The 144,179-nt window shown below is 41.0% G+C and overlaps 1 protein-coding gene across 3 annotated transcripts; it reads right to left on the reverse strand.

Moving 5' to 3' along the window:
- Positions 1-10,420: 10,420 nt before the first annotated feature.
- On the reverse strand, positions 10,421-101,230 carry DAPK1 (death associated protein kinase 1). Of its 3 annotated transcripts, XM_063319717.1 has the most exons (26): positions 101,141-101,230; positions 100,593-100,755; positions 59,656-59,877; positions 48,966-49,104; positions 46,908-47,037; positions 46,578-46,626; positions 46,408-46,434; positions 45,823-45,975; positions 45,629-45,674; positions 43,950-44,039; positions 42,558-42,650; positions 40,877-40,996; positions 39,672-39,770; positions 38,780-38,878; positions 37,511-37,609; positions 35,875-36,072; positions 34,644-34,841; positions 30,982-31,080; positions 26,412-26,489; positions 23,422-23,644; positions 20,859-21,047; positions 18,851-19,048; positions 16,502-16,640; positions 15,090-15,210; positions 13,432-13,620; positions 10,421-12,821 (listed from the first exon to the last, which is right to left on the reverse strand). In XM_063319717.1, the coding sequence occupies exons 2-26, from the start codon at positions 100,652-100,654 to the stop codon at positions 11,589-11,591; spliced, it is 4,293 nt and encodes a 1,430-aa protein (XP_063175787.1). In that variant the 5' UTR covers positions 100,655-100,755; positions 101,141-101,230; the 3' UTR covers positions 10,421-11,588. The 3 variants fall into 3 exon arrangements, with proteins under 3 accessions (XP_063175787.1, XP_063175786.1, XP_063175788.1); XM_063319716.1 differs by lacking the exon at positions 101,141-101,230 and having other exon boundaries at positions 100,593-100,798; XM_063319718.1 differs by lacking the exons at positions 59,656-59,877; positions 100,593-100,755; positions 101,141-101,230 and having other exon boundaries at positions 46,578-46,654; positions 48,966-49,103.
- Between the last annotated feature and the right edge of the window lie 42,949 nt (positions 101,231-144,179).

Raw genomic sequence — 144,179 nt, forward strand, 5'->3', positions numbered from 1 at the left:
AATCCCAACAGACTAAAAATATCTGCTGGGTATAATGAAAGAGATGAAAGGGGTCAGATGACACACAGATGAGTTTTACTCAGAAATGTTTAATGGCGAGTAGTACCGTATTTCTTCTTCATGTTCCGTGTCTTTCCATCCACATCTCCAGCTAGCCTCTCGCCTCTCCTTTGTTTTGTTGCATTGTGTAAAGCCCAAGTCCCACTGAGTGGTATGGCCCACACCTGCATCTCTGTGACAGTGCTGTAGGACCACAGCATGCCCTGTACACCTCTTGGGAGTTTAGCAAAAGCAACGGCCATCAGAAGGCTGAAGTACAGCTCCTGCAGCGCTGAGACTTGCACCGCTTTTAGAAACATCCCGTGTGCTGAGCCTCAGCCCAGCCCTTGCAGGCAGGGCGGCACTATTATCTGCCTGCATCCGGCAGAGGGCTGAGTCAAGGATGGGCTCTGCCACTTCAGCAATGCCACAGGAATCCCGTGGCACAGGCCGGAGCACAGCAAACTCCCTTTTCTGTGCTACAGACCTTGCCTCCATCACCAGGTGGACCAAAATTAGCTGTACCCAAAGAGAGCTTGAGGAGAGAAGGAAAGGGCTATGGATAGCGTTATTTCATTCACTAGCAGGAGTAAAAAACAAATTGCAATTCCGAGTACTTCAGGGATGGCCGTGAGTCAGGAGGGTTCAGTCCCACAGTGGTGCCTGTGCTGTGTTGCCCTCCCCTCCGCAGCAGAGCTGCTGTAATATTTCCTCGGGGCTGGCTTTCCTGGTTAAACACCCCCCAGGGCACAGGCTCTACCATCTCATGTTTGCTGGTGTTTCTGGCTTTGGGATAGTTGTTGATTCCCAAGAAGGGGTTAGATGACTGTTTTAGCTTACTGTGATCTTTTTTTCAGTGTCTTTTCTGCCAAGGGCCACTGCCCAGACTTTTATCAGAGCTCGTGGACGTGCTTTTAACTAAAACAAATATTTAAGTCAAACCTTTACAGGGGTTGAAACTATTTATGGGTGTGGTTTCCCAAGCAGTTTAGGCAGATCCGGGCAAGCATTACAGCTGAAAAAAGGCGGTCTGGCCCTTCCCTGCACCAGTGACTTCTCATTCCTGCTCTAAACCGTAGCAGCAAGCTCGTCAGGCGGCAGACAAAGCCAGCCAGACACAGTGGTAGCTTCCTGCTGGATCAGGGAGCTGAACTGGCTGAGCGCGCAACCACACCAGTACTGGCGCAAGCCCAAAATACTGCAGTGCAAGGGTGGAGAGGACAGGAGTTCCCCTTTCAGTAGAACACAGCGTTAGATTAGTTTAAGATACTTGGGAAAATGGACCATCAAATCTTATAATCTCAAGACTAGAGTGCTGACTTGAGATATGGCAGAACTTGGTTGAAGTCTCTTCTGTGTCAGGCTGAGCAGGGATTCAGACCAGCCAGCATCAAATTCACCTACCCTTACAAACACAAATTCTCTGTTTATCTCTCTCCATTATTGTGAAAATATTCTGGATTAAAGATAAAAAAGAAGAAAAAGCAAAATGTCAGAACACGGGAGTTGCTGCAACAGGGTCTCCAACCCCCATCAGCTGTCCTGTGTGTAGGTACAAACACACGTGCACCACCCGCGCACACCGACTACCTTGCACATAAGAGACGTCAGCCCTGTACGGATTTGCTGATCAGTTGCCAGCAGTCTCCTGACCAAAACACATGGACGAAGGCTTTAAGCTGTGGCTGTCAGCCACAAGAGCAGCTGCTCCTCTCTCTCTGCCCCACACACGTAGTTACGTTAGCTGCTGCATGCTTAGCTTTGTTTACTGTTTCCCACTAACCTCCACTGTGCTTCGTTTCCAGGACAGCTTAGATAAAGCTGAACATGACGCCCATGAAGCTGGCAGAATTGTATTTCCTCTCGCAATCGATGCAAAGGGGCTCTGCCAGAACTGGACGTACAGGGCTCTCCAGGAACCCGTACCAGAACATGGAGTGGCTTTAGAAAGTGCTTAGTCTTCTCAGGTGCACTCTGCTCTTGTTTACTATGACTAGGGATGAACCAGGGCTTCGCTCTCCTAAGCCCCTCTCTGTGTCATGGGGAGTCATGCAGAGGATTTGTCACTGCCTCCCTCTGCCATTTAAAACTGTTTCTGCTCCCTACAGAAAGCAGTGCAGACTCACAAAGGTAAGTGCCATCAATATGCCTTCTAATCTGGCTGTTTCAACACTTAATTATTACATTCCCACTGTCCCAAATGTTTTATTTACTCAGGTCCTTGGAGCTGGCAATCACAGGCTTCAGGTAGCGGAGGTTTGGAGTACCACATCTGCCTTCCCGGATTTGAAATTGTCCCTGATATTTGTTGCCTCCATGGACTAAAAGTCGGAAGAAAGGACTATAGCTATTTATGATATAGTAAAGCCAGATAGCTTGTGAAATTTGTTCCTTGTGCAAGAACACCAACCTTTTTTTGTCCCTAGACTCTAATTTCAGTCCTTGGTAACAGCTGTACTTAACGTCCCCAACAATACGACAAGGTCAAGAAGCCACTGATTTCACAGATTTCCTTATTTTTCACATTCTTGTTCTATTCTCATCTCCATCCCCCTTTCATATAATTAATAGAAATAGCCTGAGGTGACAGAGAACACTGAGTAAAGTCTCTCTCACATACAGCTTACACTGCAGTCCTCATCTCTTCACAGGGGAGTCCAGAACAGTCTCTTGGCCACATCTCTCCCCATCAGGAATAAGATGGTGCCACCCCTGACTAATGCTGGGAAACGTGAGGAGACAAGATGTCAAGAGTCTGAACTTGGCTCTACCATAACACTCTGGCCATGGCTGTAAACAATTTTTACTGTACACAATTTGGACAACATCCCTCATCAACAGTTGGATTGATTTAAACGCCAACAAGAGGAAGGACATCCTCACAATTAAGCATGTGTCAGATGGAAACTAAGTGGCAGAGGCAGTTTAATAACCTGCCACCACACCCTGCCTGATGGCAACACGGCATGTCAAGAAGTTGCTGTTGTTGGCAGTGCTAATGGAGGCCTTGTCTAAATTACAGAAATGCGCACCTACACAGTACATCTCCAGCTGGGATTTCTAAGTGTTGGGAAGCATCCTGGAGCATTGATGGTGACCCAGAGCCACGTATGATAATCATATTTATGAGGAGATGCATGTATCTGCTGGTTATTGTGGTGGCGGACTGTGGTCCAATGTAGAGACTGTTCTGCTGGCCAAAGACAGGAAAAATTTCTACCAAGCAGAAGAGACAGAAGTCGGACTCTTGCTTGGAGAGAGAGACAGTGCCCTTGGATAGTTTCTCCAGTGAGCAATTCCAGACCAATTTCTTAATAGTCATATTTCAGAACAGAGCCCTAATCACTCACACTACAAGCTTTCAAGACTCTGTTAAGTTTAGTTTCCTAGATTCAAAGAAGACAAGTGACTTTACTGGGCAGCTTTTTGTCTTTTTTTTTTTTTTTTTTTTTTCTAACTGGAAGTTGCAGAAAGAGAATAAAACCAGCTTGTTGTTGCAACTGAAATGACCTTACTGATCTTACAGCTTCTCAAAATCATCATTAGCGCTGTTTGCACACTTTACTTTTTGAGGTGCACCTCAGCTGAATAAACATGTGGAGTTGCAGGCAGATAACAGGAGTAAAAGGACAGGCAGAGAAATGCAAGCCCTTGAGTAGGACTGAGACCAGGTCTGCGAGTCAGTTCCTCCAAGCTACAAATGGAAAGCTTGGCTTCAGCTTATGCAAAACGGGTCTGTGCCTGGTGGATATTAACAATAAGGTGGCAATGGCAGAAGCGGTCCTTGTAGGTCTGACCACCTGTAGGAGGGACGACAAGCTTCATGCCTACTGAGTATGCCTGGATCCACAAGTCTCTGCATACCTGTTAGGGAGGGCAGTCGTCATTCATTTCTATCTATTATGCAGAAGTCATGACTCTGCTGTGGTAGTTACTGTGTAGATGCATAAGAACGAGTTGTGGCTCTGGAATGATAGTGGGTTAAAAGAGGTTCTTCTGTCAGGTTTTGAAACTAGTTCTTCTAATGACAGAAGCAATTTGCATATTGCTTCACTTACCAGTCAAAGTAACAGTCAGCATCAGTCTCTATTAGTAGCTTCTATGAGTAGAAACTTGCTGCCAAAGGCTTTGTTTCTCTGTTGGGGAAAACTTTTCTTTCAGGGGTTTCATTGAAACCACATCCTAGAAAATAATGTGGACCAGAGATGGAGATGACAAACACTTGCTCAAAACAAGTGGTTTCCAGCGCTTGTACAGAAACCAGTTTCACTTCTGGGAATAAAAAAAGTGGAGCCCAATGAACATCTGAGTGAGGCGGGAATGCCCCCCTTCCTGCTTAACACTGGCTTTACACAGACGTGCACAAATGTCAAACCCGAGTTTCAGAGAGACCGCTTTGTGCCTACAATGCCTGTTCCTGAGCTCACTGGTAGAATGCGAAAGCTGCTGCAAGTCAATCACACCATAAAGAAAAGCGTAAAACAGTTTCTCCTCTATTCTCTTCAATATATGTGATATTTTGTGTTTGCTGCTAATGGCCTGAGAAATCCAGAGAGATCGCACCCACACTGTGCAGCTGAGTTGTGCTGGAGACAGAAGCATGGTTTGACTGACAGTAGAGAGAGGCCCTGTGACCAGAATAAAAAACACGCGTTTATCTGGCCAGCGACAGCAGCTGCCGTGTCCATTTGGTTTGACCTGTGCTCTTCCCCCATGCGAGACCTGACTCGCCTGGTGCTGCAGATGGCATTTCACACGAGTGACGCGGCAGTCTTTCCTGCAGTGAGTAATTTAAAGCAGAAAGTCAGGTCCGGTAGGGGAACTGTGAAACTACTGCACTAGCACGGAAGACTGGAATATTTAAATTACTGAATGTCCTTTGTAGTGTAGAATACGTAAAGCAAGCCGGAATTTCGCCCTGTCTCTTATACCTTCCTTTGGTGGCTACAGGAGTTCTGTACAGAAATCTTACAGAGATTTCCTAGCCGTGATAGTAAGAAATACAATAACTGCTAACTGCAGAGCGCTAAATCACAGCTGGGGAAGTGATTCTTCATGTAACACTCCTTGACTTTCCGCCACTCTTGGAAAGATGCTCTCACTGTTTCATTAAGTGGACATGAACACTGACCCTTGGAGAATGAATGGCAAACGGGGAGGCCATTGAGTGGCTCTGTGTTCATTCTTCACACCCATCCCGTACACCACACTGATAACAGTAGATTAGGTTCCTTCTCCTGTTCTAAGAAGGCAGCAACAACTGCTTTGCAAAGCACTTCTCAGCCAAGTAGTATTACCTGGGATACAAAGGTCTGGAAGTCCTCCTGGTAGCACTTCCAGACTCTGGGCCTTGGATCGGTTCCTGAAGCACGCAGGGAAACTGTGTTACTCCATCAGTTTAAACATTCACACAGCTCCTTGCTGAACCTCTGTATGCTGCAGGCCTCAACCTTCCTCTGAAATCTTTACTGGCGCTCGACTGCCAGGTCTAACAGCTGCAAGCTATATTTCCTTCTGACTGTGAGCAACCGAGGAAATTTATCCCATCCTATCTGATGCTAATTTGGTTACGGTGACTCAACCCCTGCCATGGTTTCCATGCTAATTGCTACAACATGCTCCAGCTGCCAGCACAATCCCCAGGGGTCTGTAGAAAATTTTGATTTAAAGTGTTCTGGTTGTAGAGGGTGGTGGTTTAAATCCTTATGTACCATCAAGTCAAAGAAATCTAATCCTAGCTATCAAAACCTTTGATGGGTGGAAATGCCTCCAAAATAATCTCTTTCCTGAGTCTTCTGCTGATACGTACCTTAGGAATGATGAAATAATCCACACTATAGGCTTAGGAAATTAGGATCTGCTTCTGTCCTGAGACTCACCTCGGTTTGGCACCAGCTTTCATGTGCACTGGCACATTGCCTTCAGCACAAAATTCAAGACCTGTACCCTCTGTTTTCCACAGTAATAAAAGCTTTGGCTTAGCAGTAGTTGATTGCGATTGCACTCACCACTCTGCAGAATAATTATTTTTTTTGCTTCACATCTGCAACCAATAGAAAGAACTAACAAAAGATGCCAATGCTACAAAATTGTAGTGCTTTGTAGGTGAATTTAGTGATAGCAGGATTTGCTGATGTTATCCCAATGTTCCCAGCAGACGACCCTTCTCTCTGCACTCCCTTTGCTCAGCTGATTCGCTCTGCCACATACATTTTGGCTTGTAAGCAGTCCTGTGTAGGGGGTGGACAACTGGGACTGATTCATCTCTAGGAGAAACAGACTATAATGATCAAAGTATACTTCTTTGTGGCCAGGCTAAAAGAGCAGATTTTGCAATGCAATGCGCAGCCCAAAAAGTGAAGCACACAGTGACTCAAAGAGTCACACACACACACGCTATCTTTTACCAGCATCAGCATGGTAAGCATGCGAGAGCCCTCCCTTCTCTCCCACGTTTCCCTGAGAACCGTTCTGAAAAGCACAGCTTTATTCTCCCCTCCCCGTGCACCACGTGCTGGTGGTGTCTCACCCTGCCCTTACTCACTCATACAAATTCCACCCTCTTTGCCGGGTAATCCCCCCACCTTCCCCCAGCCTTCACTGCTGAGATGCAGCAGAAACATCCTGACTTCCATACTTCCAACACAAACGGCCTGAAGCTTCTCGAGATCCATTACACTCAGCTGTGACAATGCCCGAATCTGCAGGGAAGATGCCTCACTGAGCTGCACTCTTTGGATCCTGTGCAGGTGTGAGAGAGCACGTATTCCTGAAGTGGTACACAGAGCCACTAGAAAAGCCCAAACTACTGCAGCAGGTGCTGTGTCGTTTCAGCAGAAGGAGGGAGTATGGGCCCAGGCTGCCACCATCTCCGCCAGCATGCCTAAGCATTTACTCCTGTTCAAGACCCCTTATCATTCTGCACAGGATTTTTGCTAGTTTTCCTCTCTGCCTGGGAGATGCTGAGTGCATATTAGTTGTGTAGGTGTCCTAGGCTTAGTGACAGCAAGACCCAGAGTTTGGGCAAGACAGTCCAGGTTTGCACCGTCTCAGGGCAGGGCTGTGATTTTTAAGGTACATCCAACTGACTCGGCAACAGGGTTGCATGCTGAAGAATGATGTTTAAACATGCATGTTTTGGATTTGGACCGCACCCGGGGTAGTCTGGCTGGTGCAGAAACTCTAGGTCAATTTGGTTAATGCAAACCTGAACCAGGTCCACCAAGATCCCCATCTGATTTTGAGGCAGCGTTAGCTGCTGGCCCTACTGTTCCTGTAAAGCTTGTTATGATAAACAGTGCATCCACATGGAGGAATCCCATCATGTGGGATCCCATGTGGAATCCCAAAAGATCCCATCTTTTATCTACAGCTCATCTGGCTTTTGGAGACCCAGGCACTTCCACCTGCCAAGTCTGAGTGGCTTGGCTGTAACCTTTTTGGCAATCAAGTACCTCAGTCATTGTTAAAAACTGATTTTCTTCCTCTTTTCTACCCACTACCTTGCCTTGCCTTCCAAGCCAGACAAAGACTGAAAAGATATGGGAGTGAATCTGTGGTCCTGTTTAATGGTTTTTTGTGACCTGCTGCACTGAGTTTAACAAGCAAAATGTCAAATAGAAATAAATTTTAATATTGTACCTAGTGCTTTCAGGCCACCTTCAAAGAAGATACTGCACTACTCCATCCCCTCTGACCTAGAGAGGTTTCAGCCAACAGCACACTTCATTTACTTTGTTTGGAGTTACAACTCGGCATTACTCCTCCATTTCATTGGTGAAGCTGAAATAGCGATGTGATTCAAATTGAGGCACCTGTTACAAACAACGATGCTGCAACACAGCATCTTTGAAATACAAAGGTTGCAATGAACTAACAGGTAACTTCTCCGTGGAGTGGGCAATGCAGCCAGCACAGGTTTAGGACCAGCTCTAACAGCTTCACCATTGCTGTCTCTAGAAACCTGACCATTTAGGAAACTGTCCTCTGGCTCCTTTCTAAGCCTCCTGGCTCTCAGTCTCTTGACACTTGGGAGTTGCTAAACCCCTGTAGTTTCATAACTCTTTCTCAATCATCTGAATCATAGGGATCTTAAAACCTGTGGCGGTCTCCAGCTTACATCCTCTTAAGGCGAGAAGAATCATATATATCCACCTCCACCCAAGGTCACCTCTGGATGCCCTTCTTGAACCACCCTTGAAATCATTTGCATGTAGCCACTGATCTCTTGTGGCTTTCCAAACTCACCGGTCAGGTCAGAAGCAAAACTCCCACAGATAGTAAAACCAGTAAAACCTAATACAAATAGCAGTACGAAGCACTTTCCTACCCTATGAATGCCTGGGAGAAAAGACTCTTACACTGGAAAAATGGTTTGCAACTGGAAAAATGGTTTGCACCAAAATGCTCACTTGCTCCCTACCTTCACCTTCTTCAGAAAATTTCTCCCGAATTTGAGTCCAGACCCCAGTAACATACATTTCTAAACTGCACGATCATCTGTCATGCATCTTGGCTTTGAGCAACTGTGTTGCAAGCTTGAGAGTTTGTCCATATTATGGATTTTGAAGACAAAATGAATGTTGGGGCTAATCTGCTTTATCCTCAAAAATTGTTTCAGAAGCTCTGCTCTGAAGCTACAAAGAAGGGCAAGGAAGAGAGTCTCCTAATGGTTAGTATCCAGCTGCACTTATTTCACCAGCAGGAGCTGAGCTTAGCATGTTCCTTGCACAAACTATACATAATTTACATTTATGGCTAACTTTTTTGACCTTGCAAAGTCTTGCATTTCCTCCATTTCTGGAGTGAGGCAGGCAGGATCAGTGCATTTTAAACACAGTTCTAAAAATTGTGGCATGAATCTCTGCTCCTAGTTGCATTCACAAAACAAAACAAGAAACCAGTAGAAGTGAAGCAACTGGAAGGATGCCCCGTTGTATCACTGCTAATTTTTTTTGTCAAAATTGTCATTTAGGACAATATCTTTTTTTTTTTTTTTTAAATGTCAGTAGTACATGATTAACAGGAAAACAATCCAAAGCTATCCCATGACTGTGATTCACTTTCCTGAACCTACTACCATGAAAACTGTAAATGATGCAATAGGCTGTTACTGCCATTCATAGATCCATCATAGCATCCGTTAAGTAATTTATACTCCAAGGGCTGCATTTTACAGTAAATAGAAACAGAGAATTGTCAGGAACATGCTGTTAGGAGAAAAGAAAAAAAAAAAAAGAAAAAGAATACTGCATCAATGTTGGTAATCGACCATGCATCTTGAGCGCACGTAAAGCATCTGGGGAGGCAGGTAGGGAGGAGCTACCTGGTATCGCAAAATCTTGCCACTCCGCCACACGCAGTACAGTGGTGAATCAAATCCTAAACTAACAGACACCACTGACAGCCCTGCATGGGAAAGCATCTCACAGTAGTCTCTGCTCTCGCTGGACTTGTAATATGAAGTCCCACTCTGCAGGCACACAGACTCAGTGAAGGTAATTCCAAGTTTGATGCCTGAAGAATAGGCCTAAAGAAACCAGCTAGAAAATCAAAGTATTTTGAGATGAGAAAGACCCCCCCCACGTAACGCAATCTGACAGAAGGGCCGAACATGTCCACGGCTGGGAGGTGAAGCGTGGTGGTGGCCGTGAAGCAACACAGGCAAACAGGGGCTGTGGGAAGCTGGGCTCTTCACTCAGCAACTTTGAGCAGTGGTGGGAGATGCTGAACTCAGCTGACAGAGGCAGGACCCACCGATGCCCAGGGAAGGATTTAATAAAGCAAGGGTAAAATACGCACGGCAAGGCAGTGGGAAATGGCGACTAGCATTTTAAGAAGAGTCCTTTTAACTCCTTTGCAGTATATGCAGGGTGGAGGTATTGTGCAGAGCTGCCTGCATAGAGTGCCGTACAGAGACTGTGCAGCTATCAGCGGGCGACACTGAGAGTTTAAATAAGCACCAGCAGCACAGTCCCTCGCGTGATGAGGGAATCCGTAATGTGAAGGACCATTACTGCAGCACAGGCTCTAACGCAGTGTTCTCCCCCTTTGCAACACAGCATAATCTGGAGGATTCCTGATGACAGACTCGCATCTGCTGTTCCGGTTTTCGTTGTAAAAAAACACAAAGGGAAAGCTATGCAGCAATCAGCTTTGGCTTGCCGTTTGTCAAAATGAATGCAAATCCCTCTGCTGCAGAGGGACCACCTCTGCAGTAAACAAATCCATAAATATTCCTCCAGCGCACTGAGAAATCCCCCTGAAGTGGAACAGGAGGTTCCTACAACTGCAGAAGTCAGGCATTGCCTCTCCAGGATTGCGACACTAAGGAAAAGAGAAATTTTGGTGCCTTCCAGCTACAGAGTATGAACAACAAGGATGCAACAAGCAACAGTTTATTTGTAGAAAAATCCTTTAAAATTTTACTACATTGTAAGATTAAGGAAAAAATAGTATTAATATATGTACATACAATATATATAAACAAACACACATCGCACCATTAAACTTACATGCTTTTTAAGACAGAGAATGGGTCATATTCCCTCATATCAATTTTAAAATTATCACTGCAAGAAACCTTGCTTCCTTTTTGTTTTTATCCCCATCAAAGTTTTCAAGTACAGGAAGTAAGTAATGCAGGATCTAATAGTAGAAAACCTTTGTTATACACAAATTACAATGACAGCTATACAATATTATTCTGCAGTATCCAACACTTGTGTTTTTTGAACTCTATAATGATAACGAACTTTTACCTGAGGTGCATGGAAATAATGAAGCATGATAATTGGCAAGTTTAAGAGATTTTCACATTATGATTTGACTGTAATTGAAGTTGATTAGGTATCACACGTCTATACCCATAGTACTGGCACAAGAATGCTCTGCGTGAGTTATCACCAATGTCTTAGAAGTGCAGGAAAAATTAAAAGGCAAGCACCACTTGCAATGATAAGCATGCAGACAATTTAAGTGAAACAGAGGTAGCATGTTCTTGTAAATCCAGCAGGGTCATTCAAATCAACTGCACCCTCCCTTCTGCAAAAGGCACTCGCTTTTTCAGCTATAAACAATGTGGTTTTAAATTCAGTCAGATTGACCACAAATGGTGGATTTCTCTCCTTACAAATATAAAAAATGTTAAGCAGAGGACACAATGAAGAGAAAAAACGGGTGCAAGAAACACACATTTCAGGTAATATGTGCTATTCCTTTCCCCCTACCTTTTATGGGGAGAATCAAAATGTTTTATAAAACAGCTGCAGTATGTAATTCAAAAATTAAGACTTTCCAGTTAAAATGGCAGTATTAAGCAGCACATTATGTATCAGGTATAATTTTAAAACACCAGAAGTACACCAGAATAGATAAAAAGCAACAATTCACAGTAAGAAGTAGAAAGTTTATGCACAAAAAGGTGGTGCTGGAGAAGGATAAAGATCCTTTGATGTAAAACCTCATAAATGAAAATGCACAGAAACTCCTGTACTGTATCTTTTTTTTTTCCTGCAGTTTGAAAGGACGTCCATGCAAAACATCTGCTCTTACCGTGACACTACAGAGCTAATTGAGTTATAAGATGTGCCACTGTTGCAACTGGAAGCATAAGCCTCTTGACCATTAGCATCTAAGTTTATTTTAAATACAGAAGATGCCTTCAGTAAAAAGTCTGCCGCATCTCTGCGACCTAATTCCCTCAGTTTAGACATTAGGATACCTACAGTGCTCTCAGGAGCATTACTCCACTCCTGCAGAAGGGCATGGACTGGGCTTGAGAGAAAGTCATTTTGTGTTCCATTATTTGTATTGTACTTTGCAACAAGATCAGGGAGGCCCAGATTCATGGCCAGAAGGCACCAATCTTTGCCCATAGGATCAGGTGGATCCAAAAGTCGACTTAGTTTTCTCCTGGTAAGTAGATTCAGATCGGAAACATGAATATCCATTCCTAGGCTTCCCTGGGAGTAGACATCAAGACACCCAAAACACAGTATACTGCTAAAGCTCTCTTTATATCCCCCCATAGTGTTAGTTAGTGATGTCTCTTTTTGACTCTGTGCACGGAAAAAGTCTCTAGGCTGGTAGACCATTACTGGTTCATGATGCTCCCTCAGCTGCTGAGGACTAAGGTAGTATTTCACGGTCAGAAGGCCCGGTAAGGTTGTGGCCATTAAGTTATCAATGGTGCTGCACACAGAATCCAGAAGTAAGCAGCACTTGATCTTCTCTGTTTCCAGTCCTCTAACTTGAACCTCTATACCCTGACCATGGTTGACCAGCAGCACTAAAAGCTCTGCTCCACGATTCATAATCTTTGATCCATTTACCCACAGACGTATATCAGCATCTCCCTCTGTGCTTTGCTGATGAATCCACCTGCAGAGATTCACCTGAACTTTATGAAAAATTCCACAAGGAAATGGGGTAAGATGTTCCACAGGAACGATTCTAACACCACCATAAATCAGAACCTCATCCTCCTCATCTGTCCAAGACCTGTGGAGATTGTCAGTCTTTATGAGAGCAGGAATATCCACCATTGCTCCACTGCTAAGGTCCCTGGCACAAATATCCATGGCATCCAAAATCTGTATCAGTTCTTCCACATCACTGTCCGTCACCAGACGCTGGATATCCTCTATAGTGTACCGACCTCTATAGTGATGGAGGGCTTTTGGGTTCTCCACTGACAGGATTTTTGCAAGGACGTTTGAACAGAGCCAGCGAGGATCCAGAAGTACAACATCTTGGACAGTTTCACTCTGCATAATGTTAATCTGTTTATAAATATAAAAGTTACTATTTACATCTTGTGGAGTACAAGATGATACCCCATCTTCTCTCCTTACTAACTTACTGACCCAATCATTTAATTAACACCGCTGACAGGAGAAAAACAAACAGTGTATTTTATTTTCTTGCAATTATTTGGAACAAAGACCAGTTCTTGTTCTTGATTGCCACTAGTAATGAAGCCATTAGAGCCCAACAGCTGTAAGGCCTAGCCATGCCTTGCAAGCTACTTATGCAAAGACGTTATCCTATGATTCAATTTCTAATGGACACACAAATTTCTTATATGCAGTGAACACATTAGGCACTATCTCATTTAAGACTATAGCATACTTATCCTTTCTGGGTATTTAATATCCTTACAACTAGATCAATAAACTTAATTCTCCCTGTCTCAAAGAAACAATGTTGAATGAAACAGGAGCCACAAGACAATAATGATAACAAAAAGTTAACCAGTCTCTACTTCTTATGTCTTAAGAGGGAGGAGGAAAAAAATAACTATAGACATTTGCTTAAATCCCATTAAGCAATATTCTACCAGAGCAATATTCTACCATTGCAGAGATATGGAATTTAGTTAAAAACACTTACTTCTCCTATGCTATGCAACTGCTGTGCAATATGCCGTAGGTCATCTTCACTTGCTAGTGGATTAAGCTGTTCCTGTACATCGTATACAAACTGCTGCAAGGACATCAGCTGGTTGGGTCCATTCATTTTTCTCCATGAAGGCAGTGTGGAGATTATTTTTTCACACAGATGAGTCATAGGTGGGCAAGTCTTAGAAAAGCACAGAAAACATCCATTTATCATTCTACTCTGCTAAGAGTACTATTGTTGTTGGTTTTTTTTGTTTGAATGGAGGTTACAATACATTCATGATGCATATTCATGTCCAAAGAGTTCCCCTTGTGATGGACCCTTACTCTTCCACGTGGCATTCACTTGACGTAAGATCTAACTTTTCTTAATAAAGTGAATTCCAGAAACAACTTTTTCACTCAAATAAGCAAACTTTCCAAACATCACCATGATTACAAAGGAACAAAGTTTGTTTTATATAGTCCTGCCTTCTCAAACATGCTGACCACCTGAAACAGTGACTTCAAGATGTATCAATTGCCTTCATGCATCTAGAAGTTAATCGTTATTTCAGAAATTGTCAACTTCAATTAAAATCTGTACTCATCAGTATCTGTACAGGATCAATTTACTTCAGCAGATGAGACAGGAGAGTACCAGATATGAAGATGGTACTTTTATCTATTGATTGTCTTGGACATCACTGATGCCTTCATCCTACACTCTCAAGCTGCAGCACACACGCAGCAATGCTCTCCAGATTTCAAGCTAGTGACCATGGCTACGATAAGTTTTGTCAGAGAAGAAAAGCTTATTAAGTCAAGAGACCATTGGGAATGTAAAATAGGCTGAATTTTGCATAAAACCAAACATTTTCCTTGATGTTTCCAGAATGAACTCAGTAATACACTCACTTTTAATTCATTTTTTTAAAAAATACCTATCAGAAGTAGCTGCAGAAAGTCTTGGCATGTTACACAAGTAAGAGGGCCTTTCATATGAAGAAATTTAAATCCATTTGTCACAGGCTACGTAACAACTTGACTTGGTCATGGTGATTCATGATTCATGGTAATGACATCAAACCACGGCTATTCTACCTTTAGTCTCATATACATATACCTACACATACATATACACAACTCCAAGCACATATTTTTCAGTAAAAAAGTGCAGTAAAAGTTAACGCATATTCAGTTCACACATCTATATTGGGAATTACCTTTCTAACAGTTGACGACACTGTTCTAGTCTGGTGGGTTTTTTAATGAAAAATGTACTTGCCTGAAATATATTCTGTTTCTCTGTAATACACTCATAAAAAAAAAAGATTTAAAACAAACAAAAAGGAAGGTCAACACTGGAATCCAAACAGCATCAGTTCAAAATACGAAAGTATAACTTGGAACTGAAATTCTCAAATCGTTTCCTTTCAAGAGAATTAATTTTGGTGACCTGTACAACACACCTACAATTCTGAAAAAGCTGACCGACTCTGTGATGTCAGGAGTTTGTTTATCACCAGGTCTGTCAAGCCTGCTGCCAAAAACATGAAACAACACTGGTTTCTTTAAGTTTCATGATGTAAGTACTAAACTTACAATAAATTATTACACAAGATTTTCACATTTTGTCTGGCCCAACCCAGACCATTAAACATTACTTACAGAAATTATTTGGCTTCTTATTTCTTGCAAGTGATTTCGGAGAAGCTTCATATCTTTAGACCCAGATGCTCCAGCATCCAAGACAAATAACTTGTCTGAAATTTGCAGATCATTTCCAAATCTAAAAGAGAAAAGGTGAGCAATTATTTGCTTAGTCCCAAATCCAGTTTTATTTCTTAATCCAGTTGTACTACACCCTTAAATTACACAATAGTTATTTTTCTTCAAGGAATGATGAAAAAGTTTAAGTACTGATTACGCTAAGGTAGTTTATAAGCACAGACAGCTGCTCTTAAATTTTCTTGAAAATAGAGATGTTGAGAGAAAATCATCTTTCCCAAGGAACATGGATGAAGATGCATATGAAAATTACAACTGCATCACAGTAGTTGTAATTACAAAACCAAACTTTTTACTAGAGAAGGGACACCAGGAAATAATTCTTTTTAAGGTCTTCATATTTGTTGTTTTCTTTCTTCTCAAATAGTTCAGTTGCCATTGCTATTGACACTATCTCTGTTTCTTGCTTCCTTTTGACTTTTCAACTGCACATACTTGTCTTCTTAGCTCTGGACTGATTTGGATTCCAACACCAAGGATTACACACAGGTATTTTGTGTTGCTTTATTTCAATTGATTAAGATACTGCCTTGCCACTGTTTTGCTGGAATTCCTACAATGGTTTCTTGTACAGTCCAGACAAGTGTCTAAGTGTCTGCATTCACAGGAATGGATGGTTCCTCGTACCACGAATTAGCACTTATGTGCTCACTGTGAATATAAATTATTGTTACTTTATACAATAGTATGTTCGTGAAAAAAAAAAACCCTATTTCCATCTACAATGAGCATGCTCTCCAAACATTTGCTGAAGAAGGCTACAAGTTTCCTTAACTTCTAGGTACCTCTTGGCTGACCTCGTCACCTGTGTGACTGTCACTGTGTCCAACTCTTCACAAACTGTGTATAGAGTACCTCCAGGCTTCCTTCACCTTTTTTCCTACCCGTCCTAAACCAACTCAGAGCAAAGGGTTGCTCTTCTGTAAGGCACCCAGAGGTCGTAGCTGAGAACTGCCCATTTTTCTGAGACTGGTGCAAAACCCGAACACCCAGATGTTACACAGATGGCTGATATGAGCCCTTGGGTGTATCCCAGTGTTTACAGGGTGAGACTTCCTGAGCCTCCACTCATTTTTGCACCACTTGGCTCATTTTAGCTCACTTAAGGCAGCTTGCTCACTATAATACTGGTAATTTTTGCAAAATATAAGCTTCCTGAACATACTCAAAATATCATAATATCATAAAGTGTAAGCCACATAAAAACCTTTTACATATTCCTGTGCATGTTACCATTTTTTCTTTCCAATTGACATGTTTAAACACTACATATAAACATACTCCCCACTTACCTGTTCCTGATCTCTTTCAACAATGACATGTCTTTGTCATACCAAAACTCTCCCCCAACGGGCCGAGGAAGATTCACTATGTCAGCATGTGTGGCGACCAAAACAACACGCAGGGGACTTTTCAGCTTCCCACCAAATGCTAGAAGAGAAACAAGAGCACCCCTTCACTATGAGACATGCCTATGGCGATGGCTCTTTGCTGGGAAAGCAGCAATGCATTTTACATTCTTCATACCAATCACTTTTGCAGTGGATTTACCAACTCTAAGCACAGCCATACTGTGCTTACACCACTGGTGCTTTGGCTGTTATCTGCCTATAGGATTATCTGTATACTGTCCAACTTGAATAGCCAGACTCTTTGAATAACGTCAGATACATTGATATTACATGACTTTATTGAATAATGTTTTTGTTAAAACAATAACACTAATGATATATCTATTAACTACAAACTATAATAGTGTGAGGAAAAATAATTAAAAATAGCAGCTTCTTGAAAGGGTTTCTCATAATCTTTGGATGGTCCTTAATACCACAGGTATAGAGTAGAGGATTACATGTAGAACACAAAATGTCTACAACATTCATACATTGGTATGAATGCTATTTTGCAGTACTTACACAAACAATGACCTCTCACTTAGGTGAGAGTTAAGTAGGAAAGCCTGGCAGAAACCATGAAAAAGAATAAGAGAGAAAGAAAGACACAAATGGAATGAATGAGGTGACAGTATGGAACGCACAGTTTTCAATCTTTTCTCAAACTGATCTTCCCGAAAAGGGGACACGTCATTAAATTATTTCTAAAAAAGACAGTACATCCAATCCTGCTGTTTTAGTTTGGCAAAACTTCACATGGGAGAAATATGCTTATATCACTTCTCAGTTTTCATCAACTAAAAGCTACAGAATCTTGATTCAATTACAAAAAAACATATTTTCCCAAATCTCTGCACAGCACTTCAAGGTAAGTATTTTAAAATTGCGTTATTTTTTTTTTTTTGGCAGTTGAAGGCATGGATACCTGAATTGAGCTCACCAGTATAAACAATGATTTAAGCGAAGTATCTAAATACTGCTGATAATTAGATCAGCAAGAAGAAACAATTAAGTCAGATCTTAACTTGGTCAAACCAAGAACTAAGTTTCCTTGCTAGATTGAGGAGCCGTGAAAAGATTTCAGCAATTGCAAATTAACTGTATTTTCAGCTTTGATACTTTTCTGCAAATTTCTGAGCTTTTACTTACGGAAATAATTTCATGTTGGTTAGATCTAAATGCTCATACAGTTAACCTTGTGGTTAGACCTAAAATGGAAAATGAAAGGCATGCAAATGCCGGAACTGAAAACTGAAGGTCTGCCTTGGCTCATCCTTATTATCTGGCTGAGATAGTGCATACAGAATCGAGCAGAAAATAAAAAGAGAGGGGAAATACTCTTCACACTATGTAAGTATTTGTTCTGCTTGTTTGGTGAGTCCCTAGCAGCCTAATAAACGTCCATGAGAGCTGAGTTAGATCCACTGGCTGAAATAACATTTTGGTTCACGGATAGAGACACGTGTCAGAGCTTGGCTCGACCATGAAACTCACAGTCTGCAGACCAATGCTCAGAGACAAACACAAACAAATTATATGGTATATATACCTAGACCTACAGACCCTTTAAGAAAAAAAAGCCCTCAGAGTTGTTTTTGTTTGCCTGCCAAGTACCTTTGTTCGTTACAAAGCTTGCATATAAAACAAGTAAACTCACTTAAAACTTGTGCAAAGTTGGAGAAAGTGTGAAGTGAAATTTACTAGAAATTCTGTACTCCCTGATGCTCCAAAAAATTAACGTGTTTGAAGTCCAAATACAACTCTAGTTAAGTATGTTACAGTGGCACGTATTGAGAGGTAATGCCACTCCACAATGTCGTTCTCTCCTGTTCTCACTGACAAGACTAATTTATGCTGGAAACACTGTTAACTGGACTTAGATATAGGTAGAATATAAGCAATGCGTCTAAAACTGGTTGGTTCCAACCCTCTGAAACTCTTTTCCATGCAGCTTATGTGACATAAAACTTCATCTGCCATTTACGGATGTAAATCAGAGTGCCACAAGAGGCTGCAGTGTACCTCATGACTCTTTTAGTTGGACTAAGTGGTATGCACAACCCTTCAGGCTTGTTTCACAGATAAAATTCCCTTTCTGTAGCAAACCCTGTGTAAAGTTTGTTTGAATACATGCGGATGAAGACACATAACAGCACTCAACACAGAAGATGTACAAACTTCCAGAGAAACACAAGAAGCTTTATCTTATAGTCCCCTCCTATTTCATTAACAGATAGAAGAGCATACCTATTGGCTCCTCAACTGGGACTAATGATTTCAGGAAACTGAGCCAAAAGGTCACTTGGTTTAACTGGATTTCGTAAGGCTCCTCAAGACTAAAAAGCACTATGTGAATCGCAGTGGGATCATTTGCAGCAAAATAATCGTAACAGCAGAAATACACAGGATTCCCAGAGAATTCCCAGATGCTGAAGTCGCCAACTCCTGAAAAACAGGCAAACAGATGAAGAGATCAGATCACACTCTGTCAGTAAACGTGAAGCATCTTTCAGCCATGGAAAGACAAACAAAAGAGTTAATCTGATTTAAACTTTCACAAAGATAAACTGTATGCACACGAGAAAGCAAGACTGCAAATGCAATCATGAACAAACGGAACGGGTTTCAGTTGGTCTCAGAAGCTGGGTCCTCACAACCCGTTCCTCTCTCACATTCACTTCTCTAGGACATTCAGCTGGATGCCACCTGGAAGCACCTGTGTGTTAAATGCATGCAAACCTTACACATTAAATTGGCCTTTGCCTTCCACAACAGCAACGGATTTTGTAATTCCCTTGAAAAACAAGAAAAAAGGCTCCCATTTTTTCCTGCTCACCCCCAAAAGCTCAACATTTTTATTAATTTTTCTTCTTAACATGCCACTGCTGGTAGTAAAAACAGCTGAAGGAAATTCTCAAAGAAGCCACTCTGCTTTACAGAATTGTACCATTCACATCATATTGTTTAAGTCAGGACTGAAGAATCACCATGTTAAGGATCCCCACAGCACCATGCTTCTTGTTGCCATCTCGTTTAGCTGCAGGTGGGAAAAGTATTAGTGTGTTGCACTGTATGGCACTTCCCAGACTCACCATCTGATTAGGGTGAAGTCTGGTGCACTTGTACTACGTCTATTTAAATAAATGTTGAGGAAGATGCACCTCAAACTTCTAGAACAAAGTAACCCAGAAACCTCAAATATGCTGTTATGAGTACAGCTATTCAGAGTTCACCTATCTGCACGCTTTCCTTCTATATCAACACAGCACAGAGAAAGAAAATAAACCCCTTCTGTCAGTCTTTTGCACAACTCTATTTCACTACAGAATTTGACTTGGTTTCAAATTACACTGAAAGAGGAAATTAGCCTGGACAAATAAGGAGCTTTAGCTACATGCCAAACTCTTCAGCATGTAGGACAAACGTTTTGTCACTGCATGTGTTAGTGTGCATATACTGCGTTCATAAATAGGTTTCTCTCTCCAAAATAAAATCTTGATTAATCCTAACTCAGCCTCAGAATTGTGGCTGCTAAGGCATGCAAAACATCATCCTTATTAAGAAGAGACCCCACAGATAGATATAACAATTAGTATTGCTGGAGGTGTATATGCACCATTTGTACGGTCTTCATAGTCAAAAGCCATGTATATACTTACGACAACTTCTCTGACTGACCATCTTACTGCTAACTGGTTTCAATTGCAGAGCAGTTAGCTTCCTTTCAAAACAAATTAAATCAGAAGCTCCACTCACCATGTTTGGTGAGCTCCAGGACTCACCAAAGATGATCCAGCCCTGTCACGGGGCGAGAATGGTAGGTCTTTCATACAGCTGGGAACCGCTTACGTTGTGAAGACGCTTGGGTCTATGGGACCAGATTACCTCTGGTAAAATCTCCAAACAACATATAGTATAGGTGAAGGAGCTTTCACACTAGTAGCTGGTCTGCCACGCACTCCTATTACACCAAATCCCTCCTCCCTGCTGCACCACTTACTCATCTCAAAAACGTTTCTATGTCATACTATAACAATCTGACACAAGTGATTACTGTGCGTATTATAGGTAGAGAACTTTGTGTAGATTTACTTTCTGCTTAAACGAACCAAACTCCACCACTGTTGGATTCTCAACCACAGTAACGACCATACCAAGTCAGATTTTTTTTTCTCATTTTTATTTTTAAAAACCAGCAACATGACATTAACTGTCCCACAGCATTTAGGCAATGCCAGCCCAGGACTCTGCTTACCATGCAAGCAGGCATTTTGAATGTCAATGGCCTTCGTGGACTGGTCATCAGCAGAGAAGTGAGAGTGATGAGCAGGTGAAACTAAAGCTTCTAATACTCCTTTGGTCAGGCCGGGCTCAAACATCATACTACGGCTTCTCACGCTGACATTCTCACAACCAGGATAAAGATTTGTAATGCTTACTGAAACTGGGTCAGGGAAAGGAAAATGAGATTACAAACCATGTGAAAATCACAACCAGATCACTTCAAAATAAGTATGCAAAGGATAAAAGCTGAGTTAAAAAAACCAAACTGCTCTTCAAAGAAAGGAGAGGACTACCAAGCTGTGAGCATACACAAATACATCCTTATTCTGAACGATGAAAGGAAAATATTAGAATGATCCCACAGAACACTTACTGCTTTTGAGCAGATACACCGCTGGGTGGGAAGCATAGAAAAAAAATTGAATGGTTTGTAAATGAACGGTTTCAGTAGTTAAAGTTCTTCTTTGGGCTATTTTTATTGGCATGGAAATGCTACATAGTCATATAGTTGATTCCTGCAAATAAGGATAAAAATATCACCGTGTAACAACTATTTCTGGGGAGGTGGAAGAGAAAAGGAGGCCCTTAACCAAAATTATTTTACTAATAAGCAATTTGCTTAGTTCATGCTTAATTCAGATTCCCCGAGTAAATGGGAAATGAAAGGGCTTTTTAATTCACTTGCACCATCTAGTGGAGAAAGTAAAGATTTCTTTCCTCCACTTGATGCTGAATTGTTAAAATTTGAGTTTTAATATAGAAAGAAACTACTTGTCAGCTGTAAAACTATACTTTCATGTTTGATCTTCTAGTGTAATATTTAAATCTTTAGGCTCTTGTAAATAAATACACGGTGAATTTGCAAACTTATTTTTACAGAATTTAAACAAACCTAAGCACATGATGAAGTATAGACCAAATTGTGCTGGTTTAAATGTTTATGTGATTAGGTCACTCAACCCATAACATTATTTACATGTTATATAATGATTTTAATCCCAAAAGAACAGATACTGAAACAAAGCAAAACCCAAAAATCCAAACATTATAACACCACCATAGTACCTTTTTTTTTGCACAGAACTGCAAAACTTTCAAGTGTGCACAGCACTGCATAACTTTATGACTTTATATCTAGGTAAGCTACTTTCATGCTTCGGATTCACTGTTATTTCTATAAAGAGTTGCTAATGTGACTGGCAGTCTTGTCTGATTTTATGATAGTGTGAGAGCCGAAGACTTATCCTCTGATTCTGGTACCAACCAACATAAAAAAATTTGTCTTCAGTGAAAACCTTCCTGCACTGCCTGCAGGAACTGATATTCCTTGAGTGACTTATCTCCCCTTGTATGACATAGTAAATTACGGTAAGCAAACCAAGAACTTCTGACTGATTCATTTAATCAATTTCTTTATTCTGTTGTCGCAGATGTGAGCCCCTTGTGTTAAGTGAATAGCAAATAAAGTAAGCATCACTGTGCCAGGTGTCTTGTCTTGTTACGCCACTCTGTGAGTACCTTCGAGCTTCCTCAGGTGACTACAGACAGATATGAAATCTACTACTAGCACTGTTCTAACATTACTTAAAAAATGATGAATGAAACCTAAACTTGCAGGTATTATCCAAACGTTTTTAAAGAAAAAGACAATCCTGACCTCATCTAAAACGTACATAGGACCGCTACTTCTAAACATCAATTTAAACTTGAGCGCCTCAACATGCCTGCTTACCTTTGTATACATTGCGCAGCCCCTCGGTGTTAGGACAGGGAGCTGGACAAATAGTTCACTACTTTTTTGGGTATCCTGCCACAACTGTGGGTTCTGCCAAAGCCAGGGACATGTCAAAGTATAAACCTAGCTAGTTTCTCCACATCCTAAAGCTCTTCCCACTTCACACAGGCTAACTGGTGCTACATGGTCAAAGTTTCCCTATTATTTGCACCCATTTACTTCAGTTTAGGAAACTTTCATTTTCACCTAGTTTGGAGACTATTTTAGACACCTCTAAGTGGGCTAATCCACTCTTGTGCCTTACGGAAAAGCACTCCAAGGCATCAGAGGCAATTCTGAATCCTCTGTTACCACTTAAAGATCACACAAAGATGCAGCAACTGTTTCAATTTTGCACGGAGTTTAACGAAGCTACTCAACCAAAAAGGCTGACAAAACATAACGCCCAAACCCAAGATGGTGGAATCTGGTCATGACACTGGCATTCATAGCCTAGGACTTTTTGTGAAAAATAAAAGCTAGTGTTCATGAGTCCTGTCCTCCGCTCTTCAAGTTCACTTATGCAGCACATGAGTAAACAAAACCTTAACTACTCCTACACCCTTCACACCTGCTGCTCTTTGCTCTTCCTTTGGGTATGAGCCTGTGCACAGAGAACTCAATGCCCTCTCTGCTTTGGTTTCTTACATGCTTAGCTTGTCCTGTCTTTTCCAATACAGCCAACAGCTCTTCTGTAGGAGCTGCACAGACTAAGAGGAAAGTGTTTTCCCGTTCAAACGTTACAGCTTCGAAGTCATACCTGAAGGTTTGGAAGACAAAGGAGATGGAGGGAATCTCGTTGAGTTTGTGGAGGAGAGCCTAGGCCTACGTCTTCGGAAAAAGCTTCGTATCAGGCCACACTTGAGAGACTCCACGAGGGTCGTTTTCCCAGCGCCAGAGTATCCAAACAACTTCAGTTTGATCCGGGGCTGTGGATTCTGCGTATGCCGCAGCTGCTGGATAAAAAGCCCCCGGTGCGTATCCTAAAATTCAACATAAAGAAGAAATCAGAACGTGTGGCAGGGAACTTCTGGCTCCCAACAAACTCAAAACAAAGGGTTTAGATAACACTTTCTTGCCAGGTTGGTGTTCATCTGGATCAGTTCCCCCATCTGCTTCATCATGCAAATGATCAGTTACTGGCAGAAGGGGAACGACAGGTAGACAAGGCACGGCTGAGTGCTTGCTCTCAAGAGCCACCTTGAGCCTTCATAAAAATCACACATGACTTCAGGCTCAACACCAGTAAATTGGATCATTTTGACCTCTGATGGAAAGGGCAAAAGAGAGAAAAACTAGTCTCTTTCAGTACTCGTTCCCCTTACCTGTGAATCTCAGTAGCATAACCAATATCCATAATCTTATACAATACGAGTTTTGCAGTGACAGCTACCACCTATGCAATGGGAAAACTTGATGTGCATTTCTCTTCTTTACATCAGCTTTTTCTGTACTTCTCATATTTGGGAGAATTCTGCTCTTTCCTCTCCCTCCTCCTCCCACTTAGTACTCTCTTTATTTCCACTTCAGTTCTTTGCAAGGTAAATATTGCTTTTCCCAGACCAATCTTCTCTCTCCTTTCCCCAAACACTTACTCTTCTTTACCTTAAAAGACCTCTCACATAACGTTCAACTTCCATTGTTCTACCCCTCTACTGCAAGCGTACAACCTCCAGACTGGTTTCCCTCTTTACTCCAAAGCCTCAAGAGATCTGCCTCTCTACTTAACTCTCCTCTCACAATTTGCCCTCTGTATGCGTTCATTGCCTCTTCCACAGCTGCAATCTCCTCCTCCCACACAGGCCTTCCTCAAACCCAATCACATCTCCTACAGAAGTTTCCAGTTTGAGCTCCCCCGTTACCCCTCTGCATCTTGTCTTGTAGTATCTGTAGTATACTCCTGTCCCTGTCACAGACGTAGCAGGGAATGAACAAAGCAAAATATGTCTTTTCTCTTTGCCTAGTAAGAGGCAATCAGACATGGAAGCTCTATTTCCCACACAAGCTAAGCTTGAAAAATCAATTCAGCAAGGGGTCATAGCGCAGGACAGCAAACTAGCCAGTGTCTGTCACCACAGAAAGACCTGTTCTAAGGAAACAGGGATATAGCAGACAAGGAAGGGCGGAGGAACTAGCTTCATCTTCCCTTCCTTTATTCCCCCATCTGGAGCTGAGAGAGAGGGTCTGTTGTTCTGCATTTGTACTGAGTTTAACGGGTAGGATGACTCATTAAATGAGCACCTACAGCCCCCCAAAATTATAAGCATGCAGCAATTAAGCTGAGAAATCTGATAGAAATAGTAGCGCATATAATTTAGTTCCTTCCTCGCTAACAGGCATTTATTAAATAAGTTAGTCACAATGCAAATCCTGCAACCCCTGATGGCTAATGCCGAATCCTCTGCAGGAGCCACTGTGACAGGATGTTCTTCATGTGTGTGCTATTACGGACAAAACCCTCCACAGGCACTAACAATAAAATGTGTCAGGTACAGTCTGTACTAGATGAAACTGACTATTTTGAGAAGTACTAGAGTATTTTCAGTGGTTTGGTATAGTTTATTAATTTCAGTTGATCAGATTCTCTGTCGCAAAGTATACTCTGATGAAGTATATAATTATCACACATTTTCCCTATATATGTAGGCAGGCCTTCAATAACTAAGAATACTCTGCTATCACGATCAGAGCTACCATCTACTAACATCTCTCTCAGAAGAGATTTATCTGTCTCCCTTTTGTTCTAAGTCAGCTTGTATTAGTTCCTTATTTACATCATGACTAAAACACAAACTTATGCACCTGTGTGCAGGCACAGGCAAGGGTTTAGTGCAGTGATACAACTATGCAAAATGGATCCTGTTATGACAAACAGTTACAAAAGCTATCATTGCAAAGAAAACCTGAACTTTGGCACTTTCTGACATCTTCACTGATATATTTTACAATCCTAGCCAGTACAGATTTACCGCCAGAACTAAAGGACATGATTCTACTTCCACCTTGGCAATGCCAGCTACACACCATCTTCCATTGCTACTCTGAAATGGTCATTTATTTCAGTTTTCCAGAGACCCATCTGCTTATTAAACAGGATTGTTTTAACTGGTCTGGCTCTTGCCTGTAATCTCCAGGCAAGTGGTCCCTGAACCTTCACGGCATGAGTGATGCTGCGTATATGGAATAATTGGTGCGTATCAGACGTGTCAGACTTACTGCCTTACAACAAACCCAGATCAGCTTTGCATTCTAGTTGTCAGGGGATTTGGAGAGACTGAAATTGCAAAATTAAAAAAAAGACATTGAGAACTTGTACAATTATTCCAGACGGTATTGGAGTTACTGGAAGGGGCACAAACCCTTCAAACTTCGTAACACTGATGTAATGAAAATGGTGACGGTGGGGAAGGAAGTCCTTTTGTGGGATGTGCTAATTATTAATAGTTCATTTTCCACTTTCTTAAACACCTTAAATGCTTTGTTAGGCATCGGCAGAGACAGGATAAAATAGATCAGTGGTTCAGACTAGCTTAGCCGTTTTTGTTAATATGTATATACTAGCTTCAACTATGGGCACAATTTCAAATTAAAAATTAAGGAAAAAAAAAAGACAACATCCCAGTAAGGATATTTGCAACAGCTTTTTAGAATGGCTTTGATGACTATCTTACTGTATGATTTCCCACAGTCAAGCTTTTCTTGGTATCTTAAAAACATGAAAATCTCAGTTAAAATTAATGCATTCCTAACCTTTTTAAGTCTTGCAAGCAGACTGGCTACATGTTCATGCTGCTCTGCTCTGGCGAGATCTTCTGCTGTTTTCCCATCCTGTTAAAACACAAATTATTAGCAGCAGTTCCTTCCTTTTGCCCACAATAAAAAAATCACACACAACATAGTTTAGCTGCTCAAGGCAGTACGAGAATTGCTGTCAGATGCAAACGAAATAGGGAGAAAAAAAAACCCACAACACAATCAACTGACAACAAGTAACAATCACCCCCCACCAAAATCCCTGTTTTTTTCAATTGTCCAAAAAAATACAGTACAATGCAAAACAATGGCATTTCTTTTACAAATTGGCATCTGGATGCCACTGTAAGAAGATACTTTGAATTCAGAGCCTGAGGGCAATGCCAATACCGCCCCATCTGAATTCCTCTTCTGTTATCACCAACTGAATGATAGTGATTTCTAGGTATTACATACTGAAGAGATCTAAAAGTTTAAACGTTTCACAAAGAAGGAAGACATCAGCGTATTCACTCACATGAAAGCAGATGAATTTTAATGGATAAAGAATGACAGTGGCACACCAGTCACTGGAGGTTTCCAGAAAGCAAGAAAATTGTAAGGCATGTGATTTAAATTGCATCAGCAAATTTAAAAGGAGAAGCAAAGCTGCCTTCAGCATTCTGGTCTTGCCATTTAATTACCCATGTTTTACAGGTCAGCAGTTTAATATTAAATAGGCTGAAAGAAAAATTGCTCACAAGTTTCAGTCTTCTGACTACATTAATGCTATTGTGTTGCTTTAAATTTTGGTAACAGGTAACTAATTTATGAGCACTTTGCTGCTTTCACTCTGTCAGGTAAGGACTTTCAAATATTAAGAAGAAGTATTGAAAAACTAAGATCTCTTTCTTGGGTTTCTATCTTTGATTTTACTAGATTTTCATGTGAAATCTGCATTGTTTTAAGTAGCTTCTGAGGTTGCTGCAATTATTATTCCTACATATGAAATAAATAGGACAGGAACAGAACATGAGCAAGGAACAGCCAAATTTGTAGTTGATGGTGTGAACAGACTCATTTGAACCAACATCTTACCCTTAAATTCCTTCTGTAGTTGACACGTAATTGCAACTTTAGTAAAGAAACATCTGAATGTATTTTTTAAAATTAATTTCCCTTACAGAAGATGTATCAAAGGGGAAGAATCTCTTGGTCTGTGCTGACCCTATCCTCCAAATCCCACTTAATCCTGACTGCCTGCTGTATGACAGGAAGAGTGTTCTGGTGGCTGGGCAGCTAGCTGCCGTCAGGAGAACTGCTTCAATACCTTCAGTGCTTCCCGAGTTTCCAGTCATATTCAACGGAACCCAAAACCTCCAGATAAAGGGGAAACCTTGATCCCCTTCCTGAGAATCCCTGTGATAACAGGATGCAGCCTTCACCAACCTAAAGCATGAATTTTATCTGTATCCCCAAATCTTTGGTCTCTGCTTAAGTCCAAAGCAGGGCTGCTACAGCCTGGCCCTGCACGCTTTCAGAGTGCAGTGTGTTCCTGTTGCAACGTAAGGTTGGAGATGGCCTGGCAAACTCCATCACCAAGCACATACGAAGTGACAGATCCCTGCAGGGGCACTGTCCCTTTGAATCAGAGCAGGTCCCACATCTCTCAATGGGTACAGCACAGCTGCTGTGGCAAGGCTTTGGTAACTTGCCACCCTTGCTTGCTGTGTCTCATTGCTCCATGGGGGTTTGTTCTGGCTTCAAGCTTGACTTTGGCTAAACAGCTGTACTCTGACACATTGTTTGTTTAGCTCAGTCACAGCTATTTGGGCACAAATACAAAGGAAATAACCATCTGGTAAGTATTTGGCAAGGAATGTGGATGGCAGTGGCTGTGCCAGAGCCTGATCGGTGAGCACGGTTAGAACGGGATGGAGGTAACCGCTCCCAAAACTAGAAAAATGACAACAGCAGTGGTTCAAATTGCTAAGTCTAAACAAATGTGTGCACAGAGCAAGCCTACCTGGGACAGTGGGACGGCACTGTCATGACTCAGAGCTCCCTCCGCACTTCCTAACAGGTTCCTGAGCTCAAGATCAGCTGCCTGATACAGCTGTCTAATCTTGCTTCAGACTGCTGTGAAGGAGGAAGACTTGAAAAGAAGCCCCACCAGGGGCTTTCACACTACCTTTTGCTCAGGTGTTGCTTTTAGGCTGAGGCTTTTGCCTGTGGTCCTCACCTGAGCAACACTACAGCTTGGCCATGTATCCCACTGACCCAGCCCCTGACTTCCAGGTTTGACCTTGAACCTGTCTCTTCAGTATGAACTTGCCTGGCGAACATTAGACCCTTGGCTGACCACGGTCACCAAGCCCAGTTCCTGACTTTGACTTAACCTCAGACCTGCCTCATTGTTACAGACGTGTCTGGTAACCCAGACTCCTGGCTGAAGCTGGTTGCCATCACTGGATCTGCTCTGCTTGCCTTGCTTGGGAACCGTGGGACTGGATACTGTCCCTCCTCACTTTGTTTACTCCTGGCTTCTAGCTCACCTTCCCTTATGGAGCAACACCTTAGCAAGGGCATTGCCTGACAAGCACAATTTTTGAAGCCCATGGTCATTGGACCACACAGTAAACAAGACAGGCAGAAAGGCCTGTGGAGTAGGTGAAGGATACCCCAGAACATTGGCAACAAGCACCAAGAACAGCAGAGAGCTCTAGCTCCAGTTTACCCACAAAAAGCATTTTGAAATATTTACAGACAGATGGTTGCGGTTCAGTTCACATGTCTGTTGAAAATTCAGACTCAGATCTGGAAGTTCAATTTATTGATTGAGATAACAGGTAAAAAAAGCGTTTGCTTCCATGAAAAAGAAATTAACAGAATGAAGTTCCCTATTTTTATCCAAACTATGAACAAGATGGGGCTGTAGATATCCACTACAGGCTGAACTGTAGTGGAAGGGAAAAAAGGGAAAAGAAAGAAAAAAGGGAAACAAGGAAAGGGGAAACAAGGAAAGGGGAAACAAGGAAAGGGGAAACAAGGAAAGGGGAAACAAGGAAAGGGGAAACAAGGAAAGGGGAAACAAGGAAAGGGGAAACAAGGAAAGGGGAAACAAGGAAAGGGGAAACAAGGAAAGGGGAAACAAGGAAAGGGGAAACAAGGAAAGGGGAAACAAGGAAAGGGGAAACAAGGAAAGGGGAAACAAGGAAAGGGGAAACAAGGAAAGGGGAAACAAGGAAAGGGGAAACAAGGAAAGGGGAAACAGGGGAAACAGGGGAAACAGGGGAAACAGGGGAAACAGGGGAAACAGGGGAAACAGGGGAAACAGGGGAAACAGGGGAAACAGGGGAAACAGGGGAAACAGGGGAAACAGGGGAAACAGGGGAAAAAAAAAAAGGAAAGGGACAAAAACAGGTGACAAAGGAAAATCTGTAAAACACCCCACAATCTCCACTGCATTCACATTTCATTATTAGTGATTAATAGGGACGTGGTAATCTACAATCTAGTAGTTATCAAAGAGTCATTTTTAGATCCTAAACTTGTTTAAGCCACAATTCCAAGTTCACTGGTTTTAATGACTGCTTTTTGCAAGCTTTGTCCTGCCACGTGAGGTACACACTTAGAGGAAAAAAGCACAGTGCTAAATGTATAGGAAAATAAAATAATAAAAAAAAGTATTTTCTACCAAATGGGTAAAGCAAATGAAATGGAACTTTTCTCCTTTTTCCTTCCATTTCAGCCACCTCAGGGATACTTTGTAAGGAGAATTTTGAAAAACATGGACTCAACTGAAGTCTAATCACGACATGATTTCAATATACAGAGCGATAGTTATTCCTATGCACAATGCATTGGTTAGGGCGAGTAGCAACGTTAACCGATCCAATGCATATGAAAATAATACATGGTTAGTTTGTTCAAAACATAGGTAAACGATGCGTATGATGCCTATAATGTATCGTGCGTATGAGGTGTGCATGATGAAGGACACTTCATTCCTGCTGTGGATATGTCACCTAGGAGGACACTTCTCACTTTAGTGAGAATGAAAAATACCTTCAGTGGTGCTAATTGGAACCAGTGGTGCTGACTGACCTGACATAAATTATTTGTTTTACAAGGATACTTGCATGCTGGTTCACTCATCCATGCACCCACACATCTCCCACCATGAAAATAAAACCTTTTTATCCACTGAAAAGATGAAAACTATTTAAGATAAATACAATACGTTTGTATGGTAACAGTACCTGATGTGAAATTTCATACATCTTAATGACAACGGCCCACTGTGCTTACAGAAACCACAATGCTACAAGTAATTCTAGGTGAAGAAATTCTTAGGTGTAGATGAAGCTATAGTTGTACTGTACCAAATTCAGTTGTAAGAAGGGAACAAGTTGACAACAGAGAACGCTTTTCAAGCTGTGGACATTCAAGAGCCTAACCTTTTTTTTTATTTTATTTTCAAAATGTTATTATATTAGACCATTTCCCCCACACACATGAAGAGATGAATTCGTTTCCTACTATGATACATAAAAGAAGCAAGAAGCTTAAGAGTATCAATACTTACAGAGGTTAAAGCTTCTACGTTGGCACCAGCAAGACACAGGAACCGGACAACATCAAGAATGCCATTGTTTGCTGCCAGATGTAAAGGTGTTCTTCCATACTAACATGGCGAAAAAAGGTGTCATTATGTCAGTACAAGAACATCACTCCAAATTTTATAACTAATAATTGAACATACTGTACAATTATGCACACTGATACACAGCAAAAGTCTTGCAAAACCTCTAAGAAAAAGTACAAAGCAAAAATTTTAAGAAAAAAGCTGATGCACAACTGCTTAAAGCTCAATTAAAAACAAAGGCCAGACTGCCTACTTAAAACATGGGAAACAATTTTATAGCTAAATCCCCCACAACTGTGAAGGAATCCTTTAGAGTTTTTTGGCTATATTTCAAAATGTCTTTCTAATTTCCTGTAAATTTGACTGCATTTTGCTTAATTAAATATGAAGCAGTTAAGCAACACTAAGTCCTTTACCTTTAAAGTTCTGGATTCTACTTCAATCCAAGTATTACTGAAGATTACCTATCTGCAGTCTCCCCACTTCCATCCAAAGGAATAAAAGGGATGAATGCAAGAAGTCAGTCTGAAGGAATTTGTGGTTTCAGTGACAGAAGAAAGAGCTGTAAGTATTCCTTTCCCAATTTTTGCTTTTACCTCTGAATCTCTCCACTGACAACAGGTTCTCATGACATCCACTTCTGGTCTTTCACATTCAGAGCTACTGTTAAAAAGATCACTACCATGTTTTCTCTGCTTGTAACTCCTCTTACTATACTTTCACACACTTTTGTGTTTCCAATATAGTTCTCCCTGTTCCAACCCTACATTCAGAAACAAACTCACAAACTTACTTCTCAAAGGAGTATTTGAAAGCAAAGCTAACTTTCTGACAACTGGAAACTGAAAAGACGCCTGGCTCCTCAAAGCCCTACACCACAACTCAAATAAATGCATACGATGTTCTACTGCACATAAGTCTGTGGAAGAAACAAATGGTGCCTTCAGTCAGTGTTATGTACACATAGGACAATGCCAGATGTGAGGACGAAGGATGCACGGTGATTATGTTAATGCACTCCCATTACAGGACTTGCTGCTGAAGGAGACCAGTAGAAATAAAGGCTATCTATTTGCTAAGACTCAAACAAAATCACTCTAGTATACATGACTCCTAAAGAGTAACAGGACACAAATGTTAACCGCAGCTTCTGTAGCCATGATCCCACCCCTACTGAACACTTGAATATTATTTATTCCACAGCATGCTTGTGGCCAGGCCACCAATCCTAGCTCAGCATTCTCCATTATGAAAACAGGTGCTAACCCAGCCTTGTGCTGCATTAACTCACCTTCCCCAAAATGTCTTCCCAGCTGTGGATTTGGATGTAATTGCCTAGTCAATCAGGTTTAAGCTAAGAGGCAGGACTGGGGAGCTCATTATTGGAAGTTTTTTCACTTGGCAGCAATGATCTGGATGAGGGGATTGAGTGCACCCTCAGTAAGTTTGCAGATGACACCAAGCTAGGTGGGAGTGTTGATCTGCTTGAGGGTAGGAAGGCTCTACAGAGGGACCTGGACAGGCTGGATCAATGGGCCAAGGCCAACTGTATGAGGTTTAATAAGGCCAAGTGCCGGGTCCTGCATTTCGGTCACAACAACCCCAAGCAACGCTACAGGCTTGGGGAAGAGTGGCTGGAAAGCTGCCCAGCAGAAAAGGACCTGGGGGTGCTGGTGGACGGCCAGCTTAACATGAGCCAGCAGTGTGCCCTGGTGGCCAAGAAGGCCAAGAGCATTTTGGCTTGTATCAGGAATAGCGTGGCCAGCAGGAGCAGGGAAGTGATCATGCCTCTGTACTGGGCACTGGTGAGGCCTCACCTCGAGTACTGTGTTCAGTTTTGGGCCCCTCTGTACAAGAGGGACATTGAAGCGCTGGAGCGTGTCCAGAGGAGAGCTACCAGGCTGGTGAGGGGTCTGGAGACCATGTCATGTGAGGAGAGGCTGAGGGAACTGGGCATGTTTAGCTTGGAGAAGAGGAGGCTGAGGGGAGACCTCATTGCCCTCTACAACTACCTGAAAGGAGGTTGTAGAGAGGTGGGTGTTGGCCTCTTCTCCCAGGTGAATAATGACAGGACCAGAGGAAATGGTCTGAAGTTGCGGCAGGGGAGGTTTAGATTAGATATTAGGAAGAATTACTTTACTGAAAGAGTGGTCAGGCACTGGAACAGCCTGCCCAGGGAGGTGGTTGAGTCGCCATCCCTAGAGGTGTTTAAGAAACGTCTAGATTTGGCACTTCAGGGCATGGTCTAGTGGCAGAGGTTGTAGGTTGTCTGTTTGGTTGGGTTTTTTTTGTTGTTGTTTTTTTTTTTTGGTGTTTGTGTATGGTTGGGCTTGATGATCTTAAAGGTCCTTTCTAACCATGAAGATTCTATGATTTTAATTATTAAAACCAAAAGTGATTGCACTGGACAACTCTCAAGCCAACACAACTTTCTTTAGTTGGCTTATACAGAGAAGGTCAGTGCTTTGGTAATAAATGGAAGTGTTAACTAGCAAAATGTTATTGTCAGAGTACGTACTTTTACAGAAAAACAAAGAAGCTACAACTCCCACATCAAAAAAATTGCAAATAGTGACATAAATACTCCTATGAACAACTCTGAAACTTAGTAGCATACAAAAATTAAGTAAAGCAAAGAGGGACACTCAGAGCTAAATATCAAGCCCTAAGCCCCACAGCCTGTCAGCAGAGTCCAATGGCTGACGTTAAGCTATTCAAACTAACCAAAGGGAAGTTTCCTGAAAAAGCTTACTTGTCTCTTAAATATCTCTAGGAAGAAAGCCAGAATGTCAATACTGTAAAGCATCAACATTCAGTTATCCCATGCACTGCAACACTAGCACAACAGGCAAAGCGCACAAGGCACTAGTATGTAAAAGTTTAAGGAGAAGCAATTAAACATTCTCTTTGGAGGAGTGCTTTTTAATTCTGAAGTTCATTTTAATTCTGAGATTTCCTGTACCCTGACAGTGACAACTTATTTAATAGATAAATTATAGCTATTCTATTCTAAGTGCTTGATTAGGAGTTATTTTAATAAGTCAACTCAATGCAGAAAAACATAAACCAACCAATGCAGCACTTATTTTTATAACCGAGAATAGAATCTGCAGTTGATTTAAATTCCTTGTTAAATGACAGTGCAGATCTTTTCATGCAACTTGGAAGAATTCAAAGCAGATTTTTCATAAAAATGTACCAGTCTTCAATTCTGTATATAAATTACTGTTATTAAATCACACCTGCTTAGGCCAGCAGCAATGCATTTCATCTATTCTTCAGCACCTAAATCTAATCTGCACAAAGCAAAGCTACACAGCTAGGGAAGAAGGTTGTCATATACTTCAACATTAAAAGTGAGTGGCAAAATACACTGTGATAATTCACTTGGGTTCCTTCTTCATGGATCTTGAATCACCTATTCAACTGAAACAAACTTAGGTAAATTTGCAAGGCAAGTAATTTAATGCTTTGCATTTGTTCACTTTAAGAGAGAAAAAATAAAAGGAAAAACATTTTTCCTATCACAGAACTGAAAAAAGTCATCTAATGCAATAGGTAAGCTATTAAACAAAGTAGTTCAGTACCCATATTCCATTTACCTTATTAGTGATATCCAAATTACAACTTGCTTCACAGAGTGCCATCACAATAGGAACATTTCCATCTTTGCAGGCCACATGCAAGGGAGTGTTGCCATGTCTGTCTTGGAAATCTACAAAACATCCTTGACTCATGAGAGTTTTAACTACTTCTATTTGACATCTTCTCACAGCAAGGTGTAGGGCTATATGACCATCCTGAAATCACAAGACAGCTTGTAAGAGAGATTTGATAGTGCTAAAAGTCAAAGCATTTTGCAGAGCCACAATCATTTCATGTGACTGGGTGCGTCTCCTGGCCTCAGGAATCACAATGTTTTTTATTTGTATTTTGAGGGTGGAGGCAGGGAGATGCACAGCATCTGTCAGAACAAATCAGCTATGGGATGAAAACAAATTTCTGTTAAGCCACAGGGCTTTGCAGTGGAACGGATGAAATGCAAATACACATTCTCTACTGATGATTTCCCTAGGAGGTGGGACAGTGACCAACTGTTAACAACCAGCTCAATATTGTAAACCACTCTACTGTTCACTGACAGAAGTTAGTGATGCAAAAGTCATGCAATCTGCTTAGTGATCAGTAACTTTAGAGACAAAGCTTTCTATCTCTGTGGAACAACTTAAAGAGACAATGTGACTGGAAAAAAACAATTTAATCATTCTAGAAGAAAAAACTTTTTTCTGAACTTGCTTTAGTAACTCTTTAGTAAGTATAAGCAATACAGGTAGCTAAAAGCATACCAAAAGTATAAAGAATGAAATGCAAAATGTATTTGTTGTGACTACACCATGGAAGACAAAAAATGATTCTGAATCAAACTAAGCTATATTTTTAAATAGTTGGAATTTAGCTTATTGGAAATAGTTGTGATTTATTGAGCCCACAGGAATCAAAGGCAAACAGCAAATCCATCTTTTTCCTTTAAATTAATAGTTTGTTGCCAATTACAGAACCCAGTATTCTTGCCATTTTTCATAGAGTGTTACTCATAAGGTGATAATTGATAAGGTGATAATGAATAAGTAAAAACCCAATCCTGGAAAATAATCAGTGGGCAATTTTAAGAACTACTGCAGTCATCAGCAGTGTCCGTGTGAACTGCTCAGAGAACCCGCATCATGGAAACAACACTGGCTTGCAGCATTCAAATAAGCAGTTCAGAGATATGGCTCTGCAACACCTGTGATCTCTGACCATAGTTCCTGACCAAAAGCAACTCAAACTAACCTTGTCTGTTGCATCAAGGTCAGCCCCGTGTTCTGCCAAGCATTCCACAATATCATGGTAACCCCTAGCAGATGCTGTCAGGAGCGGAGTCTCCCCTTCTTTGTTTTTAATGTTCACATTACAACCTGCTTCACAGAGGGCTTTGGCAACAGAGTAGTAGCCGTGCCAAGCTGCACAATGCAGTGGCGTTTCTTCTTCCTATCAACATGAGAAATAAGAAAACCAGCACACATGAACCAAATGCTAGGAGGAACAATTCCCCGGCTTAACTTAGAAAGACAGGAAGATGACATGAAAGAGAAAAGACCATCTACTAAGTAAGCCCTATACAAGATGTTGCGATTTTTAATGCTGACATTCTCAAAGTAAGAATAATTCCTGCGGGCATACTAAGTGATTACAGTAATGCGCTAGATTTTCATCATTACCTGGATTCTGAGAGTCCATATTTCTCACCATAAAACTATCTATTGACAACACCTTGCATGTCATCAATTTTAGTATAGATGTTTCCATGCTCCTGAAGCTAACTGTCTCGGTTCTCTCACTCGAAAACTGATCCTTGTTCATGAGCAACTTCTACATCCTGTGCGCTGAGGGACTAATCCAGGGTTTAAAACAGATCGCTCACCAAGGAGATGCAAATCCCACTAGACTTGCAGTTTGAGGCGGACCACTCCGCTTACCACGTTCAAAAAGCATATCCTCATGATTTAGGAGTGCAGGCAGTGGCTTGGGTACTTAGAAACCCAAGTCCTTTAAACGCACATCACAACAAGCCTTTGAAACTGTAGGCGTTTTGAGTTCAGTTGTGACTAAAGTTCTAATTTGCTTTTTGTGTGAAACCAGGAAGCTTCAAAATACTCACCTTCAGTCTTCTTGTACTTCATAACAATTACATGGAACACCATTAAGAAACTCAAATGTTGTACAAAAACACTATTGAAAGTAGCTATTGAAAGTAGCCCAAGGAAAAGCAGGGAAGATTAAAACCTAGCAAAAAAGTAATTCTATCAAATCCTAAGCAGTGGGACATCCTTTCTGTACCTGGCAAATATCAATGAGGAGACAATCGATATTATTAGAGGACTCTGACTGTATTCAAGATTTCTGTAAAAATCTGAAGAAAAAGAAATAGCCGAACAGCACGCCCTGTGGTCCCTTGGCCTGTTGCTGCTTAAACAATACTTTTTTTTTCTATTAAGCTTTTTCTTTCCTGTTTTCTCTCAAGAGTTCAGAGCTCCAAAGAAGCCCTCCTGAGCCCTCCTCTCATTTTAAAAAATGAGTGCTTGAGACCTCAGAAAAGTCCCATGATAAGCTGAAGTCAAGGTAAAAACTAATAAAAGCTTTAGCTGAACTCACAAGGAACACACAACCACCCATACCTTCACGATGTTGAGTTTCTCCATCTTTAAGCTTTCATATTTGAGAGAACCTTTGTTTTATAACAGTAGTTGGTTCATGCACACTGTTTTTTGAGTAATCTTCGTCTATTAAGAGGTATTGAAACCTCCATAATTTTGTTATTTTTTTCAAATGCAAACATGCCAGAGGCTGCAAGGCAAGACTAGAAGTTTTGACAACTCATACTAAAACCTTATTTGTTGAAGAAAAATAGACAGCGTCCATGACTCACCTTGTCTTGAAAGTTTGGATTGGATCCAACGCTACAGAGAAACTGAACCACATCCACATGCCCATACCGAGCTGCGACGTGGAGAGCGGTCTCCCCAGACTGCAATTACAGAAGAACATGCCAGTGTAATTTCGTATGTCAGCCCTAGATATACACCACCGTGTACAGCCTGAATGCCTGTATGCTGCATGGGGTACTCCCCACTCCCCATAGCGCAGCAGCAGCTGCGGCCAGCAGAGATCTCCCCCTTACAAATTGTAGTTGTACATGACAGATATGCCACCACCTGACAGGTTATTTCTTCAAAGGCCTTCCTTTTCCAGAACTTATTTTCCTACTTAGTTTGTTCCAGGTCACAGCCACAATGGGATTTCCGCACAATATGAGGTGGTAGCTGTGCGTGCAGTTAGTGTTGAAACATAAGTCCTACTTCTATTCATACTATTTCCATATGCCTCCCCTCTGTCCTGTATATAGAAATGTAAGGAGTTGGCCTAACACCTTGGTATATCCTGGTGTGTTTTGGTCAGTATGTGTAATTATTCGCAGCCTTTTGTTGAAATTATATGAAAAAGAAATGGTAGTTTATTAAGAGAATAACCTTTTTCCTAGTAGCCTTATCAGGAGTTGAACACTAATTTTGCTAACGTGCCTTGCCTCACACTAGTTCCCTCAGCAAAGCAAACTGTGTTTCACAAGTGTAACCGCCTCTGTACTGGAGCTTTGGCTAGTATAAAACCATCGCTGTGGTATAAGATTTTAACAGCAACTAGTTTCTAGGGCAAATGTTGCTCAAGTAACACTGCTGGAGACAAGGTAAGTGCTCATCAGCTATAAATTGTTAGGCTTCATTATACTCAACTTAATAACAGTCAAATTTACTTGTCAGACAAAAGTGATTTTCAATCAAGAGGAATGAAAAACAGAATCACGATTTTACCCTGAGTTACAATGAGAAATCTAGTCTTCAAGCGAAAATTAATTTAGGTTTGTACTTCCCCACCTACCCACCATGTACTCACCACATTTAATATGCACGCTTGGTTAACATTTGTCAGGAAAATAATCAGTACATCCAGCTACTTTAAAGCTGTGTTATCACAGCCCTATATGTCAGCTTATAAAACCACAATAACAAAACCCAGTTACATTCTTGGAACTATGGCACAGCGGAAAATTATTCCAATTGAAAGACCTCTCTCTTTGCTAAGATAAAGTTATCAAAAAAAAGGGCCTCGGCATGAAAAATGACAAGAATTTTTTTCTTACCTTATCCTTAACATCCAAAGGACATTTATTATCATTGAGAAATTTCAGTGTTTCTACATGACCATGTCGAGAAGCCCAATAGATTGCATTAGATCCAGCCTGTCAAAAATATTTGATTACAGATGCTATCGATACATTTAGAATCCTAATTCTAGATTTTCAAATGAGGCATACATGCACTTAAGATGTACACAGATATACTGAACAGCTATTCAAGCATATATGAATCTATTTTAAAAAAAACCTTCAAATTAGTTGAGCAACCCCACATACCAACAATGACAACAAAAAACCCCATAAGATGACTAACAGGATCACTGATGTTTGCAAGGATAACCCTCTTCCCCCTTGTAAGGGAGTTTTTTGGAAAGAACAGTCATGAGATAAAAACCTTTCTGTGCTTACTTTACTGCCTATTAGATAGAGAAGCAGCCAGTGCCTCAAGTTTGGTTTAAATGAATCCCAGACCATTACAACACATTTTGAAAAAAAATTGTTGCAAAGCATATCCTCCATCACATACGAGTTTTCACTGCAATATTCCTCAACACTAAAATGTGCATTTATCATTCCATATTAAATAAATTTCACCACTGTGTTTTAGGGCAATCACTAATTTGAACTAATTGAGGCAATTTAGTGAGCATGAACTACATTTTAAGATTAACATCATTCAAATTACTTCAGCTACTAAAGCGATCAACATCAGAGGATACGCAAGTTACAAGTTACATTATTAAAGATTTGCTTTTATCTTTTTGCTGTGGAAGACAGATAACAGAGCATACGGCCCAGATTTTTTCATTTCCAATACAACTTGGTCTGAACTGCTTGTCCTCTGCTAACTGTACTTAAAAACTTATACAGAACGATGACAAAGCAGAACCCTGACCTTATCTTGAACATCAATACGGGATCCACGCTTTAAAAGCAACTGAAGCATCTGAACATTTCCACAGCCAGCAGCAATCAGTAGTGGAGGTGTTCCATGCTAACAATGAGATACAAGCAAGAACGACATATTTAACTTTTGGAGGATTAATAGAGTGGAATAAAAGGCAGGCATCGAATGGCATCTCTGAATTTCCAGTTTCAAATTAAATCTTCAGGGAATACTGTATAGAAAATAGTTTGTCCCTTTGGTTCGAAGAAATGTATTGCACAGCGATCTTCCAGATTTTTGGCATGAATTCACATTTACTACATGACACACCACACATTAAAGGCATGCTTTTCAAATTAGGAATATTAAAGTTAAGCTCTTATCAGGTATATTTGACAAGGATGTTCCTCTTTGCAACTTCTTTATATCTACATTTCAAGCCAGACTACCTAAGGTGTTTGCCACACCACCACAAAGACACAAGTTCAATGGAAACAAGGAAACAAGGAAAGTTCAATGGCACTGCACCATTAAAACAAAAAATACAGTGATTTCTTGAAAAGTTCAAGAACCCATCACAGTAAAATAAGAGAAGCTTTACTTCTATAGTGCTCTTCATGAATATTTCTCGAAGTACTTTATAATGAAGGTCAGTAGAATCATTCAAAAAGCGAAAATTACAGCAGAGATGATTTATCCAAGGTTAAACAGCAGAACCAGCAACAGAAATTTGGTCTCTTGGTCTCAGTTCCAATAATCCTGTTAGTACAGCAGCACTAACATTGCGTTACGTTCACATAACTAGTTTCTGCAGTATGGGACTTTTGCTTCTAACAGTGCTTGCAAAGTCTGTTTTGTCAGTCTGGTTATTCCTATATATTCTGCCATCTTCATCTTCCACAAGAAATAACAACAGCAAGCAAAAGCAAAGGCTGATATCTGATACACCACAGCTCTTGACAACAGATTTGATTAATACTTTTTTCAAAGGCCTAAGCAAAAAAAAAAACATTTTAGGCTGCATTTGCAGGTAGTTTGAGAAGACTGAACACAGAACACTTTAGAATTTCTCCTAAAGAAAGGCAGAATTATTTCGAATCCACTTGTCTTTTCCTTTTTATTCCAGGTGTTACATTTCTATATTACAACCACGTTTCTCTATTCAACAGGATGATAGCTAGTCCCCCACACATCTCAACACAGACCCACACTACCTTGTTGGGTTGATTGACATCGTAATTTGTCAGAGATCCCAGAAGGTGCTGTAATCCAGGAACATTGTCATCATTGATGGCATGAATAATAGCTTTCATCACAAAAGAATCTTCCTCATCCTTGTAATTAAATGAGAAAGAAGAAAAATTGTTAGCTTCAAGGAAAAAAATCCCTACCTCAACAGCTGCCAAGACATCTAAAAAAATTTTAAAAGTAAAATTTTTAAAATCTTTAAGAGTGCTTTAGCTGCAAGTTGTATTGTAAAGCATATGGCTAACATGTACACATGTTATTTGAAAACCCACACCAAAACCCCCACACTTTTTCTAGTACAATATGCTTCCCTCTTCTTTGTACATGGACCCATTACTCATTGAGATTCTTTTATTAGGCGTATTTTCTTTTTCCTCCTAGGACTTTCAATAGATGAAATACTTGCATGAAATGAAACTAATTCCATGCATATATGTGAACATTAAAAAAACCAAGAGGTACACAAATACAAGCTGGAGTATCAAGTTTCACGCCAGCCAGGAATGTGACACAGGAGAGGTACTCTGGAGCAAGCTTTCATCCATTCAAATGGGCCAGTTGAAAAATCTAGAACATGTCATGAGCCTAGATACGTCTGCAGGTTTAACTTTATTTTTCTCCCATGCACTAGAATGTCTAAGAAATGAAATTCACTGAGCCCAATATTTCGATCCCTCTTGCCTCCTCTCTCTTGGGGTTTCAGATTTTTTAGGACACTAACATTAGGCTACAATCCTTCCTCCTCCAACACCGGTGTGAAATACTGATTCAGTGTTAAAAGGCATACTGATAACTGAGGTGGAGGAGTCAGGGAAAGGAGGGCAAGACTGAGAGAACAAAGAGCATGGAAGCAGAAAGCTGAGAGGAGGAAAAGTGGAAACAAGAGTGTGGAGTTGCACAGGAGGAAGACAGGGAACATAATATGGATAAAAAGAGCTTTGTAGAATTTTTCAAGTTTGATCCTATAAATGTTCAGAAAAGATGAGGTTACCCAGCTCTAAACATATTAACATACATACTTTGCTGATCACAGGGAATTTGTGGAGTGTGTATTAAAACCTGGAGAGTAAGCTAAATAAGAATGCTTTTGGATTTACAAGCATTTGCAATTACAAAGCATACAGCAGTTGCTCTTGACTACTTAAATCTAGTAGACATATAATACCACAAAATGAATACTGTCCAACTTTAAAATTTCCTCCTTAACAAATGCTTTTTGTGATACTACTGCCTAGCATTCATTGGATCTAAGGGGGTCTCAATGATTTTGAATATTATGTTAAAAAAAAGCAGTATTATTTTACTGTACACAGTGCCATAAAAAATTCAGATGCAGCTTTTTCACATTATAATTGCCACAGTACAAAAAATCCTCCTGATTCAAAACTTCAAAACCAAAACCAGATGACTTTCTGGCACTAGCTATCAGCCTCAGCTGGGTAATTAATAAATTAAATTTCAAGGTTTGCATCATGAGGGAGATCAGACCACAGATAACTGACCTCTGTAGCCTTAAAATCTATTTCTTCCTAGATATGAGAAAATTATGCACATTTTTAATAGCCCAATATTTCTGTTAGAATCATTTCAGAAAATGTTAACTTTCAGATGTAGCAAAGCATTCTAAGCATGTAAGTACACACTTACCAGAGTATCATCACTCCTAGCGACGCTCATGTTACTTCTGGACAAGAAAGATCTTGATAATCTTTGGCACAAGGATATTAAGCGCACTGATTGCTTTTTAAAAATAAGAAGAAAAAAGCTATATGTAAAAAAAAAAATCAAAACAGAATACTTGAGATAAGATTCTATTGCAGAGATTTTAAAGGAATACTGTCATGTTAGCAAAGCAAACTGAAGTTTGACTTCAACACCCTCCATCTCCTTTTTATATTGCGTTTCAACCGTTAATTTCTTTTGACATTTTTAATCCATACAGGCTATTCATATGCACTAAGCAAAGCTACATAATATATTTGGATTGGTAATATTTCACCAAGTTGTTCAAATAGAAAGCAAAAAAGAAAGAAAGATGTGTATTACATCCTCTTGTTCACATTGAAAACATTTACAGGTACACATTTTAAAGTATGTACACACAGAAAACATAAACAGTGTAAATTAGCTGACAGCATTCCTTTAAACGCTGTATTACAAAATGGTTTAAGATATTCCTAGACCTGCCATTTCATTATAGGGCAGCAGACTAGTACTTAAATTTTATAAATACCATAGATGTTCACCTAACGCACCTATGGCAAAAAATGGCACAGCATAGCTGGGTATTTTGTGCCTTTGGTCCATAGCTTAGTAAAATCATCCTGTTTCTTGGGCTCTGTGACAATGACTAAAACTCCTTTTCTAATAATAGCTTCCTCTGTTGTCTCATGTGTCATCTCTCCTCATGATAAACAGATTTTTCATACAACAGTCCTGCCCTTGCTTAGCATCAGTGTGAATTCCCCAAGGTGGATGCTTAAGGAGGAGGAATAACTGTGTTATCCCAACTGCTCCTTGCACAGATCAGTGCTTTCAGCTAATACCTCGCCCCATTTCTGGAAAGATTAAGTGATGCCAACCTTCTGAATAGGTTGGCAGTCTCAGACCAAAAATCCCTTGTGGAAGAAACTAGTTTTTCCTTTCTACTTTGTTGAGTGTTGGCATAACTACTGGAATAATTAATTCTGTGGGACCTGCTTAAGGGATGTTTCACTTGCTGGGATTACTGTCACAAAAACATGTACCTACACTTAAAAGTGGCTTTTCTCTGAAAACATTACCAAGGCAAATGATGACAGCATACAGCTACATGCACAAAACAAACAATCCACACACAAGCATTTATATGCAGATCAGTAACAAAGAGGTCTTCTTCCATACCACCATACTCAAGCACTGAATTTATTCCAAATGACAGAGGAATGGGTTTCTTCTTCCTTCTTCTCCACTTTTAAAGTCATTGATGTGTCCCTGGAGATGGTAATGCTACTGCAGTTGTGTGTCACCAACATTTTTGAGATTTATTGAACAACTTACTTTCCATTTTCGTCGTGCTGCAAACTTTTTGAATTTCTCCATATTCACTGCAGATGCTTTTCTACTAAGTGCTTGCTGGGTGTCTTTAGGCTATGCACAAAAGGAAAATAAAGCTGTTGTAAAATATCCCACCATTACAACCAGAACTTTTGTAAAGCATCTTCCTCTATGTAAGACTCTGTCCTTCAGTGATGACTTCCACTTACATTATAATACTACTGTAATCATACTGTAATAATAAACATCCACAGCCTAGTGGGGCATGCAAATGGAATTTCTTGTAAAAATGTGATGAAGGAAATCCAGACCTAAGAATGTTTCATGCAACACTAAAATGTATTTTTTCCTTTTAAACAAAAAAAGCCAATATCCAACAGAACATTCGGTTTTATCCTTCACCTCCTTCTGAGATGCAGATAACAGATAGCATCTCCTAGATAAATCTTGTCCTCTGGGAAGATTTTCTGGCTGATTTTAAATGCAGTCAAACTTTGTTCCAGTGTCAGTGTAATCAGCTGGATGCTGCTGGAACCCCAAAAAATCACATCCCACCTACTTGTGCAGTGAGCTTTAAGGCTGCACCCTTTGAACTTTCTCATAGGCTAATACTATACACCAGTTACTAGTGCAGTATACCAAATTTGCATTATAAGATCCCATACTTGAAGTAATTTTTATAGAGAAATGCAGGTAAAGGTAGTGACAGGAAGGGGGAAAAGAGGATATGACCGGTGGGATGAGGGGCGAATGCCCGGAAAGTTATGATATAAAGGAACATAACAGGGTACAAAAAACCATGTCCTGTTGGAGGAGTGGAGACCAGACCTCTGGTCGCTCAGAGACAAACCTGGACAATGCTTGCTTCAGCAGTTTAAAAGATCATTTCAACATGCTCAACGTGTTTCAACTGTTTGAGATTACACACCCAAAAAGTCAGCAAAGCCCAGTCAGATCTGTAGTTTGGCATATTGTTGTAGAAATGTCTGCCGTAGGAGGCTGAACTGTGAAATGGAGCAGCTGTGGCACGGATAAATATTCTGCTAACTGTTTCTGTGGGAAGTGGAATGAGGTCAAATACCTACTGTGCATCCCCAAGACCTGGGAAATCAGTGGCACCAAAGAGGTTTACTACTCACAATTAGAATGCGATAGGGAATTGAAAAAATTAAGTGGCACACATTAAGAAGAATGATAGGTACCATTTACTCCTTCTCAACCTAGTAGTACCACAATAGCTTGATCCAAACCAAACACTGTTGAACACAAAGAAGAAGCAGACCACCACCCTGCATCAACTGCTTTCTTCAGTCTAAAGAAAGACAGGAGAGAGATGACCCTTTTTTGCCCAATCTAAATAAGGAGATTAGAAGATGACAAACAGGAAAGGAAACTGGACTGGATTCAGAGAATGTATCTTTGTCAGTGCAATGCTCCCTGAAAATTAGCTTCTCTGCCTGAGCATGGTTTTTATCTCAATAGTGGGCTACTTCCCTATTGCTAACCTACATAGAGGATATGTTAATGAAGTCCACATTTTGCATGTATTAGTTTTCCAAAACAGCAAGTTATATTAAACAATTATGCCAATTTTCCTTGTTAATGAACTTAGAAAGTGAAAGCTAAGTATGAAATAAAGAATGATTAAAAACAGGACAACAGAGAATTAATTACATGCTAACCTTGATCCAAGGATGCAGCAAACTATCTTGAATAGTCATTCTCTTCCTTTAATAGAATAGAAGACAGAACTATTTCAGATAGCAAAAAATACAAACTGCTATACATTTATTAAACTAACATCTCAAAGTATCATGTAATTTGAAATACTAGAGACATAGGCTGCAACAGTGCATACACAAGAGAAACAACTCACTTTGGATCCTTGACTAGAAGTCTTCGTATAAAATCTTTAGCTAGGGCACTGGTATTACTGAAGAACTCTTCTTCAAATTCGTAATTCACAGCAGACACATTTGCTAATGTTTCCTGTTTGGTTTCTCCAAGAAATGGTGATGCACCACTTAGACTGCAAGAAAGACAGAACATTCCTCTCATCACATTGCAACATTGCTGTTTCAATCCTCTGAGATTAAATAACCACAGAAAGTGAACATTTTTCTTTTCTGCTTTAAGACCGCAAATTTACTTTGAGGAAGATGTGATCTAGCTGGGCAAAAGCTTTGCTGTTATTTTAAGATAAATTTTTGCTGAATATTAAGATAAAGCCACTGTGGAAAATCACCTACAGACTTGAAGACAGCTTCCCGTTCTATCTCGATGATGATTAACGGCCATTCTTTCAATAATTATACTATTGCTTTCATGATCATTCAACTTGAATCATGATGTGTAATCAAAATGGTTTGACTTGTACAGACACCACCAAAAACCCAGAGGATAGAATCAGAATTAAAAAACCCATCATTTGCAAGAACCACCCATAGATTTTGGTACTTACAGAATATAAGTTATTACACCAATGCTCCTGGAGTGAAGGGAAAAGAGAAAAAAAAAAAAAAAGGATGAGGGAGAGAAACAGATGGAGGGAGAGAGAGGAGAGAAAAAAAAAAAGGTTAGAACATAAGAATAATCGTGAGAGATTTATTTCAAGTAGATCCAATAACTTACCACATATCTGCTTCAAGACCAAGAGGCTCATAGTTTACTATTTCAGGAGCTAAAGGAGAAAGCAGGAAGATCAGTACCTAGTCAAAGAATAGATCCATGTCACTCTGAGCCTACATATGTCAGAGGTAATAAGCTAAGATGCTGATAGATAAAAACACCTTAATCAAGTCTAAGTTGGAACTGAATGCTAAGGATTGCTTATTTAAATTTCATAATGTCATGAATTACACACAAATTACATAACCTGTAACTCATCCAAACCAAGCTAAACCACATATACTGTTTCACAGACTGAGAATGAATAGTTTGAAGAAACAACAGTTTTCTCACCAACAAACTCTGGTGTTCCGAAGATATTTTTGAATTCATTTCCAAAGTCAATTTTGTGTGCTAAACCAAAGTCAATAATCTTGATTCGAGGCTTTGGTACATTCCTGTCCAACAACATTATGTTTTCAGGCTTTGAAAAGGAGGAAGGGGGAGAGAAAGAGAGATTATACATAGGTACAAAATGACACGTAACAGCATTCTTCCACACTGAACACTTCTCTTTACCGCCTTGAGCCTCTTCAGCAGAAAAATCCTGTCTTTTCATACTATGATCTAACGTATGCTAAAAATTAACTACAGTAAACTATGGTTTCATGTTGATGACAGACTGCTATGATTTCCACAGGGCCAAGATTTTACCTCCTGTCAATACACAGTTTTTATGTGGACTGATCCTAAGTGAAACATGCTGTCTTCAGTAAAGAACACAGCCCCTGTGCTACAGCCATTCAAGCAGTGCTAGGAGCTTGCAAGAAACAAAGTCATATAAATTATCATTTGGGTTTGGTTAACATTACTCCCTGAAAGAGGTTTCCTTCACACTACACAAGCAGAGAGGTGTATCTTGTTGCCTTTGGCTCTCCGAGAGAAACTTTAGGAATGGTCCATCTCCTAGACTTTAAGGCTCAATGTACAAAAAGGGATTAAGAGCAGGTTCTCATGTCTTTTCTAGCTATATTTTAAAATACAGAGTTTAGGTTATTTTACAATAAAGATTTGCAAAACCAGAACAAAGTTAGAAGACAAAATGTCAGGATTATCATCAATGGAGACTGCTTCTGCATTCCATCAGTTTAACTAGCATACAGAACCAGCTACTTAGTCTCCACATTCTGTCATGTCCATGCTAAAAATTAACTACAGTAAACTGGCGTTTACTGTAAACTGGCATAAACTACAGAGCTGGCGTGCTCTGAAGAACGTCTGGAGCTACATCCATCCTGCTCACTTTGTTAAGGACTTCTGGAGTCATTAAGGACAGCTCTTCATCATCACCCTTCTTTTACCTCTCTTCCCAATATACAGGGGCTGAAATGTGCAAATGTAATATTCTTCCTTCCCTCCCTACATTTCTATTGCATACTTTTATTGTTCTGCATACTTTAATTCACATATTCTTGATATCCGGTGTAAGGAAGCCTTGTTTTATTACAACCATGTGTTTACATTTCATATTGTAAGAAATGTATTTCTTACTATAATAATAATTCTTGTCTTCTGCTGACTGTCACACAAAGACCAAATATATTACCATTACCGTAGGTAATGAGGATGAGACTGGAAAAGGTATGCTTAACCTGAAAACCATTCCCTTCCCCACCTCATCCCCAGAACACAGCACCCCTTTCAGAACTGCACTGCAATATAATAATTATGCCTCCTTTTCCTATTATAGATGTAGCTGCTGACTTCAGCAGACTTCAGGGAATGCTCAGCTGCCTACCTCTGAAAAATATCTTACAGAAGAAAACATTCTGAAATCGAAACATTAAAAAAGCAGTAACTGAGTTTAGACGCAAAAGCTTTCTTTTCATTACCAAGAGGATGCAATTAACCGTTTTTCTAAAAACAAACAAAAAAGCCCTGAAAGCAAAGAAAGAGGAAATTATGTGCTCTGTCTGCTCCACAAGGATCTTTGTTTTTAAGTCTGTACTGTTTCAATTTAGTATCTATAAATAATGTTCACGTGAACACAAAATGTGCACAACAGAAAAAAAAAAGTTGAAAAAGTGCATCCTGTTCAGAATGTTTCATCCAGATCCCATTTGCATTCCATAAAATCATAATCATAATTTTTATTTCAAGATTGCTTCCTCAGAATGGTTTAATTTCATCGGAAGTTGCTATTTTCCATGAGGAATCTTATATTAAAAACAGATGGAAACTATTTACAGTTCAGTAATTTCTTTTCAATGGCTGAGCTTTCCCCTGTCTACATAAGCTACCAAAACAGAACTATGGCCAAGATCTGCATGATGGCAGGTTTGTGGCTGGTGTTACAAAAGACTTTAATGGATATTGCTTGCAGTTGTCAAAGTTTTTATCTGCTCAACACACCTTGAGATCAAAGTGGGCAATTTGCAGAGAGTGGAGATACTGAACACCATTAAGTATCTGTTTGAGAAATTCTGTGGCTTCCTCCTCTGTGAGAGATTCTTTCTCAGCTAAGAAGTCGAAGAGCTCTCCACCTGCAACACTTGGAGAGCAAAAGCAGAGTTATTAATGAGCTTATTTTAACCACTGGGTTCCTTTAAGCTATTCTCAGAACAGCATTGAAAAGCATCCAGATGCTTTAAATGTTGTCAATATCAAAAAAGAAGATGAAGATTACTTAATTCAATATCCATAACAGTCAGTAACTGCCCCTCCTCCCCCCTGAAAAGAATACAAGAAGAGAAGTCTTATTTTTGAACAAAAAAAGGTTTAAAAAACCAAACAATCATGGTTGGCTGTATCTAAATTTAAATGAAGTAAACCCCACCTACCCTCTGTACACACATTTAAAAGAATAAAATTAAATGTGAAGTAAGTATACTCAAACGTACTAACGTAATGGAACATCTAGAAAATAAAACATGAACTAGCTTGTACTACCAGTAAAATATCAGATTTCCACCCCTCTATTGAAAAAGACAAAATTCAAATCTCCCATTGAAATCGTTACTGGTAGCTGTCTTACTGTTCAGTTTCTGAACTCCACAAAGCATTCAACCCTTTGAAAATGCATTCCATTCATTGAAATAGTGTATTACATTCATCACGTGTGTGGTACTTGAACATTACTACACCTTTTACTACAAGGAAAAGCCAGTACTGCCCTTAAGACTATTTCCAGTAAGTGCCTTAGCTGCACAAGCAGAAGGAAGAGGGGTAAGAAGTGAAGAGAGTACATAAGCACATCTAGATTTTTGTATCTGAGGGACAGGAATAAACCGAGGATGACCCTTTTTGCAGCTCAGTCAGCAATCTGGCGGGAGTGATGACAATAATTGTCAACAGAAAAAGAGACACCAAAGTGAAGTAAATAGGAAGCATGAACTACAACTATTCTTAAAATTAACAACCAACGTCCTTTCAGTTTAAGGACATATACGGAGATGACTGTCCACTGTGGAAAACTGTTTTTTTCTGTTTATAAAAGCAGCATTATTGCACAGAAATCACAGAATCAGAGACAAAGAAATGTCTTAGACACTGCAAAGATGGTCATATTATCTGCTATATTTTGCGCTATATTGATATTAAAAAAAATTTAGAAAGTACACCCTAATTTATGTTGCCTTTCTGCAGGCAAAAAATTATCTGTTCACAATTTAAAGTTCTGGTTATAAAAAATAATGCGATTAACATATAACAACAGCTAAACAGTCCCAGCAAATTTCTGGAAATACATTTGACTTCTTTATCATGTCTACTTTTCAAGAGACTTAATCTGCATTATTGTAATGCAAATTGCATGAAAAGTGTATTTTAATGAGTTCTTGGAGCTTTCACTGAGCTGCCTAGACAATAATGAGAGTATTGTTCTGGGTATTATTTGTGTTGTAATATTTTCTGCATGAAAGCAATTATTGAAACAAAGTGCCATTAAATACAAGAATTATAGACTGGAAGGAAGAGAGGTCATTTTAATAATATTTTTTTGTTGTATAGACATTAAAATGGAATTCTTAACGATTAAATACAGTCCATTATTTTACAGAGGCTGGTCAGAAACATCTTACAAATAGATACGCATGCATATTCTCTCTTTCTTTGCTTCTGACTGAAAAAATAGCAAAAGGTTTTCAGGCTAAGGTCTGTATCTCTGCAGCACTTTGTCATGATGAACAGAAACATGGATGGTGATACAGTGCTGGCACTTCTCTTCGTTTCCAATGACTGCGATAAGGGATGTCGGGGTCATATGGAACTTTTTTCCACATGTTTCCCAGTGATGTTTGTTGCAGCTGCCGGGAGGCTGTTAACTGGAGCATGCCGCGTGGAACAGTCACACTCACTGTGGCTACTTCCCCAGCACTGGCAGCAGTCCCAGCAAAACCCAGCACCTTTACGCACTCGGCATGGCTTGGCACTGGGCTAACCATCACACAGTTTGGTGAGCCAGCAGAGCCAGACCCTCAGCTGGGGAAGAGGCTGAAAAACTGCACCAAACACATGGTTAACTGGTCTGTTTTTCATGTGGATGACACACCCTGTGAAAGAAGTCTCTGTGAAACTTACTAGTCATCCAGTACTAGTGATTACACACATTCCTTTTAAATCCAAAAGAAAGATTTAATTCCCAAGGTTTTTTTATTTTTGATATCTAAGAAAGAAACCTAACTGTATTTGTGTAACATGTGAAAACCCTCTTCATCTTCAGCTTCTTCTTATCCGCAATCATTCTGTTTTGTGCAATTTCATATCCTGAAACTTTAGACCACATGAAATGACAAGTCTGTTGTACGTGCATTTTTATGAATTTCAAAGATGCATTTGTATTTGTGAATAGTTAATTGCATGAGATCGCACATAGCTCTTCTCTAGCACTGCTGAGTACTATCCTCCTGTTTTTGCCACAGGTTAGCTGTAGTGACATTTCTTTTATGATTATGTCTTAGGCCTTACAATAGCGCAAAATAAAATGTTATCTGTACTTCACAAGTAATATAGCTAGTGCTTGCAAATCTTGAAACTGAGGTTTCAAGAATATTTAAAAAAATTTTTTTTTTCCCCTTAAAATTGGAAGTTAATTAGCAAAAGTGGTACGTGCTTCTTTAGTGACTTGGCAGCCCTTGCTTAAGGAGTAGGTGACTGAGGAGGGACTGCATGTAATGCACACAAAGCTTTGCTCCAGAAGCAGCTGTACCTCGGGTCTATGGGACTTCTGTGTGCCTCTCCACGTTACGCACTTCACCCTTAAAGCCTTGGGTGAAATCCTACGTGGGTTCACCTCAGAGAGCTGGCCATGGCGATTTCTCCTGTTGGTAACTCCCCAGCTTCTGGGGGCAAGCTCAGTACCCTGTGTTCCCCCTTCGGGCACTGCCATTGCTGGCAAGCCCAGTGTCCAGCGAGCTTCTCCTGCTGCTTACTTTCACCAGCAGCAAAATAAGGCATGAGAGAAATGGGGATTTAAAGCAATGATGAGTAAGTAAAGTGTTAAACTAGAACACACGAGATGACTTGGAAGCTCAGAAATGTCTGGCTTCCCAGAAAGGTCCCTCTGCTTCAGGCAGCCTCCAGGGACCCTTCCCATACATGAAGGGCTGCAACCCACAACCCCACGGGAGCACAGTAACACAGGTTGTATTTCTTAGCTTCCTCTTCACGCTCCTCAGAAGACTGCTTATTCCCTACCTTCCTGTTTACTCTGGCAGGTCTGATATTAAGCTGTACCACCACAGATATACAGAAAACCATGGTATCGCTGCAAGGCAATTACTTCAAGGAAGTCGTAGAGCATTAATACAGGTCCACACTCAACATACTTTAAAAGTTTCACTTCCACAATTAATTCACCGGATTACAGCGCCCCCAGGTCTACCAGCAGAGATTTCATAACCAGATTATACACTAAGAATCACTAGATGATCTTGACTGGACTTCCAGATAGCACAGATAAGAAATGGGCCAGAACAAGCCAGTAAGACGCTGACTACATAAGCTACTGCAGTCTTTGCAGACCTCCTGAAATGCTGCTGTGTTTTCAAGTCTAGCCCTGTGCCCCATCCAGGATAACACAGTTCCACAGTAAATAGACACTGCACATTTTACTATCATATGGTCACGTTCTCAGGCGGAGTGAGGAGCCAAGCAGAAAGCCTCACTCCACCAAGTACATGTGAACATCCCATCTCACGCACAGAGGCAGTCTTAATCTAAAGGAGATGGGGCAGACAACTCCAGACATCAGCCCCTATGACTGAGCTTCTCCCAAGAAGTACACATTTCCACCTCCATTACAATGCCCCAACCTTGTTTCTAAGTGAGCTTTGGGGTTGCTGGTGGACAAACACCCTGTTGAAATCTCGTTGAAACCAGACCACTGGGCAGGTTTCCAGAGCCATGCAAACTCACTCCCAGCCTGCCTTCGGGGCTCCGCAGAGCAGCCCATGTAGTCAGTGTCTAACAGACTGCCACCAGCCACAAGCTGGATAAAGATTGCTTCCTGAAGGGAGCAGAGGCAAGAGGTTCACTGAGCACAAGTGTTTCTTCCTGTAGAGCACTTTGGTGTGTCTGTACCTAGTATCCTCTGGAATTACAGAGCTCTCCATTCAATTTCTTTCTTGACTGGTAGGAATTATAAGACAGCTTTCTGAGCAGTTCGTCTGTGCCATAACCCAACTCTGACCTCCAAAGTGCTAGCAAGTGACTGATGGGCAACAATTTATACCCCTTCAGATTAACAGAGGAACTTGATTACAGTCCAGTCACAGCTAAATTCCTTTACAGGTGCAAAACCTCTATGTTCACCTTCACATACTGTTTTCCTTTAAAGAACTAATTTTTTAATGTTCCTGTATAAAACCTTTCTGTTTACCTTTAAACCAAGTCACAGTCCTACTTTGCAGTCATAATAGGTTCTTAAAATATTTTGCTCAATAAAATAAGAATTTGTGATTGATGGAGGTCACAACTTAACCCTAAATGGCACGTTATTGAGCATGCTATAACATAGAAAGTCATAAAGGCTGAGTAAATCTGTTTTCACTGTTATAACATGACAACATTTTATGCTGTTTTCAAGTAGCAGAACACATGTTTTTAGAAATATTGTGTATATACATTTCCACTAAGAGCAAAGCTGGTATGTGTTGCTTCCCTGGTATTTCTAGATAGAGGTGCTAGCCTTCCTGAACTCATACAAGTAAAATAAAGCTTCAGGTCTACTGCATTCTTTCTTACAAAATGCAATAGTAGTAAAAGCATTTCCCAGTCTTCCCAAAGGAAGGCTGACAGATGTGTTTGCAACCCACATATTTCCCTCTGGCAAAGAAAATACATCACGCCTGTAGAAAAAGGATTTCTGGATAGTGCTTTTGCAAGTTGCCAGGCTTTCTCAACTATGAAACAGAACTGATCTCAGAGGAAGTCATTATGGGAACCTACACAGCGAACTTAGAACCAATTAACCTTCAAAGTCAGCGTGGTTACCTCATAACAACTCAGTCACATGTCATGTTGATCACATTGCTCATATTGTAATAGCACCTAAATGATAATTAATGATTATCTAAGTATTTCTGATGAAGTTAAAAAAACACAAACAAACACCAAAACCTAAACTCAAACTCCTTGTTTGAAGAACTTGACCTAGTAGGTTGAAGCTTATAAGGTCTAACTTTGCTTAGATTTCAAACCTATATCAACTAGTAAAGTGGAGGAAGAATTCCAGAACCAATTTATTCCATTTTAAAGCAGACTAAATTTGGTAAATTATCTGAATTCTTCTCTAATCCAAAAGTTTCTTCTGTCGACTTGCAAAAGAAATGTTTTCACTAAGGAGTCTGTGGTCAAATGTCTCTTGTATGACCCCTTGCATTATTTCCAAACAGAAGTTATCAGCCCACGACTAGACTGAAATATTGCTACTTCCGTTTTATTTAAGGTTAAGGAGTTTTACATCCACTTCATTTCACAGCCTTCATGAACTGTGCTGTTACCAATCCACTCCTCAGAAGTACAAAGTGTACCAAATATTCTGAAAGTGCAGAATAGGGCTAATAGCTCGTTATGTTACCTACCCACTGAAGAACGTTGTACTTAGTTTTTTCTTTATCTAGCTACCAGAAAAATCATGGCATGTTACTGTGTCACTACACCTTGTCATTTTCATTTGTCCAGCTTCTATTAGAGACAGCTACTGTCATGAAATCCTCTCTTTAGTGTGCCTGAATTCTTCAATTATACTAAACAAGAAGCATTGGCCTTAGAACGGCCAGCCAGAAGAGAACACAGGCACCAAAAGCGGGACTAAGATTTAAGCAGTTAAGTCTCACTAAGAAGGAGACCTGAACACTCCTGTGAATCTTTCCTGCACCCAAACATGGCCGTCATTTAGGTTTTCATCACTGAATTTCCCGAAGTGCCCAGAGTTTGGATAACGCACATAGTTACCGCAACTTCAGCCCAATGGAGTGCCGTAGTATTTTCATCCTGCCTCAAACATTCAAACTTAATGTACGAAGAGCATTCAGGTTTAGCATACAAGCGCACCATGCATTTTGCTTAGGGCCTGCAGAGCCCAGAAGCCATGTGCTTTCCCTCTGAGATGGGCTTGGTGCATTGCAGAGTTACACTGACTTTCCTTTATTTTCAGCCCTGTCAAGCCTTCATTCTTACCTGTCTACACATCCTTTGTGCATCTATCTGCAGGTCTACAATTCAGGATTTTGAAGTCAAAAGATGTCACAACATCTACAAATTAGCAGTGCAGCGCTTGCTTACCTGCTGTTACATCCCACTAAGCACTGAAGATTCAATCCTCCTCTCAAAATTCAGCACAAGGCCACTCAAAAACAACTTTCTTATGACTTACAGGTAAAACTAACAAAAACTTCTGAGCTATTTCTATCAAAAGCGAATTAAAAAGTAAAGAAACTCTGTGCAGACTTCAAGCTTCTCTGGAAGCCAAGCTATTATGGATGTAACAAGTTAAATTAACTCCCCAATAAGACAGAAGAGGAATTTAAAGAGATCATCGTTATTTGCGCTTATTTACTCTTCAATGAGCAACTCATGACATGACCAGAATTTTTATACATGGATATATCATCCTCTCCTTGCTCTGTTCTGTTTTGGTTACTATTATGAAGGTACCAATAAGGTGGATACTCTTTCTGAGACACTGGCATGCACAGGACCACATTTTAAAGAAAGTAAAACTAGTATTTAATGCACAATCACTTGCAAGTTAATGTAATTCCTCTCTTTCTGAGCTAAGACTTTCAAAGCTTTCCTCTTCTTCTTTTTTGAACTTTAGAAAGAGATATTCATCATTCAGAACTATGCTACAAAAGATAATGGTCTTAAATACAGATTTCTAATTCAGAAATTAAGGTGTGGTTTTTTTTGCAGGGAAAAACATGAATGCCTAACTCCATCTATAGCTTCCCAGTGAAAAGTCAGGTATTGCTATCAAGCTATTTTAAAAAGTGAGACAATGTGCATTACTTTTGAGGATTCTAAAGAACTGCAATGTAATTCAGGATAAGGGTACTTATTCTTTGTAGTTGCACCCAGAAACCATAGCCAAGGCTCTACAAAGCACCACATACTGAGTATATTTTGTAGGTCTGCAGTCTAAATGAAGATATAATAAAGCAGAAGGAAACACAAAATAGAACAGAAAGGGATTATGCATCTAAGGTTACCAACAGACCAGCAAAAGGGGAACCAAGCAAATGCAAAACATGCTTGAGGAAAGAAAATAATTATCACTGTGCAACAGAGGCATCTGTGTTTTCTAGTCCGTGAAGTCTGATAAAGCGATGGCTTCAGCAGAGCCCACTGGAAATAGCTTAATATTGCTAAGATATAACAGAGACTAGTTGCTGCAGCTGGAGAGAAAAAAGTACTACAAAATTCTGACTATTTCCATTATTTGTGTGATAGGAGAAAAAAGTATTACAGTTTTAAGTTAGATGACGAAAAGACAGCATCTTCCAGTTGATACGTAATATGCACAGCATTCCTTGCAAGATGATGAAACAGCCCACTGAGTGGGCATTTCAAAGGTTATTTCCAAATCAAGGACACGCTTGCCACTAAGTAACACCTAGAAATACAAAAAAAATGCCCAATTTCTCTAAATATACCAATAGACTGTACTAAAGTACGGCTCTTCAAGGATATGTCATGCTTGTGTGTGACTGATGAATCTTTTAAGGAAGTACTTGATTTATAAGTGTCAGAAATTAAATGTAATTTTTTTCTTTTGTAGTCAGTATCTTGACATAAGGTAGTTCAGAGAAAAACCTCTGAGCACCTACGTGGATAAAGTTTTTGATATGCGGCTCTGTTTTGCATTCAGTCTTGTGAGGACCTTGCCATTGCAATAATTAATGAACTGCCTACATATTTCTGCATACAGATTGCCACCTTGAATACTTCGCTGGCTGATGTAGTATTTGCTACAAGGGAATGAAGGGAAAACTTCTACACTCACCTCTGAGAAACAGATGACTGGTAATGCAGAAAAACGTTTAGGAGGCTGCATGCAATACTGCAAACCTCTTGGTGAACCAGGGGATAAAAACCAATAGTGAACAGGCAACAAACGCTGTTGTCCTGAGACTGTGCAGGTTAACATCTACTGGCAGCCACCAAAAGGGCAGCTGCAGTGGCTAGATGTCTCCAAGGTGCAGCTTCTACCAAGAACAGAAACCAGCAGTAATCTTCCCCATCACTCCTCTTGTTATTACACTTGCTTCTAATAAGAAATCAGTGTTTCTTCTGTGTTTTTGTTTTGAACATAGCTGGAATGTTGATTTTTAGTTTCTGTCTAAATTCTAGAAAAAATAAGTTACACAGAATTCTGTCTGTATGTGGTGTACTGTCTCATCTTATAGTCAAAAAGGAACACAAGTCCCAGGATCAATGCTATTTGCTAATTCAAAGGGAAAATGGTCACTTAGGATGGATTCTGAGGACAGCAAAACAAATTATTTAATGAGCTTTCAGCTTTATTTCTGTTCTCTTTGAAGATGTTCTGTAAGAAAAAAGAACATTGGGGGAGTAGGTCCCTAGGCAAAATACGCATATTAGAACCTTAAAAGAAAGGGATTACATATTTAAGCGTTTAAGCATGCCATTAAAATAACAATCTTTTGCCTTTTCAATAGCTTTACATAATATCATAGTGATTTTGAGAATTACAAAACTTTACAGCAATTAGTATATTCAGTTTGCAAAGGGATCACTAATGTGTCATTTTTTCCACTTTGACCCTCTAACTAAATAAATATGATGCGCCAAATAGCATGTCTTCAACTTGAAAGACTCACACAGCAGTTTGAAAAAGTGAAAAAAAAATCTCCAACTGAAACTATATGGGGATTTTAAACTAGGCAAAACAATTAGCTACACCGCAATGCAAACAGTTTGGTGAGCTTCACACTATCGAGCTTACAAAATATTAACACATATTGTCAGAAGCAATATCTGTTTCCATTCGATAAACCTTAGTGGGTACACACAGACACACAGTAGCCCTGCTGCCAAAACAGCTGCTATCTCATGTAGAAAGGAGGGTCTGGGTCAGAGCAGCCCCACTCCTCCTACAGCTGTCCCTGACTACTGGGTCTTCCTCAGAGCTTTCCACTCCGGACACTGGCCTGATTTCATCTGGACACATTACAGAGCAGAAAGAAAGCACCACAGAAGCAGCCATACACTGACAGTAAGGTTACAGAGGGGAAGAATGCGAGAGCTAATATCAAGTCATGAGAGGAAGGAGCATCACACTAATTTTGCTGTGTATTCACAACGCGTTTAAGAAGTTCTCAACAAAAATGAGGAGTGGTAGATATTCTGACAGGAATATAAGGAAGTTTTACTTCACACAGGATGATAATACAGCTCTTTTTAAAAAAAAACAAAACAAAACTTGCTTAAATTATCCAAAGTTGACAAACTAATGCAAGTGTATACTTACGGAACTAAAAAAACAACCCAGACTACAACAAGTATTACAATAAACAATCACATGCTGGACTAGAAGTGTAAAAATATGTTCTAACGTAACAAAGCAGTATCATGCATGTATATACACCATAGAAAAGATGAAACTCCAAAAGCTACTTCCCAGTTTTCTTTTAAAATCTATACATGTGTTACTGAAAGCATGCAACACTAGGTAAGTAGAAATATCATTTACCAAAGCTAAACAACAGGAAGACATAACTTATATAAGAAAAATCACATGAACAGATAAGGAAAAGACACAAGTGCTGCCCAAGTTTCTGGTACCAAATCACTTGCTTGCATGAAATACTTATTTCAAAGCACATTTAACTGATACCGTGCAAGTATGGCAATAATACAGCGTCAGGCATGCAAACGATGTAAACATATGCACATCCCACCAGCAGACACTGCCAAACTGTCACAGATGAGTAACGCTTAACTTCTAAACTTGCAGTCTTTGAGGAACTTGAAGCCAGACTTGAAACAATGCAGAAGCATTCTCTGCTGACGTATTTACCTCAATCCATTAGCAATAACCTTGGATGAAAAATAGGAACTACAACAAGGATATGAAAGTTCAGTTTACATTTCAACAGGACAGAACTGGGAAAATTCTGTTCTCTGTTATGTGGCTTAAAAAGAGAAAAAGCATTCAGTGATACTACTTTACTTTACACCAACATAAAACACAGTAACATTTGCTAAACTATCTTCCACTTAGAATCTCTATTTCCCTCTACTCTTACCTCCAAATCAGTTTATTTAGCTCCAGGTTATTCTTTTGGATCCATCACATCAACAATGATTAAAGTAACAAGCAGAAAAGATTCCTAAATATGCTGGTTTTTTTTTTTTTAACCTTTGCAGTGCCTTTAGAATGAAAGATATGTGTAGAAATCAAGAGGCTACAACTCTGACTTAAAAATAAAGAACTCTCAGGCTATTATCTGTCTTCTTCTGGGGTGATAAGGAACATTGATTACATTTGTGCAATTCTCAGATAAAGTGGCTAATTTTTTAAAACAAACAAACAAATAAATATTCTGTTACTCCTCCCCAGGTCTCTAGAGATACTTACAGTTCCAGAATAAGAATGACATCTGTTTTGTTCTCATAAACATCATGCAGAGTGATCACATTAGGATGTCGAATCTCTTTTAGTATGCCGACTTCTCGCTCAATATCTTCCCGGCTCACTCCGCGCCGGCTGGATTTCGTTCTCCGTTTCTTGATGAATTTTGCTGCAAACTGATGACCGGTGCTTTTCTCACGGCATTTTTTCACTACAGCAAACTGCCCACTTTAAAAAAAAAAGAGGGAAAGAATAAAGATGAGCATTTAGTTCAAGGGAGCTTAGAGTTAAGAATAACCTCTATTTACTACCGCGGGAGAAACAGCTGCACTTCCACATTGCCAAAACAACTGAAGTACATTACTGCTTTTTATGCAATCTAGAATAATACCTGAATAAAATCCTAGAGGAGGCAGAAAAGGTAAGCTAAGATACCCCTTTTACATCCCACAAATGTACATACATACACATACACTTCAGCACACCTAGACATAAAAAATAACACCTGTGTAGACCTTTGGATTTTTGACAAATACGTGCATACAGGATTACTGGGGAAAAGTAATGGTTTCCGGATTTCTCTTTCCACATGCATGCTGAGGATAATTTTTCTCGTTCTGGAAGAGAGACAGTCTGTAGCGTCTTCCAATCTGTATGATCACTTAATATTCACTTTATTCTATCTTCCAGTTTGTTTTTTTTAAAGCTTTAAAGATATTCCTGTGTTTCAGGACACTGCTTTGGTTTTTAGTTTTAAAAGCACTGACTAAATATAGCAATATCAAGAATTACAGTTATTGTATGATCTTGTTAAGTATGAAGATTTTGAAGGTGAGAAACGTACTGAGGAACAAAAACCTGTGATTGTGTTAAAAAACTCCAGGAAGCTGCTGACTCCAGCAGGTTATCATTGATGTGTAAGCCTGTTGCTGCTAGATGGGTGTACACACCGATTCAGACCAGAAATCTCCAGGAATCTAACGCTGAGTTAAAGCGAGAACAGGCTTTCTAATACTGCTGAGTTTTCCTTTTAAGTTTTCTTAATCTCTTGACGAGAATTCTCTAGCAATTCTGTTCTTGGTTTATTTCACTGTATGAAGGATTCACAGAATTACAGAGTGATACCAATGAGAAAATTTTCTGAAGTTAGCCTACTCTTTTAACTGAAGAAGTGGTGTCCCCTGAAGTAGATGTAGGTTAAATCAAAGCTAAGCCTAGTAGGTTTGACTAACTACATGTGGGCATGTATAATTTCATCCAGTACCTGGAAGAGGAGCTAACCTGTATTAGTGGTTAATTAATTACAACTAACACAGAGATCTCTAGGAAGATGCATCACCTGCAAAAAGGGCATCACATAATGACGAGCTGCCAAGTGGGAATCACTCAAAGCTACACATCTCATGCATGAACTTAATGCACAATACTACTTTATTACTGGAGAATGAACATGTGCCAAATACGCCAACAAATTAATTAAGCAACTAAGGAATGCATGACAGACAGAAAATAGAAGATGATAACTGATCAGCAACAGTGTTATGCAATAAATGAAGATAATAAAATGCTGTAAAAGAAAATCACACTCATGATTTTTAAATTCAGAGGGGTGATCATCTGAGAATACTCTATGCTGCTGGGTCACCACTGCCACCATTACTATGCTGACCCCATACAGAACCCCGAGTGACACATTGTCTTGAACTGGGAGATGCAGTTGGGCAAGGCTAAATGACTGTCACCTGCAGGAGGCAGGCCAGAGATGAATCCTCTCCTGTGAACTCCTCGAAAGGGACTCTAGAGCAGCTGCCACCAGATGGGAAGCCTTTGAATGCAGCCATAAGCAATGAGAGAAGGTAGCTCTAAGAGTAGTCTACAGTCTTAAGTTTTATAGGTTGGCTTGGTTTTATTTCAATGTTATGATCAGCATTCAAGCTTTATTACTCATTTTTTCATTAAATCGGTTTATGAACTTGTGAGATGACTTCATGTTGCATAAAAAATGTCCTTGCCTTAAATTCTGGGCACCCATCTCCCACAGTTCTGCACAAGTCATCAATGGCCAGGTTCACCAGACAGGGCCCAACGTGTTATTATTACAATCAGCAGCGGACAGAACAGTACTTTAGACTGCACCGCATCCTGTTCCCCATTACATGTAGCCTGGAAGAGCTGCTTCACTTGCCTAACCTTGTCAGCTCGTGCTCTCTGAGATGCTCTTGCACCTAAGGCATTCATATGGGATTGGCAGATAAGGCACAGGACCTCTGGAAGATCTGTGTCATCCTAATTTGGCAGCAGAGGACTAGCTAGACAATGTATCCTGAAGTACACCAACCCTCCCTGCTTGGTTCAGTTCAAGTTCACAGCGACTCCTTCTGCAACTGTGACTTTGTGTTTGATCTCTGAGGTCTGAGCAATTTTGCACTGCGGGACAGGCAGCCAGAGTGAAGCATGCACTCAGGGATTCGCACTGCTGCAGAGAAAAGCAAACAGAGTCTTCCGGCCCTTGGGGGTGGGGGTTAAAAGCAGCGATTCTCTCACTTTCTCCCCCACAACATGCACATCTGCACACAAGTATTCAGCTTATTTAAAAAGCAACCAGCTTTTCAGAAAGTTCACAGTTCCAGAGAAATGGCGAAGTCGGGCGATAGACAGACATAGGCATCACCACAACTCTGAACTGCTACTCAAGCTCATGGATCAGAAGGAGGTAAAGACCCACTGCTTGCTTTTTGGCCACCTGGCTGGCTTTCAGGCTAGAAGCCTAAGTTGCCCAATAGAGGAAGAAAAATATTTCTGCTTATGATTCATCCACAGGCTTGAATGCTATGTGGCTAACCACTTTCTTATCGATGCTCACCTTGTAAGGGTGACAACAGCTACTGCTTCCTTAAAAAAAAACAAAACAAAGCAGACAAACCCCACAAGGTAAACCAAACAAACCTAACAACAAAACACAAAAGACATAAAACCAGAATCACTGGTAACATCAGCTTTGGAAAGGCTGGGACTGAAAAGTAAGTCTAAAGTTATATGGCCATAAAATACATTTAGATATCCCAGATGAAATCATAAAGTTGACTGGGATTAAGAGTTATCTATGTTTCACTGACAAAGCATGTATCATTGACTTTTGGAAAATTCTGGTATTTGAATTTCCAATCTTTAGCCCATGACAGAATTTTTCCTTTAATGCTTCTTCACTAAAGAGAGTAATGCATTTTGGGCTTCTTTCTAAATAAAAAACATTCTGCAAGTGTTTAAAAACATGCACTAGGTGTGGACCTGTAAGCTAAAGAAAGGTGATTTTTCCACAGTATTATTCATATTACAATTACAGCATTCCCCAAAGCCATTTCATTGCTTCCAATGCTTTTAAGGCTAAGGCTGTTTAATCTTATTTTAGCAATGTGTCAACTATGGCATTACAACATGAGGCTGGCCTACTGAAACAAAGGGGACCAGGTAAGACAAGTAGATCTCCTCTTTAGCTTTATTTTTTCTGTCTTTTACTTTTTTTCTCCAACTACAAACGCCTGTTTAAAGGGCATCCTGAGCTTTCACAATTCCATATAAAAATGTTATCAGAAGACAAATACATTGTTTAAAACCACATGACTTTATAGATTGGTCCCATCCATGGTTTATTAGGATGTCAGGCTCCAGAAATCTTTGACATTACTCAAGACTGCAAGAAATTATCAACTAACAGGTATCTAGAATAAGTGCCAGTTATACACTAAATAAACTTCTTATTGTTGCTGTTTTGGTATTCAGCACGTAACCCCATAATTAGCTGTTTGTTATTAAATGCTGCCTATGCAGATCACACTTAAGCTGCAATCAAAAGGGCTATTTCATGCTTGGGTTCCCTAAGCCACACTATTTTATAACTCCTTCTAAACTCCTGTTTTAAAAGCAGAGGAGAGGTGTAAGTCAAACGGTATTTACTGGGCTTTAACCTCTACAACTGCAGCGACAAGCTGTTATAAGTCATCTCTGTATGGGCTAACACATTTATATCCAGTAATATTCTCCCACATATCCTACAGTTTCAGATCCAGCATTAATTCACACAGCGTCGTCAAAGCCAGAAAAGCCCTTTAGTTTTTAAGTTCCCTTGCTTTTGCAGGTTTGATTTAAAGTGACTGGGGTAAAAAAAATGATTGCCATTTTAGGAGACGATTAAACTGAAAAAAAATACAGAAGTAAATCACAAACTCACACTTATAAAGTATCTGACATTTTTTTCAACATGGCAGAATCAGGTTAAACAGCGAAGCAGGATGACAGCTTGACATGATAACAAATACTTCTGCTAATAACAGTAATTTGGTTTGTGATCTTGTAATTCTTACTCAACCAGTAGTTAATTATTATCCTAAATCCATGCTTTTCAGGACACTTGGCATGGTATCTCCACTTTCAGTGATTTTTCAGGCTACCTTCAGAACAAGTACTGATCCCATTACCTAACCATTGCATTTCTCCATCTTTTTTACATCATAAGATGATACACACTGCCCTTTGCGATACATATATATATAAATATATATATATATGTGTGTGTGTATGCAAAAGTTATGCAGAGAGGTGATGGGCCCTATACTCCACCCTTTATTGGTCCTGGCTTAGGAGGATCACAAAACAACTACTCATTAGCATGAATTATGGACAGTTTTAACTACAGAGGCAGACGCTTTAGAATCAAAGGGGAAAAAACAAAAAAAGTCCTTTCATTTTTTCCAGGAGGATGATCACAGTGATTAGGGGTGTCAGACGCTTTGTACTCCTCCCCCCTCCCAGCCTTCTGCAACAGCTCTTCCCAGCCAGCTCCTTCTGTGAGGAGCGAAACTCTTGCCCCAAGAACCCTCCAAAAGAGCCTCAAGTTGGGCACAGAGATGCTCAAGTAACACTCAGGGACCCATTTTCTAGTATTTATTGCCACAATAGGGCAAGCATGGGGGAATTCTGCACACTGATTTCTGAGGACTGCATTCAAAAGACAAAGTTTAATGAGAGTAGGGCACAGGAATAAGGAAAAGGCGTTACGTTGACATCAGAGTAGTAAGCCGTCTTGGTATGTTTCTGACACTTAGGCATTTTTTTTTCTATTTTAAAAATTTGGTATTTACTACTCAACTCTGAAAATGTGATATATTAAGATCCAACTGCTTTTACTATTTGTTTCACTGCTTTCCTTTTTAAAATGATACTAATCCAACAAAAAGAGACTTGCATAATGCTATTAGATTAGCCCCTGAAAGAAACTGCAACTCAACCATAGAGCCATTTGTTTTCCCCAGTAAAATTTTCACTAGCAGACTGTGGACGTCTCTGCCTTTCCTTAAGAGATCTGCAGCAGGGAAGGCCGATTGAGCAGTTGATATCCTCCCCAAGCAGCATCTCAGCATCAGTCAGCTCCATCAGTCACCACCACCACCCATGTACTGCTGCCTGTCATCAAGGGCATCTGAGCTGCTTCTGCTAATAAGGTTATATATTGGGTTTGTGTGGCAAGGTTTCGGTAGGCTTCTGTGCAAAGATGCCAGAAGCTTCCCCTATGTCTGACAGAGCCAATGCCAGTCGGCTCCAAGACAGGCCCGCTGCTGGCCAAGGCCAAGCCCATTAGCGATGGTGGTAGCACCTATGTGATAATGTATTTAGGAAGGGGAAAAAAACTCTTGCTGCACGAGAGCAGCTGGAAAAGAGAAGTGAGAATACATGAGAGAAACAACTCTGCAGACACCAAGGTCAGTGAAGAAGGAGAGGGAGGACGTGCTTTAGGTGCCGGATCAGAGATTCACCTGCAGCCCGTGGTGAGCCCACGGAGGTCCATGGTGGAAGAGATACACATTCTGCAGGATCCTGTGCTGGAGCAGATGGATGCCTGAAGGAGGCTGTGACGCTGTGGGAAGCCAACACTGCAGCAGGCTCCTGCCAGGACCTGTAGACCCGTCGAAAGAGGAGGCCACACTGGGGCAGATTTTCTATCAGTACTTGTGACCCCGTGGGTGGGACCCCATGCTGCAGCAGGTGAAGAGAGTGAGGAGGAAGGAGCAGCAGAGACAATGTGTGATGAACTGACCACAACCCCCATTCCCTGTCCTCCTGTGCTGCCTGGGGGGAGGAGGTAGAGAAACCAGCAGTGAAGTTGAGCCCAGGAAGAAGGTAGGAGTAGGGTGAAGATGTTTTTAAATATTTAGGTTTTATTTCTCATTATCCTACTCTGATTTGATTGGCAATAAATTAATTTCCCTGAGTTGAGTCTGTTTTGCCTGTGACAGTAACTGGTGAGTGATCCCTCCCCGCCCTTATCTTGACCCACAAGCCTTTCATCGTATTTTTCTCCCCCAGACCAGTTGAGGAGGGGGAGTGATAAGAGTGGCTTAGTGGGCACCTGGTGTACAGCCAGGGTCAACCTACCACAGGTGCACTCTCACAAAACTCCCCAGTGAAGCAGCAGTACCCGAGTCTTTTTCAAAATAAAGAAAGACTTCTCCACAAACTGTGAATCAGAAATACACAATGGTTTGGGTTGGAAGGGACCTTAAAGATCGTCTACTTCCAACCCCCCTGCCGTGGGCAGGGACACCTCCCACTAGACCAGGCTGCTCAAAGCCCCATCCAGCCTGGCCTTGAACACCTCCAGGGATGGGGCATCCACAGCTTCTTTGGGCAACCTGAAGGGTTATAGCTACACTAAGTCCCTCTACACCTTCTAAATCAAGCAAAACAACATTTTCAATCCAGCTGCAATGCCAAATCGGAGGCAACATCTTCCCCCTCCCTCCTCTCTCCCTCTTTATCATCTTGCAAAAGACAGGTAAACTTTATGAGGCACTTAAGAGCCTCTCTTGTGTGTATAATGCTTACAGTACCGCTGAGAGTCACTAGCACAAAGTGTTATACTTTGCCCACTGAGAAGATAAGCTATTATCAGCATTAGCAAGGTGGAGTAAGCCGTAGTTAATAGGTTAATAGAGCACTCCAAGCAGATGTGACTGGGAAGTGGTGATGTTTTATGTGTACCAGGCTCAAAAGAGAACCTGTTTCATGGGCTAACAGCTTCAGTGCTAGTAACCAGCCTTAGGCCTGCAAGGAAAAAAGACTTCATTTATCTTGACAGATAAAGAAACTGAGATACACCAAGATACAAAACAAGGTAACTTGCCAGGTAGAGTTTCTCCAACTGTGCAGGCACATCTTTTCTTTTCTCCCCAGAGGGCATGCTAGGGCACATTAAGGGCCCCTTCCCCACATCACGTTTTCAATTTTTCAGTCAACCAATGAGTACAGGCAGATAGGGAATGAACGCAGGACTGACTGACAAGCTTGTACCATATTTATTTAGGCTCCAAAAGTCAGAAATACTTGAACAGTGCTGGTTTGTTTTTTTTTTTTAAACTCCTTTCCTTGCCCTGAAACGTTTAATTCTACATCACAGATGCTGAGAGAATGCCAGAAGTATGGTTTAGCTGTAAGCCTTCCAAAAACTGGAGAGCTTTGAAAAGAAATGGCAAACAACACGAAGGTGAGAACATCGCAGGACACCTATAATTGAAAGATACATGGGTCCTGGAGAGACGATTAGGCTCTTTTTTTGTTTGTTCATTCAGTTGGTTTTTAAACAGCTCTGGCAAACAGTTTTGCAGGTAAGTAACAAGCTTGCACTTTAAGTGCTGGCACAGACACAGGTCTCTTCAGTTGATAGTCGAGCTGTCTGCTTTGTGTCCATAGCAGACAAGTGCATTTTCACAGTCCAGTGAGTCTAAGTGGCAGCCCTCAAAGTAGTTGAGCGCTCTGTAACATGAAAGAGTGGTCAGACACTGGAAAGGCTGCCCAGGGAGGTGGTGGAGTCACCCTCTCTGAATGTGTTTAACACTCATTTAGATGTTGTATTAAGGGACACGGTGTAAGGGAGAACTTTGTAGAGTGGAGTTGATGGTTGGACGTGATGATCCCAAGGGTCTTTTCCAACCTAAATGATTCTACGATTCTATGAAGGAACAGCACCTAATTACTTAATAGGAGAAAGAGCAGCAAGCACCTGAAGATCACCGTAAACACGTTCCAGCTGCACGTAAACTCTTGTTATAGGAAAGGGCACACTGGCCATAGCACGATAGAAGTACTAACTTTTGGGAGACACAGGAAAAAAGCAGTACTAAAGAAAAGCGGTGAAAGAGGAGTTAAACTTTATACACCATTTAAACTAAAGAGGAAAACACTCCTCAAATGCTGTATAAGTGACTAAGCAGGAGACTAAGCCAGCTGAAATCTGAAGGTGCACCACAGAGATCATTGTTAGGACCGATCTTTTCCAACTACTAATAATATAGAAAAGCAAATACAAAGGACTCAATTAAACTTGACCATGAAGCTATAAATCGTAGAGTGCTGCAAATACACAGGCAGAAGAGTAACACATTACACTATTATGCAGTACATTCCCAACATGTACAGAGTTTAAATCAAGTTGTAATTTATACCCATCAGTAAAGTGCATGCTGATACACTTTCCTTAGGAATATTTTGGAACAGCAGCAAAGCCAAAAAGAGCAAGAACAGCAAGGAACGGGAAGCAGAGGGGAAAATCAGACAGACTTACAAAGAAAATACAAACAAATGTACTGACAACTGATACTTTATAACTTCTGAATTCCTTCTTATGCACAGATACACTTGTGAACTCCATAACTGTCTCTTAAACTCTCTTTCCTAACACCTGACTTAGAGTATCTTTTGGTGTCAAGTTACCAAATTTCAGAAGTACCCCAATCCCAATATAGTAACCCAATGTACGTGATGATAAAATAGTTTATCTTTCAGTAAGAATACGTCAAATATTTCATTTGAAGTTATTTTACCAAAACATCCCATGTACAAAAAGGACTTCTTCCCTTATGCAATATTTTAAGAAAAAAAAGCAACCAACAGCTTTAAAAATAATCTGTATTACTACTCTATGAAGTACTTCCAGTTAGAAAAACCACTGCATTAACGGGTACCATTTTTGCTTGTATAATAATTAACCAAAACCTCTGCTGTTCTGCCTATTCAAATATGGTTTGAACAGTATAACTGTAAACGTCTTAATAAAATCAATAGAAACACTCTGATAGTATCTGTAACAGATGGTATCACTAGATGAAGCAGTCAGAATTCGAGGTTTCAAGCACTGGAAGGGCCAAGGGGGCTAAGTTAACTTTTTAAGCATACCCATAGGCTAAATCACCTACCGTAACTTTGTTAGATAACTCAAGTCAGATTGCAGGAATGACCAGAAAGTGAAGAATCACAGAAGCAGGGAATTCATCCAATCTGGTCTTTTCTCCAGCATTTTATAAGCTCAGGCCTCCTATTTTTGTAGTTTGGTTATTTTAAAAGTAACTCATCATGAATTTCAGCTTATTTGTCTCTTGCAGAAATCCTCTTCTGCTGTCAGCCTCAGCACATTACGCTGATGAAACTGGAGGTCTCTGTTGCTTTCTGAAATTTCATTAGGCTGCTAACAGACTGCTCTAGATGTTTACTAAGCTTACAGAAAAGTGATTTTTCAGTTTCTTCATTGTTTTCTTAGAAACCCAGAGAAGCCACTAGTCCTAAGGCATGATAAAGAACTTTATCTGTGGCAGAGCACAAGAAAGATACCACATTGTTTATTGTTTATTATTATTTCTTATTTATATCACTCTGAGTCATGCATGAAAAATTTTAGAGAAGTAACTACATGGGATGACGGACTAAGAGAGAGATGGAAATACAGAAGACTACTTCTTTATCTGCCTACATGTATGTATGTGTACCCAGCACTGAGTGCAGGACTATGCTACTGTCTTCATGATATCAGTTTATTATAGTATTATGTCACTTTCTGGGCCAAACATTTAAAAAGGCAAGTAAATCAAGGGTGTGACTGGCATTGCCCAGACCGTTAGCCACGTACAGATTCAGTGAAGATCACATCTCACTGAACACAGCTCCCCAGAATAGTAATTACTGTTAAATGCGAGCAGATTAATCAGATGGCTTTGGCTGACTCTGAGCAACAGGGATGAGGAGAGCTAGATTTGGAATACTTTTAGTGTACTGTACCCACAGGTTGAAAGTAATACCAAGCATACCAGTATACCTTCCTGCGGCCCTTCCCCAACGCTCATGCCTGAAGGAAAGAGGCTGATCTGCTTGCAACCTGACGATTTCTCATTCTACTCAGAGAACTATGACAAAGATTTTCCAACATAGTTAATGTGAAACAAGCTAAACTGCTGAAGCGTGCATGCATGCACACACCTGTGCATACATTTGCTGAGCTGAAAAGCACTTATTGACTAGTCCATCACACAGAGATGATGGGAAGTGTATCCCACATATCAGCAGTTTAACAGTAAACTTAACTGCAGACGACTAAAGAATTGTTCACAATTCAAAACAAGAAGTTTCTTGAAGATCTCACAATGATTAGGCTTAATTTTGTGAAGTGGAAAAAAGGATGAGTTAAAAAAAACACAACAGCTCTTCCCCGCCTGTTTACATGCAATACATTTAAATGCTTTCACTCACTCTCTGTGTACATATGTCAGTATCTCTCTATACATCATTACAAGAGCAATGTAAAAACAGGATACAAAAATAAAATATGACTGAATGATATTTTGTTTATAGTTTATTTTATACACACTATACTGTGGAGTGACTAGATATCTGGTGTATTCTATCTTTGTGAGCAGTAACTGAGTTACTGTCCTTGAAAGGGTTTTAATTAGAAACATAGCACCTTGAAAAAGAAATTAAGAGAGCCAAAAAGCCTGCAACATTTGCATCCTTCTGACGACTTTGCCTGAAGGTTAATGCATAGTCCTTGCCAAGTATGGCTGCTATGTAAACAAATGAGAGTTCAGTCCCACCTTTTATCCAAGGAAGGCACCTTCACATATTTTCACTTTAAGGATGGCTTTGTTTCAAGACAGAGCTCTAAACTGAACAGGAGTTCAGTGTGCAAAATGTGTTCCAACTGGGTAACATCAATCTCCCCATGAAGTTGTAAATGTGTCTGCTCTGAGCAACTCCTGAGCGTTAGCATACAACTTCAGAGTAGGGAGAAGAGTGGAAGGAACTACAAAAAGCAAAGTTAGAGATGCTTTATTGTTAGACTCAATGTGAAAACAGTTATGAAAACGGTTGAAAAAACAGCATTATAGGTTCTGTTTGAAACAGAGGCCATTTGTATTTTCCCTATGTAGTCCACCTCCTTGACATTTAACTAGATGTGACTGAACTGTGGTTTACTTCACCTCTGTAAAGGGATGTTTGAGTCACAACGTATCACACATTAGAGTGAAGGAAAAAGTAAATGGTGTTCAAGAACATTTTAATTACACAAAATAAAGGCAAAGATGTTAAATTATAACTAAGCACTAGAAAAGAAACATGTATAGCAAATTTAATATAAACAAATCACATGAAGAACATACCTCTGAAGACTTACTCTGCATTGAACACAAATTTGTCTCTGTTTAAAGATACCATTGGTCTTAGTTCAAAATAATGAGGAACAGTAATATGGAATTTACAGCAAAGAATGAAAGCTCTGTACAAACCAAATATGAGTCTTTTGTATATATAATACTTCAGCAAATATTTATTATCTAAATGGAACTGCCACACAAAGCATGTCATTGTGAGACACAGTCAAGGCTTACCAAAGCATTTCATCATTGTTTAAAAATAGTAAATAAGTTTACCTAGGACTTTAAGTAAGAGTTAACATCCGTAAACTCAAATTGGCAGATGATAACTCAATAGTGTAAGAAAGATTTCAGTAAGTCCTTCAAAAGCTGCCTGCTCAAAAGAAAATGCTTTGCAAGAAATATGCATCTTAAAGCCTCTGAACAGTCCTTAAGTTCAACCTTTGAAGCTGAAGCTGCTTAAGTCCTGTATTTCTTATATATATGTATATACTACATTTCTATATATACTACTATATAAATGTATATACTACATTTCTTAGTCTTAAATTCAGCTTAACATCTTTATTGATTTTTCACCTTTTTTAAGGGAAAGAAACACCTCCCATGACTCAATTTCCCTCAATTTAGATGACTGTAAAATGAATTTTAAGTTTTAGTTTCCACAATTATCTTCAAATTTCCTATGACATTAAAAGTAATCCTTTGAATTTTCTCTCCTAGCCAAAAGAAGATGGATTTATACAATTCAGATGCAAAATAAGTGGAAAAAACCCACATGTGAAATTATTACTTTATGATTGAGACATGATAGAAAACAACCTCCTATAAAATGTTATGTAAACGTGTAAGACATTACTGACAGATACGCATTCACACAGAAGTCTTCAAATTATTTCTCTGGGTAGTATTTCTCTTCTCAGCATCAATACGATGGAATAGTTTTGGGTAGCACTTGAAGATTGCGGGAAATAGCTCACGTTTGTTAAATGTAATACTGCTATTTACACTCTGCTTTCCAGTGAAGATCTTTGAATAAAATGTTTTATTGCTTTAACATACATCTGCAAGCATGGCATAAGTTACTCCTCCTCCTCATTACAAGTAATGGCAGGGGCAACAAAACTGGCAAGTCCAAGATTTAAGAGAGTTTGACCTCCTACTACGCATCCTCCTTTCCTTTCTTCCACCCCAATCATGAATTATCTCCCGGTTACAAATCATCTGATAAATGAGCCTTCTGTCACCAGGTGGCCCACTGTGTCAACGTGATGAGATGCTGTGCAACGTGCACCACTCATTTTGCTGTGTAGCTAGTAGTCTTTCTGGATCAAAGTTTTGCATTACAAATGAAACACTGCTTGTTTGCCTTTCACCTTTTTTGAAACACCAATTTTTGAATAAACTGCAGGGTTTCATAGGCTGTTTATCCTGTACCTCTCCTGTACTTCACTGGATCTAGGCATTTAAGCCATTGTGTCCAAAACTTGGAAAAATTACAAATTCCTTCTCACTCCTTCCAACCCTGTTCTCTTCTTTATTGCTGTGCCTACACATTCAGCGGACTCCAGTGGGATGGCCATGTACTCGGGTCTCTTCCTGAGGCACAATTAAAGAAATGCATTAGTACTCCCCACAAAGTCTCCCCTAGGAGAGACGCCCTTTTCCAAATCACCCTCTTGCTGCATATGCTATGTCCTAAGCACAACACTTGGTTTCCTTCCCACTTGCCTAGCTTACCTTCACAATAAAATGGCAAAGCACACGAAATAAACAGACTTGGGGGGGGGGGGGGAAACCAAAACAACCAACCCTGACAATTATGCTTCCTTTCTGGATTAAACAAAGTGCTGCACCCCAAACGTGGCATTCATATTTCTCCTGCACGTTTAACACTCAGTAGAACTTACTTACGACGTAGAGAGAAACAATTAGTCAGAACCCATCAAGTTCTCAACTATGGATGTATGAAACAGGTGGACTCATAGCCTGTTCAAGTTAAAACAGTTTTAAACATATTCTTTACTGTATCTAAATAAAAGAAAAAATAGTAAACTGTAAATTAATAATATAAAGCTTCTACATACCCCATATTTAAAAACCACAAATCTACTACTTTCCAAGTTATTTCCTTTCTTTTACCTAGATAGCTGAATAACACTTGTAACAAGTGTTTTAAGGAATAAATAAAAAATAAAACCATGTATGCACAAAGTCTAAATTTAACTTAACAGCTAAGTGGCAGATGGCACATCATGTGGTTACCCGTCAATCTGCAGCACTGGCAAAAGGATTAATCTACAAATCCTGCTGCATAACCAGCATCAATATAGAAAGTATTTGCCTTCCTTCCCCACTCCCCTGTATTCTCTCCTCCTCCCCATCCCACATGTCCCCCCTACAAAATATATCGGTTCCTTAGGCGATGGTATTCCAGTAGGAAATTCTTGGACATTTACTCTATCTGTTTGCTTTTGGGCCCAGGCCCGTCCATTTTTAAGTGCAGCCCCATTTAACGTACAAACCATCTGAAGTTCCTATATTTGCCAAGATGTTTCCCTTCCAGGATTTCTCTTATGTATGAAGTTTCACATCTCTTTTATAATTCCAATCCACTATTCTTCCAAAGATGTATACATAATCTCCACTGGTTTGCCTTAGGTGTTTTAGCTGCTTTCTCTCCCACTCCCAATTCTTTTAACTGTCGTTATCAGCAGTCTTACCATAACTGACCTAAAAGGAACAATTATCCAAAACCATAGCAAATTATTTTTTCTTTGTCTTACTGTATATAAGCTCTAACTTACAGCATCTAAATGATTTTCTAAAAAGTTATTCCCAAACACAGAAAGGGCTGGGGCATCAGTATGCTCTCCAATCTGAGTGCACAGGAAAGATTCAATAGCTGGGGGGGGCATAGGGGGGAGACAGTGACAAGCATTTTTTTTTTTTTTTTTTTTTTTTTTTTTTTTACACACTTTTTTTACCTGAACCCCTGGAACTGTAACATAACTGTAACATAACATGTAACACTCCAATCCCCTTCCTTCCAGGGAAAACAGAGGCTGTGACCTAGCAACTCAATCTATGCATTTTTACATTGAAACATAGAAATGTTGAAACACGCTGAACTGAACATCGCTGCTCTTTGTTACTTTGGTATTGGTTTTGTTTAACAGGGAAAATATTTTATTTTAGGACTTTGTGCTACAACAACAATCACAGTGTACTTGTGAAAGCAATGGATGAAAACCACTGGTGCCAAAAACAACCACTTTGCTCCTTTCATTAAAAACACAGTGTTTTCTTCCTTTGGTAGGATTTGAAAGTGCTGTTGTGCAGCCCTAGAGACAGCAAATTTGGAGCATGGCCGCTGAATAATTACATGGGCTCGGGTTAAGCGTGCATTTTATTCACAAGTGCTCCTTGTGGAACAAGAATGAGGCTTCCAGTTAGACTTCCAGATGGGATTTGAGAAGAGGGGAAAACGTCAAGTCTTTGGAGGGCTGATTGCCTAACTTTTCCAGAACTTAGAAGGAGAAATAACAGCAGATCACTGAAAATTAAAAAGCTCGTATCAAATTGATACGATAAATAGATGCACCATCATTTTATTCATCTATTAGCTCTCTTCAGTGGTTCGAAATAAAATAACACAACCACCACCATCCTTTGAGATTCCATCCATTTGTGTTCCAGATTCTTAGTGGTATTGACTTCCTCTCAGAAAATATCTAATTTTCCTTGCACAGTTTTTAATACGCTTTCTGCCTACAAACACTTACTTTGACCCATCATGAAAAAGCCGGCAGTATGCATTTAGTTAAGAGAAGAGCATTAAAAGTTTCATTTTTCAGTATTAGTGCTGCTATGCAGAGAATACCTTAAACATTTTTTTCTATCATTATAGGCAGTTGAGATGATCTTCTTTTGAAGCAGAGAAATGGATTAAGTGATTTCTAGAGATGTCATCATGTTCTAGCTTTATACTTCACATAAACGAGCTTATTGTTAAAAATGCATATTTTTTTTCAAATGCTCTAAATCTGTATTTTACTCAACGTTAGGTAGAAAAATTACTGTTCCTTAAGAAAGATTAGGGAAGATGCAGTGATCCAGATTTAAGGTCATTTGAACAAAAGGATCTCTGGAGACAGCAGCACTCTGCAGCATTCAGAACTTCCCTGAATCTGATGATCTGGGATTCAGACTTTCATACTTCCAACATTAATATAACCTACTTAAGGGCTAAGTTCCTTGAGTGGCAAGCAGTGCCTTATTTTCACTCCAAGTTGTACTTAGAATGAAAGATTAATCTACTTCGTAGTTCCTAAGCTTAAACTTGCTAGAGAAACCTTATGTTTATGCACAGTGGGACTGGGGCTACGCTGGAACGCAGCACGTGCGCAGGCAGCCGTCCACCAGAAGCAGCAGCTGTCTCTCGGTGATCTGTGGGCACAGAATGCCTCCTCTACTCCAGCTGCATTTCTGCAAGTGGATGTTGTATACAGAAACTCTCCTGTAAGCTTTGACCTGACAACACTTTGATTGCTTACTTGGTCAGTATTTTGAAGCAGTGCAAAATCCACATGCGTGCTTGGTGACCTTTACGAAAGCTATGAAAACCATTACATTGAAGAAATGGTCGGGTACCGTTGCAAGCAACGTATATACTTTCATTAATACAAGCATTGTGGTCAACAAATATCAACAGCGAGAAGAAATACAATTAAAAAAAAAAGAAAGGAAAAAAAAAAAAGAGTTACAAGGCCATACCAGCATTACTAAAAAGAGCTGCTTCCTAAAATTCAGCTTCTGTGCCAAAACAGAAAGCCGTTTTTTAAGTTTGGTTTTAACTAACAGGATGCCAGGAGATTTGTCATTCAAAACAGTTGTGTATTTATAATCACTAACATTGCATCAGAAAAGTTTCACTTTCTACAGAAATCCAGCCAGTCTACAAAAGACTCACATGCTTTCAGCACTGCAGCTCTCCACTCAGATTAAGAGCTAGACATCAGAATAAAAATGCGGTCACATGGACATCAGCATAACAGTCACTGCAAGCTGCTACTGAAATCCTTTCTTCCCCTGTTACAAGGGCTAAGAGCAAAGGAGTACACAGACTACAGGAAACATTATAGAAATTATGGTTCTTAATCAAGGGGCACTTCTGCAGACTGCAGGCAGTGGAGAATTGGAAATTGTCATACGTAACCTGGCCTTGCCCCCCTCCACCCTCTTGCTTTATAAATTATGGATATGCACCAGAGATAAAACAAGTGGAATAACTTTGGGACGCTTGGTTAAAACATGAATCGTGTCTCAACACAGCTTCAAAATAAAGCAATGAATTTTGACTTCACAAGTGACTTTGTAAATGGAGCTGCAACAAGAGTATTTTTCCAGAAAGCTGGTAATCTGGTTAGAGCTGGCAAACTACAGGGTAGAACTTCTACAAAGATCAGTATCTGAGTCCATCCCTCAGCCGTGCTCTGCTTCAGAGAGTTACGAACGAGCAAGTAGCAGATCTCTACTTCTTCCCCATTGCTACCACCAGCAGTGTGCTCCCTAGTTCCTCATCTTCCCTCTAGTCTGGACCTCCCTGCATCTCAACTGAAGATGGGCAGGTCCCTGGAAAACAAAAAAGCAGAAAACAAATGGAGAACCAGTTGCCCAGCAGCATTTCAGTATTTCCAATAAACTTTCTCTGCACATCACTTCCCCCTCCACCCTTCAAGAGGTATTTTCCTGCACTCCCTTTGCTGTCATGACTTCCTCAAAAATAATGTAAGAAATTCACTTCCTAAAAGTGTTAACTCTGTATGTAATAAATTTCACAGCCTTAGGGATGAGTACTCTTGACATTCTGGAAGGGTATAATGGGCTTTCAGATAATTTTAACTCTGCATCAAAGCTCTCTTTGGAAAGTTTTGGTCAGATGTTTCTGTATTACATGGTATTCTAATTTTAAAAAAGTTGCCTACAAATGGCAGCCTGCCTTATGGAAGATATATTTGTTCTAGTAGCTACGCATTTTTACACACAGAAATAAATGACAGACAATCCTGAAGTATTTAACTTCACAAGCCAGAGTCTACTTTGATCTATGATTTTCTAGATACACACTTTTCAAGTTAAAAACTTCAAAGATTAAACAGCACTAATTCCTGAAATTTTCTTGTATCTATTGCCTTTTTGACAAAGGTATATTCCCAAAGGAAACAGACAGAAACGACTCAAGCCCCAGTAGTGCAAGCAAGGCTGTAACTAATTTTTGCTGCATTTTTTGTTACAAATCCAGTTCACAAAGGCATTTTATTTTGTCCTCAAGAACATGAATTCCATTTATGTATCTCCTGCCTTTTTCTTCCAATCATTTAGGTTGGAAAAGACCCTTAAGACCATTGAGCCCGACCATTAACCTAGCACTGCCAAGTCCTCCACTACACCGTGTCCCTAAGCACCACGTCTACTTGTCTTTTAAATACCTCCAGGGATGGTGACTCCACCACTTTCCTGGGCAGCCTGTTCCAATGCTTGATAACCCTCTTGGTGCAAAACATTTCCTAATATCCAATCTAAACCTTCCCTGGTGCAACTTGAGGCTGTTTCCTCTTGTCCTATTGCCTGTTCCTTGGGAGATGAGACTGACCCCCACACCGCTACAACCTCTTCTCAGGTAGTTAGAAAGAGTGATGAAGTCTCCCCTCAGCCTCCAGGCTAAACCACCCCAGTTCCCTCAGCCGCTCCTCGTACAACTTGAGCTCTAGGCCCCTCACCAGCATCGCTGCCCTTCTCTGGACACGCTCCAGCGCTTCAATGTCTTTTTTGTGGTGAGGGGCCCAAAACTGAACACAGTACTCGAGGTGGGGCCTCACCAGTGCTGAGTACAGGGGCACGATCACCGCCCCAGTCCTGCTGGCATTCATCTGCAGGAGTTGCATCTACTGGAAACACTACCTGGAGCAAGGTTTCTCTCAGCAGGGACTGCTATTGTTTCTTTCACAGAAGCACAAATCTCTACCAAAACTCATTATGTTGGATGACCACGTGCCTCTTGACAGCTTTCCGCACATACCCCCTGTGCCATCAAAATGGTAAGCGGCCTGTCCTTCCTACTGCTGGCCACCAGCTTTTCAGCTCAGTACAAATTGTCTGAGGGAGACCAACACAACGTGCTCTCTCCCAGTGGCATGCTTCATTTTGTTCTTTTTCATGTTGAAGTGTCAGACAAAGAAAAAAATCGCTCTGATGGGGGGGGTGTGTGTCTCTCAGCTCTTTACACAGGGAAAAAACATCAATGAGGAACTACAAGAAAGCACGAGATCAGCATGGTAGTGCATTTGCGACAACTGACATTGCAGAATAGTTTGATGAAGAACAACAAATTTTAATTTTCCTTTTCCATCCTGGGGAAAGAGTTCTTTTAAGAAGGGCTTATTGTACTCAGTAAGAAAACCTGTGCTGCCAGAGGGAGAGTCTGGCAAGCAGCATTTTCTTGTTTCACCTCCTGTAAAGGTCTCACACCCAGACATAGAAGGCAGCAGTGGCTGCTCCTTAGGAGGGCAGCACTCGAATGCAGCTCCCTGAAGCCGGGAGAAAGCCCGGCATTTCGTAGGATGGCTCCCTCCCTATTCATGGTGTCTCAGTAACCTGCCTCAAGGCCATTTTGTATTTCTGCTTCTCCATTGCTCTGTGTGCAAAACTCTCCCTTTCGAATCAGAGTCCTGCTATCTCTCTACCCCACAGTGTTTCTGGAACTATTTTGGCTGCTCAGTCAATTTCACCAAGTACTGAAATGCTGGGTGCCAGAAAACGTTGCCCTCTTTTGGCACTGATCGGGAGCCGCTGGAGCAACCATCACCCCCTGTGGAAGGGGTTGTCCTGAGGCAGAGCCCTCCACCGGCAGCAGGGAGACGATGTGCAGATGGGGTCGGTACCACCTTTGAATCATTTCTTCCCACCAGAGGAACCACAAACAGCCCAGCATGCACTGAGGAACACAACCAAGCGTTCGGCCAGCGAGGGACGAGCGTCCAGCACGCAGCCCTCTGCAGGTACTACTGCCCCAGTGAGACCATGGCCCTTGGCACCAGGGCAGCATGCACCTCCCAGAACAGGGGGAACGTTTCTATCATGATGTAGTTCAAGGTTATGGGGCCAAAACCCAAACCCCATTCGCCCAAGAGAACATCCCTGGGTCCCCAAAACATCTTGGTTTCTTCCATTGCCCTTGCCTGCCTCGCACTTGGAGGAAGAGCCTCACAACATATCAGGAAGGCAAGTGTGCTGGTGTGCAAACAGTGTTCTGGGCAGACTGCAGTCCATCACTGCAGGAGAGACTATTTTGTTATGGCAACCTGTGGGGTACATCCACTGTGACCAGTCGTGAGCAATATGTGGCACACTCCTCAGCAGTTATAAAAAAATTTAACAAAAGCCACTCATGGTCTTAGTAGCCTGCCCAGAAAACGTGGTGACACCCAAGTTTGCATCTGCAGAGCAACAGTTGCGTGGCAGAGTCCCTCTTCCCTCACAGGTCAGATGTTTCTCTCAAATTCACAGCAAGAGAGGCTTTGGCCTCACAGCTTCCTCAGGTCTGAAGATCAACAATGTGCTGGAAGGAAAACAAGTTTTGGAAAAGAAAAACAAAACTAAAAAAAACGAAAAAGGACTGCCAGAAATGGAGAAGTGCTGGGTCACCAAATAAAGACAGCTCCCTTCCTATTTCCTACAGTGACAGCAGTGAAATTTCTCTAGCAATTAATGAGTTTGCACAGGTGTTACTCCAAGTGTAACCATAAGACTGTCTAGCTGGCAGCAGCACCACTGAAGTGATAGCGTGTTGGTAGCAACAGAGAAAGAGAGCAGAGCTCATCTGCCATAGCACACAGTAACTACTGCAGGGTTGGCAGTCAAAAATCAGCTTGTAGGCTTGACATGGAAATCCGTCAAATGCAACAGGGAAACCCCAAACACCTTCCTCTCTGCAAGCACACCCAAGGAGTCAGAAAAGCTTCTGAATTACTTTTCATTATCTTGGCAACAACAAAGGACGCACCAGTGAGCCTCAGCTCTTTTAGAACACCTCCCAGGCTTAAATTCACTGTCATTCTCAATGCACTCACTAGGTACAACTTAAAATGTTTAACGCTCTTTCTGAAAGCTTTCTTAAGGCATCAGAGAAAGTTTATCTCAAGCTTTGTCTCAAAGAACATTTGAGTAAACAAGCTGAAATCCTGATAGGTGTGTGGGTTCAGGCTTCCACTAGCTAGTGAACAGGGTAAGCGCAGGCATTGCTGCAAGCAGCCAGACACAACCTTTGTCAGAGATGCAGGTGTAAACCGTCTCCACAGTGAGTACAAACTCTTCCCAAGCAAGGTTCCTCCAAAACCCACATCCTTTTGGAAGACCTGGCACAGTAATGGCTGCACATGGAAAAAGAAAAGCTACCGTGTGGCTGTAAACAACCCTGCATGGAACCATTTCACCATGCTGCTGAAAGACAACGGTTTGTCAGAGATGGAAACGTGGTGATAACGTGAAGCTAGATGACAGAACGCTTGAAGCGGCACCCACATGAAAGATAAAGTGATCTCTGCTGCACGGGCTGTAGATGCTACCGCTTGCACTACCTAAGCACAAACACATCTTTTTTCTCATGACCGCAAGTACAGCGGGTACTGGCATTACAGTGAGCACAAGGCACACTGCCCTCTTCCAAAGAGGTTACAGAAAACCCACAACCATGTGGAAATCAGACCGCCACCAAGAAACAGTCACCGTTTCTGGCCTCACATGATTTTTCATGCTATAATGCTGAAACTCTTTTCCCCATCTGCCACATGACTAGCAGAAGAAACAACCTTCAGTCAACACAACCAGGGTAGCATAAAAAAGGCCAACGCTGAACTCTAAAAATAAAAGCAGGGAAGGTAGCAGCTTTTCTGAATTCTAAAGCTCTGCTCCAAAGTTAGAGCCTATTAAACAAGCATCTTAAGTAAATCAGGAGAGCGCATAAAATTACTTTAAAAAGCAGTACTATGAAGAACAACAACAGGAGACTTGTCTATGAAATTTACTATCAATTTGTAATTTTCTCCACTCATAGTCTTCCCAAAATAGTCTTTTTCCCTAATTCAGTTTAGTTAATTTTCACATTAACTTCATATACTTTATGCATATTTGTTGGGCTGGATTGCTAGTAAGGTAGCAATTCTACAGCATATGGCACTGCAGAAAGGGCCCCTAACACGGTCCTCCGCTGTCTCAGTGCGAAGCTGGTTCAAGAAAACGTCTGTGTACACATTGCCTACCCTCCTGCACGCCCAACTACTTGTTCCTTTTCCCAACTACTTGCTGTCACACCTCTTCTTCCACTGATCTCACAAATCAAAATCTACTGCTAACCATTAATGCTCAATGATCCAGTTTAAAAGACGATTTAAAAAAAAAAAAAAAAAGAAGTGTTAATGCAAGTCATGGAGGAATGTGCTACCAGATGTCCTAGGATGAGATGGCAATGAGCTGACATTCTTCAATCCAATGTTGCCTTGTATCCTGCAACTACACTTGGAAAGACAGTACTCTAGGAGAGGCAGCAGGAGATACCTCAGAAATGTGGGCAGACTATAACATGAATGTATCAGAGACTGTTTTCAACTTCTTTTATACCACGTTTTTATGAACAAGAAAAGTTTGTAAATACTTATGGAGTTCTCGTTTTCTACTCCCTTGGTTTTCAATTGTGATAGAAAACCTCTCACATAAGTCTTCTGTTTGGCCAGCTACAATCCAGTCATTAACATTAGCCAGAGAAGTCAGAGGAAATATTTTGGGTGTAGCATGTGAGAGCCTTTTGTTTTAGTTTGGTTTTGCTTCTCAGCAACTAGTAGTTATTTAGCTTCATTTTCTGAAATTTCAATTCCTTTAAGATGCTCCACCGAAGACAAAGATGAAGTTATTTGTGATGCAGTATGATGTGACTAAGGAGAGATTTACTAGGACTTACACCCGGGTTTGGTCAAAAGCTCCAGTACTTTTCCACAGTGCTCAGTTTCTTCCAGCTACTGAAATTTAATTACTTTCAGGTTAAGAAACAAAGCTGAAATAAATTATAGATAGTTCATTACATTTGGGATACTATTCTGGAAACATCAAATTTGATTTTTATATAGGGCAGTTACAGAGATGGATTACCTAAAATGAAACAGAAGCTCACTGTTTTGAATTAATACAGACAAAAAAGGCAAAACAGGTCAGAAAATTTTCCCTGTAGATTATTTCCTCCCTGAATTATGAAGTTGAGCGGATAGAGTTTAAAAGATTACACTTTGTTACCCTAAACTTCCAGCAGTAGCACCAAAACATCTATGTTAAAAAGTGCAAAGTTAAGGCCAAACATTTTCAGCAGCGTTCACTGCTGGCAAACTACATCCAAATTTCACAGAAAACAAACAAAAGGGTCACATTGCAATGGTTATGGAGGTCACTTCAAGTCAGCAGAATGATCAAAACCCACAGTTGGCCTTTTAACCTAAAATCCAGTAGAAATTCTTCCAGTATAATAAATATACTCCTTTACCATGCAGTCATCTCATCCGAGAAAAGTATCAGTGTGTAGCCTGGATGCTTGGGAGTTTCATCAGGAAGGTCTGTATAGACAGTGACATCGTATGCAAGACCAACTCTGGTGTTTCCAATGAAAAAAAAGTCATTAATTCAACTGTTGCTTCATTATGAGCAGATAAAAAGGCCACATTACAGCCCCATCTCTGAAACAGTTCTTCATTCAGGTTCAGAGTAACCTCCTTTAGCCTAAAATGCAAAAGACGGCACCTAAAAGAGCTTAAAAGCAATGCAGCTACTGCAAATGGCAAGGAAGAGACACTTGAAGGTGGAAAATGCTAAGGCATTTACACTAATTCTTTTCTCAACATCTTCCTACCTTATGTAAAAATACAGTCACTTTACAGTTTTCAGAAAAATTCTGAATAGCTACAGAGAAATGAAACTTTCCATCACAGCTACATATGCATAAGCAGGATAAATAAAAAATAGCAAAGTTAATTAAGATGGATGCAAAAATTCACTGTAAGATGTCTTCTGATACTAATGATCCCAGCTTCACTCTTGTTTCATGACTGATGAAGTAACAGTATTCCAGTAACTTTCAGCTAAAACAGCTATGACTGCATAAAAAAACCCCAAAAAAACCAAAAACACAAAAACCAACTGATGAGAATTCACCATGTATCAAGGTGAGCTTGTTACCAACACAACACACCTTTCTGAGGCAGTTGATGCCATCAGGATGCTGGACAAAGACAGACCACGAGCACATCACAAATGAAGGAGATGCCTTCAGACTGAAAATGAAGATATTGCCATCTTTTCATGACTATGAACATCCTGTAAAATCCCAGCTTCTTGGTGTTTATTAAATGATGAAGGACAGCATCGTGCATTTTGACACTCTCGAGATAAAAGGCAAGGAAAAAACCCAACAGGAAACAGGCAGCAAGTATCATGTTGAGAATGAATAGCTGGCAAAGCACGAAAAGCAAATGTAAACAAAGATAATATCCAAGGCATAGATCAGAATGCAGTGATATATTGTTTACGATGGCATATAGAAACAACTGAACCTTCATACAACAAGGAAGAAAGAGAAGGGAAAATGAAGGGTGGAAAACAATTGATCTAAATGAAGCTACACATATAAACAAGCTGTCAAGTGTATTTAACAACCTGGTCTGAGCTTTACAAAGATTAAGCAGCCACAAAGATTAGGCAGCCTCTCTCTGCACAACCTTGAAACACAGGGAAGCTACCGAAAAGGTAAGATGGGCAGCAGCACTCCAGGCAGCACCTGACGCTTGTAGCTCTGCTTCACTTCTGTTAGAGTAAGCGCCCCATTCCACGCTGCACAAGGACACAACCATTACATACGCCTGCGGTAAAACTAGAGTAAACTTGCTCTCACTCCACTATAAGGCTACATGGTGCATCTGATAAGCATGCATTATCTGCAACCTCCACGTGGGTACCTGCCACTCAAGCAGACGCATGCACATTTTATAACCACCAGAGTGATATTTACCATATCCGTAAAGCTCATCCCTTTCCCTAAAGGATGGGTTCAATTCTCAGTTCAAGAAGCATCACATTACGTTATCTTGCTTTTTCGAGCGTTTCAGCTCTAACTGTAGCTGAGAAACTGTCTCTGCAAGATACCTCTTTTTTCTGACATCAGCAGAGTTTGTCATTCTTTAGAACACACAAAAAACCACCAGCACATAAACACTATTAAAGATAACATTACTTAGTAGATATAAGAAAGCTGCGTTCAAGTGTGACAGCTCAAAAGTTTTTAAAAATACATAACCCTCTCAAATGAGCCTGAGAATTGGGTAAGGGAACAGAACTTTATTATTAAGCCATTTTATGCAGCTGACTAAATACAGCTCTCAAAACATGCCAATTACAATACAATCTATCTGTGGGGTAAAAATGGAAGAAAAAACAAACACAGAAACCCCAATACCATACATCCTGTATGTCCCCACAAACAGGCACACAAAGTCTTTTTCCTCTTCCCCTCCACCCTTGTTTTTAAGAAAAAAAGCAAGTAAGCGACCTCACAAATATATTCTCATTTGCCTTTACCTCTCCTTACATGCAAAAGACCTGCTACCGAGGACTTACGGCTGTATACTCAACGACCTTGGGCCATTAAAACTTTACAGTATAAATTACAGACCAATAGGATTGCATAAAAAGAATAATATTAGTTTGAAAAGACACCCTTGACAACACATGGCATACAGTACACACGCAACATTTGAAAGGGCAGTCACCTTTTTCTTTTCCTAACTTTTTTTTTTTTTAAAGAAGTTACAAAAAAAAGAAAAAACAGGATTGCTAATACTGGAACACACAAACAAACAAATCAGTGTAGTTTGCATTCTAATTTTCAACTGAAAGTGACAGTCAGAAGAGGTCTCCCCCTTCAGCCTTCTTTTTCCCCCTCAAAAAACAGGGCATGATGACAGCATGAAGGATACTACTCAGCATTACAACAGACGAACTTTGAATTCATCAGCAGTTGCACAGTGATAAAGTCTCCTACAGAGGCACAATCATTCCTCCAGGAAAAGATAAAAATTAATAGCTTACAATTAATTTATTTAGCTAATGAATCCAACAGCAGCTAGGAAACACTGATGTTTCTCCTTGCACTATATTTTGCAGACCATTAACTTCAATAATCTTAAAAACTTCACGCTTGATACTGAAGGTCTGTCTTATTAGTAAGTGGATTTTTCCTGTCACTATTTTACTCCGTAGGCCAGAAGAACTCCCGCACCCCCACTTAATTTGGGACTTATTTTAGTACAGACATGCACAAGGAACTCTGAAACAACTTCCATCTGCCTCACAAAGGAGCCCGAGAAAACACTTTTTCGCTTGATTCATTAATGTTACCATTATGCACAGCTTAAACCAGCAGTGTAAGAGGGTTTCACAGCGTAGCCCCACATTCATCGCTGTAACGAATGACAGCAGGAAACACAGGTTCCAACAGATGGAGGATTCGCTCTGGGGCAGCCTACAGCTTCAGGCTTTTGAGAGGTGACCCTCCGAAAGCGTGAGCATACAGACAAGAGCCAATCGTGCTCCCTCTCTTCCCACCATGTTTGCTTGCTGTTGTGCTTTGAAGGTTTTCAGAACAAGGAGGCTAATAACCTATCATTGCTTTACTTTGTCTTCCGGTCTTTTATTATTTACCAGTTTCCACATCATCGGAGCATTTCTAATTTACACTATGCCTGCACGTAAGGCTTCTAAGGAACAACATGCAGGAACACACATCCAAATATTTTTCATTTGCGGAAAGTACAGACTCATCATTTAATCAGGCACAGATTCAAGAGTTTGCCTCTTTCTTAAGTGCCATGCAGCATGAAGGGTAAGGGTTTTCAAGAAGAAAAGGTGGCACTGACAATGGTATTTCAGACAATGAACAAAAAAGAAAGGAGAGATCTTGCAGCTGCTAAATCCTCCACAGACAGCGCCAGTGCACAGCCGTCCCGCCCATCAATGTGGTCATCTTCTTTCAAAGGAGCACATGACTTTAAAGAAGTTATGACCACAGGGTTAGCAGACAATATATGGGATTTCTCCATGATCATACTCTGCTAAGCAATTAGGTCAAACCGTGCTCTTGAAAATTAGTTTAGCACGGCTGAAGGTCAAGGAATGAAAGCATGCGCGGGAGGAGATGAGGCAGAAAAGGAGTTGAAAGATTTATTTTAACTCTCAAACACGTACAAAGCCCTTCCCAGAAAGAGGAGTTGTGCTGTTGCTAGAACTTTATAGTGTATGAAAGGAACATTCTTGGCACTGAAAAAAACTGGCATCTGTGTACAAATAGAAAAAGTGTAGTTCCAAGTTACAAGCTGTACACAGAAACAAAAAGGAGCTCCTTTACATCAGTGTGCTCACCAGTACTGTCTTGTTCATTTTAAATTACACTTTTGTCAATGGATTGATGTGGCTTAATAGTCAGGTAAATAAGCAGATTTTTGTTGCTGTTAACCAGAACAAAGAGATATTACATGCTTTTATTACAGACAGAGTTCTGTAATTCTGTTTTTTTTAAATAGATTCTCTTGCATGAGCAGGAATTCTGATGTCAGATTTTTTTTCTATTCACATTTGGGTTTTGGAATGCAAATTTGAATGAATAAAGTACTCTGGGTCTTCCTTGGCAGCAGATGTTCAGAAGACAAGGCACACTGAAAAAGCTGGAAACATTACTGAAGGCTTGATGATTCTGTCCTCCTGGATACCCATAAATTACTGCAGATACAAAACAAAGACATACTAACAACTTTACAGATTGCTAGAAGTAGTTGACTGAATTATTTAAGTCTGAAAGTAGACAAACAAGGACTAAATTCTCTTGCCTGCTCTTTATAGTGCTTTGAATGGTTAGAATAGGTGGGTGAGAGGCAAACACCAGACAGGCACAGACAAAACCTTCCCTGCTTCCTGTATGTATATAAACAATTCAGCTCTGTCCTCAGTTTCATATTATCTACCCAGCATTCACTTGTACAGTCTGGGTAACACCAGACATGCATGCTTGTCACTGTGCCAGTAGACGAGACAAGAAATGCAAGTTAGCAACATCACTGAAACTTTATACAAGAGGCTGGGCTGAGCAATGGCCAGACACTAATTTATTTTTTTTCTGCTCTCTGATCCAGTTATTGCCTAGGCAGGAATAGCAGTTACAACATTATCAGGGAAAAAAAAATAAATAAAAATTCAGGTTGTTGGCTGTTCTTTTGTAAGCAAAAGCATAATATCTAAATGCTGTGACTTGCTCTCTTTAGGAGCTGTAAAACTTCTCACTGCTCAAGAGAAAAATGGGTTTTCATGGTTGCTTTTTGAGAATTCATTTTACCTTATGATCACTTTTCACTTTTAAATTTCATCTAATAAAGTTCAATGTGAGATGGCCTAAGTGCACAGGTATTATACATACAATTTGAAAACTAAAGTTAAACATGCTATGCTATGCTCAATCCCTTTTTTTTTTAACTTTTATTTTTAATATGAGACTAAGCTATATTACAAAGCTCAAGAGCTCTTAGCTTCCTAGTATACAGACAACAGCAGTGCTAAACCACACTTTCACATTCTCGCTGTCTCTCTCATACGTACTCTACAGTTCACAAAACACTGTGTAGTGACAGATGACTGAATCTGGGTATTCTGTGGTTCTCTCTCAATGAACACTTCCAAGTCACTGATCTTTGACATATGCATTGATAACACTGTAACAAAAGGGAAAAAGTACGGACCTATTCTAGGGGACTTTGGAGCTGGTTCTTTGTCAATATGCAGTGGAAAAAAAAAATTCACTAAATGTGGTGTCAGTTATATCACATGACAAGCACAAGGTGTACACAACTAGTATGAAAGTGAACTCAGTCTAAACACACATGTATCATTCTTGTAAAACTTGGAGATGGTAAAAACAAAACAAAAAAAGTGACAATGTGAGAAGGTTCCATGCCTCAAGACCCTTAACACAAACACTTACACTTAAGTGATTGTCAAACTACGGAATGCAAAGAACTAGGTATTATCTTGTTTGCCGAAGCAAGTACTCAAGAAAATGCTTCAGACAGAAGTCTACTCATAGACACAGTAGTTTAAAATACCAATGTGAAGTCCATGCCGAGATGTAGTGGTATTTAATGTATAAACTGGGGGAATATGTACAGCTTGTAAAACTTCCAAGGCAGCTGGATGTCAGCCATTTCCTATTAAGGATGCTTAGGCTGGAGCTTGCTCAAACCCATTTGGTCTGAACACATGTACATCTGCTAATGCCTTTTCGGAAATCATATTATAATGTGAAAAGCAGAGTACTCACGCTTGTAAATAGTTCATGTAATAACTACATCTATAATGGAAAGAAAAAAGCCAGAAAGAAGGTGGGGTAATGCAGAGAAATGCAGAGATTTTCAAGCAAAGTGCTACTCTTACTGCCATTTATGGTATTAAAAAGGAGCTTGCACATACAGGTACATAAAGGATCAATACCTAAGTACATAGCCATATAAATAAAGAACATAGTATACCATGCCAGTACTTAATCCCAGTGTTTGAGTCTTAATGCTTCTGTTGTTCTTTAGTATTTAATTTTCCCCCTTCATTTGGGCTTTTCATTAAATTTGTAAGCCAGCTCAGCAATTAACATTAAATCATAAGTTAGTCTTGCTAAATATTAAAAGATGTACGTGAAGTACATATGACTCAGAACATAAAAGCTCATCACTTACTCAGAGAGTCTTAAACCAGGATGCTGGGCTGAATATTAAAGCATATGAGCAGAACAAATATTTGATTTTAGTGATGCTTAAGACTGTTGTTGTTGCTATTTCAAAATTAAGGTGTCTTGAGTTTCCTGCTTCTCTTCTGTAGCAACACCTTCTGAAGCATACCTGAGGTGGGTGCTTGTCCTTCAGTTTGGGGAGGAAGAGTCTATTGATAATGCTTATCAGATCTCAGTTATGCCATCCACTCTTTCATGACAATGAGCAGTCTCCCTTTATTTCACCTTTTCAGAACCTCCCTGTTTTATACCATATGACCTATGACCTTAGTGAGCAATGACAACGTGCCTCTCAGCAGCATTTCTATGCAGATTTTGACTCTGGAAGATATCTACATTGAATGTCCACAAATGAAGATACATGAATGCATGACATTCACAGTACCGCTGCTCCTGTTAGATACATTACACGATGCTAATGTAAGAAAATGTTGCTTTTTCAGTATATTTGAAAGGTCATTTAATATGGTGATAGGGTATGGATCATTCACCAAACACTTGCTAGAAAAAGGGTAAAATCTAATTACTGAAAATGGAAGTGAGGATGGACTGCAGAGCCCCAAACAGGTTATGACACAGCTTTCCCAAGAAATAACAGAGTTAAAGGAGTGGAATGGATTTCACCACGTTTCATTACTTCCTACAGGTATGAAGAATCACTGTAAAATCCACAGGTATCTTACTAACCTTTCAGTACCAGAGCACAAGCAGAAACATACATCCTCAAGCTTATACTCCACAGAAGATGGCAGAGTCATTTTTTGTGGGGGGAAATTTCTGGGTTTTCTCCTCCAATTATTACTTTGATGTTAGCTAAATGCATAAGAAACTCACCAAGCAATACAATCTATAAACACGTAATTTAATTTAAGCCAAAAAATTTAAGGCAGTGATGAAAATACTGCTTTTCCTTGACTGAAGACAGCTTTTTAAGAAGATATGGCATTACAAACAAAGCACAGTTTGTGTCACGTACACAAGTCTCATACCAAGCGCCTTAGTAACTGTCCATATACATTATGGTTTTATGAGCTGCTATTTACAGACAAATAATTGCCCACTTCCCCAGCTCTTCAGCCTTTTTCCACAGCTACTCACTCTCCCAGACAAACTTGGGCACTTAGGAATTTAGAACATTTAAAAAAAAAAATTTCAAGTTGTCCTCTCTGATCTCCATGCAGAGGATGGCCTGCCTGGCTACCCTACGGCTGCTGCCGCAGGAAAACATACTCAGACTGTGCAGTCACAGATCTTGTTGTCCAGGGTTAATTGAGAGTCAGGTTTTGCTTCCCAGTTCAGAGCAACTCTTCCACGCGGTCTTAGCCAGCCACACCTGCACAGCACAGACACGGAGCACACAGGGCACAGGCATTACGGTGGGAGTTAACTGATGCTGACTGAGCCAGCATCCATCACAACCAGAGGCTTCCCCATCTCTCTGTCCGTGCATTCCTACGCCATGCCGACGGCTGGCACTGGTACTTCCCCAGTGTGGCCACGCTGACCCAGTTCAGGGAGCTCAATCTGTAATGCCCTCCTGCTTCCAAGGCTGTGCTCAGGATGGTGGCAGTGCCAGCATGGGAGAAGCAGAAGGAGAATGCAGCTCAGCAAGTGAGAAACAGGATCGTCTCATTCACTAGCCCTCTCATTCGGCTGGTTTAGCCGCCCTCTAAAAATACGCTGGCAGGCAAGCAGGCAGGGCAGCACTGACCAGGAACTAACACACCCTTAGCATAGACAGTAACGTAAAGGTTTCTTTAGAAGGAACAAAAGGGGCAGCAGAAGTGGACCAGCTTTATAAGATATAATCTGTAATGATTTGTTCTCCAGTTAATGTTACAACTGGCAACAAAAGCAGGAAAAGCGATCCTTCTTTTAAGCAAGACTGCGAAATAAATAGTATCAGAAGGCCCTTTCAAATAAAAAGCAATGAGAAAAAGATGAGACATAAGGAACTAAGCCGTTCCCTGATGTGCTTTCCTTTCCCAGGGAATCAACAGCAATTCTGCGCAGATGGCCCTGCTCATGGAGATAATACTGCCAGAGAGACAATATACCAAAAGTCCCAACTTCCATACCAAAATGTTTGAAGTCTATGATTGCAGAAAAAACCCACACACAAACACGCACACAAAAAAAAACCCCAAACTCTTCAAGAAGATAAAGAAAGCAGGAGACAAGGTGAAACATCCATCTCTGGGACTACATCAGCATCCTCTTTAATTAAAAGTAACAGGAGCCAAGTGTCCCAGTAAAGGAATAGGAGTCAGCAAGAAGAAAGCTATCAAAAGAAGGTAGTTTATTACCATCCAAGACTCCCATGTATTTTTTTTTCCCTTAGGAAATAATAAACTGCCAGTTTTGTTGATGGAGCTATTGAAAGTGCTGAGTTCTTGGCCACAAAGTTCTTAAACCCAAGAAAAGTACGCACTAATATTATGTACCTCTGTGGATAAAGGGGAAAAACCCCACACCTTAATCTCCGTTAAACTTGGCAGAATAGTTTAGTTGTAAACCATGCCAGAACAGAATACAATATTATCAATTAACAAAAGTTAACTCCACCTAGTTATACTCACATAACTAAGCAAAGTAAGCACCATATCAAGTAACACACACCACACAAAGTACATATGATTGTAAGTTTTAAGCATTGGCTTTCTTAGTCTCATTTAGAAATACAGGATTACGAAGGACCACCTCAGCAATGAAGTCCAATCCTCTTAAGCAGCAGACAGCCCTGCAACAGAGCACGAGACTAAAAATTTCAGAAAACAGAGAAAGAAGAGATGAGAGGCCCCATACCACTCCTCTATAATCACAAGACCAAAGATTCCAGAAGGTGAATGCCCTTTCTCTGTCCCGTAAGAGTAAAAACGCCAAAACACCACAGCTTCAACACACTATGTGACCTGGGGGAACGTGCCTCCGCTATCAGTTCCCATGGTACATGATCGGGTACTCTTAAGTGAACACTTCTACAGGCACACCCACCCAGTACCTTGGTCTTACAATGACTACTTCTGATATTTGAGAGGAAAATGAGGAAAGTGACAAGAGCTCAGAAGCCCATTTACATACCAGACAGAAAGTAGGGATCCTCAACTAACTTGTGAGGACTTAGAAACACAGTATTAATTGCTCACAAATAAAGATACAGTGGAAAACAAGTATTTCAGGTACACCAGTTCAGTTACTGGCTAACTTAGCATCCTGTTTAAGCAAGAAGCATGCAGACAGAACACTACTGCCCAAAGCCATTTTTTTTTTTCCTTTCCAAAGGCTCACTTCTCTGCATAGTTCAGCAGAAAATTCAATTAAACTATACCTTTCAACCAGGCCATATGCACAGTTGTAATTTACACTGACTGTGAACTCTTCCAAGCTTTGGATATGTTCCCTTATGTTTGTGAGCACCCAGTAAGAGATATTTTTCTTTAGGTTAAGTACAGGCAAGACCATCTAAGCCTCCTAACAAACAGACTTGCTCCTACAGGTAGACAACACTGGGGAAGACTTGCTCTAGTCAAGCAACTGCACTGCAAGGTCCCTGCTGCTGGTGGTCAAAGCACACGTGTCGCCTGGGCAGCCATGCAATGATGCTTCCTCCTCAACAGTATTCCCTCTTGAAGCGGAAATTGTCTGTCATATTTGCTTGCATAATCAGAAGGGAATAAGGGGAAGGAAACACAACGTCAAAACCAAGAGAATAAGGTTGCAGACCATCACGTGCATTACTCAGTGTAGTGTTTTACAGCAATACTAAACCATGTGAACTCTTGTGGATTTAGGTGAAAGGCACCTATTACCAGATGTTCTTCCCAACATCAGTGTGTGGTGTGCCACAACGGAAAAACAAAAACAAAACACACAAATCCAACACACTGAAAAAATAACATATTTAGTAAAAAAGGACAACGTCCTTAAGGACTACAATATGCCTGAAAACTTTGAAAGAGAGTGTTAAAACTGATCTAAGATATCTACAATGACTGTATCCTTATCAGCTTTGTACTTCCCCAGGACAGTGTGATGAAATCCTTTCCTTTAATTTTAGAAGCTCAATCTTGATACAATTTAGGTTCCCTGTTCACATTGGCTTCATTTCAAAGACACGTCCCAAAGTTCACTCTCCTGGAGACAAGCAGTCTTTCAACTTGTGAATCAGTGAATCAGCAGCCTGCCAATTCACCTGTGAACACTGTAAACGTAAATCTAGTTTCTAAAGTTTCTTTGTTTCCCCAAGCATTTTAATTTTTCCAATGTATATAAAAAATCATACCACTCCAAGCTTTGTGGCGCAAGGCTAATGTACTAAAGTTTTAAGTCTCCTCTCTTAAAAAGCTTCTTCCCACAGCTTCACCACCTTACTGTTTCTTTTTCCCTTTAGAACAGAGCAGCAGCAATCTCTTTGAAATGGAGAGATGAGAGCTGTGAGTACCATGTAAAGGAGAACGTAACCAGGTATTGCACAAGGATACTGGAAGATACACACCCCTGCAGTTCATCTCTGGTACTAGCCTCTTCCATAACTGCACCAAAACCAACAGGAATGCCACCCAAGAACTGACCAGAACATGAAGGCTCCACTCCTTTTGTATCACCACCTAGGTGATGAGATCTCAGAGTTTAACAAAATTACCTAAATTAGACTCCTTGTCACAGGCCTTTGTATCCTCTTCTACTAAATTTCATACCATTTATTTTACTCCAAAATTCACTGCATAATGAAGACGTGCAATTAAATAGTTTAGGCTTGAAGATCTTCAGGCTTTGTCCACACTTCTGTCAGCTTCTGCCTAGCTCAGCCATGAACTAGCGATGGTTAAGTCGGATCTACTATACAGCAGGGTAAGTCAATGAATGCTTTTCAGGTTTGTTGGATAATCCTCCATTACGTCACCTATCTTCCTGAAATGGGGTCAAAATACAGTTTGAGAAACAGCAGTCTTATTTGAGACAGAGATCCTATGCAAGCCACTACTATCCAGGAAACAGAAACTACTGAGCCTCTGCTTTGAGTGGCACCTTTTCTTTGGAATATAAAATAGTACCAAGTTGCACTGGTTTGCTAACGAAGACAGCTAAAAACAGGACACCTGACCAAGTGCAAGAACCATTTCTCAAGGTTACTCCAGAATGTCTGCACCAGCCATCGTTCTCCTAATTTCCAGCTTAACTTCCTTGTTGTCGGTTTATGTTCTTCTGCCTTTGTAGTAAAGTGACTCTTTATCTCTGTCCCTCCTACATATTTAACTTGAGGTAGATTTATGGAGGCAATCACAACTCCATGCGGGCTGAGATTTCACAGTGCTTTCAGCTGATCTGAGTGTGCACTGCTGCCATAAATTAGATATAAGGTGGTTTGTTTCCCACTTTGACAGCACTGCAGCCTCAAAAAAACCCCAACCGACACAGAAACGCACAGCAAAGGAAAATGATACTGCTCCTTTCAGCCACTGACAGGGTGGACTGAGCTTGGCACACAGCTCTCATGAAAACACAGCCTCAGCCTCCCTTTTCCTAAGCTAAGGGGGCCAATTTCTGCTCAGTACACACAGTACCAGCAGAGGAAGTGACATACTCAAACATCTGTAAAGGGAGATAACAGAGAGAAAAAAAAACAAAACATCAACACCCCCCACCCCCAAACACACAAGGACAAAAAAGCAAAGCCTGGAAAGGCAGAATGAAAGTTTCATCACACCCACAAGATACCAGCTCTGGAACTGATTGTGCCTCACCGAGCCTGGCTAGAAGAGAAATCAAAGACGAGCATTTTTATCTGCTTCCTGATAAGTTTAGATTTACAAAGATTTGCACGTTTAAACTGAAGGCACAGAATAATCAGCCAGCTCTAGTTTTAATTACACTTCGTTTTAGAAGACCTACAAAGCAGGCATTATTCTCCCCCACAGCAAGTAATAAGCTAAACAGAACCAAGCAGTTAGACCCAAAAAGCATCTGCACCTCTTGTGCTTTTCATGCAGCAAACGTCACCAGTATCACTGTATGGTGACAGCCTCATGCAGTCTGTGCAATCAGCAGCTTGCAGGTTATTATGCGTTTGTGAAAAGGAGGCATTTTGAGGCACGGCTGGGAGGTAAAGTGACTTGAGACACAGAAGAATAATTCCTCCCACCATGCTTTCCAGTTAAGACCTTCTTTTTCTGTACCCACGCAACCACCAGGGACAGAACTTGCAGACAAGCATGGAATAACCAACCTCTCCTCTGAAAGCTAATGTGACTGATACAACATTTACTCAGTTCACTAACAGCACAGAAAGGGTTCTTTGCTGTAGTCTGAATTTCACAATTTTCAACCCTTAAATAAAAAAAGCACACAAAGGCACCAATCAAGCATGTTTCCTGCTCAAAGAGTGGCTTTGTAGCCAACGTTTTCAAGGTTCCTTCCCAGGTCATTGTCTCTAAAAATCTTATATAGTCCACTCAATTTACTGTAATTAATTATCATGTTCTACTGGAATTTGCATACATGTAGTTATAGAAGCAGTGAATTCCACACTTGCACTATTCATTGTTGTGCCTGTACAAATAATACAGGAAGTGGTACCACAGAGGTTTGCACCTTCTGCATCTTCAGTACTTAACCATTTTACCTCTGTATGAAAAGGAAGGTTAACACGTGCCTTTTGATGGAGCAATGGAGATGAGGTTACAGCATGAAAATCCAAGAAAACAAAAACTGAATATTTCAGTGTATCGCAGTTAAAAGTTTTATACCTCACATGCAATACTTTTAGCCTTACCAGATCATCTTTCACATTACTCCTCCCCCCCATATGACTTTCTAATGCGATAATTCGTAGGAAAACCCGTTACAATATAACTTACTAAAGACTGTTGGCATGGGTTTTAAATGTGACCATTCCGAAAGAAAGTATCACCTCAAAGGAACTTCACATCCTATACATCTCACAGTGGAGATTGACAATATTCACACTATTTTAGTACATTGGCTAGTTAGCAAGATTAGTTTAGGTTGTCAAGTCTGAAAAGTGCCAAGAAGGTCAAATTCTAGTTGCCATCCAAGTATTTTTGTTTGGTGTTTTCCTTTCCTCACATCACAGGGGTGCAATTTAGTTAGAGTTATGGTGTGTGGATAGATGATGGACAGCCTTCACAGTTCTAAACCACAGCATTTCTGAAAACTGGTACATGAATAACCAAAAATACATACGTGTATATATATAAATGTAAATATAGATATATGTGTATGTTCTACCTACGTGTTCTCACTGCTTACTACAGAAATCAGTTTCTAGCATCCAGAAAAAAAAACCCCAACCTTTTCACTCAGCACTCAAAGGTAAAAGAACATTTTTCAGATTATAAATACACATTTGCACACACAATTCCCTGTTCTCTCTTATCGGCATCTTCAGGATGTTATCCTATGCATTTTTCTCTCACAACTGATAAAGGAATTAGATACCTTAGATGGCAGGCTTAGCTAACTTCTTTTTACTGTTAGCATCTCTGCTTAGTGAGATACCAAGTAGAAACAGACTGGTTTCCAAAACGGCCAAGATTCATCATAGCTTTTATTCAAGAAGTTGCGAGTGTTTCCCTAGTGAGTCCAACAGGTCCAAACAAGCCTGAAGCTTAAAACTGTTAGATACCTCTTCCTACTTTTTTGAGTCAACAAGAATCTAAGAATTGCAAACCACAGCGCAATGCAATCATCATTCTTCAATTCCCAAACTTTTTTTCAACAATCTGCATCTCTTCTAAGAAGCAATGAAAATTTAAAGAAAAACAAACAAACAGGGTGGGGGGCAGGGAGTGAAGCAGGAGAGCACTGCTTGTAAGACCAGGAACTAAATCCTTTCAATTCACATAAATAGACACAGTATGTATCTATACCACAGCTTTGTTTGGGTACCTCTCCCTGTAATTATTTAAGCAATAATGCTTTTTTCAGAGTGCTGAAGCAACTCCCAAGTAAGGCCAGTCACAGGAGGGTTATAAAATATTTTGATTAGTTTGATCTGGTTTCAAGGTCTTTACTTGCATGCTCACCGTGCTGAGGTTTTTAATACTGATGAACTTGAATTCCTGTCTTCTGGGTGGACTGAAGTAAAAGCACTGCAGCAGGGTATTTAAAATGCACAGTCACACTGCCTGCAACTGCATGCAGAATTAAAATGAACAAAATAGCTTTAGTAAATTTGTTGCTCTCTCATGATGATCTCTACCACCCCTTGAAATTTCATGGTTAGATGACTGCTTAACGCATCTGTAGGTAGCCTGCATCTGAACAATGTGTCATACATAATCACTGCAAATTTTTAAGACGGAAAAAAGTGTATGTAATGCAATGCACACCACAATCAAGAGCACAATCTTTTTCTATGTTCTGTGCTAAAGACAACATTTGATCCACAAGTCTCACAAGACTGTTTTGGCACAAAAGCTTAAGATAAACCAACTTGAACAGCCATGAACATGCCAGAAGAAATCATGTACAGGCGGGACAAGGTAAGGGTGATCCTGTCAGGATCCACAATCCCAAGTCCCCTTCTTCTTATTCTCCCCAGGCATAAATTAAAACAAACCAAAAAATGGAATAAAACTCAAAACATTTTGCTAAAAGGACAAGGACTGTTGATTACTTTTTCACAGCACAAAGGCAAAGGCGCTGTGAAATACCAGAAAACTAGAAAGTGCATTTTTCTTTTAGCCCAAGCCCACATCCATTCTCCTTGTTTCTAACATCTCTAGGTTTTATGTTAAACAATATTTAAATCTCCTTTATTAGTTCCAATCAAAAATTTCATTTCGCAACCTATTTACTTTCCTCAAGACACCTTTCTTAGATCACTTTCTTATTCAAATGATTTTTAATTCTAGTTACTGTCAGACACATTATAAAGTAATAGAGACTGCTAAATAATTTACAGGGGAAAATAGTGAAGATTATTAAAATTTGAGTATTTGCATCTTCACTGAGCTTTCTCAAAAGGCAGGTTGGCCTAGGAACTTCAGGATCCGTTCATTCAAACACATCTCTCAATAAAAACTCATCCGTTCGTTTATTCACCTTGTTTGCCGCATGACTGCAGCTAAGAGGAGATAAAAGAATTCTTCCCTAAGAAGGGGAAAAATAGGTTGATTTTGCAAAATGGAACCTTTCATCATTGCTTAGCTGAAGTATTAAATCACGATTCGGGTTCCCAAATGAACACAAGAAATTTTAAAGTCAAAGGTGTTCTTAATATTGTTTTCCGAGTTTCGAGCCTCAGGGTTGACATTTGCAACTACATTTACATGCAAACATAATGGTGAGAAACCTACCTAAGGGGTAAAGGAGGAATGGAAAGCAATGGGGTTTACAAGAGAGTATTTCAAGCAACACTAGAAATCTAAGTTTAAAAAGAAGTTAAAAACACCACTGAACTAAACAATACAACAACTATCCTGAGATTTGCTTATTCTTATGGTTTTATAGCAACACTTCATAGGGAAATAATACCAGTTTCTCAAAGTGATGCTGAAGTGAAAGCTTTGGACCTTTTAAATAACTGCATTCCATTTTTAAAGCAAAAGCCCTGTCACACGTTTCACAATATTTTACTGTCCACTAGCATTTTCTCACAAAAGCAGATAAAATTGATGAGGTTCTTAATTTTCTTTAGATTTTTCAAGGAAAAAGCAGAGCAGAGTTTAACATGCTTTTAAATTCTTAAAATATTATAGGTTTAGACTGCATGCCAAGCTTATATAGCATTAAGATTAATAAACCAAACCTCAGTACTCCAATACCTTGTCTGTAACTGACCACGTTCATATACCAGGTTTTTTACTGAACTCTATTACCTAATATTGTGCTAACTGGAAATTTTTATTTTTTTTTTTACCATATAATATCATTCAGTGTTTTCACTTCCCCCTACTTTAAAAACGAAACACTTGGTCTTCATGGCTGTGTTCTGGAGCTAACATGTGACTTCCAAAGCATGTTTGTTTGGAAAAATCCCCATATATCTAAACATTTCTTATATAACTGGCCTAAGGGCAATCGTTCTATTTCATAAATATGTATTGGGGACCAAACATTGCATTGACACGTTCTCTTTAAAATAAATACAAGGGAGGTTACATAACCTTAACACTTTCTGAACTAGTATACTGACACCATCTTCTCTCTGAAGGACCTTAAGAAAACATGATAGGTAATTTCTAGATCTGTGTCTTTACCTTCTTCTAGAAAGTAAATCATGTATCAGTGTCTGTAAGCACAAGCATAGTTTATTTTTAAGGGCCCAGAAACCTAAACCTAAATTTCAGAACACTTTATCTGTTCTTGACAAAAAGAACGGAAAACCATTTTATGTGTCCAAACAAAATATTTAGACCTCACAACCTAAACTTGAGGTTTAGCATGATAACATGTTTTTCTAACAAGATATCCAATACGTCAACATGACTTTGCTGTCCGACGCAACCTGTCATTCTAGATGTATGAAAAAACCAACCCAGAACACTTTGTGAAAATAGAAGCACACATTTATCATGTATCTATACAAGGCACAGCAACAAGCTTGCACACAAATGGGGTGAAGTTTATTTTAAATACGGTCCAATGAACTTTCTGATAACGTGGGGACTTTTTGTTTGGTTGGGGTTTTTTTTAAGAAATGGTGTCGTATGTCTAAGTTCCTGCCTACGCCAGTACCTTGTTTGCAACATTTGCTACTACTGGACCCTTCATTGGACCCTTTGCTACTACTGATCACTTCACATGGGATCATCTGCCCCACATATAGCAGTCTATGGTAATTAAATGCTGATCGTAAGCTTTGAAATTGCTAAGATGAACGCTAGAAAGGGATTCTGACGTCCTGGTGTGCTAAAATGCCACCAGATTCCCCCACAAAGAAGGGGGAAGGAAGATAAAAAAGGACTTGCTTTAACACAAGTCAGTGTTAAACTAACAGTTTTAAAACACGGAAAGCACTAAAAAAAACAAGGCATGAGTAACAGCTTGAGCTCTTTACGCAAATAGTGTGGCAGGAAGAGATCACTGCACAGCATTCAAGAATCAAGGTTCAAGCAAGGCAGCGCTCCACCGGCAGCGCTCTGCTGCGCATCCCCTGACCTGACTCCCAGCTCCCACAGTGATGCCCGGAAAGTGGATCTTCACCGCAGGACTGCTGGTGAAACGCAATTACAGGCTTTCCCTCGCTTCTTCAATCGCGTTACTAAAGCCAAACCGACAGGCGCTACGTACGCAGTCCCTCGCTACCGACACAATGCAAACTTCAGCCCTAAAACCCAGTCCCCGGCGAACGGCAGCCAGCCCGGTAGTGTCACCGCAGGGACCGGGGAAGGCACCGCACAACCGCTGCGCGGCCCCACACCCCACCACTCCCGGACCAAAAACCCAAACGCGCCGCAGCTCAAAGCCCAACTCCGGGCACCCGAGAGGGGGCGGGATGGCGGCGCGAGGCCAGTCCCAAGCGGCAGGAGCCCCGCCTGCCCTCGCCCCTCCGCGGCAACGGATTCCCCCCGCCGGCTCGCACCCACCTGCCCAGGTCCTCGCCCGTCTCGTAGTGCTCCTCCAGGTTCTCCTGCCTGAACACCGTCATGGTCGCCGCCTCGCCGCCGCCGCCGGCTTCAGCCCCTGCTCGGCGCCCTCATCACCAGCGCCCCGGAGCCGCCGGGGCCGCCCCGCGCTCGGCTGCGCGCCCTGCGGAGTAGCGCGGAGGTGAACGCTCGCCGCCCCGGCCGGCACCGCCCCCCCCCGCCCTCCCCCACCTCCTGCCCCCCGACACACGCGGAGGAAGCGGCACCGCGGGCCGGAGGGCGCCTCCCCTGCCCCCGCCCGGGCGGCGGCAGAAGAAAGCGGTGTCCCCCGCCCCTTCCCCGGCGGCCGCACCGCCGCCCAGCCGCCGCATTCCTCCGTGGCTCCGTTGCCCGGTCAACCGGGACGTGCCGCCGGGCCTGCGGCGAGAGCCCCCGGACGTCCCCGCACCTGACCCCGCGGGAGGGCGAGGCGGGGGATCCCCTCCCCTCCTCCGGGCAGGGCCTCGCCGGCCCGGTCCCCCCTCCCGCGCCCTCTCGCCCACCCTCACCCGCTGCTGCTGCTGCCGCTGCCGCCGCCGCGGCGCCTCGGCCGCTCCGCGACCTGTGAGGCGGCGTCAGCGCCGCGGCCGCTCCCGGCCGGCGCGCAGGCACCGCGCCGGGCCCCGCCGCCCGGCCAATGGGAAGCCGCCCACCGCCTCCCTCCGCCGCGGCCCGCCCGCTGCCGCTCCGCCGCCGCCAGGTGCGCCCCGCCCCGGCGGAGGGGGGAGCCCGCGGCCGCGCACCCCCGCCCCGCCCCGCCCCGCCCCGCCCGGCCGCGGGCCTGCCGGCAGCCCCGGCGCTGCCATTGTGTGCGCTGACGCCGGCCGCGCCTTCCCGCCGCCCTCCGCCCAGCCCGACCTGTCAAAGAAGCGGGACAGAGCGGGGCGGCGGGCGATGGCGGCGGCACCGCCCCGCACCGGCAGCCACGCGTCTGCCGCGGCCGGAGCTCCGCCGGGTCCCCCCGTCAGCAGGCGGGGTTGCGGGGGGCCCGGCGTGGCCCCGCAGCCGCCTCGGCCCGGGCACACCGGCCTGGCGCCGGCGGTGCTCCTGGGCCCTTCGCAAAGTGAGCGTGGAAGTACCGTTTGCAGGTGTTCTTTTATCACCAGGCAACAATAGTAAGAATTTCTTAAATGCAAAAATGCAAAAAATCGTCTCTGCAGAGTGCTGCACCTTATATTTGGCATTTGTTAATGTTTCCTGTCTCCACGCGTGCTGCTGCTCAGGGTCAGCTTCGCCCACCATGGTGTTTTCTGTGGTCCCATGTTGGTCCTATGCCAAGTTGGAACTTCGGCTGCTGCTTACGTTTTGGAGATGATTTTTTTTCCCTGCTTGCTCTGTTTTCCTTCCATCTGTGTTGTTCAGCCTCAAGTGAGTACATGATGTCGGGTAACTGAACAGCTTTTAACTTCCATGTAAACTCTCAGAAAGAGAATTGCTCATCAAAGGTGAAAAAAAGTTCAGTGCAGTCATACGATTTTACACTTACTTGATTTAGCACTGCAGAGAGCCTGGCCTTCTTCGGGTACAGGGCAGCAAGTACAGAAGCCTTGAAATTTTCTGAGTGAGTCATGGTGTGACCTTGGGCAAGAGTTAAAAATTTTTCTGCTTCCACAAATGTCATCTGTAAGATGAAGGGAGGGCATTTGAATAGATGGTTGGATGTGAAGTTACATAAAGCCATCTTCAAAGAGGGCAGCATGGTGGCGTCTCCTCAGACCGAGTTACATTCAGAACTAGGCACCCCTCACTACCTGGTTTACAGGCAGACGTGCAGGAGTATGATGCTGTGCCTTGTCTTCCGCCCATCTTTTATTTGTCTCTAAGAGATTTTCAAAGTCATAACTTGCACACTTTAGGTTGTTGGATTTCCAGCACAGTTCAAGGTTTTTAACAAACACTGGATACAGGTTCAAAAGTTCATTTTGGTTTTAGAGATTCTTCCTTCGCTGGAAACGAGGCCAAACACTGAAGCCAGCCCGTGACATTTGAAGCACTCTGGCCTTGTTTGATCTTCAGATGTTTTTCACTTCTTTGTTTTGGGATTTTTTATGATGGTCCTGAGCTCATGCAAGAGTAACTTTTGTTGCAGCTTGTATGTATTTTGTGTTGCAAGCGCTGCTCAAACATGCAGTTCAGTATTTCACGTCATGAACCAGCCCTGCTTTAACTGAACTAATTGAAATTTCAGTATTGATTCAAGTAAAGAGCAGGCGCACATTGGAATCAATACACCACCACTGAGATAATTACGGAGATGCATACGATGAACAGAAAAATTAATTACTTAAAATGTTTCTCTTTTCCCATTCGTTTGAAGGGGGAAATCTTGCCCCTGCCACCTGTCCATCTAGGTCTGGGATGCCTGAATTTTGTTATTCAGGCCCCTTAGTGAACCTGAGAGTGGTGTTTTGAGTGTTCCTGAGGCAGCAGCGACAGCACACGTCACTGTGTCGTGTGCATGAGGAGGAGTCATGCTCCATTCGAGTGAAGAAAGCCGCGGTGGCACGTCTGTGCTGTGGCATACACAGGGGCAAAAGAAGGTGTTTGCCAGTGGAAGCACCTTTCCTGTTTCTTCAGAGAAATACCCAACCAGTTGTGTTTGATGCAGTGCACTTTGAAAGGGCCTGCCTACTCCTGGTGGCACTCGTCTTGCCGTCTGGGAACACTTGATCTGGGTGAAAACCCAGCCCCGTTGCTATGCTTTCAAAATGCTCATTGATTTCCATGATAATGTTACTGGGTTGCACGTATAGTAAAGGGGAAAAAAAAGTTTAGATTTCTGTCAAATGTAATTCAGCAATTGTCATTGAGGTTTACGCTTACAGGTTTAATAGCACATTGAATGAAATTCAACCCTACTAAACTCAGTAGCAAAATCTCCATGATGTCGTGGTTCCATGATTTCAAGCCAATGTGTATTTTTTGTTTATTGTAATGTAACAGAAATAATAAAGTGAGATTAACCCCTTACTTGTACTCGTTTAAATCAGGAGTGGTACTGATGTCAGTAACATTATTTCAGCGTGAAAGGGGATCAGGAGCAAGATTAATAACAAAAAGTGTGTTTTCAAAGGAGTGATTTGTGCCTGCCAGCTTACTACGTCAAGTGGTTTGTGTATATTTTGCTGTGTAGAAAAACAAGCATTCTGTTTCTCAACAAATGTTACAAAGAATTCAGATTTTCAGGAAGCATCTGTATTCCTAAGCAGTGTTAAGTGAAAGGAAAGCTACATTATTTCTGCAAGTCAAGTGATTTACAGCTCTTCAGCCACTTTGCTACTGCTTGTACACAGCCATTTCTACATAAAATTAACAGACAAGGAGCATATTAAGTGTATTTTTTCAGGATAAATCTTTTCAAGATCACTGAATTGTTTCTGTCATCCAGGTAAAATGTCTCTCCTAATAATGTAAGATGGCAAAGAACATAAATTACTTACACTGGATGTTATTTCTTCTGTGTATAGTTTTCTTTTTAAGAGATCAGCATTTATTTTTGACATAGCTATAAAAGTAATTTCCTGGGTTATGTGTGATGTTCTGTGTGCTGATTTGAAGGGGTTTTATACCTATTTTGATTTCTCACAAGGCAACCTAGTTACTGCCCCTGAAAGTTGCTCTTGTGTATCCGTCAGAGACACCAGGGATGACACCAGAATGAGAGGGCGACCATTAGGAAGGTGACCAGAGACACTCAAGTCTTGGTAAACCCAAAGCACATTTTCCTACAAAAGGAGCTCCAGATGTGCCAGGACTTTTGTGATTAGGGCTCAGATCGCTCAGAAAGTAGACTGGATCCATTGTTTCCTTTCATGGAGGCCTGAAGCTGCTGACAAAGAAGGCAGGATCTGTAGCTTCACAAGGCAATGCTTTTAGCACTGTAACTAGACGCAACTGAGTGGTGCAGAGTAAGTTTTGCAGTCTGGAAAAATCATCCCTTACTATTTCAATCAATAAATAAAACGCTATTTTGTTAAAAATTGCTAAAATTTATTATAATTGCTGTGTTTTGGAAGCCACATAGAAGTCAAGTTCATAGAAAATTATCAGCATCGCTCTTCTGAAAGCACCACAGAAGGATTAGTGCCTCTTACATTCTCTAGGTATTTATGTCAGTTCCTCATAAAAAAAAATGTGTTTTGTCTCCCAAAAGAGTTACAGCTAATCTAGGATCTGCTAATTCATGTTTTTATTAATCAGGGACCCATATCATGTACATCCCCCAGTGAAGCCTCTCTTTGGCAAGGCTATTAATTGAATGCCTGACTTGGACCAGCAAATTGCAGATTATCTGAACTACTTGAGGGCTTAAATGCATATGTCTCGTCATCTCCCTGAACCAGCTTCTGGAGTTCGGGTTACAAAGCTGTATGCCATTCCTTCTGTGAGGATGCCCTCGCAGGGCAGCTCTTCTCCTCTGGAAACGTCAAGCTGTTGATGAAAAAAGGAAGACTCACATCTACAGTGGATGGGTCTTTCCCTGAAACTGAATTAAGATTATAAAAGCATCTGACAAATGACCTAAGAATAAAGACTAACCACAATCAGAACAAAGTAGCAATTACATCTCTTTGGCTTAGCTTTCCTATAACTATTCTCCCATGTATGTTTGGTCTTTGTGATACTGTATATTTATTTAATAGAAAACAAACTGCAAATCATTAAATTTTTAGCAGAACTGTTTCTTTCTGAAAAGAAGGTTTTCTCCAAGTCAAAATGTTTTGACAAAGATTTCATTACCATGTAATTTCAGTAAGGTAAATGTGTAATTTGTTACATTTAGTTAAAATATTACTTTTAATAGTATAATATATCTTTATGTTGCATATAGGATTACAGACTCCATGAGACAATATATATATTCTAAAGTAGCATGAGAAAGTCCTTTGGATTTTTGGCTTTTTAATTCTGACCTCAAAGAGTTTTGATTTCCTACAAAAACAAAACAAATCAAATACGAAACAGCACGTTTGGTAAATTTTCTACAGTCAGACCAAAGAATATTCCAAACCTACATTTGAAAGAAGAAATCAAGAAAACACTTGCTGTAAGTCCTTGGTAATTCTCAAATGAATTCAAGAATTTTACAGGGAAACTGAAGGCTTTATTTGTACAGTATATTGTGCTATAAACCTTGAACTTGACTGACATCTCAGTATTGTGATATGCGTGTTTAATAGTAATAATTTATAACATTTACTATAATAAAATGATGGGCTTTGCATCGGCTTCTTGCACAATATGCACTAGAATTCCTGCCGCTCAGCTTTGAAATTCAAAAGTTCAGCAGTCCTATCAGTAATATATTGTAGTATGAAAACATATTTACTTGGATCAGTAAACTTCCAGAGGTAATGGATGGCAGGACAAGGTAACATTTTCTGTCCTGTCTTTATGTCTATTTCTCTTTTTTTCTTTTTCTAAGGGAGGCTCTATAATCCAAGTCATGAGACCAACGAAAAAATCAAAGTATGTATATAAAAGGAAAAAAGACTTAACAAGGGTAATTAAATTCATATAACGACTCTCATTCAATGCTCCCCAAATGCTTTGCAAACATCGATTTCTTTAATTATCCGGTGCTACACCTCTGTAGCAGTGAGGGTTCTTAAGTAATTATGCTTGTAGATGCTGCATGGTGGTAACAGGCGCTCACCGCACTTGCCAGGGATGAGAACCAGCTTCAGAGAAAGACACGCGGGGACAGGGGAGCTTGGTGGGACAGTGCCTGCGGCGGTATCTTTTGGTGCTGTGGTCAGCCAGACCTCTCACACCACTTTCCTGCTGATGTCAGCTGTTAGAAGGGAAATGTGCTTGCTGACACTCGGCCTTGGCTCGCTGCCTGGCAAAGCCACTCGTGGGTTCAAATTCCTTTGGTATAGTACGGTAATACAGTAGTCATAGCCTTATCCTTAGAAATAAATGCTGAGTAGTATTTAATGTAATCATTTTACAGATAAGGCATTGGAAGTGCAGGCTGGATACAGGGTTTAACCATGTATTTAACCGGTATTTAATTACTGGAAGTAACTTTTCTTTTTTTTTTTCTTTTTAGCTAAACGTGTACTGTTGTACATGCAGAATGTTTGTAGGATCAGTCAGACTTGCACAATATTGCATTTGAAGTGAGCGATGATGACTTAAAAACGATGCTGACCTAACACTTAACTCCTTATTCCAATTAGTCCCTCAGACTACCTCTGTTAGCTCCTGTGAGCCAAGACACCTACGTGATGGTATTCCCTTTGAGGATGCACTGTGAAAGTCTGGTTGTAAAGTCATAATTGCTTCTAACTGCTGCCCCAGATTCTTCCTGTCTCAGTAGATCTGGCATGACAGATATACTGCTGTGGAGTCCACATTAAACACCTCATTACTGCAGTATAGCATTATTGCGTCTTCTGTTCTGAAATAACTTTTACCAAGGGAATCTCAAAATCTGTACACTGTGCTGATTCAAAACATTGTCTTCACACTGGCGCTTGCATGTGCCTATCACGGTTTTTGTAGGAGAATAGCTCATAATGCAAGACTTGACTAGTGTTAACCAGAACAGACACAGCAGGTGATACTTAAAAGTGTGTGAGATTTCTTTTGTTGGATTAGGACATGATACCATTTCCTCAAAATACTGGGAAACAAAGGGCAGCAGTTTGAAAATCATGGGATGGGATGAATTTACGAGCTGCCTGGCACCCTGACTAGCTACAGGGGCAGCGTTAAGAGAGTAGTGCTCTCCAGCTGTTGGTGAAACGCCTATGTGTGAAATCATTAGCATATAAAAACAAAGTCTGCTTGACTGTTTTGCAGCATTTGCTCAGTGTATTTGGGCATTTGTGAAAGTAAAACATCCCCAAGCATGAATCTACAAGACGCATGTCTGCATGGAGTTCTCATCTAGGTGTTTGGGAGAGAGGGTAATCACGTTTGGCATGTTTCATGCCCATGCATTTCATCTCCCCATCTTGCCTACGGGTACAGCAGGCAGTAGAACAATAGTGCTCTAATTTCTGCAAAGCGAAATTTGAAGTTTGCGCTTAGTTTCCTTTGCAAGTGATTCCTTTGCCCAGGTACTGTCCATGACCCACTCTGATCCTGCAGCGTGCTTTTGTGTGCGTGCTGTGCAGTTACTTAGGTAGGGGCATAATTAAGCTTTTGCAAACTGCTGGATTCGCCAAGCAAAACGGTATGGAAAAAAGCACGAGAGGCTTCTGTTTTGTGACACTTAATCTTGGCTGTCTGATTAAGAGATACTGTATTTTGTTCACGTACTGTAATCTGGTCAGTTGAAGTTCCCTGTGGTATATAAAAAAAATCTGTCCCAATGAAATGCCAGTTTCTGAGGTTGATCTCTAACTTCACCTGGCATAAAGAGTAATGGTTGTGATGCCCAGCCATTGCCTGCTGAATTTTGGTTCCCTGGCCCTCCCCATTGCCTTTATTCCCCTAGTTGCATTGTTATCTCAAGGTAATGCATCCTAGGTAAGTTCCACCTTGCTATGGATGGCTACAATAGCCCGCCAAGGATGAGGGTGTCATGATAGTCTCCCTGATAGCACTTCTTTGCTGGGAGTAAGCTGGGAGTCAACATGGTGGAGGAAGGGCTCTGGGCCAAAATAATAATTTCCACAGCAAGGATGCAGCTGTGGTGTGGAGGGCCATGAGCCACTGCCTCCCGTGACATATGATGCAGAGTGTGTTAAAAGTAGGTAGAATCCGTTTTCCCCAGCTGAGTTAATCCCTCCCAGCGTGCCTTTGTTTCACTCAGGATTGTATCCCTTTAATTAATTTATTATTGTATCACAGATAAAGCTGAACAAGTTACTTAATGAGTTCAGCTACTAGGATGGATAGGTTATTTGTTCTATGTTTTGGTAATTATTTTCTTTCTGTGCAATTTCCAAAGGAAAAGCAGCTGCTGTTTACCTGTATACTCAACTGTCCCAGTAGGATTTTATATCCCCAGTCAAGGACCTTGCTTCTCCAAATACCCTAGAGGCTTGTCAGCCACAAATAGAACAGGTGTGACAAGCAGTGTTACTGCTGTCATTGCCAAAACCAATATAACTTTTCTTATTGATTGTCACAGTCACCCATGAGGATGGAAAATTCTGTCAGGAATCTGTAGCTGAGATTTGGCAAAGCAGTTCTGGAGGTCCAGATGTTAGACACAGCACTGTGAACTCTGAACCTGCTCACACAGGTACTGTCTGGAGAGTTTGTAATCACTCTCCTGGGTGAGTATCCGAGCATGCAGCACCCTGCAGAATGAAGAGTGAAATTCTTACTTATGTGCTTAAATACAGGGACTGCTTTTCAATTCCAGAGTCTTCTCCGGACTTCAAGACGTAGGGAGTAGCATGGGTTTGTCCACCATTAAAATGCGGAATGTTATTTCAGTATTCTCAGCATAAAAGTAGCATCATGATTCATTCATAATCATACTACAAAAATGATACATTATTTGCATGCATATTGCTTAAATAGATACTATTGTATCCATAAAGAATTACTACACGGGCAGTAAGCACTGTAAACATTGTGTTCCTGAATTAACAAAGGCATGCATTAACAATGAAGTGCCTTGTACCTGAAACCATCTTTAGCAGCTAATTTAACTGACAAGCAAGGAGAAAGAGCTCTGTCATGCAGCTCTTTTTTCCTTTTGACTTTTAGCTATCATGCTGTTGCAAAGACCTAATGCTATGCAAATACTGTGCAAAGCACTTTTTTTGTAGAAACTTTTCTTTTTATTAGAAAAACAATTTTTATTATGCAAAAGAATAACAATATTTAGAAAACAAAAATATTTTTCAAGCTGGCCAATGAGAGAAAAATCTAATCAGGGTGTGTGAAAGAACAATAAAGACATATGAAGAAATTCAGATTAAAAACTAGAAATTACCATGGGAAACCTGGCAGATGTTGCTCAAGGGAAGAGGCAGCCCTGAACCTGAGTGAGGGAGGTGGGTGGATTGGTGTCTCAGCCGTGTACGACCGGGACCTCTGACCCTGGAGCGAATGTAGTGCTAATGGGAAAGGACTGGGACTGCAGGGGGAGGAAGGAAGAAGCTCAAGTCCCTTCAATGCTCTTCATAAATCTGTAGTTGCATTGCTTTTTCTGAGTAGTGACAACATGAAGAAACACTAGAAAACACTAGCTTCTATTGCAAATACAGTAAAAAATGTTCAGCAATATTAAATGTCAGAAAGTTGTCCAGGGCTAGTTCTTCAGCTAGTGTAAATGAATATAATAAATTGGTCCTTTAAAGCAATGGGACAAGGATAACTTAAACAAGGTCAGTGTTTAACATGAATTAACTGTTTAACTTAACTAGTTGCTTTGATTTGGGGGATTTAGCGTTAAAAAAGCACGTGTGAATACAACGTTGGAGAAGTACCCATACAGCTAAAAGCAGGGCTAGATACTCAGTGAAAGAGTGGTAACTGTACATTGTTGCAGAATAATTACATGGAGGCCAGGATTTTTATTTTTTTTATCTTGTACAAGCCTGTTAAATTACATTACATTGTATTCGAATCTTCAGAATGTGGTGTGTGTTCTACAAGCTCTGCTCGGCCTGTTGATCTGATACATTTCAAAGTTGTGGTGCAAGGGCGAGGTGGCTCACGGAGTTAATGCAATAGCGTTTTATCTCGGGAAACCAGAGTTCTACTGCAAACTTGACATTGCTTTGGCAATGCGAGGCTAGTGCGGGTGCTTGCTCCCGCCCTTTCCAGCAGATCACAGCGCTGTGTGGTAGAGCCAACACCGGCAGCAGGCACGTGTGCAGAAGAGGTACGGGACTGCGGATGGATGGGCGCTCACAGGCGTCATTGGAGGGGTCCGGGATGGAGACATTTCAGGCAGCACACCTGATGCTTCCTCAGCACACTGAGAATTCACTTGGCTTCTGTACACCTGTCAAAACAACAACTATTATGTCCTTCAGCCCAACACATGCAGATGCATAAAGACTGGGGGTGGGGAGGGTTTGCTGATTATTGACGGTAATGAAGGAGAGTGGGTGGTGATTGCACATTGCAGAAACCTAGAAGAAAGGCAGTATGATATAATTTCACCCTGGGAATCTATTGCTATGGCAACAAAGAACAGATTTTTTTTTTTAAAAATAGGGTTCAATACAAAAGTATCACAAAAGCAGAAATAAGATTTTTAGCAAACCTTTTCTTCTCTTTGCTTGCATTTTATTCATTTGTATTATTACTGAAATGTTTGTAAGCATGAAAAATAAGTGTTTGTGGCCCACAGACATTTCTCCTAAATGAAATAAAGTATTGTTGTGTTAGCTTTATCGATTTGGTGCAAAGTCACAGCAAAAATCCTTGAGGTGTTCTTGATGTTCAGTCTACAGGCTTCTTAGAGTTTATATTCCATTTACAGCTGTTAAGCTGTTCCTCCAGATTAAATGAGATGTAACTGAGGTCAGGATTCAGCCAGAACCATTTTCTATTCCACATAGATAAAGAATTCATGAACACAATTACTTTTACCTAAAGCCACTGAAGTAGGTTTCGATGGCCATTACAAGACACTCTGCTGGCAATGTTTCACTTCAGGAACTGCAGTGGCTTGGGCTGGTGAATAGGTGCTCGGGGAGGCAATCTACATTTTCTGTGCCAGAAAGGTTTAAGCTCTGCAGTAACATTAAAGGAAGGACCAGTGCTAATCACCCCTCTGCAGGAAGAAGTAAGGCCTTTTGTCAGAAGGCCAAAAAAGGAATCCAGGAGACAGATGAACACTGTGTGTCTCAGTGCCAGCATTGCCTGCCGAACCCCTGGGATCACCAGTTTGAGTCTGCTGGAGTCAAGCTGCTGGTAAAAGGAATAGCAGCCAGTTCTGAGTTTCTTTCCCTCTTCAGGGTTTAAATTAGAATTATGAGTTACTAGCTAGATGAACCAAGGATTAGCCCATACCCAGGATCTGCTTCTCTGTTTCCCCTCGAGACATCTTCATTTTTAGGCTTCATCCCACCCCATTTTACTAATCACTTTTGCTGTTTCTCTGCTCAGACATCATGTTCATTTCAATTACACACTCATGTTTACATTATTTTAGCTCTACAGCAGGCATAATTACATTTTTTCATTATATTGATCATGTATTTTGCAATATCTGCTAGCTTTTCATATGATATTAAAATGATATTTTTCACACCTTGTTGCTGACATAGAACTTGCCAAAGATATCTCTGCTGCTGTGAGATACCCTGAACTCTATGCAGAAAACCCCTGGGAACATCAATAACATCGATAGTCAAATTACAAATTTAGTGAAGAAAGGCAGCATGCCTACAGCAAGAGGCATTGAATCAAAAAAAGCAATTTCTCTCTGTATGATTAGTTTGCACAAAACACAAACCAACCCAACTCAAAATTAAAACAAGAAACAGAGAAGAAACAAAAGAGAACCAGGGACTCATTTTGACAGAAGACAAGGGTAAACACGGAGATGGGATCCTCTGGGCCTTTCCCTCCAGCATGTAGACAGGATGAGACAAGGATGCTGTTCTGTTTAAATGTCAGTTTTAGAAGCACCTACCAGCCTGAAATACTGATGTGCCGTACTTTCACTGTATTTAGCATACATGTATAGGAAATAAGATTGCCAGGTATTGCTCACCTTTGGACCATTTTGGGAAGCTGGTGGGGGCCTCTGTTGTGTGTGGGAATCTGTGGTTGGCATTTACCTTACTCAGACAGCTCTGCAGGCCCCACTGCCTCCTCTTTGCTGTCAAACAAGGCTGCAAACAAACCTTAGCATATGTCGGGTGTTGCGAGATGATAAGATAGGGGAGAGGGAAGTCGTCTTAGGGTACATTGAGATGTGGCAGTCTTTGGCTGGCAGAACCATCTGTAAGGAGCAGTGGTGCTGAGAAATTTTCTGAGACCAATTTCTGCTTCTCTCCTCAAGCGTCTTGCCTATAAATTATGAATTTGCGATCAAAGGACTCTGTCCAGCAGACAAAGCTTCCACCGCATAATTATGGCTCACAGAAGCTGCAACACTTGAATCTGGATGGGGAGTGACTGAATTACATTTTCATGACACTGAAGAAGTGAAAATTGGTCTCAGAGCTCTTGGTCCACAATGAACAGGGTCAATCTCATGCCCCTCTTTGGCCTGGCATGTGCTCTTAACATTTATTTGCTCTTCCTGTTCTCACAACAACACTACCAGTTTTCCCGCTGGCAGGCTCTCTGGCAGGAGCCCTGGTGCCTCTGAAGTGATCTGGAGCCTTGGCACTGCCATGGGTGGCAGCGGGGTGTCAGCTCCTTCTATGCCTTTGTGTTGCTAATGGAGCTTAAAATGAACACAGCTTTTCTATGTGTTTGGACAGTAACTTCACGCTGTTTTTTCAGAGTTCGTTTTTTTGTTCTTGTTGTTTTTTCGTATTTGTTTTGTTTTGTTTTAAATACTAATCACCAGAAGTTAAATTCACCTGTGCTATTTACTCTGCTCAAAGCAATGATTTTATGGCAGGCATAAATCTACTCTCTGTGTTCTTCTAAGGCTGATAGTTGTTGGAGAGACCTCTGTGAATACTGTGGAGTACTTTTAGTTTGCTGTTAGTTAAGCCTAACTTATAATGATACCTTTTTGAAATGAGCTGTGTTTAGCATGAACTGATTTTTGTTGCGTATCAAATGCTTAGAATTTATGCAGGAGAGACTTCCCACCATGTATATAACAGAAAGAAAAGTAGCAATTTTACCTCTGGTTAAACAATATATGTATCTGTGTAGGCTGCGGTAAAGGTGCAGGTTTTTTCTATGGAAAAGCATTATTGAATTGAACAGGGAAGAAATCACTAAGATTCCACAGAAATTTAGCAGCTAATAGGTTTAAATGGAGAATTACATCCCTGTTGCAGTGCTCCCTGGGTTGTTCTAAGCACTAGATGAAAGCTTGTCATTCCCCATAAAACTCTATAGGAATTTCACATAAATGCTGTTTTTTGAGCTATTTGGACTGGAATTAGATCCTAAGGGTTAGGAAGTGCCATCCATTTCTTGGACTACTAAAAGTTGTCATTTAGTCTGCCTTACATAGCTGTCATTCCTCTGGAACCACAAGGCAATCCGAAACCTGAATTCCATTATGGTGGTGCACTTACCCAGCAATGCCTCTGTAATGAGGAGGGGTTCATTGCAGCTTTACCCTGATAGAAGGGAGAAAGAAATGGGATCCTCATGCCACATTATAAGGTGTAGTTGCACTACTGAAGCCTTAGGTACTGTTCAGGAGTCAGCAAACGAACGTATTATTAGATTGGTGGGTTTAATACATCCTGTGTTGTAAGTGCTGGAATTGTGTCTGCCTGCAGGCTGCAGAAGAAAATCCTACTGTACATTCGGGGACTGCACTCCCATGAATGACACCGAGTCTACGCGATTCAGGTATCATAGCAACCTCCATGAATCATGATCTTTGTTTCTTTGTGACTTGTTTATATAAAAAACACTGCTAGCGTGGGGCCTGCCCTTCCACTCTTCACCACAGTGAAGGACTGCAGAAGCGGTACCATAAGCTCCAGCGTGAGTCACGGGGAAGGATCATCTCCTTTTGTACCGAGTTCTCTGCGGTGGGAACTGCTGTGTTCTAGGTGCCTGTACAGGCAATTAGCACCCACTGAGTTTTCTGACAATTATGCGATTTTAATAATGAAAAGGCTTAGTTTTGCAATAGAAGAAATTATAAGGATATATCACTTAAAACAATCCTTCCCAAATGTGCTTTTCTAAGAAAAAGGAAGAATTTAAGGAGTTAATGTGCTCATGCAGAGTAATACTGTGTGGCTGGCCTTCCTCGTTGTGCTCACCAGGTCACACTGCACGCACCACTGAGAAGGAGGTAGCTCAGGAGAAAGTAAACTCCTTCAGTGCCTGACAGTAAGTGATTTGCTTTGCGCATGCTCACTGCCGTCTTCTCAGGTTGGAGAAGCGAACCTCAGGTCTACACACTTCCCACCAGATTCCACTTCCTCCCTCCCTCCATCCCTCCTATTTGCAGTATGATTGGGGAACAGAGACTTGGCTCCAAACCAGGCCCACCAAGAAAGCAAAAGGGTGAGATCAATGTAGTGAGGCTTTTTTACCCTCTGCTTTGTCAGGTAAACACAAAGAAGGTGGTGCTGGAATTTGCTCTTACATAGGAACACAGAAAGACAATGGCATGTGGAAGAATAATTGCAGTGTGAGTCCTTGGGCTTATAACTTTTGGTCAAGCTATTGTTTCCATCTGGCCCTGAAACTTCTGTGCAAGAGAAAATGCTTTCATTAACAGTTCCCCTATGAAAACATAAACTACCACAGTGTCAAGTATTGCATGGAGAGGAGAACAAGGAGAGAAAGAGTGAATCATCACTATGACCAAGCAGAACAAGACTGGCTAGCTATAAATTTCTACTAATTTCATTTCCTCTCCTGTCATTGGTATTTGTTTATGCATTTGTTCGAAGTGGGGGAAAAAAAGTTCTTAAAGCTACTGCAGTTAGATAGTATTGGCCTGAAAAGGAAGAACATCCATTAAACCCTTGAAGTTCTGTATAGGGTAATAAAAACATACTGACTTTTATAAAATAAAGCAGAGGAGTTGAATGACTATCTTGAGTATTACATTAAATTTTGTATAAAATTTCATAAGCCAGTAGAGCCTTTTTAAACTTAAGTTATCGATGCTGATAGATGGCAACATAGGTACTACTGCAAAGACAAAGCTACTGCTACTTAAAAGCTCATAACCTTACCAGGCAAAAAGTGCTGTAGATATTAAAAAGCCTCAGAGGTACTTGTACATCCTCCTCCAGAGGAAGAGTATTTTGCGGTTGCTGGGAACTTGAACATTTGCAATCTTGATTCAGAATGCAGCCTTTTGGCAATAACCTAAATTTGATACTGCAGTCAGTACCACTGAATCACAGGAGTTCAGAAATGAACTGTAAAAATGAACACCAGACATAAAATATAATTTTAGGTGAAAAAAACCACTTCATATCACAAATACAGAACCCCAAAAAGAAATGTAAATGTTCTTGTCAGCGCTACAAGAAAGATTCCCCTATGCATTCTTGTGGCTCCATGTATGTGTGTATTAACCTCAGTTCCAGGATTTCAGGCCAGTTGGCCTATGGGAAGTTAAACATTAGTCCTGGCATTATACAGCGTGCAAGCCACCTCCACACTTCACACTTTCATTTATGGTGTTAACAGAGAGGCCAAAGATGTGATTAATGTGGTGATTGTGCCTGAACCAAGTGTTTTGCTTCCAGGGAAATACTAACATACTTCACTGCTGAGCACTCTGGTGTGGTCACAGCCCTGTTTTTTCAGCTCTGGGTTTTTTTTTTTTTTTTTTTTTTTTACACACTTGCTCACCCTAATGTGAAACTGGTAAAAGAAGCATTTTGCTCATGCAGTTCTATCTAAGTCGGGGTTCCTGTTATATCTGCTGAATCAGTTATATTTATTAAATACTGTAGATAGCTGTGGCAGGTAGGCTGCAGTTCCTTACCGTCTGAACTACCTTTCTTGTTTCTCAACAAGGCAGGGGCATCCTGAGGAACTGGTAGAGGTGGCAGAAGTCTTCCAGGGCGCAATGTGTGCCCTTCCTGACCCTACTGGGATTTCTTCACTCTGAAATTCAGGTGTACTCTCTAGAGAAGCCTAATGCTGTGTAACTCCCCTTCATTTTAAACTTTGTTCTTTTATTTTTATACTATATTTGTCCTTATCTCCCTTTCACTCCCTTTGCCTGATCCCCCTCATGTCTCTTAATCTTGCCCTGTTTCCCATACCCTCCTATTTTTGGTTGCTTGAGGCTCTTGCTGCCTTGGCCACTTGCCGGCACCTGGGCTCTGTCCCAGCAGCTGAGGTTCAGTGAGCTGCCTGGTCCCACAGACCAGCCCAGTACAGTCCCCTTCTTCCTTCCTCCGGTCTGAGACCAGCAGTTATGAACTGCCCTTGGTCTACCAGGTATGGGATAAAGGAACTCGGAGCCTTGGCCTGTGATCCTCTTCCACTTTTCAGTGATCCTAGAAATTGGAAAGAACACTGAGGGCGTCTGTCTGGATTTTCTGTGAAAATCATAATACAAAGCGTGTTGTCCTCTTCCTATTTTAATTCTGCTGTTCCAGTCATTATTTCCAGAAGACAATGATGAATTTCTGATCTCTGGTTTCCTCTGTTAACAGCGCTCATTACAGCAACCTTGCAGTGTTTGGCAGTACCAGATACCTGACCTTTTTTTCCCCTGACATTTAACAATCACTCTGGAGGTATAATCTGTTTACAGCTCTTGAAAACCTCTTTGCCTCATACGAAGCTGGTGTCCTTGACCACAAATTGAGGGTACACTGCAGCAGCTGGCCCTTTATGAATCTAAAGAGAAACACAGGAGCAATGCCACTGACAGATAAATGTAAATCAGACAAACATGTGCTTATAATGGTGATGTTCAACAAGCTGGGACCATGGGAAAAAAGGTTGCATAAGCAAAGTAGATTGTATCCAGGAAGCTGCTAAAAAGAATCAAATCCATGAAATGAGGCAGATTTCCATAGTGGTTATATATGTTTTCACAGCAAAAGAGCTTTTGGGGATGCCTCAGATGTAGTTGTAAAGGACACAAAGAGGAACCTCAGTTCCACATTCACAGATTAATCAGAACATGGAGCCATATGTTTTCATGTGACCATTCATGTAAGAATGAAGTTGGTACCTCCAACATACAAAGAGAAAAGATCAACAGCTAACATAACGTTCTTGACATAAGAAATTACTTCTGGTGTTTCCACAACATGGTCCCAGTTTGCAGACCATAAAAGAGGGAGTGCCTTCCCATATAAATTCCGGATAGACTCTGTTGCCAGGGTTCAACTCTGGGCTCCTTTAGACATCATGTTTCTCAGCAGAGCCTCCTACATAGGACTTAAAAGGCCCCAGTGGACCTTCTGTAAGGAAAAGAGCACAGTAATGTCCATCTCCAGTTCTTTCTAATTCAGACATTTGACCTTCTTGATTGTTGTGAGTGGTTGCTAGTGGAGAGCATAGCTAGTGGCTGCAGTAACAGAAATAATTAATCTTTTTCAATACTAATGAAAAGAGCTGACAAGCCTTGCTTCACCAAAACAAGTATCTGCTTTCATTCATTAGGTAGGATGAGGGAGCAGAAAGGATGGAGCTGGAAAGGTCTTTCATTCCCAGGATACGACTATGGTTGTTGCCTGTTTCCAGACCTGGAAGTCCATGTGAGCCTTTTAGCATGTAGAAGAAGGTTTGCTGTTGCCGGTTCACAGGACTGTTGGAATAGAGCAGTTGTCCTTGTAGTTAGGCTTGATAAGTAAATTCTTTCATCATTTGATCCAGGATACTTAGAAGTCAGGGGGAACCACCACCACACATAGCTCAGTTATACAGCTCAGATCCTTTAGTCCAACACACAGCTCCCGCCTCCTTCTCCCTCCAGCTAGACTACACTTTTTACATTGTATTTTCTTATACTTTCTGTACAGTTCAGACTGGGAGATGCAGTTCCTTTCTATATGAGGTAGATTATGTTAGGCTCTACACTTCTCTCCCAGCAGGAGAGAACATTGCTCACTGAGGAAGTTGCATTTCAGGGCTGCTAAAGTTGCCTTTGATTACTACCTTTGCCTTTCAACCATGAGTCACCCTGTTCTCTCCTCCTGTGAAAGCTAATCTTAGTTGTTGTTTTGGGACAAATACTTTACAACTGCAGAGTTATTCAGTAGCAGTGAACTCAGTGCCTTTCTATTTACAGTGAACTTCCCACGCTCTGTTGTCTTGTGATGGATCTGAACTTTACGGAATCACAGGGGACAGCACTGTGCCCTTCTGTGCTGAAAAGAGCTTGAGAAGAAAAATACGTGATACAAGAAGCAGAGAAGTGGGAAAGGGCGATGGAACAGTCTTCCATGGAGATGCTTTGAAACATCTGAATTTTCTTCTGAGAAGGTGGAAAGGAAGCTGAAGCTCTAAGAAACTGTGGGCCATCGCTAGCCTCTTGCTATCCAAGCTTAAGAAGTCCGTTGTCCAAGGTTGGCAGAAGACCTCTTAATACACAGCATAACACCATCCTGCTGGAGAAGGGGAATCCATGTAAGAAAGGTAATCACTTGAAAGAAATGCTGTTGTGGTCAATAATTAAGCTGTGTGACTGTGTAAAGACAGATAACTCTGCACCACAGAGTTTTTGCTTCCTGCTGGGGAAATTATCAGTGACCGAGGAGTGCCTACATCTCTGCTGCAGGGAAGTGTAAGACCTATTTAAATGTGTGCGACAGAAAATAAGACAGGGAACCAGGACACAATTGGCTGTCCAGGCTGTAGTGACAGTGGGATCAATTAGCTTCATTTAGAGGTTTATTCCAACTCCTGCCTATGTCTGAGTATTGCTAGATGCTACTTTTTTCTATGTGTCATTTATTTATATATTTTTCCAGGTAAAATGCAGCAAAGCAGCAAAACAATCTGAAGACCTAATAGAGGGGAAGGAGAGAGTTTGACTTCCAAAAAACTGTACCCCAGATGTGTCTTGATGGGATTGTGCAATACGAAGAGGGTGGTTGTTTCTCCAGAAACTGGGTCATCCTGCTCCCATCTGTTGCTTCTGAGTAAATCCTAGTGTTACACCATCTGATTCGTTTGCTTTGTTCAGGATAACATCCTTTTAAAGAAAATATTTAGCATATTCTATCTTCACCATTAGCTACTGCCACAACATGCAATCCTGCAGTTGCTTTGCATTTTTATAGAAAAGAGAGACAAGTGGTAGCTATGGGGAAAGGCACAACATGGTTTTCAAACTTGTTCATGCTATGTTACTAGGGGATTTTACTTTCTGAACCTAAGGATCTCTTTTACTCTCATTCACCATTGTATACCATCCCTGTGGCAACACCAGTGATTACTTACAAGGAAACATAATGTTACAAAAGAGTGAAACGTATTTCTAGCAGACTAATCCGCCTTGGTGGGTAAAGAGATAAACTTCCCATAAAATACCATTTGCTCCTTACCAAATACCATTTACTCCTCATTAAAACTGTTCTGCTCTTGTGGGTTCCAGATTCCCGTTCCAATGTATTTCAGGCGCATCCCCTCTCCTGCTGCATGAAATCAGCTGGGAGAGGAGAACCTGAAAAGGTTTGAGTGTTGGGCCTAATAGTTACAGGCATATTCTCAAGTTTAGATATTTCCAGAACGTGAAACTGAGAGTCAAATAAATTGTAGTATGCAGAATCTAGCAGCTTTTTCCCCTTACCTTTTTAAAATGCTACAGTCACTAGTGAAGCAGTGCATACCTAGTTTGATGCATACATAACTTCTGGATGGCCAGACATGAGTCCTAATCCTATGGTTTGGTCAGGACCTAAAGTATCAAGGCAAAACACTGATGCTCTCAGGCAAATTGATAACAAGTTTGGTTTAGTATCTACATGCAGAAAGGTCACGTCTTCATGTTTGCAGTAGTTAGATGCTACCAGTCAGAATTTGAAGGGAAATTATCTATAATTTCTATAATCCAGAACAATTTGCAGTATTTGCTGCTAGCACATATTGTTCAGGTTCAGATGTTGACTGAAGAATTAAAAAATACAACCTATGTGAAATTGGTTATTCACTGGTGAAAAGGACTAAACATTTACGATGGAAGGCACAGAACAAGCAATTACTTTCTACATCCCTCCCACTGTACTTCCACCCTCCTTACTTTCCCTTCCCCAGGGCATTTCATTACAGCTGCATCCTGCCCTTTACAAACTGCCCTTCTTTTCTGGCATTTGGTCTCTTTAATAGAAGTTGCAAGTCACTCTGGTTTGCAACAGCTCTGCGATGTATGCAAAGAAGGAAAAATAGGATCAGAGCCCCAGGTTCATGTTTGCTTGTAGCCTAGGGAAAGATTTGAACTCAGGTTTGCAGGAGGAAAGGCATCATCTTTTTCTTTGTTACAATTCACAGTACGTTTCAAAAATTGTAATGGCCTAAAGCCTACAGCTTAAAACCTGGTGTTGAATTTGTGTTTCCTTTGATAAGAAAAAAGCCCTACTGTGCTTGTACGGGTCTGAAAGAATGTAAAGCATAGGACCGAGTGCAGGTCTTTTATGCAGGCAGGCAGAAATAAACTGCTCACTTACTGTTTTCTAAGATCGCCTGATATATTGAGACACACCTTTTATGAAAAACCGTTCCCTGTTTCTAAAAGAACTCTGCGTGAGTTCTTGTTTGGTAGCTTAAGGCACAAATGAAGGTGAAACAAGACTTGCTCTTTGCAAATTATCATATATTTGATCATCTAGGGCTAACCTTGGCCAGCAGAGCTGCACTGCTAGGTCAGTGAGGCCTCCTGTGAAAAGTTTGGCCCATGCATTTCCTTGATGCTTGCAAACGGGCACTCCGGAGCCTTCCTGGGGGAAGGGCAGGGAAGGGCAGGGAAGGGAATGGAGCAAGCCTGCTGCCCTGCATGTCCAGTCAGTTTGGAGTTAGGAGGCATTTGTTACCCCAAAAGCGCCCAAGAAGCAAAGCACAGCAGTTTATCTAACACTCCCCTTCTTCAAAGGTCCTGCCAATGGCAAGAGAGAAAATTTTTTTTCATGAGACCAAATCTGACAGTTGGTTTAAGGCTGAGCAGGTCTCAGAAAGTGTTAGCTGTCTTAGCAAATGATCTCTGGAGCGCAACGGAACTATGGACCCCACTGCAGACTTATCTGGCAGAAAGAGGATACCTGGATAGTAAAGTACATGGACAAACTGTCCAGGACAAGGCCCAGATGTGCTTGAGTGAGGATTTGTTGTAGATTCAGAGCTGTTATTTTCTTCTCCAGCTTGCTGTGCAGGATTATGAAAGGGTACATGTTAATGGTGTTCAGCTGTTCTCAAGAAATACACCAAAAATAAGTCCAAAACATTTCCTATAGTATTGTTGATGAAAACAGTAGTTGAACTATTATGAAGTGGCAACTTTTGGGTGATTATTTCATGCTGTAACTTCATGCTGAATATTTATTTCCAAAATCTAAAGCAAGGCTTTGCGAATATGACAGAAATAGTTTACAATGAAACAGGATTCAATTCAGTATGATTTCAGTCATACTCTTACATATTTAAAATAAATGGATACAATAGTCTGCCTACAGTCAGGTTAGAATGACTATTTAGTAGATTAATGTAATAGTATTATAGGTTATTATGTGCTTACCTGGGATCTTCCTAAAGATATGAAGTGTTATTTACAAGTAACAAAGTTTTCAAATGATGTATTTCTATGCATTTAATTACATAAATACTTAATTTGAATAAAATGAATACCTCAAATAAGACAGATTTTACACTTTTTGCTGAGTGGAAGTCAGAGCAAATCATAGAATCATAGAATCATAGAATTGTTGAGGTTGGAAGGGACCTTTAAGATCATCGAGTCCAACCTTTAGCCTACCCTGACAAGAGCCACTTCTAAACCATGTCCCTAAGTGCCCCATCTGCCCTTTTTTTAAACACCTCCAGGGATGGTGAATCCACCACCTCCCTGGGCAGCCTATTCCAATGTTTAATAACCCTTTCAGTGAAAAAATGTCTCCTAATATCTAATCTAAACCTCCCCTGACGTAACTTGAACCCGTTTCCCCTCGTCCTATCACTTGTCACCAGGGAGAAGAGGTCAGCCCCCATCTCTCTACAACCTCCTTTCAGGTAGTTGTAGAGGGTGATAAGGTCTCCCCTCAGCCTCCTCTTCTCCAGGCTAAACAACCCCAGCTCCCTCAGTCGTTCTTCATAAGGTTTGTCCTCCAGGCCCCTCACCAGCTTTGTAGCCCTTCTCTGGACACGCTCCAACACCTCAATGTCCCTCTTGTAGTGAGGGGCCCAAAACTGAACGCAGTACTCGAGGTGGGGCCTCACCAGTGCCAAGTACAGGGGGATGATCACTTCCCTAGTCCGGCTCACCACACTATTCCTGATACAGGCTACAATGCTGTTGGCCTTCTTGGCCACCTGGGCACACTGCTGGCTCATATTCAGCCGGCTGTCAACCAACACTCCCAAGTCCTTTTCTGTCGAGCTGCTTTCAAGCCACTCTGCCCCAAGCCTGTAGCGCTGCATGGGGTTGTTGTGTCCCAAGTGCAGGACCCGGCATTTGGCCTTGTTGAACCTCATACCATTGGTCTCAGCCCATCAGTCCAGCCTGTCCAGATCCCTCTGCAGAGCCAACCTACCCTCAAGCAGATCAACACACCCGCGCAGCTTAGTGTCATCTGCGAACTTACTGAGGGTGCATTCGATCCCTTCATCCAGATCATTGATAAAGATATTAAAGAGAACCGGCCCCAGCACCGAGCCCTGGGGGACACCACTTGTGACTGGACACCAACTGGATTTAACTCCATTTACCACCACTCTCTGGGCACGGCCATCCAGCCAGTTTTTACCCAGCGAAGAGTACACCTGTCCAGGCCATGAGCAGCCAGTTTCTCCAGGAGAATGTGGTGGGAAACAGTTTCAAAAGCTTTGCAAAAATCCAAGTAGATAACATCCACAGCTTTTCCCTCATCCACTAAGTGGGTCACCTTATCATAGAAGGATATTAGGTTTGATAGGCATGACCCGCCCTTCACAAACCCATGCTGACTGGGCCTGATCACCCTGTTCTCCTGCATGTGCCGTGTAATGGCACTGAGGAGGATCTGCTCCATGACCTTCCCAGGCACCGAGGTCAGACTGACTGGCCTGTAGTTCCCCGGATCCTCCTTCCGGCCCTTCTTGTGGATGGGTGTCACATTTGCTAACCTCCAGTCAGCTGGGACCTCCCCGGTTGTCCAGGACTGCTCATAAATGATACCAAGTGGCCTGGCGAGCACCTCCGCCAGGTCTTTCAATACCCTTGGGTGGATCCCATCCGGCCCCATAGATTTGTGTACCTCCAGGTGCTGAAGCAGGTCCCTCACCATTTCCCTTTGGATTAGAGGGGCTTCATTCTGCTCCCCATCCCTGTCTTCTAGTTCAGGGGTCTGGGTGCTCAGGGAACAACTGGTCCTACTGCTGAAGACTGAGGCAAAGACTTCATTAAGTACCTCAGCCTTTTCCTCATCCTTGGTCACTATGTTGCCGGCCCCATCTACTAGAGGACAGAGATAATCCTTAGTCCTCTTCCTATTGCTAATATATTTATAGAAGCTTTTTTTGTTGTCCTTGACAACAGAAGCCAGGTTTAGCTCTAGCTGGGCTTTGGCCCTCCTGATTTTTTCCCTACATAGCTTAACTACCTCTTTGTAGTCGTCTTGAGTGGCCTGCCCTTCCTTCCAGAGGCCATAGATCCTCTTTTTTTCCCTAAGTTGCAACACTAGCTCCCTGTTTAGCCAGGCCGGCCTTTTTCCCCGACGGCTTGTCTTCTGGCACATGGGGACAGCCTGCTCCTGCGCCTTTAAGACTTCCTTCTTGAAAATCATCCAGGCTTCCTGGGCTCCTTTGCCCTGGAAGACTGCCTCCCAGGGGACTTTGTCAACCAGGCTCCCGAAAAGCCCAAAGTCCGCCCTCCAGAAGTCCAAGGTAGCAGTTCTGCTGACCCCTCTCCTTGCTTCTCGCAGAATTGAAAACTCTATCATTTCATGGTCACTGTTCCCAAGACAGCCTCCAACCTTCACATTCCCCACAAGACCTTCCCTATTTACAAACAACAGATCCAGCAGGGCACCTTCCCTAGTTGGCTCTCTCACTAGCTGTGTCAGGAAGTTATCCCCAGCACATTCCAGGAACCTTCTAGACTGTTCCCTCCCTGCTGTATTGTATTCCCAGCAGATGTCCGGCAAATTGAAGTCCCCCACGAGGACAAGAGCTCGCGATCTTGAGACTTCTCCCAGCCGTTTATAGAATATTTCATCTGCCTCCTCATCCTGATTGGGCGGTCTATAACAGACTCCTACTACGATATCTGCCTTGTTAGCCCTGCCCCTGATTCTTACCCATAAACACTCAGTCGAGTGAATATGAATAAAAATGAATAATATGAATAAAAATGAATAATAAGGAAACGTAAGGACACCGGGAGGCTGATCATTGCTCTGTAATTGCTACCTTTGATAAATAGAGCATTTCATTAATAAGCCTAATGTAAAACCGGAAAACTTTTATATAAGTACAGATTTATTTTATACTGTTTGAATTCAGAAAATCCTTTTAGTAGTAAGATTCTGAGATTTTGCGTGAATCAGAGCTCACTGGAGATGGAGGATTTACTTTTATAAAAACAGTGCTCAGACCTCCATGCATTAAAAAGTGAGAAGGATACACAAGACTCAGGTTCTGCAATACTCCCCATCCCATGCTTTAAAGTACTCCTTCGACCAAGGAAGAGCTGTTTCTAGACCTACTGTATTTTTCACTCACTCTGCCTGCTTCAAATAAGCTGCTCTTGCCACATCCTTCCAGTATGATGAACGGAGAGACTGAGCACTTTGGTCCTTTGGTCCCCCCCTGACTTGTGAATACTGTCTGTTTGTTAGAGGGAAGACAATAATGTGGAGCATCAACCCTCTGCACATTCTCTTTTGGGTCCAAAGAGTCTGTGCAACCACCAGCCTTAAGGCTTCTCTTTGAAAGCATGGTTACTACAAAGACACCAGGTAGCTTTTTACTTTTCTTTACTTTCGGGCCCCTCTCGTGCAGATGGAGGTTATCTGAGCCCCTGCCATTCAGTTTGGCTGTTACTATATGGTACCAGCTGTGCAATTCTATCTCTGTATAGAACCCTGCCATTACAGATTGTAGGACTATCAGTTTCTATCGGAGAAAATGCTTTGAATTACATTAGTGTTCATTGACATGCATTCCTTCAACTCTCTTCACAAGTCCTTGTTTTGGAGCGTGAATATTTAATTAATTGTGTCAAACTTTCTTCTAAAACTAAAAGAGACTGAGGCTCAGTTAATTTACATTTAAACAATTGATATTCTCTTCTGAGTTATTGATTAATCCTTTTTTTGGAAGGATATTTGAGTAAGAATGAGTTCCACAGCCAAATCCTGCTTCTGCTTCCTATGTAGTGCACCCTACATTGATAGTGAACTCTCCTATCAAATTAAGGAAATGTTTTAATTCTGACGTACTAATTGTCACAATAGAAATAGAATCGTACTGTATCTGACCTAGTATTTAGACTGACTTATTTATTTCTATTTTTTGAGAATATTAGTGGCCTGCAAAACTCTACAGGGAAGCACAAGTTACAGTTTTTAAAAAAATTGTTAGTAGGGGCATTTTACATAGGTTCAAATATTGTCCACTGAGATTCTTCAGCACAGTTCGGTATCAAAAAGTGAAATATTTGAGAGAAAACGTTTTTTAATCTGTTGAGAAAAGACAACTTTGCTTGAAAAGTGAAGCTGGTAGAATCTTTTAACACTAAAACATGGGTATTTTTTGATCTGTAAGTAGATATAGTGCAGCTGCTCTCAGGAAAAATACTCTCCCTCAATTAAAATGATGGTGAATTTCCTACATAGCGTTTTTTTAAAAAAAATGTAATAGTGTATTAGGACTCACTTAGAGCTGTTTGTATTTCCTTATTATTGCACATCTTCAGTTTTAAAATAGGCAAGACATTTTATTTTCTTCTGAAAGAAATATCCTGTACCATAATCAAATGGATCAGCTTATTTTAAGATACACAGTTAATGCAGACAGACATTTTTCTTCCTTTCACAGAAGTCCAAGAGCCAAGTTTGCTCTCTGTGCAAGCTGGAGAAGTGTGTGAGCAGCTGTGCAGACATCACTGGTCCAGCAATGCATGCTGGCAAAAGTAGTGTTTATTGCATAGGACAGAACTAGCGCTCCTGCCATTGCCATCCATCTCTTCTGAGAATTCTTGCTGGATTTGTCACTGTTCCATGTCCTGCTTCCTCAGCCATTGTCCTGCAGCCTGCAGAATTATCAGAGGATACTGAGTAATGTATTCTTTTACCCATTTTCCTTTTTGTTAAGAGAGGAGATGGTGACGGTTGTAATCACCATATTGGGAACAGTATTTGTGGCAATAAATATGTAGACAAATGCTTTCTGAATCTCAATTTATAATGGAGTATCTGTTTTGTCACCCAAGACACTGGGGGAATTTACTTTGCCTCTAGGATGCTGTTTGTTTATACCGAGCAAAGAAAGACTGGAAAATTGTAAGTGAGCCTGTTGTGATCTAAAAAAAGAAAATGAAAAAGTTGCCTTGCAATGAACTTACTCAACCTTACATGCTAATACTATAAAAGAAGAGGATCCCCTGTTTCTTGCCATTCTTTAGAAATAGCGTGAAAGCCTGTAGTTCCTCCCCATCTATTTCCAGAGATGCAACAGCATTAGGGGTTTGTCTGGGTAAACTCCATCTGCCTACCCACCCGAATTTTTCTCATAAACTTCTCAGCCTTTCATTTGCATCCAAAGAAGCATTTACATATGGCTTCCTAATGAACATTTTCATTGAAGTATACCATTAAAAAAAAGGTGCTGTGCTACAGATTTATTCTGTTATGTGGTGCTTGCTCTACATAGTATCCAGGAAGCAGTTCCACATGAATTGAAGTTTGGGAACCCTGGCTTTAAAAACTGGTCTGATTCCCATTGCTGTAACTTATGTTTGCTAGCAGCTTACATTCTGGAAGGCATCTGCCTGTAGCAAGGTCTTATTTTGAAGTCAGACCTTGGTAAGATGTGGGAAGAGAAGTGTATTCACTTTATTAATATTGCCAGAGACGGCTGACTCCAGAAAAGAAAGCACAAACAAACAGGTAAGAACAGTCTTCTCCTAAAAACTCAAATGGACTGAATAACTTTGCAACACCTCAGACATTCCAGCCTTTTCTCTGGAAGGCCAGAGAGCCAAAATTACAAATAGACAAACCTAGAACTCAGCCCAGCAAAAAAGTTGGTCTGTGCATTTATCAGGGGGAGGGGGAACACCAGAGGGGAGCTGCAACCTGCTCCCATCTCCCTGAGCCACAGGAAGGGCAGTGCAGAGACGTCTGAGTGGGCCGTCTACAAACCAGGCTGAACGCCTGGCTTCCCATGCGCCATGCTGGAGACACTGGCACTCAAGTCAGCTTTTGCAACGCGCTTCTCAAGCTTGTTAAAAGTACTCAGCTGGATGGATGTCCCTGCGTGGGTCTCTGGTAGCACAGGGAACCCTCACTGGGCTCTGTCCCCACTCACCCAGCTCATAAAGCAGGGGTTAAATTTTACATTGGTAATTAAACCCTGGTCTGTGTCTTTTTGTCCTGAAAGACTAGCTGAGGTCTGCTTGTGTTTTTTAATCCTGCCTTTCCTTTAGAGGCGGTTGTACGCTGGTGTGGGTTACTGCAAACTGCTGTAGAAACCATTTAGCTCTACTTGGTAAAGCACAGAAGATGCACACAAAACACTGACAGAAGGCGAACCACATTGTCAACCATCACGTGGCACTTCTGAGGATGATGGTTCTTCTGCCCTAATGATATCAACACCAGCAGTAGGCCTTATGGAAATGTGTCATTTCACAAGATGGGAGACACAGAACAGAAATCAAGGTGGCAGAGGCTTCCGGCTGGCAGCATCCCAAGAGTTGTAGCAGTTCCCTGACCATCCTGACACAGCATGCCTGGAGGTGTGAAAGCCTTGAGAGCGCTTGCCATGAGAGTTGAGAAGAAACCATGGCAACAGTAACTATGGCTGTGCCTTATCACCATTTAACTTTGCATTCTGGCCCAGTTTTAACTTTTCCACTTTTAGAGTGACCACTTGGCTCAGGCACACGTTTGCCTGTCTCTTGGCTAAGTATTTTGGCCTGATTGCTTGAAAAAATTATTTATGGAGTTACAGACTCTTGTATTTTACCTGGATGTTTCTGTGCAATATTCTACAAGAGGTTTTCTTCTCACATAATTGCAACCTCAAGCTACCACTCATGTTGTAATTCATTGTTTACTAGATAGATGCAAGGACTAAAGTGTTCAGTGGGTTATGGATTTCTCCCTTAAAGACCTACCAGTCTCATACTTCCCCCAGCATTTTATTCATTGCTGAAAAATGCAGGCAAATGGAAACACCCAACATTGTGCGTGCTTTGCCTTCAAGAGATATTATCACAAAACCTAAATTCTTTGTACACGTGAATACAAAAATGTTATCATGGGAGATCTGCTCTGGAAAAACCCTGCTGGACAGAAAGTAATTCAGAAGAGAAAGGTGATATAAGTGCAAGAAATGTCTGATGTTGCAGAGAGATGAAAGCCATACAAATAATTTGCTTTCATCAGAAGTGCTTCTGCTTTACGTGGTACAAATTGCTTTTTCTGCTGAACATGTAGCTTGAGTATGAAGTCATATCCAGGCAGATTAAAGGACACAGCTTTACTTTCTGCTTGTAATGTCAATGTTCTATTTTTGCATTTCCTAGACTACTTTTTCATAAAGTAGCTGTGATTTTACAGGGCTTCATGCCGCAGTGTTCATCATCTCTCCTCCTGATTTGGGTCACTGGCCACAAGAATGGGAGAAAGGTTAAAGAAAGCCTCATGGGAGCAAAATCCTTTCAAGGGCTACTTCCCTGTTGACAAGCAAGAGTTGTTGCTAAGCCATGTAGCTTGCACAGATACTTGTGGGGGGAAAAAAAAAAAGAAAAAAAAAAAAAGCAAACACTTTTGATCATCCCTAGCTACATACGCTGCATCTACCCAAACTAACGGTTTGGTCTCGGTCTCAGACCCCATACCCTTATCCAACTCCCCTGCCTTGCTCTCAAGGTGACTCAAATACCATTTTACTCTTTCTCAATTTCCTGTATTTCCCATTCCATATTCTGTACTCTGAAGCTGGACCCATCATACATACTGTCCTCATTTCCAGAACCTTGCCTTTGTTGATTTACAAGGTTTCCTGTACCCCTCACAAATACCAGCCTATTTCTTGAAAGCTTCAGATAGACAAATATTTGCTGCCTTGGACAGGGTAATTCTGGTACTTGCAGGGTCCCATCCTCTTTCCTGTTCTGTGGATGGTGCCAAATGCAATAGACCATCAATAGGGCAGCCTAGCTACCCAAGGCAAGAGAGGACTGCACACACTCTGCCTTACAGCCATGCAAAGCCTACCAGGAGCTATGCTCATATGGGTCCCACTAGAAAGTTCTGGGCCAGGGCTGCTGTGTCACTCTTCCTCTCCAAGCACAAGGCATATCTCATGACAGAGGACCCAAATATCAGAAGAACTTAGGTTGAAAAAGAGAAAACTGGGGAGAAACTAGTAAATGAGCAATACTTCAAATATTCATGAGCTTGTGTTAGACCAGTCATAGCAAAGAGGGAAAACAGATCAGCAACAGACCAAAATTAGGGAATGCCTTCTTTTAACTGCATGCATAGTTTCTTGGATCACTGATACAGGGTTGCCATTATCTTCTGTATCAACACTGAGCTTGATTTTGGGTTCTCTTTCTTAGGGTTTTACTGGGCCTATAATCTTTGCAAAGGGACTCGGAAGCAGACCCCAAAGGCATTGAAAAAAGTGCCTCAAACTGCTTTTCTGAAACAAATTTTCATCTGCTTATTTCATCATGAAGAATGATGGCTCTTTTAAATATAATGGAATATACCAGGTGCTGTGGTATGCTATTAAAATTTATATTGCCAGAAGCTTCCAGTATGTTGGTCAGAGTGACATAACAAAGGCTGCTATTTATGTTTTTAAGCCCTTCTTTCATCATCAGCTTAATCATCTCCTACCTTCAATCAGTGAATTTGTTTTGCAGATGAGGAGTACGTAGGAGAACAGGAATCTTATTCTGAAGGGAAAATATGAAAGAAACCTGCTGGTTTCTGACAGCTTGATCAGAAATGCAAGAGAAGAGTGGAGAACAGCGCTGATGAAGGAAGTCCATTTCTGATTCTGAAAATCCATTTCTTTTACATCATGGGTAAAGACTTTTTTATTTCCTATAAAGATGCGTTCTGGACTCCTGTGTTTCAGCAGTTCTCACAGTGTCTTAGTGAATGCCTGAGATCAAATAAACTCCTGTCTGTTCTTGAATCATACAGCTATATCAATGTCAACACCAACAAAAAATCTTTCTGTCAGTGTTTAGATTGGCTGAGAGCATCTGTTTGGCCAGTAATACAGATAAAAAACAAGAAAGGACAGTCAGATATTAAATAGCTCCTTGATAAAAAAACAAATCAAAGCTAAGCACCTTAGGAAAAATGTTGCCAGACTCTCCTCACAGCACAATGCCAGAAAAAAACCTCACACAACATGATTGGTGATGAATTCATGAGGGTTTCTTTGTTTTTCTAATTCAGAAAAATGTGTTTGAAAAGTCAGTCCAGTGTAGTCACACATTCCTAACCCTCTAGATGGTTTGATTATAAGTGTTTGATCATAATTGATGGATGTAGTTTTTCTAGACTTTAGATCTGATACTGTCCCCCACCTTCTGGACAAGTAGTCCATCTGTGGGATAATCGAGTTCATGGTGCGCTGGATGAAGAACTGGCTGAAGGGCAGAGCTCAAAGAGTTGTAGTGAATGGGGCTACACCTGGCTGGCAACTGGTCACCAGTGGTGTTCCTCAGGGTTCAATTCTAGGGCCAGTTCCGTTCAACTTGTTTATCAATGACCTGGATGCAGGACTTGAATGCACTGTTAGCAGGTTTGCTGATGATAACAAACTGGGAGGTGCTGCTGACTTTCTTGAGGGAAAAGAGACTTTGCAGAGGGATCTAGATAGATTGGAACATTGGGCAATGATCAATGGGGATGAAATGTAACAAATCCAAATGCTGGATTCTGCACTTGGTATGGAGTAACGCCAGACACAAGTACAAATTGAATCACAGAATCACAGAATCACAGAATACCATGTTGGAAGGGACCTCAAGGATCATCTGGTCAAACCTTTCTTGGAAAGGCATGGCCCATCACCCTGTCCAGATGAATCTTCAAAGTGTCCAGAGACGGGGAATCCACCACTTCCCTGGGGAGATTCTTCCAGTGGCTGATTGTTCTCATTGTGAAAAATTTTCCTCTTGCGTCCAATTGGAATCTTCCCAGGAGTAACTTGTATCCATTACCCTTTGTCTTTTGCATGTGACTTCTTGTAAAAAGGGAGTCTCTATCTTCTTTGTAGCCACGCTTTAAATACTGGAACATCGTGATAAGGTCTCCCCTAAGCCTTCTTTTATCAAGGCTGAACAAACCCATTTCTCCCAGCCTTTCCTCATGTGGAAGGCTTCCCAGTACTTTGATTATCGTTGTGTCCCTTCTCCTGACCCTCTCCAACTTGTCCACATCTGTTTTGTATAGCGGGGACCAAAACTGGACACATTATTCCAGGTGTGGCCTGACAAGCAGTGAGTAGAGTGGGATAATGACTTCTTTATCTCTGCTGGTGATGACCTTGTTGATACAAACCAGCATCCTGTTGGCTTTCTTTGCCACAGCAGCAGCACACTGTTCACTCATATTCAGCCGGACCACCAGGACCCCCATGTACCTTTCCACAAAGCTGCTCCCCAGCTGGGTGGATCCCAGCCTGTACTGCAGTCCTGGATTATGTTTTCCCAGGTGCAAAACCTTACACTTGTCCTTGTTGAACTTCATAAGGTTCTTGTTGGCCCACTCTTCCAGCCTACTCCAGCGTTCCTGTAGGGTGGCTCTCTCTTCCAAAGTGTCCACTTCCCCACTCAGTTTGACATCATCAGCAAACTTCATCAGGGTACCCTTGATCCCATGATCCAGACCACTTATGAAGATATTAAACAGCATTGGGCCCAATATCGATTCAGTTTGAAAAGGAGCTACTTACCACCACCCTCTGGGTGCAGCCTGGCAGCCAGTTCCCCACCGACCACACAGACCACTTGTCTAGACCAAAAAGCATCAGTACAGTAACGCCAGACACAGGTACAAATTGAATCACAGAATCACAGAATCACAGAATACCAGGTTGGAAGGGACCTCAAGGATCATCTGGTCAAACCTTTCTTGGAAAAGCATGGCCCATCACCATCACTAGGAGGAGGCTGTGGGGAACCATGTTGAAAGCCTTGGAGAAATCCAGGCAGACAATGTCCACTGCTCACCCCACATAACCGAGCAGGTAATTTTGTTGTAGAAGGTGACCAGGTTTCTCAAGCATGATTGGCCCCTGGTGAATCTGTGCTGGCTTTAAGCCCTTCTTGTAAATGGGAGTGACATTAAACTACCTCCAGTTTAATAGGATATCCCCCAATCTCCATGACTTCTCAAAGATTACAGAGAGCAGCCTCACAACGACATCAGCCAGCTCTTATAACACCCTTGGGTGGATAGCGTCAGGGCCTATACAGTTGTAGGGGTCAAGCTCTGGTGTTAGCTCACATACCAGCTCTTCCTTCACTGATAGTGGGTCTGAGTGGCTGGAGAGCAGCCCTGCAGAAAGGGATCTGGGGGTGCTGTTTGACAGCAGTCTCAATACGGGTCAGCAGTGTGCCCTAGCAGCCAAGAGGGCAAACCACATCCTGGGGTGTTTCAAACACAGCACAACCAGCCAGTCCAAAGAGGTGATTAGCCCAGTATTTAGCCTTGGCGCAGCCTCACCTTGAGCACTGTGTGCAGTTCTGGGCCCCACAATTTAGGAAAGATGTGAAGGTACTTGTGAAGGTACTTGAGTGCATCCAGAGGAGGGCAACCAATTTGGTGAAAGGGCTGGAAGGAATGTTTTATGAAGAGCAGCTGAGGACTCTGGGTTTGTCTAGTCTGGAGAAAAGGAGGCTGAGGGGGGACCTCATTGCTGCCTATGGCTTCCTGAGGAGGGGAAGTGGAGAGGGAGGTGCTGAGCTCTTCACCCTGGGATCCAGTGATAGGATGCATAGGAATGGTTCAAAGCTGCGTTATGGGAGGTTTAGACTGGACATGAGGAAGCATTTCTTTACCATAGGGTGGTCAAACACTGAAACAGGCTCCTTAGAGAGGTGGCTGATTCCCCAAGCCTGCCAGTGTTTAAGAGGCATTTGTGCAATGCCCTTAATAACATGCTTTAACTTTTGGTCAGCCCTGAAGTAGTCAGGCAGTTAGATTAGATGATTGTTGTAGGTCCCTTCCAACTGAACTATTATTCTATTCTATTCTATTCTATTCTATTCTATTCTATTCTATTCTATTCTATTCTATTCTATTCTATTCTATTCTATTCTATGTATAAGACTATTTTAACCTTGAAGATCTAGAAACTATTTCTAAGGATCTGTAAAACGTGAGGGAAACATCCATTGTCAGAGGGCTGGAATTCATTATGTGGGAACCCATATCCCCATCTGAAAGCTTGTATAAGTCCACAAGATTCTAGTTTAATACATCAAATTGGGGCAAGATTGAGGTTTTTTAACAGGGAAAATTATCCACTTTTACTCTTTAAAGCCAAATAGCTCCTACCCTGGGGAAATATTTTGAAAAGCTCTTGTTGCCAGTTTCAGGACATTCAGTCTGACTATAAAGGTTACAAATGGAAAGATTAGTAGGTGTTGCTCCTTCTTGGCTTAGCTTTTTAGCTTACACTTTAAAAAGTTTCAAAAAACCATAAGGATAAAAAAAAGAGAACTATTTACTAGTACACTATATATACTGCATCCAGTCTATATACCGTATTCACTTATACAGTGGGATCTGGCTCAGAAAGGTTACCCCAAAGTTAGTACACAGAACAAGGCTGTGTGTCTGGACATTGGCATGAGATCCAGAGCACGGTTCTGGCTGCTACCAGCTAGCCCTCTCCAAAGCAGTATCTTGGCATGCTTTAGCATAACCATAGGATGTTAACTGTTCTCAAGAGACCGTACAGATGAAGATACACTACGCTGGAGGATAAGAGGGCTTAGCTGTAAGGTTTTAAGCCAAGCCATGCCAGATAATGGTCCCTGGCCAATTTTATGTTGTATCATAGATGTAAAAAAGTCTTGGTTTGACAACGTAAAACCCATCTCCTAAAATGGTAAACTGCTCTCCCAGAGTTGTCCTTCTTTTCATCCTGCTGCCCAGCTCCAAGGAAAAAACTTTCTGCTAGTCTTTCAACAGGATCTCTGCAGCAGACTTTAGTCACAACCTGTTCCACAGCTGACAAAAACTATTGAATCAGTTCTATGTGTCGCACGGTGGCTTGTTTTTAATGCAGACTGGATAGCCAACAGCCTTGGGGAACCTTACTGCAAATTTCCTGAAACATAATATAAAGGCACTTTTGTTTATCCTATTCACTTCACATGACAGAGCACAGGGAAGGTTAAAAGAAGAGCTGTATGTGCTGATGTTAAGGGTTACAATTCAAGGTGAAGAGCGTATTTATAGCTGATATTTTTCCCCTTTTAGAAACACTGCTAATAATTGCCATTTATTGGAGAGACAGAGCTCTTTTTTCAGTTTGCAAAATACAGGTTAAAATGCTTGTCAGTTCAAAACATAATGAAATACACACAAGAATGCTACAGGAATGCTGGGGTTTGTATCTTGGCTTTCATTATCTAGACTAAAAGCAAGCCTTGCACACTCATTTGGTACTTTACATGCAAAATTTCTTAATTTTCTGATATTTAATGTGTAGAACTCTTGTATGAGCATCTCTAGCCTTGATAAATTGGATATACAACTCCAACTCTGCAAACTGAATACCAAAGTCCTCAGCTAGGAATGAAAATGTCCTGCTCAGATTCTACACATTCTCAAATAGCAAATGATACAAGTAATTACTGGCCTCTGGAGCCTCCTGTGTGGGTTAATCAAAGAATACTTATTTATGCAACATTTAGAAAGTGTAGTGTGCTATGATATGGGCCAAAGCTTGTCTTTATTTAATTTTATAGTGAAGGCTCCTTAAATGGCCAAAAGGCAGTAAGAGAATAGAAAAGGACAACTGAAATGCCATGGCAACATATCTTTGCCATTGGCAATGGTGGCTGATGATATGCAAATAATTTTTAAGCCACGAGATTACTGGAGAGGCACGTTTCTATTATGTCAGTCTTTTCAAGGGACCTGCACTCCTCAGTAAATGCGTATTTTAGATAGCATTGTTGTTTTCTCTAGCTAGACGTTACAGTCTTTCTTTATGTGCTTCATTGTAAGGTATGCTAATTGTGCTGTTACACTGTGAAAGTGGGTGGCGTAAAATTCTTTAGCTGAACTGAAAATCAGACCGTGTATGTTTTTAATCAATAAATTGTGCCTCGTTCCTCATAGGACTTGGAGGAATCTTTAATGTAAGAGGAACATCAAAAGTCAAAGTCTTGCTTCATTAACTGCAACTTCTTTAAAGTGAAAAGCATGGCAATTCTGGCAAGTAAGGTCCAGATTACTGTACTAGTTAGCTACTTTATGTGTAGGTACACAAGCTTGGGAATTCTTGGTTTCAAAATACAAACTTCGCTGCATATCTCTAAGACTGCATCCATCCTTCCCCTGGAAGTGAGTCAGACATGCCTTAGTGCATTTGATTTGTTAGTCAGAGTGACAATGAGACTTGTGCCCAGGCAAGAACATCAAAGTGTGTTTTCTAAACTGTCCCCTTTTTTGGTCATTAATATGTATTACTCTGTACAGGATCTCCCATAGCGATTCTGCCCTCAGAGCTATCACTGAGTCAAGTCATTGCATCTCTAACTGTAGGCAGCTGGCAAGGTCATATGGTCCAGAGTCCGCTTTCAGATAATTAATATAATGTGATAGCGTATGTGATGTGATATATACACATTTTTTCTTATTATCTCTAGGGTATTTATAATCTTCTTTCTTATTATTTTTCTGGTCCCTTTCTGATACATAATTTTTGTTTATATCAAATGAGGAAAATCTATTTCCAAATTTTACGATGATTCTTTATAAGAACTTCAGGGAAATTAGAAATTCCTATTACAGTTTGACCTAAATATATAGTGCAGATACTTGCATGGCACAGCTGCTTTCCAAGAACACCTGTGTATTTTGCTCCTAATGATCTCTGTAAGTGGATTTCTCAATGCATGGATTACTGGAAATTTACAAGTTCCAGTACTGGAAGGGAAAAAACCCAGTATCTTTGTTTAATGCCTTCTGAAACAACCTTGAGAAATGAACCTTGGGTAAAAGTCACTTAGCATTACTGAAATTGTTTTACTAAGACATGTTTTTGCTGATGATTTATGTTGACAAATGGAATTTCTGTAGCATTTTCCCCTTGCACCTGGGCAGTCTTGCTTTGAGGGCTGCAGCCTGTGTACTGCAATTGTCTACAAGGCTAGCATAAGGTAAAGATACTGTTTTTGTGGGCATTTTTGCACAGAAACAGCTTGTGAAGGCATTTTTGAAGAGTACAGGACAATGTCAGAGCTCTACCCCTCAGAAACGTAGTTCTGTTCCTTCCTTAAATACTGATTTCCCTTCAAAACAGAACAGACTTTTCAGTTAAATGATCTTTTTTGATTTGTGGAAATACAAGGTGCTTTTTCTCATTCTGTTAAAAAGCATTGTAGGCTGCTACATGCATCCAATTCATTCTTTCTACTGAACTTCTTCCTCTCTGCTACTAAAGTACCCTGCCAGGTACCACATATTTCAGGATAAAGAAGAGTAGGAAGAACAACTAAAAAGCCTTTAAGCAAGAGAAGGAAAGAAAAAGACAGAGATTATGACTCAAGCTAATATTCTCCACAGAAATTGGGAGCTGCAGAGACGCAGCTACCTGTGATTAGGATGTAAAAGAACCTCTTATATTTTAAGCTTTGAAGCTAGAGCAGGTTTGTTGTGGTTTGTTGTTTTTTTACCAATAAAAAAATGTGGATTTCCACTAAAGATATTCCTCTTGTAGATATATACATAAGAGTATCTAAAAACTAGTATTTTCAGTGTTTAGCAAATTGAATTTATTTCAGGGAAATCAGTGCATAATTTAATATCTAATACTCTAATGACAGAAAATGTCTGTGAAAACCTTCAACCTGTTCTGCTCAGCACACAAAACCAAGACTGGCTACACAGTCTCCCAGTGAGAGGGCTTCATGCCATACTGTGGAATTTTTGTCTGTTTTTGTCTGTATATAACAACTCCTCAGAAGATATAGCCTAAACAATATCTCACAGTATTTTTCTGTCTTGAATTCTCAGGAAAACTACTATTATTTTTTTTTTCCTCACGAAGCAACTAGGACACGGAAGGACAAAATTATTTTAAAACCATGAGCTATGTTTAAGAATTTTTAATTTACTTAAAAATAAAGCTGCCAGTTCAGAATACTGATGAAACAAACTAGATAATCAGTGCAAAGTACCATTTTCTCTGAATCCCAATCATACAGATGCATTTAAGAATCATGTTTCATATGGGACTTTCTGCCTCAGCCCGAGCTCTCCCGTTCTTCATCCGTGCTGCTTCATTCCTGCCCTGCACTGTGCTGCTCTGCCACCCACTGGCCTCTTTATTCCTGATAGAGATAGGGCAGTGGAATAACAAAATTATTTTCCTACATACATCAAAATGGTGATTTGAAACAGGCCAACCTGAAGTATCTTTTCAGCAAATGAAGCATCATTTCAATGCTGTTCATATCTGGACTTTTCCAAAATGAAGAAGTCTGTCTAAACAGGCTGCTAAAGGAGTGGAGCAGAGGCCATCCAGCACTCTGGATCATGTCTATCTATCCTGGGTACCACTGGGCTGCTGAACTTCCCACACATTTGGACTCATATCTAGGAGAGACGAGCATCTTGCACTGGCATTAAAAGGCAGCTGTGGATGACCCATGCCTCAGAAAGTTAAGACCATTGTTTACGTATTTAATTGTGGATTGACCCCATAGATACCTAAAGTGAGGCTGCACATGCATCAAAACTTAGAGGTGAGAGAGGCCTTGGGTTCTACCTACCTCCCTGTATAACTTAATACCAAAATGTGAGACAAGGAATTTCCACAGACCGGAAAGAGCTCCCTTACCTTTGCAGTCTCTATGTTAATGTCTTATGGCTGTGTTTTGCTTGTTGCAGACCATGTTTTCTTGTCTATGGGAGCACTAGCATTAAGTAGCCAAGCCCATTTTTGCACTTCCAACTCTTCACAAGTTATTTTTATGTTTTGAAAATTAAAATGATACTACTGGAACAGAACTATTATGTGCTTAAAATGTTTTAGGAAGCTTCTATAGTTTTACATAAAAATGTAAAATCTTTCCCCAGTATTAAAAGCAATTAACATTCATAGTTTCTATTTCAACCTGGGAAAGAAGATGATCATAATTGATTTTGATTTAATATACGGCATAAATATGTCACCCCATATTTCCATGCTCACACGACAGCAAAGCTTTTTATGAAGGACATCCAATATTCTGCTATATTAATGAGAGCCCTTTCTGTGCCACACATCCAGATAGCTCATGGACACGAGATGCTCATGTTTCTTTATCACTTAAACAAGAGTACTCATTCCTGAATTCATGTTCTGATCATCATATGAACAGTACTATTAAATAGCAGCAAAAGTATTACTGTTTTTGTCTTCTTAGAAAACCTGTCCTTTGAAGATACTCTTCCAAAGTACATCCCCCTACATATGGCTTACATTTCTGTTCTGCTTTCATTAATGAATTATGGTAAGTCTTAGCACGCAGTCATCCAGCCAACTTGACAGCCCGGTATATCCCTTTTATTTGAGAGTAGAATAATTACAGTTTCCTTAGCCACCAAATTGACCCTTAATTTAAGTGGCTTAAATTCTCCAGGGCTAACAGATAGCCCTGTGTTTCCCTCTTGGAATAACAAAGAGCATGTTCCTTTTAATGATGGTCGTATTAGACATTCTCTCATTCACTGTGTTACTTGGAGGCAATTACGTTGCATCAGTTTCCATGAGGTAGATGGAAAGATAAGAAAAAGATCAAGATGTTGCCACACTCTGATACTATGAACAGGCTATTCATGAACATAGAAAAAGGAGGTGGAAAAAAAATGTAAGTCAGATTCTCAGCTAACACATGTGAGCAGTGATGGGGTCCCAGGAGCAGCTTCAACAGCCACCAGCTGAGGGACCTTTGTGAATAGAGTATCCTTGCACATTAGCAACTAAGGCACGCACCCAAGTGTCAGCATCTGCAGCTGTCAACCGCCACATCACAGGGGAGGAAAGAGGAAACCTATACACCATCCTATCACCCAGTGTCCCTGATTAGAGCAGACAATTCAGAAATAAGATTGTCTTAGTCTCTGAAGTATTATACAGTATGAAGGCCCTGCAGCTAACGTCTACCAAAGCATGATACATGTAATAGGGCAAAACTGGTATTCAATATGCCAAAGGCATATTTCTGCTAATACATCTGAGGTAAAGGTAAGAAATCAAAATACTGAAAAGCCCAGGGATTCTATCACAACAAACCAAAACCAGGAATAAATATCACATCATTATTGGATTCCATATTATTTGAAACAGATCTGCAGAGATTTTTGGAATTCATCTTCATTGGCATCTGCTCCCAAGCTGCATCCTTATTAGCTCATTTGCATTCAGTAATTATCTTACTATTCCTTAGCTAGACTTAGAAGTTATGCAAATCAGGGTAGAGAAGATAATAAATTTCATCAGGTGCTAATTAAGTCACCTAGGGTTTACTCCATGGGAATTCTGCCATCAGTGCAGAAGGAACAGAATCAGGCGCACTGGTTTTGGTGCTGAGCACCTGTGCTGAACTGCTTGCACCGAAGACCCACACTCAGGTACAATACATAATATTCTAAATTATCTTTTTGCATCAAGTGTTCATCAGAATAAAATATTGTATTATGTGTCAATGTTATACTTTCAATACAGGATAGTATGCCATACCAGCTAATACTTTTGTTTGAGACAATGTTCTAGTATCGTCACTGGGAGAAGCCTAGCCTCAGCTAGGGTTCCTGGTCCCTGTTTCACCCTGACCCTTCAGACAGGTCAGGAACTGGTGCTGGCTGACTGGGATCACACTTTGTTACCTACAAACATTTGCTCTTCAGGTGTGAAGTAAAAGCATCCTTCTGGCCAGTGTTAACAATGACCTATGTCAGCTCATAATCACAGACATGGTTACAGAATATGTTAAGCATTCATATTTCCAGTTCAGCACAAAGGACAATTATGGAACTTTACACAGTGACAGGGACAGAGCTGAAACAATAGACCACCATGTAAGGCAACAGGCAGAAGGGCTTTCTCTTTGCAAACAGGCATTAGGGGATTACTTGGCAAGCTGTGTACACACAGAAAAAAATCGAGGGGAAGAAGCCAGCAGACAGAAGGAAACAGTTTGGTCCAAGAAGAAGGAAAGAGTAAGTGTGCTCTCCAGGGAACAAAAGCATGTGTGTGTAGTGAACCACCTACTGATGTTTGTTCCTTATGTGTTGGAGGGAATCACGACTTTAGTTTGATCTAGACACTGGGTTTATAGCTGTTCCCCTGTGTACACCTTGACTGATCTACATGCTCGTAGAGATGTTGAGCTCCAAAGTTTCTGTAGAAGAGGAAAGGAACCAAATTTCAGTATTTCTCTGCTCTTCAGACTGAATCCACTCATGCCTTGTCTTGTCTGTACTTGCACAATCGATTTGTCTTTATAGTTCAGATTATCAGCATCTTGCGGAAGGAGCTGTCAGAGGTATTTTTTTAATAAGCATCATGCCTGCCCATATCACCATGCCAATAATTACAGTTCTGGATTGCTTTCTGTGGATTGTGTGTCTCAGGCAAAAGTGAAAAGAAATAAATTAGAGGTATTATTGTAGCCGAGATCACAGACTTTGAATGAAGCTGTTGGGCACAGCAATTTAGATTTACATTTGTTAAAAATAGCTGTCAAAGTTATATGTCAATCTGTTAGCACAATGTTTAATTTATCTCTCTCCTCAGCAAGGTTGCCTGGAAACAGGGAAATAGTCTGAGAAATCCCTTTGTTGAGTGTGGTATCACTTGAGAAATCAATATGGCCACTTTATGACTGCTATTTTTATTCAAAGATTTAGAACCTCTGAGATAAAAAAACCAAAAACTTGTAGTAATTTTAAATACACCTGGTACAACTAGCAATTTGGAGGTAGGATTTTGTTCAGCACACAGCAAACCGTCACTTTCACAATTATAGTGTATACTGGTATCTCTCCTGGCACAAGTAACAATCACATTCAAGGCAGAGTTTCGCTTTCAATATGCAAACTTAGGACTGAGGGCTGACTGGCTTCACAGAGAGAAAGGAAAGCAAATTATTTTTAGCCACAGGCCGTGAGATTGCAGCACTAAGTGCAGTAAGTGCATGGAAGTATCCATACTTACAGTGTCTGTCCCTGGCAGACAAACAGAAGTCTCATGGTCAGAGTAGCTCATTCAAATGATGCTACTGAAGAGACATCCTTCTAGGTTTGCTGTGAGCTCGTGTACCATTCCACATCGTGCATGACTGAGAAGGGCAAGGAGGCAAGGACAGGCAGAGCTGCCTGTGTCAGTTATACTAACTGGTCAAGGGGAGAAATGATCATGCAAGATTTTTCAGAAATACAGCTTCATGCTGTGAGTCTCTTATCTGTCTGTGCTGAACTCCCTGCTGATGAATAATGGTCTTTAGGGAACACTTAAGAAACATGAGCATCAGTCACTGCAAAGAACTTTTTGAGCGAAACAGCTAGGTTGTAGGATTTCTTATAATGCAGGGGATTTATCAAAGCTTTTGATTTTTTCTTTACTGGATTATGCAGAGGTTTAAGAACCCAATACACCCTTAATTGTATGAAAAAACATCATCACATAGGTTATTCCCCTGAAGTCCTTGGGACACACGTGTGGGTTTAAATGGACTGCTTGATCAGGCTCCATAATTCTTTGCCATATTCACCTTGCTACCAGTTTTGCAGACCTGCAGGTGACCCTGCTCCTTGGACCCCTACCCTCCTGGCAGTTTGGCTCTTCCATTTTCCACATTTCTCAGCATCTTGCCTTTGCAGACACCAGATAAGCACAAATATTGCTGAACTATGAGAACGCTGAGTATTAAGCCATGAATGCAATAAGCATAGGTGGCTGGAAAAGGTTTCAGTGGAGTCAGTTGCACCATTGTGCAGTCAGGACTTGAGGCAGATGCAAGCAGAGCAAAAAAGGGTAGGAGGAGGCAGTGCCTGCTGGAAGAGCAGGGTGAACAGTTTATGCTGAATAATTAATATGATGTGCTTCAACATTCTCATTCTTCACAGATTGTCTGTCAGCAGGCTTATGATTTTCCCATTAATTTTCTGTGGGGAAAAAAAATCCAGTTTGATTTCTGCCAGTGATGTTGTTCATTATCAGTGGGGACAGAGTGAGCATTCAGTGTGCAGACTCAGGAGTTGCACTGGTTGCTTTTGGCTGTATAAACATGCGTTTTTTCTGTCACCTTACCTGGATAACGACATTCTTCAAAGCCTGGTCCTGCTACAATTGAATTTACTCCAGGATCCCTGTTGATTTGAATGATATGAAACAATACCCTGCAGTTATATGCTCAAATCAAATCAGTGCACCACGGGTACTCACACTGAAAATAAAAACAAATCCCTAGAGGATTTTATACTCCACATGTGTGGATTTTCCTGTCCAAAAGGTTACTTATAGATGGAGGACATGACAATAAAAAGCATAGGCCAATTCCTGTTCTTTCTTAGATCTGAGTATGATAAGTATAATTCACTCGCAGCCGAAAGTCATTTTACATTGATATATTTAACAGCAAAATTTGACAAAAGACAGGAAGGCCAAGAGCTGATACGAAGCAACCTTTTGAGTTTTGTGGCCTTCAGCTAGAACTAAGATGACTCAAATAATATAACATGCAATTCCAATAACGCTACAGGGATCCTGTTCGAGAGCAAATGTAAATTATGATGAACTTATGCATCCCTGGGGATTTACACAAAGAGAATACAGAGATGATTACCTTTGGGATGAATGAAGGCTGCAGTACTCACTGTGCTATACCCACATTAGTTTCTGTGAGCAAGACATAAAGAACGATGGCAACAGCAAGCATAGAATTGTTCTCAGGAGGGTTCCAAAAGAGCTGCTCCACGGATGAACGCTCATCAGAGAAGCTGGGGTATCTCCAGGGCAACTTGTTTCTATGACACTCCTGCCACAAGCATGAAGTATTGATCTGCACAACCCTATAGATGTAGGCCTTGGATTTCATCAGTCTTTCAGTATAGTCTCTGACTGTACACTGCTGTAGCACTGTTTTCAAGAGCCATTCATGCATGGAGAAAATTCAGCAGCTCTAGTATGGACACCAGCACACACACTCAGATGGATGTGGCCTCTCCGCTACTGATGCAGGTGTTCACATGCTAAGGTGTCCAGGCATATAAGAGAAAGTTTAGCATAAGTAGGACATGAAATAGTCATCAAGAAATTATAATCAAGTTAACAAAACACATGGATTAGAATGTGGGTTTTTTTTCAGGCAAAATAACCTTAATGGCATTTGATTTACAATTTACCAATGCAAGGATCACTCTG

The sequence above is a fragment of the Chroicocephalus ridibundus genome, chromosome Z, assembly GCF_963924245.1.
Source record: "Chroicocephalus ridibundus chromosome Z, bChrRid1.1, whole genome shotgun sequence".
NCBI lineage: Eukaryota > Metazoa > Chordata > Aves > Charadriiformes > Laridae > Chroicocephalus > Chroicocephalus ridibundus.

Bases quoted from the DNA above. Each gene is read 5' to 3' on its own strand.
- DAPK1 (XM_063319717.1), bottom strand. From the start codon at position 100,654: ATGACGGTGTTCAGGCAGGAGAACCTGGAGGAGCACTACGAGACGGGC. The intron at 42,651-43,949 runs GTAAGTTGTTCA...ATTTTTAAAAAG, and splicing joins CAGCACGACGAAAATGGAAA to CAATCAGTGCGCTTAATATC. The intron at 19,049-20,858 runs GTAAGCAGAGTC...CCTGTTTTTCAG, and splicing joins TCAAAATGCCTGCTTGCATG to GAGTTGGCGACTTCAGCATC.